Genomic DNA, 144,179 nt, shown 5'->3' with positions numbered 1-144,179 from the left:
GCTGGATTTTAATATAAAATGCTGAGGCTTAGTCCTGCTGGTTGAGCTCTCAATGAATCACCTACAGGGGGCTTGTTGACAAGCTCCATTACTGCAGTAATTCAATAATAAAGTTTACCTGTTTAAAAAATAAATGTAAAAGTCTCTCCTTTTGATTACAATAATTCCATGACAAGGATGACCTGTTTTGAAATAAGGTAAGCCAAACTTATTTGAGGACATTAAAAGAATACAATACTGTATATGTGGGCATAAGCAGTTGGAGGATGCATTTTATGCACACGACTGTCCTACAATGCTATTCAATAGACTACATCTGTCATAGAAACTTTGATTTTGAAATGACGGTGTCATAAAGAAAAAGCCTCCTGCCCTAAAAGATTTGTCCTACACCAGGGTACCCCAACTGGTGGCCCGCGGGCCGAATTTGGCCACGGGTGGTTATATTTGCCCCCCGTCACAAGTTTTCCGAGCAAAAAAATTGTTGTACATTTTCCTTGAAGGGCCATAAAAGACAGTAAAAACACAATTTATTTTAATTTTGGAAATCTGTTCCCATGTATTCCCATGCATAATACAGAGATTGTATACAAATGTAAACAAGGTTTGAAATTACGTTTTTGTCAAATATCTGTTTGTGATTCTTGTGGTGAAATTGCAGTCTACAGATTATGTTCCGGCCCCCCGACCATCCGCTCACGAAAAACATTGGCCTTTGACTGAATCTAGTTGATGATCCCTGCCCTGAACCACTGCCAGGAACCCCCGCCTGGGCAAACCTGTGACACAGGGATCCCCATCATATGTTAGCCGTAAGAAATCAGATTCATGTCTTGTCTTATCATCAAATGAATGGCAAGGAGAAGTAATCAAACATTTTAAAATGAATAGATTTTGTACATTTATTTTTTATTTTTTTGTTTGTTTCCCATCCCTGTTAGTGAGCATTTCTCCTTTGCCAAGATAATCCATCCACCTGGCATGTGTGGCATATCAAGAAGCTGATTAAACAGCATGATTACACAGGTTCACCTTTTGCTGAAGACAATTAAAGGCCACTCTAAAATGTGCAGTTTTGTCACACAACACAATGCGACAGATGTCTCAAGTTTTGAGGGAGTGTGCAATTGGCATGCTGACTGCAGGAATGTTCACCAGAGCTGGACAAGTGTGCTCTTCACGGATTATTCCCGGTTTCAACTGTACCGGGCAGATGGCAGACAGCGTGTATGACTGTGACCAACAGATGCATGTCTGTATTCCCAGTCATGTGAAATCCATAGATTGGTGCCTAATTCATTTATTTCAGTTGCCTGATTTCCTTATATGAACTGTAACTCAGTTAAGTCTTTGAAATTGTTGTATTCATATTTTTGTTTAGTGTGATTGGAAAAGGGAGTGTAAACTGTAACATAGCCTATTAGATAGAAAGGTAACACTAAACACATTTTCACTAATAGCAGCTGTTTAGCTGGTTAAACAAAGGTTAGTCATGTAAAGAAAGCTTACCAGCAAATACAGGTGTGCCAAGCTTTTAGCGCCATACCCAAAAGAGACAAGGCTGTAATCGCTGCCAAAGGTGCATCAACAAAGTACTGAGTAAAGGGTCAGAATACTTACAGTGCCAGTCAAACGTTTGGACACTCCTACATTATTTCCTACATTGTAGAATAATAGTGAAGACATCAAAACTATGAAAAAACACATAGGGAATCATGTTGTAACCAAAAAAGTGTTGAACAAATTAAAATTGATTTTTTATTTCAGATTCTTCAAAGTAGCCACCTTTTGCCTTGATGACAACTTTGCACACTTTTGGCATTCTCTCAACCAGCTTCACCTGGAATGCTTTTCCAACAGTCTTGAAGAAGTTCCCACATATGTTGATCTCAAATATCAAATATATTTTGTTTGTTTAACACGTTTCTGGTTACTACATGATTCCATATGTGTTATTTCATAGTTTTGATGTCTTCGCTATTATTCTACAATGTAGAAAAGTGGGAGTGGAGTTGCTGGGCGGGAGATTGCATGACGGTCAATGATAAAAGTCAAAAATAAAGTCAAAATAAGCATTAAAAAAAGTATGTTTCAATGACAGTGTCGCAATGCTGTTACATTACATCCAATGCCTGTTTTTCCTTAGGCTAATGGGGCTAGGGAATGGAAGGGATACTTTTTTTCCCGGATGGTTGAGGGGCAGCTCTCTATGGGAACTTGGGGGGGGGGGGTGATCTTGGATGTTTAGTGGCCTGGCTGTTGGGAGCTTGGGCCAGCGGTCCCCTTTTTGACATGGTGGGAGATCTGATGACTTGCCCTTGAGCGGGGCGCTTGACCCTGGTTGCTCCTGTGGGTCGCTCTGGATGGGAGTCTGTTAGATGACTGAATGTAAAGTAAATGTTGAGCGGCTTCACTGCAGGCAGATTTCATGTTATAATATTTTTTTTTTATGAAATTAATTAAAAAATAAAGTAAGTTGAGACACCGAAACATACTCACTTTAAATGTTACTACTGTATTAATTAAAAAAAAATCTCTAACAAAGTAGATCATTTATCTTTAGGCTCCTCTGCTGGTATATATAAAACAAATTATAGATTGAAGTTCATTAGATTATGACCATAACTTTTTCTAAATTACAAAATATTATATCAATGTACCTCAATCGTTTTGTTGGAGCGACTTAAAAAGTTGATAAGACAGAGGAATTGTTTTATTGAGCAAGACTAGCGCCATCCAGGGAAAGTGTTAAAAAAAATGTTGGTGACATACAGTGCCTTCGGAAAGTATTCAGATCCCCTACAGCCTTATTCTAAAATGAATTAAAAAAATTATAATTCTCATCTATGTACACACAATACCCCATAATGACAAAGCAAAAACAGTTTTGTGAAATGTTTGCAAATGTATTACTTATATATTTTTTTAAACTGAAATAAGTATTCAGACCCTTTGCTGTGAGACTCGAAATTGAGCTCAAGTGCATCCTGTTACCATTGATCATCCTTGAGATGTTTCTACAACTTGAGTGTGCAAAGCTGTCAAAGGCAAAGGGTGGCTACTTTGAAGAATCTCAAATATAAAATGTATTTTGATTTGTTTAACAGTTTGGTTACTACATGATTCCATGTGTGTTATTTCATAGTTGATGTCTTCACTATCATTCTACAATGTAGAAAATCGTAAAAAATGAAGAAAAACCCTGGAATGAGTGGGTGTGTACAAACGTTTGACTGATACTGTATACTGTAAGTAGCGAGCTTGCTGAAATTATAACAGAGAGAACAAATTATATAGCTATTTGATCATGTCTGTGTGCATGTCCAAATATTACTGAAGTCTGGAATCCAACATGGTATCACTGTAGTTATCAAATAGCAAGAGTCAGACAAGCGTCAACCCTCAACATGTCAACAGCTCGTATAGGCACGGATTAGCTGAGACTCATCTCTTGTCAGGTAGGCTGTTAGTCTTTTTCTGAAATAATTATTTTCACTTGACTTGGTGCTCACATAACTTTCATTAGCTGGCTAAGGTTAGCATGCTTGCTAGTTACACTGCTACATGTGGAAATCACCACAACGTTACCACCCCTAATTCCTGAATATGTATTAGCAACCTTTGTCAGACAAGAATTTCCTCTCTAGACAAGAATTTCCTCTCTAGTACAGAAATGACTCGAAATGGGTGCAGCAAGTTCCTGAGGTGTACCTTTAAATCCAAATTTGGTGATTTTCATTATTATTATTATTTTTTTTACATGAATCTGTGCTATTGGTTTCCCCTTACGTGTGTATAAACGTTTCAATACCCATTGAATAATGAATTGTATTTCAAATAGCTTGTCATCAAAACTTAAATCCATTGGCTCTCAAAGTTGTCCATCAAACCCAGTATCTCCACCACAGCTCTTGAAGTGAAGGACACATCTTCACTCACAAGGATATTTTAGTTTATATGTTCAAAGCCAGACGCGATGAGAGTTAAGTTGCACTTTAATTACCTTCTGCCTTTGTAATATGATATACGTCATTGGCATAAACAGTGAACAGATTCATCAGATGTGGGTAGCAATAGCTAACTAGCTATCACATTAGGTTGCCACTAACAATCTGGCTAAGCGAGCTAGCTAGCTAGCAGGGGTCAACCATGTAGCTAGATCAACCGTCAGTCCAGTGCAGCATCCTCCCACTCCATTGCTCTCTCCCACACTGTGTGTGTGTGTGTGTGTGTGTGTGTGTGTGTGTGTGTGTGTGTGTGTGTGTGTGTGTGTGTGTGTGTGTGTGTGTGTGTGTGTGTGTGTCTAAAAGTCATTCTGTGTTTATGACAAGGCCTATGAGCACATCTGTCATACAGTCAGTGTATCATCGTAATATGAGTTGTGCCATATACTGAGGGTATGTGTCTTTTTATTTACAGCTTGTATCGGAACAACCGAGGGGGAAGGGAATGTGCCAGCCTAGCCCTTGATCATGACTCAGTTCCATTACATTACACATACGAGTCATTGGATGGAGGCTTCTGTATGGGGGAGTTTTGTTAAGAGCCCCGATGCTCAATCTGAACATTAACATGCATTGCTTGGGGTACGGTTTTGGAAGTATAAGGATCTTTTCTTAAACATCAGTGAGAATTATTATTATTATTAATATCTTTTTACAAAATGTTAAATCGACACACCTTGATAGGGTTAGTGTTCCCATACGGCCATACCTACATGTTATAGTGTTTGTTTACAGAAGACAAGAGGCTAATTAGTTATCTACCATGCTCCGAACACCTGTATGTACTGTAAGCCTAACTCGGGACATGTAGCAGAAGGGTAGTTTCATCAGATTGAGGCACCCATTGCTGAATGAATGTGTGCAAAACTGCTACAGTAAGTGTATATTTTTTATTTGAATTCTTCTCGCTGATGAAATATGTTTTTCGAAAGCAGTATTGCAAGTGATGATTATTGACGTTTCTAAATGTTAAAACACAGCGTCGGGATTGTAGTTCACATGGAACGAATTGCAATCATCATTGAAGCTGGAGACTTATATCTCCCTCACTAACTTTAACCATCAGCTGTCAGAGCAGATTACCAATCACTGTACCTGTACACAGCCCATCTGTAAATAGAACACCCAACTACCTCATCCCCATGTTGTTTTTTTACTCTTTTGCACCCCAGAATCTCTACTTGCACATCATCTGCACATCCGTCACTTCAGTGTTAATGGTAAATTTAAATTATTTCACCACTATGGCCTATTACCTTACCACATTTGCACACACTGTACATATATTTTTCTATTGTGTTTTTGACTGTGTGATTGTTTATCCCATGTGTAACTCTGTTGTTGTTTTTGTCGCACTGCTTTGCTTTATCTTGGCCAGGTCACAGTTGTACCAAATTGGATCCTTTGTTCGTACCCCCCAGGGCAATTGTACTCATTCCAGAGGCTGATCCAAAACACTGCCGGCAGAGGAGAGGTATTCGGAGTGGACTAATTGTCTGACTCAGGAGGCACACACACCACCTACCGCTTCCAAGTATATTACTTGGTAATATTACTCTGTAATGTTCAGTCTCTGGATTTCCTTCCTGGATTTCCTTCCAGAGAGGCATCAGGGATTGTAACATACTCTGTTTCACGGAAACATGGGATACGGGATACACTGAGTCCGTACAGCCAGTTGGGTTCTCAGTTCATCGTGCTAACAGGAATGAAGATTTCTCCGGGAAGAAGAAGGGTGGGGGTGTATGTTTCATGATTAACTACTCATGGTGTGATTATGATAACATACAGAAACTAGTATGTTATCAGAAACTAGTCCTTTTGTTCATCCGACCTAGACTACCTCACAATCAAATGCCGTCCGTATTACCTCCCAAGATAATTGTCCCCTCAAGCTGATACCACGACGGCCCTCTAAATACTACACTGGTCTCTATGAAAACTGGAAACCACATATCCTGAGGCCGCATTTATTGACTGTAGCACTCGCTCTGAGAAAACATTGGACCACTGTTACTCAGCTCTTTAAAATGCATCCTGAGGTTGAAGATGCGCTGTTGTGCTTTCTTTACCACACTGTCATTGTGGGTGGATCATTTCAGATTGTCAGTGATGTGTACACAGAGGAACTTGAAGATTTTCACCTTTTCCACTGAGGTCTCGTCGATGTGGATAAGGAGGTGCTCCCTCTGCTGTTTCCTGAAGTCCACGATCAGCTCATTTACATTTACATTTACATTTAAGTCATTTAGCAGACGCTCTTATCCAGAGCGACTTACAAATTGGTGCATTCACCTTATGACATCCAGTGGAACAGTAGTGCATCTAAATCTTTTAAGGGGGGGGGGTGAGAGGGATTACTTTATCCTATCCTAGGTATTCCTTAAAGAGGTGGGGTTTCAGGTGTCTCCGGAAGGTGGTGATTGACTCCGCTGTCCTGGCGTCGTGAGGGAGTTTGTTCCACCATTGGGGGGCCAGAGCAGCGAACAGTTTTGACTGGGCTGAGCGGGAACTGTACTTCCTCAGTGGTAGGGAGGCGAGCAGGCCAGAGGTGGATGAACGCAGTGCCCTTGTTTGGGTGTAGGGCCTGATCAGAGCCTGGAGGTACTGAGGTGCCGTTCCCCTCACAGCTCCGTAGGCAAGCACCATGGTCTTGTAGCGGATGCGAGCTTCAACTGGAAGCCAGTGGAGAGAGCGGAGGAGCGGGGTGACGTGAGAGAACTTGGGAAGGTTGAACACCAGACGGGCTGCGGCGTTCTGGATGAGTTGTAGGGGTTTAATGGCACAGGCAGGGAGCCCAGCCAACAGCGAGTTGCAGTAATCCAGACGGGAGATGACAAGTGCCTGGATTAGGACCTGCGCCACTTCCTGTGTGAGGCAGGGTCGTACTCTGCGGATGTTGTAGAGCATGAACCTACAGGAACGGGCCACCGCCTTGATGTTAGTTGAGAACGACAGGGTGTTGTCCAGGATCACGCCAAGGTTCTTAGCGCTCTGGGAGGAGGACACAATGGAGTTGTCAACCGTGATGGCGAGATCATGGAACGGGCAGTCCTTCCCGGGAGGAAGAGCAGCTCCGTCTTGCCGAGGTTCAGCTTGAGGTGGTGATCCGTCATCCACACTGATATGTCTGCCAGACATGCAGAGATGCGATTCGCCACCTGGTCATCAGAAGGGGGAAAGGTTTTGTTTTGTGGATGTTGGGAGAGAGGTTATTTTCCTGGGACCACTCCACCAGGGCCCTCACCTTCTCCCTGTATGCTGTCTCATCAATCAATCAATCAATCAATCAATCAATTACATTTATTTATAAAGCCCTTCTTACATCAGCTGATGTCACAAAGTGCTGTACAGAAACCCAGCCTAAAACCCCAAACAGCAAGAATGCAGGTGTAGAAGTACAGTGGCTAGGAGAAACACCCTAGAAAGGCCAGAACCTAGGAAGAAACCTAGAGAGGAACCAGGCTATGAAGGGTGGCCAGTACTCTTCTGGCTGTACCGGGTGGAGATTATGACAGAACATGGCCAATATGTTCAAATGTTCATAGATGACCAGCAGGTTCACATAATAATAATCACAGTGGTTGTCGAGGGTGCAACAGGTCAGCACCTCAGGAGTAAATGTCAGTTGGCTTTTCATAGCATCTCTACCACTCCTGCTGTCTCTATTGAGTTGAAAACAGCAGGTCTGGGACAGGTGGCACGTCCGGTGAACAGGTCAGGGTTCCATAGCCGCAGGCAGAACAGTTGAAACTAGAGCAGCAGCATGGCCAGGTGGACTGGGGACAGCAAGGAGTCATCAGGCCAGGTAGTCCTGAGGAATGGTCCTAGGGCTCAGGTCCTCTGAGAGAGAGAAAGAAAGAAAGAGAGAAAGAGAGAAAGAAAGAGAGAGAGAAAGAGAGAGAGAGAGAATTAGAGAGAGCATACTTAAATTCACACCGGACACCGGATAAAACAGGAGAAATACTCCAGATATAGCAGACTGACCCTAGCCCCCCGACACATAAAATACAGCAGCATAAATACTGGAGGCTGAGACAGGAGGTGTCGGGAGATACTGTGGCCCCATCGGCCGATACTCCCGGACAGGGCCAAACAGGCAGGATATAACCCCTCCCACTTTTCCAAAGCACAGCCCACACACCACGAGAGGCATAACTTCATCCACCAACTTACCATCCTGAGACAAGGCCGAGTATAGCCCACAAAGATCTCCGCCACGGCACAAACCGAAGGGGGGCGTCAACTCGGACAGGAAGATCACGTCAGTGACTCAAGCCACTCAAGCGACGCACCCCTCCTAGTGATGGCATGGAAGAGCACCAGTAAGCCAGTGACTCAGCCCCTGTAATAGGGTTAGAGGCAGAGAATCCCAGTGGAGAGAGGGGATGTTGGTCGATGTTGGTAATCAGGCTTACTACTGTTGTGTCATCTGCAAACTTGATTTTTGAAGTAGAGGTGTGCATGGCCACGTAGTCATGTTTGAACAGGGAGTACAGGAGGGGGCTGAGCATGAACCCTTGTGGGGCCCCTGTGTTGAAGATCAGCGTAGTGGAGGTATTGTTTCCAATGTTCACAACCTGGGTGCAGCCCATCAGGAAGTCCAGGCCCCAGTTGCACAGGGCGGGGTTCAGACCCAGGGCCCCGAGCTTAATCATGACATTGGAGGGTACTATGGTGTTGAAGGCTGAGCTATAGTCATTGAACAGCATTCTTACATAGGTATTCCTCTTGTCCAAATGGGATGGGGCAGTGTGCAGTGCGATGACGATTGCATCATTTGTGGATCTATTGGGGCGGTATGTAAATTTAAGTGGGTCTAGGGTGTAAGGTAAGATGGAGGTGATATGATCCTTAACTAGCCTCTCGAAGCACTTCATGATGGAAGAAGTGAGTGCTACGGGGTGATAGTAATTTAATTCCGTTACCTTTGCTTTCTTGGGTATAGGAACAATGATGGACATCTTGAAGCAAGTGGGGACATCAGATAGGGAGAGATTGAATATGTCCGTAAACACTCCACTCGTCTTACCGTATGTAGCTGTTCTGTCCTGCCGATGAACATAAAATCCAGCCAACTGTATATTATCCGTGTCGTTGTTCAGCCACGATTTGGTGAAACATAAGCTATTACAAGTTTTAATGTCCCGTTGGTAGGATAGTCTTGAACAGAGTTCATCCAGTTTATTCTCCATTGGTTGCACGTTGGTCAATAGAACGGATGGTAGAGGCGGGTTACCCACTCTCCGATGAATTCTCACAAAGCATCTGGATCTGTGCCCCCTGTATCTCCGTCTTTTCTTCATGCAAATGATGGGATTTGGGCCTGGTCTGGGAGCAACAGTATATTTCCTTCATGTCAGTGTCACGCCTTGGTCTTAGTATTTTGTGTTTTCTTTAGTTATTTGGTCAGGCCAGGGTGTGACATGGGTTTATTGTGTTGTCGTATTGGGGTTTTAGTAGGCATTGGGATTGTGGCTGAGTAGGGGTGTCTAGCATAGGCTATGGCTGCCTGAGGCGGTTCTCTGATTGGGAACCATATTTAGGTAGCCTGGGTTTCACTGTGTGTTTTGTGGGTGATTGTTCCTGTCTCAGTGTGTTTGTATTTCACCAGATAGGCTGTATAGGTTTTCACGTTCCGTTTCTTGTTTTTGTATTGTTCGTGTTTTTCCTTATTAAAGATGTATCGAACTAACCACGCTGCATTTTGGTCCGACTCTCCTTCGACAGAAGAAAGCCGTTACAGAATCACCCACCACACCCGGACCAAGCAGCGTGGTGACAGGCAGCAACAGCAGCGAAAAGAGGAATGGACATGGGAGGACGTTATGGACAGCAAGAGTATAGAGTATACGACTTGGGAGGAAATAGACAGGTGGGCGGTCGACCCAGAGAGAGTGCCGGAGCCCGCCTGGGATTCACTGGAGCAGTGCGAAGAGGGCTACAGGAGAATGGAGTCGAAGAGAAAAGCACGGCGGCGCAGAAGGAAGCCTGAGAGTCAGCCCCAAAAATGTTTTGGGGGGGGGGGCTCAGGGAGAGTGTGGCAGAGTCAGGTTTCAGACCTGAGCCAACTCCCCCTGTTTATCGTGAGGAGCAGCGATCACAGGACTTCTGGACGTGGGAGGAGATATTGGACGGAAAAGGACCCTGGACACAGCCTGGAGAATATCGCCGCCCCAAAGAAGAACTGGAGGCGGGGAAAGCGGAAAGGCGCTGGTATGAGGAGGCAGCACGGCGACGCGGATGGAAGCCCGAGAGTCCGCCCCAAAAATGTATTGGGGGGATGCTCAGGGAGAGTGTGGCAGAGTCAGGGTTCAGACCTGAGCCAACTCCCCCTGTTTATCGTGAGGAGCCAAGGAGGAGACCAGAACCAGAGCCGGTGTCAGAGGTGAGCGAAGCAGAGACTGTGAAGGAGTTAATGGGGAAAGTGGAGGAGAGAGTAATGAGGGAGTTGCTAGCTTGGTGCTTTAGGTACAATATTCGTCCGACGGAGCGAGTCGGGGATTTGATGGCACCTGGGTCAGCGCTCCATACTCGTCCTGAGGTGCGTGTTAGTCGGCTGGTGAAAATTGTGCCAGCCTCACGCACTAGGCCTCCTGTGTACCTACCTAGCCTTGCACGTCCTGTGCCAGCCCTGCTCTCAAGTTCTTCAGTACACCTTCACGGTCCGGTCCATCCTGTGCCACCTTCATACACCAGTCCTCCGATGGCAGCTCCCCGCACCAGGCTTCCTGTGCATGTTCTCGGTCCAGTACCACCAGTTCCAGCACCACGCACCAGGCCTTCAGTGCGTCCCGCCTGTTTAGCGATGCCAGAGCCTTTCTCCTCTCCTGCGCTGCCGGAGACTCCCGCCTGTTTAGCGCAGCCAGAGCCTTCCTCCTCTACAGCGCTGCCGGAGCCTCCCGCCTGTTCAGCGCAGCCAGAGCCTTCCTCCTCTACAGCGCTGCTGGAGTCTCCCACCTGTTTAGCGCAGCCAGAGCCTTTCTCCTCTCCTGCGCTGCCGGAGTCTCCCGCCTGTTCAGCGCAGCCAGAGCCTTCCTCCTCTACAGCGCTGCCGGAGCCTCCCGCCTGTTCAGCGCAGCCAGAGCCTTTCTCCTCTCCTGCGCTGCCGGAGCCTCCCGCCTGTTCAGCGCAGCCTGAGCTGCCAGCCTGCATGGAGCAGCCTGAGCTGCCAGTCTGCATGAAGCAGCCTGACCTGTCAGACTGCATGGAGCAGCCAGAGCTGTCAGTCTGCATGGAGCAGCCAGAGATGTCAGTCTGCATGGAGCAGCCAGAGCTGCCAGGTTGCATGGAGCAGCCAGAGATGGCAGTCTGCATAGAGCTGCCAGTATGCATAGAGCAGCCAGAGCTGTCAGTCTGCATGGAGCAGCCAGAGCTGTCAGTCTGCATGGTGCAGCCAGAGCTGCCAGGTTGCATGGAGCAGCCAGAGCTGCCAGTCTGCATAGAGCTGCCAGTATGCATAGAGCAGCCAGAGCTGTCAGTCTGCATGGAGCAGCCAGAGCTGCCAGTCTGCATGGAGCAGCCAGAGCAGCCAGATCTGCCAGTCAGCCAGACTCTTCCAGATCTGCCAGTCAACCAGACTCTTCCAGATCAGCCAGTCAACCAGACTCTTCCAGATCTGCCAGTCAACCAGACTCTTCCAGATCTGCCAGTCAACCAGACTCTTCCAGATCCGCCAGCCAGCCAGGATCTGCCGGAGCCAACTACCTGCCTGAGCTTCCTCTCAGTGCTGAGCTTCCTCTCAGTGCTGGGCTTCCCCTTAGTGCTGGGCTTCCCCTTAGTGTTGAGCTTCCCCTCAGTGTTGAGCTTCCCCTCAGTGTTGAGCTTCCCTTCAGTGTTGAGCTTCCCCTCAGTGATGAGCTTCCCCTCAGTCCTGAGCTTCCCCTCAGTCCCGAGCTTCCCCTCAGTCCCGAGCTTCCCCTCAGTCCCGAGCTTCTACCTCAGTCCCGAGCTGCCCCTCAGTCCAGTGGGGTCCTTGGTGAGGGTTATTAGGCCTAGGTCGGGTCCCGAGCTGCCCCTCAGTCCCGAGATGCCCTTCAGTCCAGTGGGGTTCTGGGTGAGGACTACTAGGCCATGGTTGGCGGCGAGAGTGGACTATCCCAGGACGCGAGGGGGAGGAACTAAGACATTAATGGAGTGGGGTCCACGTCCCGAGCCGGAGCCGCCACCATGGACAGACGCCCACCCGGACCCTCCCTATGGTTTTGAAGTGCGTCCGGGAGTCCGCACCTTAGGGGGGTTCTGTCACGCCTTGGTCTTAGTATTTTGTGTTTTCTTTAGTTATTTGGTCAGGCCAGGGTGTGACATGGGTTTATTGTGTTGTCGTATTGGGGTTTTAGTAGGCATTGGGATTGTGGCTGAGTAGGGGTGTCTAGCATAGGCTATGGCTGCCTGAGGCGGTTCTCTGATTGGGAACCATATTTAGGTAGCCTGGTTTTCACTGTGTGTTTTGTGGGTGATTGTTCCTGTCTCAGTGTGTTTGTATTTCACCAGATAGGCTGTATAGGTTTTCACGTTCCGTTTCTTGTTTTTGTATTGTTCGTGTTTTTCCTTATTAAAGATGTATCGAACTAACCACGCTGCATTTTGGTCCGACTCTCCTTCGACGGAAGAAAGCCGTTACAGTCAGTCATTAAAGAAACAAATATTCTTCCAGTCTGAGGTGAATAATCACTATTCTGATATCCAGAAGCTATTTTCGGTCATAAGAGACTGTAGCAGCAACATTACGTACAAAATAAATTACAAACGATGTGAAAAAAACACACAAAATAGCACAATTGGTTAGAAGCCCGTAAAACGGCAGTTTTTTGTTTGGGTAGGTTTTAATAGTCACAGTGGGAACAACATCCCCTATACACTTCCTCATGAACTCAGTCACCGTGTTTGTGTATACATCAATGTTATTCTCAGAGGCAACCCGGAACAAATCCCAGCCCACGTGATCAAAACCATCTTGAAGCATGGATTCCGATTGGTCAGACCAGCGTTGAAGGGAGTAGATCTGATATGATTTGCCGAATGTGGGATGGGGGAGGGCCTTGTAGCCATCCAGGAAGGGGGCTAACAATGGTCGAGAGTTTTTTGATGTGCGAGTACTACAGGCAATGTGTTGAAAGAACTTCGATGGTCTTTTCCTCAAATGTGCTGTTAAAATCACCAGCAAAAATAAATACGACCTCAAGATATATGATTTCCAATTTGCACAAAGTCCAGTGTAGTTCTTTGAGGGCCGTCGTGCTATTGGCTTGAGGGGGAGTATACACGGCTGTGACTAAAACCAAAGATAATTATCTTGGGAGGTAATACAGTCGGCATTTGATTTGTGAGGTATTTTAGGTGGGGTGAACAAAAGGACTTGAGTTCCTGTACGTTATCACAATCACACTATGAGTAGTTAATCATGAAACACACACCACTGCCTTTCTTCCCGGATAGTTCTTTATTCCTTTCTGTATGATGTACTGAGAACCCAACTGGCTGTATGGATGGGGACAGTATATCCAGAGAGAGCCCTGATTCCATGAAACAGAATATGTTACAGTCCCTGTTGTCTCTCTGGAAGGAGACCCTCACCCTGAGCTCGTCTTCTTTATTGTCCAGCTCTAGGAAGAGTCTAGGTCAGGGGTGCCAACCCAGTTCCTGGAGAGCTACCTTCCTGTATGTTTTCGCTCCAACCCCAATTGTAACTAACCTGATACAGTCTATCAACCAGCTAATTGTTAGAATCAGGTGTGCTAGATTAGGGTTGGAGTGAAAACCTACAAGATGGTAGCTCTCCAGGAACAGGGTTGGAGAGCCCTGGTCTAGGTGGTTCCAAACTTCCATTTAAGAATGATGGAAGCCACTGTGTTCTTGGGGACCTTCAATGCTGTAGAAATGTGTTGGTACCCTTCCCCAGATTTGTGCCTCAACGCAATACTGTCTTGGGGCTTTACGGACAATTCCTTTGAGCTCATTCTTTTGCTCTGACATGCACTGTCAACATTGGGACCTTCTATAGACTGGTGTGTGCTTTTCCAAATCATGTCCACTCAATTGAATTTACCACAGGTGGACTCCAATTAAGCTGTAGAAACATCTCAAGGATGATTAATGGAAACAGGATGTACCTGAGCTCAATTTCAAGTCTCATAGCAAAGGGTCTGTAGACTTATGTAAGTTACGGTACCTGTTTTTAGTTTGTAATACATTTACAATTAAAACCTGTTTTCACGGGCCTCCCGGGTGGCACAGTGGTTAAGGGCGCTGTACTGCAGCGCCAGCTGTGCAGTACAGACTCTGGGTTCGCGCCCAGGCTCTGTCATAACCGGCCGCGACCGGGAGGGCCGTGGGGCGACGCACAATTGGCCTAGCGTCGCCCGGGTTAGGGAGGGTTGGCCGGTAGGGATGTCCTTGTCTCATCGTGCACCAGCGACTCCTGTGGCGGGCAGGGCGCAGTGCGCGCTAACCAAGGTTGCCAGGTGCCAGGAGTTTCCTCCGACACATTGGTGCAGCTGGCTTCCGGGTTGGATGCGCGCTGTGTTAAGAAGCAGTGCGGCTTGGATGGGTTGTGTAACGGAGGACAAATGACTTTCAACCTTCGTCTCTCCTGAGTTGTAGCAATGAGACAAGATAGTAGCTACTAAACAATTGGATACCACGAAATTGGGGAGAAAAAAAAAACTGTTTTCGCATTCTCATTATGGGTTATTGTTTGTAGATTGATGATAAATGTTTTTATTTTATCCATTTTAGAATCTTTAAAAAATTCTCCCCTCCAATTTCTCATGCAAACACAGTTTTATATTTTGACCCCCATATAATTAATTACTTTTAGAGAGAGGGAGAGAGAGAAGGTGAGAGGTAGAAGGTGAGAGAAAAAGAGAGAGATGTGTGGACTTTCTGCTATATAATTTGTATTTTGGGGAACATTTTCCCGTAGTTGTTGAGTGCAATGGCTCACATTGCAATGGCTCACAAACGGTCGATTGAAATGTCAGCTAATTCTGAGAATTAAGTGCCATTATACATGACTTGCAAATTGCTGTGTTGCATTCTGTCACATAATGAGATGTGCCTCTAACTACAATGCACAGTCCCTCATCGGAACGCGTTGTATATCAAATAAAGAGAAAACAGATGGGTATTCTTCTTTTTTTTTGAATGAAGGAGACCGGAGTTCCAATCCCCCTTTAATTTTATTTCAATTTTTTACACACACAGCCGTCGAACCCCAATCGCCGAGGGGGCATGTGTGGTCTAGAGTGGGAGTTTAGACCACTACAACAGACTTCAGCACCAGATGGGTTTTCTTAACAAGATTAACAGCAAATATTGGATTAAATTTCTTATTTTAGAAGGAAATATGTTCATGGCAATGTCAACATGTGATTGATATGTCTGAAATAGCGAGAGAGAAAAAAAATGTGCAGTATTGGGCAAACCAAATGAGAAGTGCAAGGCATTCCCAGTGTGAGAAGAAAATGGCATGTGACATAATAATGATGTCATATTCTTCTGTCATGAAGACGGCAGGGAAAGAGGTCACATTTTTGTTGTTAATTGGTCAGATAACTAGATTACAACCAGTTAAAAATGTATAATTTCTGGTTGCAAAAGACTCTAAAAAAACATCCTTTTACAACCAGTATGTGATCATGGCACAATCAAAGACATAATAATGATGTCATTGCAACCAGTTTTTCCCTCTGGGTTTTGATGTTCAAGTGTCATGCTTCTATTTAGATTTCCTTCTATTCCTAATGATTCTATGGGGGTTATGCAAATAGATGTTTCATGAGATGAGCTAATGATCCTCTGCCGATTGGTCGTGTGAGAGCGAATAGGAACAAATCTCGATGTGTGAATAACATGAATAACAGTGTCCTTGAGCACTATGTAAATATGTTGGGGATGTACTGTTTGAAACAGACTGTTTCCTCCTGTTGCGGAAACCTCTCTCTCTCTGTCTCTCTCCATCTCTCTCGCTCTCTCACAGTATGGGAGGAACACCTGGAGCTTCCGTGTTACGTGTACAAACGCTAACATCTGCTTCTCTTTGCCACACAGTTGCCCGGTGGTGAGGAATTCTCTCTCTTGTAGTCTTTGGGTGTTTGTGAGTGACACCGCCCTCTCCACCTAATTTTCCCTTTATACTCTCTCAGGCCAATCTCCTCCAACCTCCTCTCAGCCCCCTGTTTAGCCAGCAGACTGCCGGCTCGCCACCTGCCCCCGACCTATCTTACCTGCCCAGGGTCGCAGACGGCCAGGGCTAATGTGACAGACACATCTGCTAATCAACTGCCGAACCGGGTACTCACCAGCTGTGTTCAGATGTAAGAGGTTGTTCAGGTTGACCTACAAGAGCCACATGATGCGTCTCTGCTGACTGAGACAGACGGGCAGATGCACTCGGCTCCACAGAGGAAGGAGAGAGCATCCTGACACCCTGGTGGAGGAGAAGAGGGAACTTGGACACAATAAACTTGAAGTTTGAAGTTACTTTCAGATGTTTAGGGGTTGAAAACTATTTTCAAGGCCGTCAAATATGAAAAGTTGTTATCATTGCGACTACAAAAATGGCCTAATCAATGACAGTATTTCCATCGAGGCCTTTTGACCAGAAAGAGCTGCAGAGAGTAGATCCCAAACAAAACCAAACATTGGTTACTTTGAAAGTTTGGAATTGATGATAATAATATAGGCTTCCCTATTTCAATGATGACGAGCAATGCTAACACAATGGGAAGACAAACTGCTCCAGAGCTGCAGAGGATGCAACTCTCCAAACAATCTGCACAAACAAAAGCTAACCAAGCCCTCTCCGGCACTAATTGTTAATAAGAGGGTTCAGCGTAATTTATTTCGCCTTTGTTCGTTGCTCCAATTTACCCTCATGATTGTGTGTGTGTGTGTGTGTGTGTGTCCTTGGGGTCCAATCCAATCTAACACTTCTGTTTCCACTGGAAGAGCTTTTCAGCAATCATTCCCAACAGGCATCGAGGCAGGCAAGAGATTGAGAGACTCGAAAACACAGTGTATTTCCATCTCCCACCTATTCCCTTCACTAACAGATGCGTTTCATATGTAAATGGGGGTGCACCTTCGAGACATTGTGATTGAGCTGTCGGCGAGGCAAAGTTCAACTCAGTTGTTGTCGTAGCTCTTGGTGGCTTTTGATGCAGCAGTAAAGAAGTCATGGAGTACCATGGACATGGAACCACATGGAGTCACTTCATTTGCATCTTGAAATAGAAAGCTGCCAAACACAATTTCAGTCTTTATTGGTGTCTCTTTGAGCCTTGAGTGTTACCATTTACCGTGTTTTTTTTTACCAAGTACTACTGACTAACCAAACTACCAGAAATCAGTCATTTTCAATGGAAGGAGGTAGTGTGAGGAGACAATGACATGGCTGTTGACAACACAAGTTGAGCAAGGTATAATTATGAAAATAGTTGGGCACATGACGGCACGATAACCAATCAGGGAAGGGAAGGTTTTACTTGATAGTTTTGACATTGTTCAGGATAGGCTACCACACAAGTTCTGTTATGCATGGAGTATGGTGAAGTTTCCCATAGATGCTGATCTTGGGTCAGTTTAGCATTCTCCCCATTAATGGTTAAGGTTAGATCTTTACACAGGGGAAACTTCACCCAGAGTGTTTTCCATGGTGTTCAGAAGAAACACCCACAAGGTGTGATGCCTTACTACAACGTGGTATGAAAACGCACTGTTATTCTATCAGTATTTATGAAATCGAAACTGTTACCATTAAATATAGGAGAAATACACTGAACATTACGAACACCTGCTTTTTCTATGGCAGACTGACCAAGTGAAAGCTATGATCCCTTATTTATCTCACTTGTTAAATCCACTTTAATCAATGTAGATGAAGGGGTGCAGACAGGTTAAAGTAAGATTTTTAAGCCTTGAGAAAATTGAGACATGGATTGTGTATGTTTCATTCAGAGGGTGAATGTGCAAGACAAAAGATTTAAGTGCCTTTGGATGGGGTATGGTAGTAGGTGCCAGGCTCTCCGGTTTCAGTGTGTCAAGAACTACAATGCTGCTGGGTTTTTTACGCTCAACAGTTTCCTGTGTGTATCAAGAATGGTCCCCCACCCAAAGGATATCCAGCCAACTTGACACAACTGTGGGGAGCATTGGAGTCAACATGGGCCAGCATCCCTGTTGAATGCTTTCGACACCTTGTAGAGTTCCATGCCCCGACTAATTGAGGCTGTTCTGAGGGCAAAAGGGGGTGCAACTCAACATTAGGAAGATGTTCTTAATCTTTATCCACTCAGTATTTATTGTGCTGGACATTTGGTTTATTTAATGCAGAGTTTTCTCACCCAGCACTGAATTGTAGTACAATATGCTATTTACTGCTTTGCTTTCTATTTCACCATTATCTAACTGTTCTCTTGTTTGTTCTTAGTTCTGAAGCTTGATTGACATCCCACTCTAGCGACCCTTTCATTTGATATCGACACAATGAAATGACCACAGTACTTTGAACCTTATCATGTCAGAATCAAATTGGAATTAATCTGATTAGATTAGTAAATTAGCAGCAACTGGATTCATTCAATTAGCTGTCAAATCCTCAAAGCTTTTCTTTCAGGAAATACACAGAATAGCGAAGGTCTGCAAGCTTCTACATTTGATCTCTTCTCTATAAGAAATAAACTGTACTGCTGGGCAGCAAATGCAGGGTTTTACCAATGGACTGACTCTTAACACTGAATGTGGAGAGCAGAACATCTGTTCACTGGAGTCTGTGTAAAATGGTATTTGAACTCTTCGCCGAAGAACCCTTTTGGAATGATTTTCTCTAAGAGTGTTTGATAGCACGGCAAATGATATGGACTCACAACTTATCGCAAAGCTGCCACACACACACTGTACACAAGCACAGCTATACATATGCATTGATAGGCACGCTGCGTCTACCCCATGCCTAGGCTACTGCTGCTTAGGGTTATCTCGACATCACATGAGCGGGTTACTTTGGGAAAAACATTTTCGCAATATTTTTGTTATACTTCTTTACTCGTTTAGCTGAAAGTCTGTCTCTTTTTTACACGCACGCACGCACGCACGCACGCACGCACGCACGCACGCACGCACGCACGCACGCACGCACGCACGCACACACACACACACACACACACACACACACACACACACACACACACTGGGAGATAGTACCATAACAACATTTCTGTTGGCTTCTCTTTAAAGGGGGATAATAGTATCTACCACTTGGCACTGATAGGCCTAAGAGGACATTTTTCACAAGATATCATGAACAGCCTCTCCTTTTGTTTGCCAAAATTGGATCCACGGTGCCTTTCGACTTGTATAACCCTGACATTTCTTTTCTCCTTTTGCAGTTATTAATGATTATTTCCTGTAGGTCCATTTTACCTCTGTCCTATTGTAGTACTTACACCATGAAAATTATTGGCTCTATCGCAAATTGTCTTTCCCCGATTCCTTGCTTCCTGTCTCCTCGCCTCCTTATTGAAGGAGAAGAACCCAGGACCCTCCCCTCAGGCCTTCTTCGCCAATGTGTTTTTTTGTTGTTGCAAAGGAGGCAAGGAGAGAGGATGCAAGGAATCAAGGAAGGATGAATTGAGAAAAAGTCCATGTGTTGTTCCACAGCAGGTCAATCAATTGATTGATGGGGGCATGGTGACTGGCCAGGAATGATGTTAGGAATGATGTTGTAAACTATGTGCACCATTTCATTGTTAATCATGAGGAAGGCAAAACAATGATTCATTTTCCATTGTGATTACTGAAGTGGCATGAATATGGGCAAGTTAACAATCTCCACCACAAGGCACACCATTTCCTGATTGCTGGCCACACCCTGTTTGCTCCTGATTGACTCTTTGGCTTGATCAAACCATATAAGGAAGACTAAGTTGGATATTATATCAGACAATGCTGTGGAAAGAATTTAATTGCGGATGGATGTACAACATTTGACAAATATCTTAAAGTACACACATACTTCAGTTAACTAAAATAAGTTGAACATTGCGACGAAGATGGTTTAATAGTGGCTAAAAGCTATGACGGGCACACACATCTTGGTCTGCATTCCCTCCACCGCAACACACAAGAAGTATCTGCACTTAAGGTCTGTGTGTATGAACGTTCATGAATGTATCTGTATAAGTAAGCCTGCAAAGAATTTCTGAATCTCCCAGGTCAGTGTGGCGCAGAGTTATTTTCTTTACGTTGAGATGCTCGGTAGCAGAATATTATTATGGGTGAGAAAAACCACTTAATTCACGCTGTCTGTTCGGATCAATGTCCTTGGGAGGAGGAACACGGTTTTGTACACAACCCAAAAGGCCAGAGCATTAAGCTGCTCTGTCTTTCCTAGCAACGTATATTTTCTACAAACCAGCCATATTAACGACCCACAATCATTTCTGAGCCATAAGGTCGAGCCCTGCTCTGTCACTATTAGCAACTTGCTAACGTGCTTATTAGTGCCATTACACCCCATTCAATACTGTAATCAGACTCTATCACGTCCTGCCGCATGTTGTCACACTGGGAGTAATGGAATGAGCTTGAGGAGGTGAACACGTTTAAACAACGTCTCAGTAGCGTTCAAAAAAATGTGTCTAAATGTGTCTAAATAGCCAATGGTGATAGGATTAGAGTTGGGATAAGAGTGGGGTCTATCCTCGGGTCAGATATCCCAAGATAATTCAGGTTTATGGTCCATTATGGTCCCTTCCTGGTCTCCCCTGTAATTGGAATAAGGTCCGATTTGCACTGACAAGGAGTGGACATAGTAATCATGAAGTCACAGCGCCGAATCCCAACTTGAGATACTCTCAAGAGTCTGATAGATCTTGCATTTGTGCACAAATGTCCCCTTGATGGCAATGTATGATTTACGCAGATGTTTGAACTATTGACATTCTTCTCAATTTAGAGATCAACCCATAGTTGGGAACGTATTTTTATATTTTTCTAGGAAATGTAACCTATAAAGGACACACTTGTTCCCCTGTTACAAGACATTTAAACAGCATTCTACTCTACAGGACTCATGTTGAATTTCTGCAGCTCTCTATGCTGAACACAGGGGATAGCAATGTTTGGGATAATGAATACGTTTTTGGCAAAGAAAAAAAAATCTCCCAAAGTGCAAAGTTCAAATGTTTCCTCTCGTGGCTAACCCAATTACACATAAACAACGAACAAAAGTGAGGCGCGGGGAATTCCCTTACATGCCGTTAGATGAAACACACACATCAAGTGGAGACGTCTTTTCTTCCGGTGTGCTCCTCTCGGGAGCTTGTTATTCCTCGTGACCCCATAAGGAGGGGTCAACCGATAGTTTAGGGCTGTGGAGCACCCTGGGGTGAGCTCGTCCCACCAAAGTACCTTAACAGATTCTCTCGTCCTACTGTTTTTGTTTATCAGCCATCTTCCCACTCCAGGAAACCAAAAAAAGAAGAATGATAAGCACCATTAACAAACTCCTCATCTGTGACTGAGTCTGAAATGTTTCCCATGCAGAACCAGGTAGGAGGATCATTTCAATCATATTTAATAGTTAGGTCAGAACCATCATTTAATAAAAAAAGTGTTCAGAAACAAACACACAAGCAATTATCTTACCTTCTGACACAGACTTGTTTTAATAACTACAACTAATTATAGATGTGGACTGGAATGAACTTGACACTGTCACGATGAGGTCTACTGTCATTACAGTATATGGTATTAGCTGGGGTTACTTCAGCATAATGTGTTGTGTGTTTTGCATCCGAAAGTGTCACTAGCTTGACACTCAGTTTGTTAAAGCTGCGTTGGTCTCCTGACTGCACAAAGGTCCCCAGGTGACAGTGTCCGATTCCCAAATGGGAACCTATTCCCTATGTAGTGCACTACTTTTGACCAGGGCCATAGGGAAAAAGACTCTGGGTCAAAACTTGTGAACATGAGAACAATTAAAATGGTTGACGCAGTTGCACGTGAATAAAGGCCTATGTGTCACGCCCTGGCCTTAGTATTTTGTGTTTTCTTTATTATTTTGGTCAGGCCAGGGTGTGACATGGGTATTTATGTGGTGTGTTTTGTCTAGGGTTTTTTTGTAGGTTATGGGATTGTGGTTTAGTGAAGTAGTCTAGGTAAGTCTATGGTTGCCTAGAGTGGTTCTCAATCAGAGGCAGGTGTTTATCGTTGTCTCTGATTGGGAACCATATTTAGGCAGCCATATTCTTTGAGTGTTTTGTGGGTGATTGTTCCTGTCTCTGTGTTTGTTGCACCAGATAGGGCTGGTTTGGTTTTTCACGGTTATTGTTTTTTTTTGTATACTGTTTTTATTTTCATCTTTATTAAAGATGTTTATAAATAACCACGCTGCATTTTGGTCCTCCTCTCTTTCGACGGAAGAAAACCGTAACACTATGCTAACTTTACCAAGTGGCCGTGATTATATCCGGTTCAAATCTTGTACCAGCCAATTAAAATCATATATGTAATTGGATGTAATAGAACATTTTTCCATGAGAGCATCCTTAAAAGCAGTCAAACAGCAACATCTGCTTATCAAATGTGCTAAAACACTCACCAACTGAACAATTAGCACACAGTGTTGCGCATCTGGCTCTTGGTGATTTTTGACGGCAAGTTCGTATCCCATTGTTTTTTCTATTTGCCAAGTCCATCAGGCTCCTTCACTTAAAAAAGCACTATGAACTTAAATGCTGTTGAAACCTCCTTTATCTTTTCTCTCTAAAATCAAATGAATGTGTGTGAAACGGATAAGCAGAAACGTGGTAATATGTGAAAACGAGTCTTTTGCATTTTGTTCAACAACATTCGTAAGTAGCCTAGTCAAAGGTGCGATTATCATGCAAAATTGGCATTCAACACTTGAGACATACCAAGTTAAGAGGAGCAAAAGTAAACCTTGATTGTGGATGTTTAAATATATCCCTCTGTTGACCAAGTTTAACTGCGTTCATTTTCAGCAAACTTAAATAATTGTATGAACTTAACAAGATTCAACAACTGAGACATAAACTGAACAAGTTCCACAGACATAACAGAAATGGAATAATGTGTCCCTGAACAAAGGGTGGGTCAAAATCAAAAGTAACAGTAACAGTCAGTGTCTGGTGTGGCCACCAACGGCATTATGTACTGCAGTGCATCTCCTCCTTATGGACTGCACCAGATTTGACAGTTCTAGCTGTGAGATGTTACCCCACTCTTCCATCAAGGCACCTGCAAGTTCACGGATATTTCTGGGGGGAATGTGCTCAATGGGATTGAGATCCGGGCTCTTCGCTGGCCATGGCAGAACACTGACATTCCTGTCTTGCAGGAAATTACGCACAGAACGAGCAGTATGACTGGTGGAATTGTCATGCTGGAGGGTCATGTCAGGATGAGCCTGCAGGAAGGGTACAACATGAGGGAGGAGGATGTCTTCCCTGTAACGCACAGCGTTGAGATTGCCTGCAATGACAACAAGCTCAGTGATTCTGTGACACACCGCCTCCAAATCGATCCCGCTCTAGAGTACAGGCCTCCTAGCGCTCATTCCTTCGACAATAAACATGAATCCGACCATCACCCCTGGTGAGACAAAAACGCGACTTGTCAGTGAAGAGCACTTTTTGCCAGTCCTGTCTGGTCCAGCTACAGTGGGTTTGTGCCCATTGTGCCCATAGGCGACATTGTCTGGTGAGTACCTGCCTTACAACAGGCCTACAAGCCCTCAGTCCAGCCTCTCTCAGCCTATTGCGGACAGTAACTTAGGCAGTTGTTGTTGCCATCCTTTACCTGTCCCGCAGGTGTGATGTTCGGATGTACCGATCCTGTGCAGGTGTTGTTACACGTGGTCTGCCACTGCGAGGACGATCAGTTGTCCATCCTGTCTCCCTGTAGCACTGTCTTAAGCTTCTCACAGTGCAGACATTGCAATTTATTGCCCTGGCCATATCTGCAGTCCTCATGCCTCCTTGCAACAGGCCTAAGTCACGTTCACTCAGATGAGCAGGGACGCTGGGGATCTTTCTTTTGTGGTTTTTCAGTAGAAAGGCCTCAGTAGAAAGTTCTCTTTAATGGGAAACATTGGGAAAGCTTTGGAAACAGTGTTTAAATCCTTAACAATGAATATCTGTGAAGTTATTTGGATTTTTACGAATTATCTTTGACAGGGTCCTCAAATAGGAATGTTTTTGTTGAGTTTATTTTAAGAAATGCCATTGGTTTATGGAGAAAAGGTTTAAGATCTTTGATAGGATGATGCGGAATTTGTTACTGGAAATAATCACTGCCACCTGGTGAGGTGAGGTTAGCATAGGGATAAATGTGGCAGGTTATATAATGGGAGCAGTTAACAAGAAGCCTTTGATCACAAACAACTACGTCAATGTTTTTAATTGGCTAATGCTTAAACTAAAGCAAACTTTTTCTAATATTCGCAAGTTTGGACCCACATTGCCTACTCCACTAGTTAGCCAATTAGCAGATTCCACTGAGATCAAACAAATCTGTGGTGTGTCGATTTTGGCACTACTAAAGCTAGAGACAAAAAATTCATGAACACATGTTATGATTAATGTTTGAGAGATATCCACATACAGGTATGTGTGTGTGATACGATATATGCACACTCAGTTATCGTTTGAAATGAGACTCCAAAATCATTCTGAGAGACTCCCAGAACATTCTCTGTTATTTTGTTTTTGTCTCTTTTAGTTTTTGTTGTCGTTTAGGACAGGCAAGGCGATTTATTGAAGGTGATTAGGACATCGCAGACTTGAGACTGCGAAGGCAATTGTGGGCTTCTTCAAAGGTGCTGTTGGATGTCAAACCGGCGCTGGCACACGCTGTTTACCGCGTAGCATGGAGTTCCTCTCCTCGCCATACGGGGTGCCGTTAATCACTCCTCATCAAAGGTCTCGCCTCACTCGGATAAAAACACGCCAGGGACCCCATCTTCAAAGGCCCCTTCAACGTTTTGAAAAGCCTATATGCCTCGTCAATACTTGGAGTTTGCATGAATTACCTCTTCACCACAGACCCCTGGACTTCCTGCTCCTTTTGGAGTATGGCTTCAAATATTTAGGAGGAATTGTGAGGAATCTGGGCACAATAGCATGAGGATGAGCTCATGCACTCTGTCGCCCAGTATTGATTGCTAACGTGGCACTTTAAAGGGCATTAATGCGGTTCCGCCTTGACTTGGTGCCAAGCACAGCGAGCAACCAAGTCAAACAGGGGGGGTCATCTTGAACCCCTAGCTTGAGCTGTTGACATATCCCGGTTCTTATTTGTGTCTGTTATGCATCTCCCACCCCAGCATTTATCATCCACAAACCTTAGACAGATGACACCCATGTATTCAATTAACCACAGCCTCCACAGCGATAAATCACTATGTTGCCTTACAATTTCCTTTGCCCATATTAGCAGTAACACACAAACGCTTGCAGACTTACAAAAACAAGCAGATGGTTAACCATTCCTCACCTTAGGATATGGGAGAAAAACAATGTTTGGTTTATTATGTAGCATCTTATTTGCAATTGGCTTTAGATATTCAGCATTCTATACTACATTTTAGTTTTTGGGGGAATTTCTGTCACGGTTCATGAATCCACTGCCTCCTTTTCTCTCTCTCTCTCTCTCTCTCTCTCTCGTGTTTGTGTGGGCGTGGTTCCCAATCTCGGCCTGATTGTCTGCGCCAGCTGGAATCACTTATCTTCCCTTTATATGTTCTGTAACCAGTGTTTCTTGTTGTCAGATCGTTGTTACTTCCCTGAGGTTGTGTCGTGTGTCCGTACTCATCTCTCGCCGCCCTTGTGTGGATTATCTGCTGTGCTCCTTCCTACCCATCCGGACACTCTCCCCTGGGTTTCTCAGCACGCTCACATAGGAGGATGCGCCCTAGTCCCTGGGTCGGATTCCGTCTGAGTACAGTCTGTCTGTCCTGTTGCTGCTGTAACCTGTATTCATTAAACCATCGTTGCTTGCATCTTGCATCCGCCTCTGTATTGTTACAGAACGATCTGACCAGACCATGGATGCAGCGAGTTCAACGAGTCTGACCGAATTCATTTCCCGTAGTATCACGAGAATGGATCAACAAGAGGAGAACATCTCCAGCACAGGTCGGGAAGTACAAGCCATTGCGACGCAGGTATCCCAGCTGACCCAACAATTACAACATCTGAGGGGTCTCGCTGCGCCACCTACACCGGCAGTTCAACCCGCCCCGCCAGAGCCGGATTCCCAGCTAGAGCCACGGCTACCGACACCAGAGGGTTATTCAGGTGATCCTGACTATTGCAGAGCTTTTCTTACGAGATGTTCCATGCATTTCTCGTTGCAGCCACAGACCTTCAACCGTGAACAGTCTAAGGTAGCATTCGTACTCACACTGCTATCAGGCAAAGCGGCTCTTTGGGAACGGCGGTGTGGGCGAACCAGGACCCATGCTGCACCTCTTTCCAGACACTCTCCGAGGAGATGAGAAGGGTCTTCGATCGGGCCGTGGCGGGTAGGGAGGCGGCCAGACTACTCGCTGACCTTCGCCAAGGAGACCGTTCAGTATCGGAATACTCCATCCAATTCCGCACTCTGGCCGCAGAGTGTCAGTGGAACGAGGAGGCGCAGTGGGACATGTTCCTGCATGGGCTGGAGGACCGGATCCAGAAGGAGATTTATGTTCTGGACCTTCCCAGGAGTTTAAATGGACTAGTGGAACTAGCCTTGAGGGTCGACGCTCGTCTGAGTCGTGTTGGCCGCCGAGCATGCCCTAACAGACCGTATAACGACACGGAGGGCTGGCATGCCAGCGGCGGGAACACGGCCAGTTCAACCTCCGCTCACGAACCCATGCAACTGGGAGAGCTCGCTCTCCCGGGAAGAGAGGGAGAGGCGGAGATCCCAAGGACTCTGTCTCTACTGTGGTAGAGCGGGCCACTTTATCCACTCCTGCCCGGTAAAAGATTAGGCCCGGTAGTAAGAATGAGGCTACTATCGGGTGGTGTCACCACAGAGAAGACCTCATCATCTACTCTCCTCCCGGTAAGACTAAGATGGGCCAACCACACGCACGACACCCAAGCCTTACTGGACTCAGGAGCAGAGGGTAATTTCATGGACTTCAAGCTCGCTCACAAACTCCAGATTCCTATCACCTCACTCACGCACAAGATATCCGTCAACGCTCTCAATGGTCAAGAACTACCCAACATTTCTCACACCACTGAACCTATCACACTCATCACTTCTGGCAATCACACTGAGACACTATCATTTCTACTCATGGACTCACCCCTTGCACCATTAGTTCTCGGCCACCCTTGGCTCACCCAACACAACCCCAGAGTTGACTGGGGTCATAATTCTATATCCATGTGGAGTAACAAATGTCTTGAGTCCTGTTTAGTGTCTGCTTGTTCATCTGTGTCTGATTCTGTGTTTCTAGAGGAGGCGGTGGATTTGTCTAACGTGCCCGTTGAATACCTCGACCTGAAGGAGGTGTTCACAGTAAGTCCCGTGCTGCTTCTCTTCCTCCGCATCGTCCCTATGACTGTGCAATAGAATTATTGCCAGGTGAGTCTCCGCCTAAAGGCAAGTTATATTCACTCTCTGTTCCTGAGAGGGAGGCTATGGAGAGATACATCTCTGGTTCTCTGGCATCTGGATTCATTCGTCCTTCCTCTTCTCCAGCGGGGGCGGGGTTCTTCTTTGTGGAGAAGAAGGACGGATCTCTGTGTCCTTGCATTGATTACCGTGGGTTGAATAACATCACAGTGAAAAATACCTATCCCTTACCGTTGATGTCCTCAGCCTTTGAAAGGTTACAGGGAGCATCCGTGTTCACTAAGTTGGATTTACGTAATGCATATCATTTGGGTCGCATAAGGGGGGGACGAATGGAAGACCGCGTTTAACACCCCCAGAGGGCACTTCGAATATTTGGTCATGCCTTTTGGGCTATCCAACTCCCCAGCGGTTTCCAGGCACTCGTAAATGACGTGCTGAGAGATATGATTGATCAGTTCATATATGTTTACCTGGATGACATACTGATTTTTTCTTCTTCTCTCCAGGAACACGTTCAGCACGTCAGACGAGTGCTTCAGAGGTTGTTGGAGAATGGACTTTTTGTCAAGGCGGAGAAATGCATTTTTCATGCACAATCCGTTCCATTCCTAGGTTACATCGTCTCGACTGAAGGTATTCGCATGGATCCTGACAAGGTTAAGGCTGTGGTGGATTGGCCAAGCCCAGATTCCCGTAAGGCCCTACAGAGGTTTCTGGGATTCGCCAATTTCTACCGGCGTTTCGTTCGCAACTTTAGCCAGATAGTCGCTCCTCTTACCGCCTTAACCTCCCCAGAGTGACGTTCAGGTGGTCCGATACAGCCGAGGCTGCATTCGTCAAACTCAAGAGCCGCTTTGTTTCGGCTCCCATCCTCATAGCTCCCGATCCCTCACGTCAGTTCGTGGTGGAGGTGGACGCTTCAGAGGTGGGGGTAGGTGCGGTACTTTCCCAACGTTCCTCTTCTGACGACAAGATGCACCCTTGCGCGTTCCTTTCCCATCGGTTATCACCTGCGGAACGCAACTACGACATTGGCAACAGAGAGTTGTTGGCAGTGAAGTTAGCACTGGAGGAGTGGCGCCATTGGTTAGAGGGTTCGGGGTACCTTTTATAGTTTGGACCGATCACAAAAATTTGGAATATATCAGAACCGCCAAGCGACTCAACTCCAGGCAGGCGCGGTGGGCACTCTTTTCGGACGTTTTGACTTCTCTCTCTCGTATCGCCCGGGTTCCAAGAATGTCAAACCCGATTCCCTTTCTCGCATTTTTGACCATTCCGAACGCCCATCCACTCCCGAGTGCATCCTACCCGGGACCCTAGTGGTCTCCACACTCACATGGGAGGTTGAATCGAGGGTCAAAACGGCCTTAGAAGGGGTAACGCCTCCGCCCGGTTGCCCGCCTAATCGGTTGTTTGTGCCGGAGGGGTGTCGGTCCGATGTTATTCGGTGGGGGCATTGCTCCAACGTAGCGTGTCATCCAGGAGTCAGTCGCACTAGCTTTTTGGTTAAGCAACGCTTTTGGTGGCCACTGATGGCTCGTGACATTCACAGTTTTGTCTTGGCTTGCTCGGTTTGTGCCACTGGGAAGACTTCTAATCGACCCCCAGATGGGTTACTCCAACCGCTGTCGGTCCCTTCGAGACCCTGGTCCCACATCGCGCTAGATTTTGTTACCGCCCTCCCGCCCTCCCAGGGCAAGACGGTTGTTCTGACCGTGGTGGACCGGTTCTCGAAGGCGGCTCATTTTATTCCCTTGCCTAAATTACCATCTGCCAAGGAGACAGCGGTAACTGTCGTGGATCACGTCTTTCGCTTACATGGTCTGCCGATGGACGTAGTTTCTGACAGGGGGCCCCAATTTGTGTCCAAGTTTTGGCAAGAGTTTTGTAGCTTACTGGGAGCGAGTGTCAGCCTGTCTTCAGGGTTTCATCCCCAGAGCAACGGTCAAGCGGAGAGGACCAACCAAGATTTGAAGAGAGTGTTGCGATGTTTGGTTTCTAAGAATCCCTCTTCCTGGAGTCAACAACTCTCTATGGTTGAGTACGCTCACAATTCGTTGCCAGTGGCAGCCACGGGTCTCTCTCCGTTTGAGTGTAGTTTAGGTTACCAGCCACCTATCTTTCCCAGTACGGAGTCCGAGGTGTCTGTTCCCTCCGCTCACGCTTTCATCCAGAGGTGCCGTCACGCATGGAGCAGAGCCCGTGAGACTCTTCTCCGGGTGGGGGCGCGCACCAAGACTAAGGCCGATCGCCACCGGTCGAAGCCTCCGGTATACGTCGTTGGCCAAAGAGTGTGGCTTTCTACTAAGAACATTCCACTCCGATCCGTTTCGAACAAGCTTGCCCCCAAATTTATCGGCCCGTTCAAAGTCACCAGGATCATTAGTCCGGTGGCGGTCCGGCTCCAGCTTCCTCCGGCGTATAGGAGAATTCATCCTACCTTTCATGTGTCTAAAATAAAACCTGTGTTTCAGGCACGCATTAACCCACCGGTTCCCCCGCCGCCACGACTTGTTGATGGGGAACCCACCTTTTCTATCAATCGTATTTTGGACTCTAGAAGGAGGGGACGCGGATTCCAGTACCTGGTGGACTGGGAGGGTTACGGCCCGGAGGAGAGAAGTTGGGTACCTGCTAGGGACATTCTGGATCACTCCCTTATCGATGATTTCAATCGACAGGTAAATTCGCCTGGGAACGCCAAGAGGCGTATTGTCACGGTTCATGAATCCACTGCCTCCTTTTCTCTCTCTCTCTCTCTCTCTCTCCCGTGTTTGTGTGGGCGTGGTTCCCAATCTCGGCCTGATTGTCTGCGCCAGCTGGAATCACTTATCTTCCCTTTATATGTTCTGTAACCAGTGTTTCTTGTTGTCAGATCGTTGTTACTTCCCTGAGGTTGTGTCGTGTGTCCGTACTCATCTCTCGCCGCCCTTGTGTGGATTATCTGCTGTGCTCCTTCCTACCCATCCGGACACTCTCCCCTGGGTTTCTCAGCACGCTCACATAGGAGGATGCGCCCTAGTCCCTGGGTCGGATTCCGTCTGAGTACAGTCTGTCTGTCCTGTTGCTGCTGTAACCTGTATTCATTAAACCATCGTTGCTTGCATCTTGCATCCGCCTCTGTATTGTTACAATTTCATGATATTCTGTTTCAGCTTGCCCTCAAGCCCAGGAGCTAAGAGGTTGACGCCCCCCTCAGAACTTGTTAATGGGATGAATACCAGTTACCATGGCAACTCAGCAGGTTGGCTGAAGTCAGTTTAACCTTGAATAGCATACCAGAGAGAGGACAAAAGACGTGCACGACTGAATATAAACTTTTCGTCCTTCTAGTGAGCGATAATTCTCTCACTTTGTGCCTTTTTTTTTTTTACTCAATGTCTCAATCAATAAATATTTTGAAATGGAATTGCTTCTGTGCAATGACTCCCATCCCAAAACAAAACAACTAATATTGACAATGCTAAATTCAATGCTACTGTGGGTTCGGCTTATGATGTTTTTCCTAGCTCTCCGGAGAGTAAATGCAGAAAAACAAAATCTGTGTTTTGTGTTCGTCAAATGGAAATGTTGGGCCACACAAGAACAAATGAATGATATTGTTCTATGACAATTATGACTAAGACCTACGAGGCATTAGCCAAGTAATTTAAAAGTCCATTATGAAATAATGATTGTATATTTTTGTCTTTGTGAAAGTAATGACATATGAGGTCATATTTTAAAACCTGCACTACATTTACAACTGAGAAGCCTGTCAAACAATATCTGGTGATTTTAATATCCACTGATGGTCTCAATGTATAGTAAGCAAGTTAATTGTGCATGGATTCACATTGGAGCAAACTGAAAAACACTTTTTATTTCATAAAAGCACAATGATTTGAACAGCTTTTGAAAAACTATCAACGAGATATTGTTACTCATGTATTACAATGTAACAACTGCAGAGTCTACATCTTCCATCTGCGTTTCTCAATTGAATAATAGGAAACCACTGGAAAATGAGCAACACTGTAAATAAATCCCAGCAAATAAATCCCCCGTTATTGCAATCCAGTCACTTTTCATTACGGCTTAGTTGGGAGGATTTTTCGCCTTGGAAGCCGAGACTCCATTTTGCGGCGGGTATAAGCAACTCTGTGCATCCTCTCACTCATGTCTAAAGGCAACTAATCTCCCCTTCCTGTGAGCAGAGAGACAGGATTACGGCGACGCTTTGTGTGCCTGTGTGGTGATTGCGGGACGAGAGTGAGACCCGAGCTTGGGGCTAAGCCTCTGTGTTCTATTAGAGAAAATGGCAGATCCTATTACAAGGGTTGGTAATCTGGCCGGGGCCAGGGCTGTGTCCCATATGACCCCTATTCCCTCCATAAATCACTACTTTTGACCAGGCCTTATTGGAATCTGGTCAAATCTAGTGCACTATGTAGGGAATAGGGTGCCATTTGTCACGCATCCCTGGGCCATGACAGTGTCCAGTGACCTTGCTGAAACCAACCAACCTCCTCTGGCAGATCAAAGTCAAAAACTGTTTTAGTGTTGGTGTTGTTGTCGCTCAGAGTTGGTGTCTTTATGGCTTGAGATGGTGTCATTGTCGCTTGGAGTCTCTGACTCTTGGAGTCGGTGTTGTTGTCGCTTGAAGTACAGTGCATTCAGAAAGTGTTCATACCCCTTGACTTATTCCACATTTTTGTTGTGTTAGACTGAATTCAAAATAGTTTACATGTATTTTTTTCTCTCACCCATCTACACACAATACCTCATAATGACAGTGATAACATGTTTTTAGAAAATGTTGCAAAATTGATTGAAAATGGAGAACAGAAATATCTCATTTACATAAGTATTCATGTTAGAATGAACTTTGGCAGTGATTATAGCTGTGAGTCTTTCTGGATAAGTATCTAACAGCGTTTCACACCTGGATTCTACAATATTGGACATTATTCTTTAAAAAAAATTAAAGCTTTGTCAAGTTGGTCATTGATCATTGCTAGACAGCCATTTTCAAGACGATATAGTTAAAAACTGTAACTAGGCCACTCCGGAACATTCAGTGTTGTCTTGGTAAGCAAACTCCATTGTATATTTGGCCTTGTGTTTTAGGTTGTTGTCCTGCTGAAAGGTGAATTTGTCTGCCAGTGTCTGTTGGAAAGCAGACAACCAGGTTTTTCATGTAGGATTTTGCCTGTGATTAGATCTATTCCATTTATTTTTAGCCGAAAAAAACTCAGAGGTCCTTCCCAATGACAAGCATACCCATAACATGATGCAGCCAGAACTATGCTTGAAAATATTTAGAATTGTACTCCGTGATGTGTTGTGTTTGCCCAAAACATAACACTTTGTATTCACAACAAAGTTAATTTCATTGCAACATAATTTGCAGTTTTACTTTAGTGCCTTATTGCAAACAGAATGTATGTTTTTAATGTTTTTATTCTGTACAGGTGTCCTTTCCACTCTGTCATTTTGTGACATGGTGAGGTTGGAGCCAGGTGCAGAGAAGAGACCAGACGAGGAATTAGTGGTTTAGTATAAACATAATACTTTACTGAGAAACGGCAGGATCGCAGTGACACTGGGAAAACACTAAGTCTCAAAAACTCACTCAGGCGATTTTTTTATTTCTATTAATATTATTACACTTTGACATGATGGTGTATAGTGTGTAGGCCAGCGACACAACATCTCAATTCAAGCCATTTTAAATTCAGGCTGTAACACAACACAATGTGGAAAAAGTAAATGGGTTTGAATACTTTCTGAATGCACTGTAATCGACTGGAAGAAGTGAATCCTTTCCTCGATGTGTGACTGTCCTAAAATGGACACCGTACTCATAATCAATTATCTTGACAGATGGAACCCAAATGACACATGAAAGAGAAACAGGGAATGTAAATGTAAATGAGATCTGATACGGCTGCCTCGACAGATCAGTCTCATCATCGTCAGATCTGATGTACTGTACAGTGATGAGCAAGACACTTACAGTTGCTTGCGAAAGTATTCACCCCCTAGGCATGTTTCCTATTTTGTTGCCTTACGACCTGGAATTAAAATAGATTTCTGGGGGGGTTAGTATAATTTGATTTATACAACATGCCTACCACTTTGAAGATGCAAAATATATGTTTTGGTGAAACAAAACAGGAAATAAGACAAAAAAAACAGAAACTTGAGCGTGCATAATGTCTCTATAAGCTTGGCATATCTAGCCCCTGGAATTTTTGCCCATTCTTCAAGGCAAAACCGCTCCAGCTCCTTCAAGTTGGATGGGTTCTGCTGGTGTACGGCAATCTTTAAGTCATACCGCAGATTCTCAATTGGATTGAGGTCTGGGCTTTGACTAGGCCATTCCAAGACATTTAAATGTTTCTCTTTAAACCACTCAAGTGTTGATTTAGCAGTATGCTTAGGGTCATTGTCCTGCTGGAAGGTGAACCTCTGTCCCAGTCTCAAATCTCTGGAAGACTGAAACAGGTTTCCCTCAATAATTTCCATGTATTTAGCGGCACCATTCCTTCAATTCTGACCAGTTTCCCAGTCCCTTCCGACGAATAACATCCCCACAGCATGATGCTGCCACCATCATGCTTCACTGTGAGGATGGTGTTCTCAAGGTTATGAGAGGTGTTGTGTTTGCTCCAGACATAGCGTTTTCCTTGATGGCCAAAAAGCTACATTTTAGTCAAATCTGACCAGAGTATCTTCTTCGATATGTTTGGGGAGTCTCCCACATGCCTTTTGGCGAACACCAAACATGTTTGTTTATTTTTTTCTGGACACTCTTCCGTAAAGCCCAGCTCTGTGGAGTGTGTGGCTTAAAGTGTTCCTATGGACAGATACTCCAATCTCCGCTGTGGAGCTTTGCAGCCCCATTCAGGGTTATCTTTGGTCTCTTTGTTACCTCTCTGATTAATTCCCTCCTTGCCTGGTCCGTGAGTTTTGTTCGGTGGCCCTCTCTTGGCAGGTTTGTTGTGGTGCCATATTCTTTACATTTCTTAATAATGGATTTAATGGTGCTCCGTGGGATGTTCAAAGTTTCAGGTATTTTTTTTATAACCCAACCCCAATCTGTACTTCTCCACAGCTTTGTCTCTGACCTGTTTGAAGAGCTCCTTGGTCTTCATAGTGCCGCTTGTGTCATGTTCGTCATAAAAATTATCGTACCAACGTGCATCGTGATCTGGGTTCCACATATTTTTTTATTTAAAGTAAGTGAACCACACAACAAAACAATAAAGAATAAACTAAACGTGACGACAATGGAGTGCTAAACATACAACTACACATAAACAATATCCCACAAACACAGGTGGGAAATATGCTACTTAAATATGATCCCCAATTAGAGACACCGATTACCAGCTGCCTCTAATTGGGAATCATACAAATCACCAACATAGAAATACTAAACTAGAACCCCACATAGAAAATATAAACTAGAATACCCCCCAGTCATGCCCTGACCAACTATACCATAGAGAAACAAAGGCTCTCTATGGTCAGGGCGTGACAGCTTGCTTGGTGGTACCCCTTGCTTAGTGGTGTTGCAGACTCTGGGGCCTTTCAGAACAGGTGTGTATATATACTGAGATCATGTGACAGATCATGTGACACTTAAATAAAGTCCACATGTGTGCAAGCTTACTAATTATGTGGCTTTTGAAGGTAATTGGTTGCACCAAATCGTATTTAGGGGCTTCATAGCAAAGGGGGTGAACACACCCCTTTTCTGTTTCTTTTTTTTTTTTCATTTTTTTTTTTTCATTACACTTCACCAATTTGGACTATTTTGTGTATGTCCATTACATGAAATCCAAATGAAAATGTAATAAAATTATAGCTTGTTATGCAACAAAATAGGAAAAACGCCAAGGGGGGTGAATACTTTTGCAAGGCACTGAACACTGCCGTGCAAAAGTTTGGGGTCACTTAGTAATGTCCTTGTTTTTGAAAGAAAGAATATTTTTTTGTCCATTAAAATAACCTAAAATTGATCAGATATACAGTGTAGACATTGTAATGTTGTAAACGGTTTGTCCACCCGCCTCTTGAGGATTGACCACAAGTTCTCAATGTGATTAAGGTCTGGGGAGTTTCCTGGCCATGGACCCAGAATATCGATGTTTTGTTCCCCGAGCCACTTAGTTATCACTTTTTCCTTATGGCAAGGTGCTCCATCATACTGGAAAAGGCATCGTTTGTCACCAAACTGTTCCTGGATGGTTGGAAGAAGTTGCTCTCGGAGGACTGATGCCAGGAATCTCCCCACGTGTAATAGTCACTGTGGTGACTTCCTTTTCCTGGGGGGAGTAATAGGTGTGATAGTCTATAATGTAGACTTAGGGATTTAGGAATTATTTGAAACTTTGTGTTGGCTTTTTTTTGGTGAGTAAGTGGAAACAATGGTGCATAAGACACGATCGTAGTTATTCTAATGTAAATACTGCCTTCATTGAAAAAAGTAGCATATTGACCACATACACTAAACCACCATAGTGCTTGTATCAAAGCCGGGGTGAGAAATCTGGATAGTCATTTGATGGGGGCATGCGAAGGCTAATCCTTTGCAGTACGGTGGTCTTATTGTGGGTTGCAATATGATCAGAGACAGCGTTGGGGTCACCAACCCACTCTAAGCCGTCACCTATTCAGGGACCCTTGTCATAGAAAGTAATGCACTGGAATGCTTTTGTCACAGCAACATTATGTTTCGTGAAATTAGCCAACGAGTCAATTTATCCAGGATTACAGTTTTTTCCCAACTGCTTACACACGTTTTCAAAACTGTCTCCTTTTTTCAAAACTCTACATACAATTCCCACAACTCCACACACAAAATGCTAAATCTCTCACATCTCCTTCAAAATGTAACACTGCATTCAAAATGCCATAAACACATGTCAGATGAAGCATTTGCATCAAATGGCAAACACTGCTTTCATAATAGTACATTTTTGGATATACCATGTAAACACTGTTGTTCTAAATCTAAAGCTCTTTGGTCTTTCATAGGCTTTAATTTACATTTCAATACAATGTTCTACAGTGAAAGTAATCTGCTGAGCGGGGTAACAAGTACACTGTAAACACCAATGCAATGTAGAAACAGAAAATATTTATTAGGCCAAACATTACTGTTGTATACAGTAGCACATAACAAAACCATAAACAAAAGTATATTCTTTAGAATACAGTAAAGAACACAATTGTGTGTGTGGGGTCCCGGGCGGGCAGTCCAGGAATTGGTGGGGGGGGGGGGGGGGGGGGGCAGTCACCAGTGCTAAGCTACGCTTCATCTCTTCTCCGGCCTGGGTCTGGCCACAATACTTCGTCCACATCACAAGATACGTTTTCTCTTGCCAAACATCGAGTGAAGTATCTCCTAGCATGGCATATCCAACCTTGGACAGAGGCAACCTCTATGTCCCACAATTATTTTTTTTTACCTTTATTTAACCAGGCAAGTCAGTTAAGAACAAATTCTTATTTTCAATGACGGCCTAGGAACAGTGGGTTAACTGCCTGTTCAGGGGCAGAACGACAGATTGGTACCTTGTCAGCTCGGGGTTTTGAACTTGCAACCTTCCGGTTACTAGTCCAACGCTCTAACCACTAGGCTGACCTTTGACCTATTTATAGGCCTATAATTACAGCTATTAGTGTTTGCACAAGTGAGGAGTGTGTGTGTGTGACCTGGTGAATAAGTGTAGCATTTTGATTGGTTGTGTTTGGAAAAGGAAAGCAAGTCACTTCCTTTTTTTGTGTTTTAGGTAGAGAATTGTGTGTAGTGTTTTGAAAAAAGTGTTTTATGCAATTGACAACTGAGTCAAAGGCTGAGAAATAGCTTATGGTTTTGGATATTTGGTGTGTGGTTTTGCACTTTGAGTAAGAGGTTTCAAAAATCGTGTGACATGAAAAGATTTTGTGTATAAGCAGTAGGAAAAAACTGTAATGCTACTCACAAATACAAAAAGACTCCATTAACTCCCTTTCTCCCTTCCTCATTCCCACTGCCATGGATGTGTCCCAAATGGTACCCTTTTTCCAATATAGTTCATTACTTTTGACTGGGGCTCATATGTCTCTGTAAAGGGAATAAGGTGCCATTTGGGACGCAGATCTTGTTTTATTTTGGATACACTGCTGTACTGTATACAGTGTGTGTTTGAAATAGTACTCCAAGCACATATACCATGTATCTACTGTACAGTGTATGTAGTTGCTGTTATTGGGGTTTAGAGGGAATTTAATTACGGTTTGGCCTGACAGCCGCCTTTCGAGCAGCACTCTCCTACAGCTATTCCACACAATGTAAAATTAAGATAATTTCTAAGCCCATTTGACTCACACATGGGTCAGAATGACTGAACGTCGAAGGGGAGAGAGAGCAAATGGAAACAGATAGTAATCTTTCTTTTTTTCTCCGACCTATCACACAACAGGACTATCTCAGCGAGATATGAGTATCACGCACCGACAGGCATCTGGGTCGTTTGGGTGAGAGATGGGCCGGGAAACAACAGGAGCACCCTGTGTGTGTACATCTTAGAAGCTCCGTGTGTGTGTGTGTATTTTGCGTGTGTGTTTTGGTGAGAGGCATGAAACAGCAGGAGCTCCCTGTGTAAACTCATACCGCCCCGCTGAAAGATGTGTTGTACACCACAGAAGTCCTTAGGTATGCCCCGATTCCTGAAAGATGGCCGACACACAACGGGACCCTTTGAAGCTCGTTGTGTAGTGAGAAATGGGGGTATAAATGGGGGAGTTTCCAGGGGCTATGACTTTACATTTGATGTAGTGAGGTGTGTGTGTGTGTGTGTGTGTGTGTGTGTGTGTGTGTGTGTGTGTGTGTGTGTGTGTGTGCATGATCACAGTAACACTAGGGAACCTAGCTGACTCACTAGTTATTGTATTTTTTACAATGATTCATGATTGTCCGTAATGGACGGTTAGCAATAACTTGTGTATGCTACGGTGCAACATACAACAGGGTGGTATTCATTAGTTTACACTGTCACCAAACTCTTTGCAATAGAAAACAAAAACAAGCATTAATCATTGAACAAGTTTAGGTAGTGCCTCCCTGTTTGTCAGTTTCCATCCCGTTTGGTGCCAAATGGAGAAAAAACTAACAGATTTACAGTATATTCTACCTCCCTGAATTGTAGTTTCGTTTGATGATTTTCCTGGCACAATTGAGTTGCAGGCTAAGACTAGCTTAACTGGTCATCTATACTTCCCTCCCACGCCAAACACTGGTCAGCATAACTCATAAAACTAATTTAAAATAACTCAAACCACATAGTGTTGTATACATACATTTGAAGTCGGAAGTTTAAATACAGTTAGGTTGGAGTCATTAAACCACGTTTTTCAACCACTCCACAAATTTCTTGTTAACCAACTATAGTTCTGGCAAGTCAGTTAGGACATCTACTTTGTGCATAACACAAGTCATTATTCCAACAATTGTTTACAGACAGATTATTTCACTGTATCACAATTCCAGTGTGTCAGAAGTTGACATAAACTAAGCTGACTGTGCCTTTAAACAGCTTGGAAAATTCCAGTAAATTATGTCATTGCTTTAGAAGCTTCTGATAGGCTAATTGACATAATTTGAGTCAATTGGAGGTGTACCTGTGGATGTATTTCAAGGCCTACCTTCAAACTCAGTGCCTCTTTACTTGACATCATGGGAAAATCAAAATAAATCAGCCAAGACCTTTTTTTTTTACCTCCACAAGTCTGGTTCATCCTTGGGAGCAATTTCCAAACACCTGAAGTTACCACATTAATTTGTACAAACAATAGTACGCAAGTCTAAACACCATGGGACCACAAATCTGTCATACCGCTCAGGAAGGAGACTCTTTCTGTCTCCTAGAGATGAACGTACTTTGGTGCGAAAAGTGCAAATCAATCCCAGAACAACAGCAAAGGACCTTGTGAAGATGCTGGAGGAAACAGGTACAAAGTATCTATATCCACAGTAAAACGAGTCCTATATCGACATAACCTGAAAGGCCGCTCAGCAAGGAAGAAGGCACTGCTCCAAAACCACCATAAAAAAGCCAGAATATGGTTTGCAGCTGCGCACAGGGACAAAGATTGGACTTTTTGGAGAATTGTCCTCTAGTCTAATGAAACAAAAATCCAACTGTTTGGTCATAATGACCATCCTTATGTTTGGAGGAAAAAGGGGATGCTTGCAAGCCGAAGAACACCATCCCAACCGTGAAGCACAGGGGGTGGCAGCATCATGTTGTGGCGGTGCTTTGCTGCAGGGGGGACTGGTGCACTTCACAAAGTAGATGGCTTCATGAGGAAGGGAAATTATGTGGATATATTGAAGCAACATCTCAAGACATCAGTTAAAGCTCGGTCGCAAATGGGTCTTCCAAATGAACAATGACCCCAAGCATACTTCCAAAGTTGTGCCAAAATCGCTTAAGGACAACAAAGTCAAGGTGTTGGAGGGGCCATCACAAAGCCCTGACCTCAATCCCATAGAACATTTTTGGGCAGAACTGAAAAAGCATGTGCAAGGAGGCCTACAAACCTGACTCAGTTACACCAGCTCTGTCAAGAGGAATGGGACAAAATTCTTATTGTGGGAAGCCTGTGGAAGGCTACCCGAAATGTTTGACCCATTTTCAATAATTTAAGGCAATGCTACCAAATACAAATTGAGTGTATGTAAACTTCTGAACCACTGGGAATGTGATGAAAGAAATAAAAGCTTAAATAAATCATTATTTTCTTTTATTCTGACTTTAAATAAAGTGGTGATCCTAACTGACCAGGAATGTTTACTAGGATTAAATGTCATGAATTGTTTAAATGTGTTTAAAGGTGTATGTAAACGTTCAACTGTACATTTTTTTAAAAGTCTTTCAGGGTTTGTCGGCTGCCTAACTGACCGGGAATGTTGGATAATTCCAGTAAATGATGTCATGGCTTTTGAAGCTTCTGATATTTGAGTCAATTGGAGGTGTACCTGTGGATGTATTTCAAGGCCTACCTTCAAACTCAGTGCCTCTTTACTTGACATCATGGCCAAATCAAAAGAAATCAGCCAAGACCTCCCAGTGGGCTGGGAACATTCTATTGTGGATTAATGAATCATTTTTTATTTTATTTTATTTTAAATTTTACCCCCTTTTCGTGGTATCCAATTGTTAGTAGCTACTATCTTGTCTCATCGCTACAACTCCCGTACGGGCTCAGGAGAGACGAAGGTCGAAAGCCATGTGTCCTCCGAAACACAACCCAACCAAGCCGCACTGCTTCTTAACACAGCGCGCATCCAACCCGGAAGCCAGTCGCACCAATGTGTCGGAGGAAACACTGTGCACCTGGCGACCTGGTTAGCACGCAAATATTTTTTCACCCACCTTTTAACCTAAATTCAATGTCATGGTGAAATGTTTTGTTGATTTCCTGTTGTCTTCATGTTAGTTGACAACTCAACCAAATATAAATCAGAAATAGATGTTGAAATAGATGTCTGTTCACAATGGGAAGTGTTGACACACACACACACACACAAAAGGCATAACTAATCCACCACTCCCATAAAGCATGTGTTGGTTCTCAGCGATGCATCTGTCACCCTGACGTCCACTAGCGTGGCCTGGACACAACAGGCCTAATCCTTCTGTGGTCTTCGGGGACGCTCTCCCTGCCAACTGGATCCATCCCTAAACCACAGCAGGAGCCTTTGGATCAAATCCGAAGCTTCCACAAGCATGCTTTAATAAATGTTTATTTATGCTTTTGACGAATGTGTTCTCTGATGAATCAGAAGCCTGGACGGCTGGTTCTTTGATGTTGTTGGTTGAGCTCGATGTTCCAGCGAGAGAGAGAACTTTAATCTCAGACACCAAAGGCAGAATAGGAGGCCCTCCACTTTGATTTCGCTCATGAGAATTCCAGAATTTCCCACTGCTTCGCCACCGTCGTAGTCATATTGGAGTGGAAATATATGATCTTCCTTAATCCATCCTGTCCGCTCTTGTATGGCCCGTCAACGCGCACGGCTCGTTGGAGTAACCTCATCCCGGTACTGACTATAACGAGAGGGAGAGAGAGAGAGAGAGAGAGAATCTGTTTTTGCTGTAACATGGACTCTAAACCGTGACGAAACTTTGTTGCTCCTTTCTGACACAAGCAAGGTGTTGTAACAAACAAGTCTTTGGTTGCCTAGGCAACTCCCCCCTCTGCAGCAGCAGCACATGCAGTCAGGAGCGGAGGAGAGGATAAAATGTTTTTGTTTTTTAAAAAATATATATATATAAAATGCTATTCGAACAGTTATAACGGTGACTGTGGTCATTTGGCTGACCAATAACCATCATCTAAAATTCCATGACTGTCATAGCCATAGTCATGGTACCGATACAGTATATCATCATGAATAAACTGGTACCATAGTCATTTCAAAAGCCCTGTGACAGATTCATCTCTGGTCTGTTCTGGCTCGGACAAGTTTAGCTCTTGAAGCCATTCTTGTGGATAGTGTGTGTGAGACTGGCGTCCACACACACACACACACACACACTATCCAGGTCTGTAACTTGCTACGGTAATGTACAGAATGATCAAACATCATGGAATACATTGTGTAATATATTTGTGTTTACATATAAGGATAAGGGGTATTCAAGTTAGTTGGAAAAAAGCCGGTGACTTCAATGTCAAATGCTGTATAGTGGATAGTGTTACTGCTGTTATGCCCAGTCCCATAGTGATGACACGTGTGTGCAGCCAATGTGAAGGTTACAAGATCCTCTGTATCCCCCATCTTGTCAGGGTTCAAGTCTTTATTGCTCTGTCTCCTTCAAAGACACACACATATACGCACACACACATCCAGTTTCCCTCACGCACACACACACAAGAATACACTCTCTCTCCCCGACACACACACTTTCAGGAGAGCTCCCTTGGAGACACTCACTCCTGGTGTCTGGGCTATTAAAATGGCCTGTCTGTCAAGGGTATTTGTGTCTGATCCCCGCACATCTCTACTAGAGCAGACACCTCTGCCCAGAAACCACAGGGACCAGAAACCATAGCAACACTTTAAGGGGGTTGAAAATAAAATACAACAATGTGACTACATTGAACTCACTCGATTGGCTACTGTGCAGTAAAGTTAAGTATAGAACACTGCCAAGATTTTAATCTGGCATAGCATATAATAATAATTGACCCTAGCACACCCACACCGCCCCAATGCTTTGCATTGCGTGACATGTTGATTACACGGTATATTATGCGGGTCTAGTATATTAATGTTTCTCTGCCCACGAGAATATGTCTGCGTGCAAAAGTAGTGCACTACCCAGCAAACAGGGGACGTCCTGAGGACATTCGGTGATGTTCCCATTAGGTCCCTTAAGGGTTTCGGCAAGACGTTATACCACTGACGTTTTGAGAACGTTCTAAGAATGTTGTGTGATGGTCCCAAGGGAATGTTGAAGACAGCTTGCCTGTCGAAACGTTTGTTAATAGGTTATTCAATTATTGCACCTGAGCTCCTAAAGGGTGCGGCTCTCCTTTTCTTTTTCAAGTGTTCTACTCCGCTAGCCAGCACCTCGCCTGAACAGGGTTGCGTTTCTTTCGCCTTCAGATTAATGTTGTCTGTGGGACCTTTGTTTAGTTCCCTGTACATTCCCATGTCGGGAACTTTTTAGGATGTTCTCAGGACTGATGGTCCTAGGGGGATGTTCTCTAGGGGACTGTTTTATAGTTCCTGGTTTGTCCTGGGTACATTTTTAGGAAATTCTTGGGACGCTGTGTCATGGTCCCCTGGAGGTTTTTGTGATATGATGGTCCCAGGTGTCCCAAACCATTATAAGTAAAGTAATGAAATGGTATTGGGGATTTAAGGTAGGTGGTACGCTGCTCAGCTAAAATAGTGTACAAATCTTTAATCAATGACATTGATTATATTTGACATGAACACTTAGTACTGGCTTTTCAATATGACCTGGGATTTTAATTCACAATCTCTGGTTTTGTGGTACGCTTATCTTTCTGCTGTGCCACAAAGTCTGCAGAATTTCCTGAAGTCCCCTACACTTTCATTACATATAATGCATAACTGCACTTAGCAAAATAATGCCATCTGCACTGCTATTTTAAGTTATCAGTTGATCTGACTATTCTCTCATTGATTTCAATGACTTATTTTGGCGATTTGAGTTGGGGTTTTCAGTATAGTTGTATGTTGGTGGGGCATATTATTCTATTTTAATGTTACTCCTGAATCACTACGCTAAATATAATCGTTTTTCCTTCTTTGAAGTGTAAGGTGTTGGAATAGGCCTAAAGGTGAAATCCGTAATTGATACAGACATTGTGGCGTAGCAGGAAGAACAGAATGCCGTGAACCACGAGATTGTGATTGCAAATCCCAGGTAAGGACAAGTTAAATAAGAATCACTATATGATTAAACATACACAATGCAATCATGTCAAATGATGTTAAAAGTACTGTTTGTGTGTGGGTGTCCCTAGCATTGCCAAAAGACAAGGAGCTGTGACTGGATCAGTGGTTCACCAATCAGGCCCTTGATGGGCTTGGCAACAGTAACAAGGGGTGATGCCTAATGACACTAGGGTGCACGTGCCCTGCGTAAAACACATTCTTTGCGACCATCAGGTGACGTCCCTGGGTCAAAACGAGAACTAGAAAATAAACTCCAGGAAAACATTACACAACATCCCAAGAACATTCAGGGGACTATGACACAACAATCCCAAAAAAGTTTTAAAAACATCACCGGGACAAACCAGGAACTACACAAAACCTCCAGGGGACCATGACACAATGTTCCGATGACTTTAGAATATTTTGTGACGTCCTAATGACTCATTATTGCTTGCTGGGTACATCGAGAATAGGGTGCCATTTGGGATGCATACATACACAAGCACACACAGCTGCCTGTCATGAGTTAAATAAGCTCTGTGACAAACTAACTGTGAGTAAAGGAAAAGGTCAGTGTTGTGGATAAGAGTGGGATGTGTGTGTGTGCGAGCGTGTGGGACACCTGAATGCCGTAGCTGCGTGCGGTGCGACATCACAAGGTTCCAGCGTAAACAGACTTTCATCCCTGAGGTTCTACTCATGGTCAGCCTCTTATTTGTTATGTTCCCCAGCAAGATACACCAAAAACGTCACTCAAACAGCAGGAGGAACTAACAAAGAGTCACTGACCAACAACCAAAACGAAACAGGTGCGGTTCTGAAAGACAATCATGGGGGTGTCCACTGAAAGTTGACTAGCAACAACAATTGGAACCTAAAAGACACCCACTATAAACACCCACTAAATTTGCCCAAGAAGAGGCAAAGAAAAGAAAAACCCACATCAAAATTAAAGACAGAAAGCAAAACAAAATCAGACAAAGGAATGCTTTTTTTATCTTCCAGAAATCAAATAGGGAGAGCCAGCTAAAGTTGTTGACCCTCCACATCTTTCAAGACAACTGGTGCACTGGGCCAGCCACTCTTAAATAGCACCCAGGCCAGCACAGGTGAATCACCTTCCCACTAACAAGATGGCAACCAGCACAGGTGTAACACATACTGACTAATGAGGTGACACCAATCGGCACGCCCTACGTGCTAACCAGCTATACGTGCAAAAGTCCAACCTCAAAACACAAATGGAAAAACAAAACAGGTAACAGATTGAGTACATCTCATCACAGAGTTGTCCTTGAGTAAGGAGCTGTCCATGTTTCTGGACTGTCTCAGTCACTGCCACCGTGCAGCTCTTATAGCTCTTTTAGCTCTTAGCTTAGTAGCCTACTAGCTGGTGCAGGTAAATACATGCTCCAGAGGAAAAACTAATGAGCTGCATGGCTTTCGGACTGTGTTATGAAATGGCAATAATACACATATTTAGTCAATACTACTTTCAATATCATTTGTTATACGGTTGCTAAGGAACAAAAAAGAAACTGTGTTGGTCTTGTAATTTCCCACAATTTCCACAAATGTGCTTCAGTTTCATTTAATATACAGCTCAGCTTGATCATGCTGCATAATCAACGAAAGGAGACTCACATTCAGACGGGGAGTCGTAGCTGAGTGAAGTCTGAAAATATGTCGTGTTTGCTTTCAAAGAAAAAGCAATGCAAAAAGTGTATGCAATTGTATTATTTTAAAGTGGCCCTATTTATTTTTTTAAACAAACACAACATATTTTAAGACTACACTCGTCTACGACTCCCTGTCTGAATGTGACTCTCCTGTTACTGATTATGCAGCATGATCAAGCTGTCCTTTTTGTTGTTGTTGTTGATTGAACAACATTTTCCCATAGGGTTCTAGTAGTCTTGTGGTGCAGGTTGGGTGTTGGCATCCGTCACTCTCCCTCTATGGGGTTGGGAGAGAGAAAGAGAAGATGAAAGGGGAAGACAACATGGGGAGAGAAAGACAGAACGAGAGTGAGATTGGAAGGAAGAGGCAGAAAGAGAGAAAGTGAAATATAAAGAGAGGGAGGGGTGGGAAAAAAGAAATGGGGCCAGGTCATTTTTCAGCAGCAGCAGCGGAAGGTTGTTGGTGCAGAGATGAGGATTGAGGATCTCCTCAGCTTTACTCCAGGCTGTCTACATGTTTGCTTGGAGGTCATAAAGCTGTGTTGATCTGTGATCTGTGTAGGCTACTTGCAAGATTTTTGGCCAGGGCCTGTCAAACAAACAAATTCATCTCTTCTCTCCTGTCAAGATGAGACCCACTAATGCTGAAGGAGAATCCACCAGTACATATCATAAATCGTGTAGAAGTATATCTCTGTGTGTGTGTTTAGGTGTGCGTGCGTGCGTGTGTGTGTGTGGGTTGATTGTGTGTGTGTGTGTCTGTTTTTGTGTGCATGCGTGTGTGCATGCTTTTGCATGTGTATGAACACTGAGTGTATAAAATATTAGCAACACCTGCTCTTTCTATGACATAGACTGACCGGGTGAATCTAGGTGAAAGCTATGATCCCTTATTGATGTCACAGGTTAAATCCGCTTCAATCAGTGTAGATGAAGGCGAGGTGACAGGTTATAGAACCAAATGTAAGCCTTGAGACAATTGAGACATGGATTGTGTATATGTGCCATTCAGAGGGTGAACGGGCAAGACAAAATATTTAAGCGCCTTTGAACGCCTTTGAGCGCACCGGTTTGAGTGTGTCAAGAACTGTAAAGCTGCTGGGTTTTTCACGCACAACGGGTGTATCAACAATGGTCCACCACCCAAAGAACATCCAGCCAACTTGTTTTGTATGCTCTGTGTATGTTTGGAGTTTGCATGTGTGTGTTTGTGCATTTGTCTCTGTGTGGTGTATGTTCACATGTTGTCAACGTTCAAATAAATTGTACATGACTACTAAGGGAATTCTCTAGTCTCCAATTCTTTGAAGACTTATACTGATGTAGGATTTTTGTTTTGTTTTTTGGAGGATGATCAGCTTTAAACAGACATAGGACCTTAATTTGAGCCACTTAGCTACAGCAGGAAAATAATCCTGCAGCAACAGGAAATATTAATTATTATGTGAATTATAATGAATTCCTTTTTTTGTAGGGATTGATTAAAAAGTCTGTTGCAAATCTTCTTGACATTTTTAAAGTGGAAATTACAAACTTTAGAATCCTTTTTAAAACTTGAATACACTACAAGTTTCACTTTCCTGCTGTGCAGGAACATTCTCAGCAACAAAAGTGAACGAATTAAGATCCTACATCTGTAATTATCATATCGGTCACCCTCAAAAAAATAAGAAAATAACGAATTAAAACACACATCACCGTTTCTACCATTCTCCAAGTTATTTCCTAACTTAACATTTGTTAACTTCCCTTAGGGGAGCACCTGACTGTGTTAATGGGGACTGCAGACCAACAAAAAGTCGCTAAAAGTCTCTAAAATATTTGCTTGAGCATACAGAAGCTAAGAAATGTACCTGTCAAATTTCCCCATGATGACTGGTAATCTTGAGAGGTAGAAAGTGCCTGTTAAAACTACTTAACTGGCCTGTGTGGCTCAAAATGGACACAAAAATAGACGCCCTCAAGGGTGTTAAAATGCCTTTAAGAGCTGCCATTTGCAAACCGTACAATAATGGCGCTGAGAAATACTCTCTGTAGAAAATGTTCATGAGTGGTTTCGAAGTTTACGGACCAAGCTCTCACAAATGAGGTTTTCCGGCTAGCATCTCAAACAACTTGGCTGCTCCTGACCAATAAACATTCACCTGGGCATGGTCTGGCACATACATACATATAAATCAGACATGGCTAATCGTATTGAAACAAATCTTGATACACATGTTCCAAACACTGTCAAGACTTAGCATCTGCAAGAACAATCAGATCCACAAAACGGTGGCGCTATAACAGGTACACATCGCTCAGATCTGTAGAGTCCAGTTCTGTTGGTGGCCTCATGGTGGCACTGTTGGACAGGAAAAACCATTCAAGCAAGCTCATTGGCTTATAACTGCCATGTTATTTGGTAAATACGGTAAGAAGTACAGATGTAGCTCATCCAAGGGTGATTTGTCCAATTTGTCCTGAAAGTGGTGCTGTGGGGCCAAACGCTTGAACACCAACGTTGTTGCTTGCAGCTATATTTTAATTTGTGGCTGTATGTGCAAGGGATTGGGTGTTTCTCTATGGATGTTACAGTATAGTTACAGTATAATGGAACATTGTGGAACAATTAACTTTTTAATGGTACAACAGGGTGATAATGGACTTACACTCTTGTAATTATAACACATAGTAGTCTGTGGAACTGCTCTGGCCAACAATTTTTTTCTCTCACTTTGATCCTCATAGCAGCGTAGTTTCTCTCATCCATCAATGTGCTCTCTTTGATCCAGGTCCTGGTCACAAAGATGGATGAGTCCACAGAGTAGAGAGCATGGAACAGTCCAGGCCAACTGTAATCTCTCGATGGATGAGGCACACATGAGCAAGCATGGACACACACACCCATAAACACATACACACCCACCCACACACATATATACACACACACACACACACACACACACACACACACACACACACACACACACACACACACACAAAGGCACACACAAAGACACACAGACATTTTTGCACACATGCAAACACACACACACCTCCAAACCTTCACTCATTAGCCTCACAACCCTTTGAATTGAGAGTATACACCATACCAGATATAGATTCCCACTCATTCAATCAAATTGCCAAATAGAGAATACTTGTGTCCTATAATCACACGCTTTTACCCCTTCAATTTCAACTATAATGTAGTCAGCATGTACCAACAAGCCTGTCTCCTATGGACTAGATTGACATTCCGCGTGGCTGTGTTGACAAGGGTAGCAGTCAATTAGCCGGTGTGCATGCAGCAGGTGGTTGAGTTAATTGGCAGGAGGGATGGATTGAGAAGAGAACGGAAAAGAGAAGTCCCGCAGAGTGAGGAGTATTGACTCTGCTGCCGGCTATGGCTCAGCACATTATGGAAGAGGCAGAAAGCATATTGTCACCCCCCACGCTCTGCCATACTAATCATTCTTGCAATACACTCCCTTTGTTACGACTGTATAAACTGGTCCACTTCCCAAAGGATCGCTCTCTCTCTATTTTTCCCCCCTCTCTCTTTATTTCTCTCTCCTCCCACTACCTCCCTCTCAAAAGTTTCATTTATTTTAATCTCACATTTTCCACTCCCTCTCTCTTTCTCTCCTCTTCACCCTCTGTTTATCGCAGACTCCCCATGTCCTCCCCCTCTTTATCAAATCTCCGCCCTGTCTTTCTTCGTCTCTCCCACATATTCTCTCTTTCTCTATTTCTCCTCCTCCTCCCTTCCATTGTGGAGGTGGATATTGATGTAAACACATTCAGGAGGCTGAGTGCTTCTTTATTAGATCTCCCCTCGGGGGTCTCTCTCTCTCTCTCTCTCCCCCTCTGACGCCCAGTGGCTATGGGAATTGACTTCACTTCCAATAGGCTTCTCCCTAGCCCACCAGTCCACCCACTGCCATGTCAATGAGATGCTGGGCTGCTTGATGAGATGCTCAGTGAGGGTGGCCTGGTAATGTCGTTTCCCACTGCAATGAAGATGAGGGGGATGGTTCTTTCCAGTTTGCTGTAAAATCAGGGAACAAATAGAATGGGCGATGTGAGAGGGAATTTGATGGAGCTTGTTTGTGTAAAGAGGGGAGTTAAGTGATGTGGAACGTGATTGGAGGATCTCATTTCCACCTAGCTTTCTCTGGTGGGACATCGTCCAATCATAGCTGGAATAACAACTTAAGTGTGACTTTGCATATACTCCCTGAGGTGACATCACCGAGACAGCCATAGTCATAATTTTCATGGCACCTGTAACGTTTTAACCGTGTTTTAACCCATCATAACGGTAATAATACTCTGTCGTCCATGCTTCTCTCAACTGTTGCTGTCGCTGTTCTATCTCTCAGTTGATGCTTTTTACTGGAAGTTGATTTCAAACTATTTCTGAGCAGTGACATTTACTTTCATGGCTGAAGGTCTATGGGTGCATCCCAAATGGCACGTTACTCCCTATGTAGTGCATTACTTTTGACCAGGGCCCATAGTGCACCACACAGGGAATAGGGTGCCATAGCAAATATTGGTGGTGCTGTTGTGGATGTGTTTGCAGTGTGGCCCTTATCTCTCTGTCTTTTTTTCTCCTGACCTTCTCTTCAAAGTGAATGAAAGGCCTCTGTCTCACGCATAGATCAAAGTAGTGCAAACCGGGTACGGGTTCCATTTTGCACTCGTGTCACTTCCTCGACTTTAGACAAACAATAACCTTCACAACTCCAGTGTCCTCGTGATCTGTGATCAATATAATTAGGGAAATAGTCATCAGCCACAGCACAACTGACTACTCATTTTAATAAACAATACTAATATTGGATTATTGTTCATTCATTTACAACATATTGACCCTAAATTGATGCCACGCATCCATGCTTAGTAGGCTGCCTCATTCTTGTTGTGTGAGTTGTGTAGAATATAATAGGAGTCTAGAACACATAATTGAATACGTCAAAGTGGATGCTCTTAACTGACGTCTCATTTGGTCTTCCTCTTTGAAAATGCTTGGACATGGCCCAGTGTCCCCACGTCCCAGTGTAGTAGTAGTACAGTAGCTGAGCATCGCTGTCCATGGTGCTGAAATCTAAGCCTGGGGTAATATTCATTAGTGCACATTGTAGCAAAATGTTTTACAAAGGAAAACTTGTCCAATAAGAAATGCTTGTTTAAGTTCATGTAGTCTCTCCCTGTTTCAGTCTGTTTTCACTGTTGGTGCCTCCTTGTCCTTTAAAGTATAAATATCATATCAAGGCTTCTGTCTGATTCAAATATAGCCTACCCATGGGAGGTTATTGACACTAAAGTCAAACATATCATTCCTGTTAGGTTGCCTGAGTTTCATTTGAGCATTTTGGGCTTGATAACATTCCCCCATTCTGCTTTCAATTAATGAATGCGTCATTTCACAGTAGAGCAAAGTAGATACCATAAGATGATTGAAGTTGTCGGTGGTCAATGTCAGTGGAGTTTATAGGTTTTTGTTGGCAGCAGGTGTAATGGTCACATCAATGGCCAAGTGACTTGCTCGGCGGAGCTGTGTTAGAGAGGTATTGTGTAGCCCTGAAGGGAGACACGGGGATAGAGAAAGACGTCGGGAAAGGTTGTGCTATTGAATTTATTTGCTGACAGCTGACTGACCTTTCAGACGAGACGTAGAGGAAGAGACAGAGATGGATGCCTGCATGAGCCCTGGAAACCCAAATGCACGCTCGCATGCACGGATGCGCGTGCACACACACAAACACATTTGCAAATGGATGCACACACACGCGCCCCTATACACATGAACAGGCCCATTGGAACATTCGTCTTGTGTTGATTGCGGTCTTCTTTAAGAATGTTAATGGAGGTGCTATTTACGTTACTTGTCGGACCCTTAGTTAGCATGACCAATTACAAGTCATTTGCATTTGTACTGAAGTGTACAGAAGGCTGCTTTAGCTAGCATAGATTAAATGAGGCAGCGCTGATTTCCGCTGTTGCCTTATGTTGCCTTCATATAGTATGGAGCAAGCTCATTAATTTAGGGCTTCTCCCCAAGGCAGCGGGTCTGCAGGAGAGAAAGACAGGTGGGCTCGTCCACACGGCAAATTGTTCCCTGTTCTAATCAATTACCTGTTTCCCTGACCACACCGTGAAACTGCCATTCATAACGATATGTACTATTTTTTTTAAACATAATATCACACAGCTAGGGAACCGATGCTGGTGTCTCAGCTAATGGCGTATGAATGTCAATGAGAATGCTCTCACGTCCTCAACTCACGTCCCTCGGGGTCAAATGTAATCTCTCTCTCTCTCTCTACATCCCGAGGTGAGACACACAAATCACTAGTTCTTCTATCGGTTTCTCCACAGGAGTGAAGAGAGCTCCCGGAGACAAGATAGGAAGAACACGGGAATGTTGTAGTGGGGTGTTTGTGTATATATATATATATATATATGTGCATCACGTTGTCTATTCATCTTCTGGATGGGCTTGGAATTATTTTCCTGGTCTTCTACCCACTTGGCCTTTAGTTTTTCCTGGCATTCCTTCCATTAGAATTCCAGGACAAAAAGGCTTTGGTTATAAGATTACTAAGAGGGATAGGTACATTCTACTAGTGTTCCTCCCAGGGTGCTAGAGTGCAGAGTATCATGAAGATAAAAGGACATGAGAAATTAAACGTGACTTACTCTGTGTTTCATTCGTCATCCTGCGAATTGATGGAAACACACCGAGAACTGTTCTGTATCTATGCTCCATTACTCTACATGAGCAATTACCCTTAGATACCGAACCTTATCGATTCCCTATAACTCATGCTTTGTGCTGATCCAAAGAGCAAAAAAGGAGGGTGAAGTTGTTCCTAGATGCTGATCTCGGGTCAGTTTTGCATTTTAAACACATAGTTAAGATTGGGATTAAGATGTCAAAGATGCTAATTTGTAGACTAACGGTACACACATCCCCTTGTGGCTATCTATTGAACTGATGTGTCAAAACTGTCTTCTCGTGTCCCGAATAGAACCCCCCCTTGAACTCTCAGTGACCCGTGTCTCTCTCCTTCCACCCTCTCAGACAAATTGTCTTGTAGAAAGAGGAGGTGAGGGCAGGCAGAGAGGAGAAGAGAAAAGGGCAAAAAGGAAGGTAAAGAGATGGGTGAGGGATAAAATGCTCTTGTCTTCTTCATCCCTGACTCGTCCCTTCAGTTTAGCACACCGTGACTTTGTCCCAAACTACACCCTATTCCCTATATAGTGCACTACTTTTGACCAGGGCCTATTGGGCTCTGGTCAAAAGTAGTGCACTATGTAAGAAACATATTGCCATTTGGGAAGCACCTCGCGACTGTGATCTGGAATGAACCCACCTTCCCATGATCCTGTTAGGCCTCAGGGCCACTGCTCCCTCCATCTCTCCCTCCCTCCTCTGTCCATCTCTGGCTCACAGCCCAGATCTCCCATCTCCTATAACCCTCCTGTCTTGCTGCCATAAGCCAGCTTAGAGGATACTCAAAGCATCACAGTCAAACTTTGGAGGCAGTTTCCAATATCCCTATTTCAACCTTAAAGCTTGATTACATTATCATACATTATCTCCCTATGAGGTGAACAAATGTGGGATTAAACTTATTACCAAGTGAAAGGTTTTCATTTAAATTAACAAGTAGAGCAGTTACATTTATATAGCCTAAGTCTACCTCAACACAATACATATCACAGTATGGTATGAGAGAGTTGTTGAAATTAATTAACGAAACCCATTGTTGTACAAAGATATCAAATAAATAAATAAATGTTGTATAAGTCTACTTCAACACAATACATATCACAGTATGGTATGAGACAGTTGTTGAAATAAATAGTTTTGTATGGTGTTTATTCTATACAAGCAAGGGAATGTTGATTAGAATGCATGTACATCAGCATCACTCTGTAGCATGCATACAGCTCCATTCAATGCATAGTAAGTAATGCCTAACTTGTCTCACTAGAACTATATAGTATCACACAGATATACACAACAGCAGCGCCATCTAATGGCTTGGTGGCATCTCGTAACAGACAGAACGCATTGTTTGCACAAAGGTATCAAAGAAAAATATATATATATATTGTTCAAGTGTAGAAACTGTGACGTCAAAAGCCAACCCCAAAATAATTTCAAGTTAATTAACATGTAGCGAAGAATACACATTCCCTTGATTCCATTTTTACTGACTGTTGTCTGGCATGATGGATGGTGTTGTCGTGCTTTCTTGAACCCTTTTTATGGCGAGTATTTCCAGTGCCCCTGTAACATCCGTAATTACATTCCCATCTGTCCTATCCCAGAATCCTCCATACATCATCATCACAACAATTCCATTAATTCCCACAGCGTTCCAAAAAAAAGAACGAGGGAGATAATGGCATTCAAAAGGCATTGGACGAAACGTTGGACAATGTTAATCACTCAACCCCATTTGTTTTGAAAGCGTTGGTGCTATAAAATAGTATGAACAGGTGATAGGGATCTGTGTGTGTTGGATTTGAACCTCTACGAAGTGCCGCGCAGATCTGTGTGCCTCTCTTTCTCTCTTTCTGTGTTTTTATTCCCTTTGTATTTGGAAGGCGCTTTGTCACATGGGGGTGAACTTTAAACAGCGCGATCACAAGGGAAGTAATTATTGAAAGCTTTGAGGAAAAGAGTGAGGGGGAAAAAACATGATTAAAAGTGTTACGGACATCGTCGGTCATCCTTGAAAGACTAATATTACTGCTGCGTGTTATGTTATTAGGCTAGTTTGACAAGCTGGGAACACATAAATGTACACACATGCACAAACGTCTACACACACGAGCATACAAAACACACACTTCCTATTATACGCAACTAACAGTAACACAGCAAAGCTGTTCTAGCCAGGGAGGGGGAACGATAGCTCCATGGAGAAATATAGATGGATGGCTTATGAGATGTAAGAAAAAAAATGGAATTGGAGATTGATCAGTCTGTACCAAAATCAATAATATACCGTTTCATTTCCAAACAAGATGGGCTGTCTGCAATGATAGATGGATCTACCTCCGTCACGTCCATCAGCGACACAGCAAACGTGATCTACCCACTGAAAGATTAACAAATAGTTTTGTAAAGAAAGATCACACTGATAATCATATCACGAGAGCGGTAAACACAATATTTTCATCTTCTCTTCTCCGGGAGACTTGTTTGTTGTCTTTTCCCTCGCCTGCCATTCACGTAAGGGCCATCAAAAAGACAGACGTGGCTAGAAGAATACTTTTTCTTTGTCAAACTATATCCGCTCACCGCCTGTTACCTTTGGGATGTTACATGCATGCAGGAATGTACGCGCGCACTCACCCTCACACACAAACAGCAGGTGTGGGTTCAATTCGAATTGAAGGCAGTCAATTCAGGAAGTGATTTACTTAAATTTTTGAAAATAAATTAAATGTTTTCAATTATTAAATTATATTTTTATTTTACTTCCTGAAATCACTGCCTTCAATTCGAATTGAACCCAACCCTGCTGTTTGTGTGTGCCAAATCAAATTGTATTTGTCACATGCGCGAGTACAACAGCTGAAGACCTTACAGTAAAATGCTTACTTACAAGCCAACAATTCATTTTTAAGAAAAATAAGTGTTAGAAAGTATTTACTAAAATGAACTGAAGTAAAAAAAATGTACAAATAAAGAAATAAAAAAGAAAATAGAAAATTAACAAATAATTAAAGAGCATCAACACATCTTTTACTGGGAGCAATCTCGGTCCTCTGTCTTGCAAACACAAGTGACAACCCCTCTTAATAACATTTTAGCCAGCTGCTGCCCCGAAAAGCTACCAGTTCAATAGTGGGGGGTGAAAATACTTCAAGTTGAGGAATGAGATTAGCAATCCAACTCTGTTACATACAGCAAATAATTAATTATGTGGTAGAGCAGCACTACCATTCACCTGCGTAGCATTGCTCTTCTGACATTCAGATAAATGTTAATGTACAGTACTCTCCAATAGTTAAAGTACAGCACATAGAGATTCATAATGTTATGTTTAATTAGTTGGTACAGCAGTGCTACCATTCACCTGCACAGCGTCACCATTGGTCTTCTTACTTTCAGACAAATAACAATGTACATTACTCTCCAATATTTTAAGTACAGCTCATATAGACACAATGTCTGTGTCCCAATCCCAAAGTACATTCAAATGCTGAAAGCAGCATCCCATGTAATCCTTCTCCGGGGAGGCTATCACATAACACCTTGTGGCGCACGGAAAATTCTGGAAAAAGTCTGAATTAATGGCAGACACAAGTCCCCGCTTGAGAGAACATTTTCCAGAAGAATAATGAATAACTTCAAAATGTAAGTATAATGTTATGTATTCACCAAATGACGTTAAAAATTTTCAACAAATTACTTTCTTATGAATTTTCAATTCAAACGTTGAGTAACCGTTGTTTACCAAGCCCGTTGCCAAGCTTGCTAGCACATGGGTCGCAATAGCTAGCTAACGTTAGTAGGCAATCTCGTCATGCTTATCGGCTGTTTAGAGATGAACAACTAAACTAACTAGGCCCAGTCGTAGATTCGGCAATGTGTGAATCATTGCTAGCCAGTAAGGACATGGAGCAAATATTTTTTTACACATTTGTTTTCAGGGACAGAAGAAAACAGTCCTGCCAGACTTGTTTGGAGGTAAGAAATATATATATATATTTTACAACATCTGATGAAAAATGTAGGACATGCAACCAGCTGTGTTCTGTTCATTCTAGGCATGCTAGCCAGCCAAGTTATTTGTACATTCTGTAGATGACTCTGTTTCAGCAAGCTTGCTTGCTAGCTAGCATTGTCTGTTTACCTAACGTTAACATTAGCCAACTTTCTGTTGGGTTTGGTGTTACTAGTTGAAATTAGAGACTCAGTTATTCTACTCTTACTGTAAACAACTGAACAAGCCTAAAATATGCAAAATTGTTAACAAAACGATTGCACATTAATAAAGGTAGTTGTGGCTTCAACAACTTTAACCAGGACTAAGGTTAATTTCTCCCCCCTTGTCTCTGCTTGTTCAAAGTTGAAGGACATATCACTCTGACAGCCTGCAGATAGATGTAAAGAACGATAATATTAGATTCACCCATGTAGTTGTTAATCATGCAGATTTGTCAGGACATTGTAATTTATGGAGCTCATTCTAAAATACAGAACTGATTTTCTGTCCCAGGGCATTGCACTGTGGACAAGTCTTCAATTTAGACCACAATTAGTTGAAATTAGATGTTGAAAAGGGCTGGAACAAAAACATGTAAACTCCTGTCCTGTGTATAAGAGAAACTGTGGCGGTCATGACAAAATTTGCCCTCATGTGCCTCTCAGGTTTATGAATGTTGGAGGTTAATCTCCTGGAGATGTCCCTCGTTTACTTATTTTGTACAATGGACTGTGTTTTAAGGATTCATGCACAGATACAGGAAAACCAACACAAATGTTAATATTTATTCAAAATGACAAGTGTTGGTGTCCACATGTTTTTGGTTTTGAGGCTTGGGCATCTGGTGCCTGTTGTTCATCTGTCTAAAAACCCTGCAAGGAGAGAGAAAGTCATCAATATTACAATGCTCTATTCATTTAATTGAAAATGAATTCCTGTTTGATATGCATTTATATAATTATATTGGACATGTTATCCTTTATCACATGCCAGTATTTGTTACCAATGCATTTAGCTTAAAATGAGAGTTTATTGGCTCCTAACCAATTGTGCTATTTTGTGTGTCTTTTCGCATTGTTTGTAACTTATTTTGTACATAATGTTTCTGCCACCGTCACTTGTGACCGAAAATAGCTTCTGGATATCAGAACAACAATTACTCACCTGGAACTGGACGTACCTGTTTTCTTTAACGGTCAGAAGCAAAGGATTAAATGCTGCTCCCGGACCAAGCCCAAATCCCCGTCATTCGCATGAAGTGGAGACGCCGATACAGGGAACGCAGATCCGGGTGCCGTGTGAGAATTAGTCGGCGAGTGGGTAACCCACCTCTACCATCCGTCCTATTGGCCAACGTTCAATCATTGGAGAATAAACTGGATGATCTCCGTTCGAGACTTATGTTTCACAGAGTAAGGCTGAACGACGATATGGAAAATATATAATTGGCTGGGTTTTCCATGCATCGGCAAGACAGAACAGCTACCTCCGGTAAGACGAGAGCTGATGGTCTGTGTCTATTTGTCAATAACAGCTGGTACGCAAAATTTAATATTAAAGAAGTCTCAAGGTTTTGCTTGCCTGAGGTAGAGTACCTCATGATAAGCTGTAGACCACACTCCTTACCGAGAGAGTTTATCTATATTTTTCTTAGCTGCCTATTTACCACCACAAATCTATGCTGGCACTAAGACCGCACTCAACGAGCTGTATAAGGCCATAAGCAAACATGAAAATGCTCATCCAGAGGCGGTGCTCCTAGTGGCCGGGGACTCTAATGCAGGAAAACTTAAATCTGTTTTACCTCATTACTACCAGCAAGTCTCATGTTCAAACAGAGAACAAAACTCTAGACCACCTTTACTCAACACAAAGAGATGCATACAAAGCTATCCTCGCCCTTCATTTGAAAGATCAGACCATAATTCTATCCTGCTGATTCCTTCATACAAGCAAAAACCAAAGCAGGAAGTACCAGTGACTCGCTCACTACGGAAGTGGACAGGTGACGCAGATACTAAGGTAAAGGACTGTTTTGCTAGCACAGACTGGAATATGTTCCGGGATTCATTTGATGGCATTGAGTATACCACATCAGTCACCGGCTTCATACATAAGTGCATCAATGACGTCATCCCCACAGTGACCTACGTACGTATCCCAACCAGAAGCCATGGATTACAGGCAACATATGCACTGAGCTAAAGAGTAGAGCTGCCGCTTTCAAGGCTTTGACTAACCCGAACGCTTACAAGAAATCCCTCTATGCCCTCAGACAAACCATCAAACAGGCAAAGCATCAATACAGGACTAAGATTGAATCCTACTTCACCGGCTCTGACGCTCGTTGGATGTGGTAGGGCTTGCAAAATATTACGGACTACAAAGGGAAGCCCAATCGCGAGCTGCCTAGTGACACGAGCCTACCAGACCAGGCAAGAAACATTGAAGCATGCATTAGAGCACCAGCTGTTCCGGACGACTGTTGATCACACTCTCCATAGCCATTGTGAGTAAGACCTTTAAACGGGTCAAAATTCACAAAGCCGCACGGACAGACAGATTACCAGAATGTGTACTCAGAGTATGCGTTGACCAACTGGCAAGTGTCCCTGACTGAGTCTGGAATACCTACATGTTTCAAGCAGACCACCATAGTCCATGTGCCCAACAACCTGCCTAACTGACTACCGACCTGTAGCACTCACGTCTGTAGCCATGAAGTGCTTTGAAAGGCTGGTCATGGCTCACCTCAACACCATCATCCCAGAAACCCTAGACTAGCTCCGATTCGCATTCCGCCTCAACAGATGCACAGATGACGCAATCTCTATTGCACTCCATACTGCCCTTTCCCACCTGGACAAAATGAAAACCTACGTGAGAATGCTGTTCATTGACTACAGCTCAGCATTCAAATGGACAATGACCCCAAGCATACTTCCAAAGTTGTGGCAAAATGGCTTAAGGACAACAAAATAAAAGTATTGGATTGGCCATCACAAAGCCCTGACCTCAATCCTATAGAAAAATTGTGGGCAGAACTGAAAAAGCGTGTGCGAGCAAGGAGGCTGACAAACCTGACTCAGTTACACCAGCTCTGTCAGGAGGAATGGGCCAAAATTCACCCAACTTATTGTGGGAAGCTTGTGGAAGGCTCAAGACCCAAGTTAAACAATTTAAGGCAATGCTACCAAATACTAATTGAGTGTACGTAAACTTCTGATCCACTGGTAATGTGACGAAAGTAATAAAAGCTGAAATAAATCATTCTACTATTATTCTGACATTTCACATTCTTAAAATAAAGTGGTGATCCTAACTGACCTAAGACAGGGAATTTTTACTAGGATTAAATATCAGGAATTGTGAAAAACTGAGTTTAAATGTATTTGGCTAAGGTGTATGTAAACTACCAACTTCAACTGTACATATTACCTCAATTACCTTGACTAACCTGTACCCCTGCATATTGACTCGGTACTAGTACCCCCTATATATGGACTTTTTTATTGTTATTTTATTGTTGCTTTTTTAAAACTTTCAAATATATTTTCTAAATGAACTAAACTCTTATTTTTTCTTAACTGCATTGTTGGTTAAGATCTTGTAAGTTAGCATTTCACGGTTAGGTCTACATACCTGTTGTATTCGGTGCATGTGACAAATAACATTTGATTTGAATTAGCCTGGGCCTTCTTATGTTGTTAGTTTGCGTCATATCACCTTTCAGTATTCGTTATCAACGAATGTAAAACCTTGTTACCCTGAACATCATTGTCATTTAATATTATGCACATGTGTGGTAGTTGTATAAATTAATCACAATCTAAGCCTACTCATACAAACATTAGCATTTCTAATGCAATATTAGCTTCCCAGTGAAACACCACTATTCTGGCTATTAATCATTCTTAAACAGTCAGTAAAATAGCTAAATAAGCTGTCTCAAAGAGATGCATGCAAGCTTACCTGTCATATCCACAAAGATGGCGCTGCAGACCAAGCATTATGAGAGAGGAGGACCCTATACTGTAGGATAATAATTCTGGTCGGTGCCGACTTAATTCATGAGCAGGTACTGAGGAGATCGATTCTGTTACTTTTTATTTGTGTCAGATATTTCCATTTTGTGGTAGTTGTAAACGGAATTGCTAGCACTAGTTGTTCACGTTCGGTGGAATGCGAACATGTTGTCACGTGAAACTACCTTCGAATCCCGTCTTAAATGGCAGTTACCTACTGGAAAGTGCTACCTACTAATGTAGGTGTCTTTCGAGGCTGGTGGGCAGCAGGCAATTGCCTTTGGATTGGGACACTGCCAATATGTCATCTTTACACCTGTGCTACAGCAGCACTGGGATACCATTCACCTGCTCAGTATCCTCACCAGTCTTCTAATTTTCAGATAAATAATAACCTTCAAAGGAAGTGTTACCCAACATTACTCTCCAATATATTCAAAGTGCAGCACATAGAGAGAGAATATGTTCTCTTTAAGTCTGTGCTACAGCTTCACTATTCCATTCACCTGCTCGTCATCACCAATGGTCTTCATCTGCCTAACCCAGACCGTCAGATTATTCATTATTCCCTGCAATCTTTATCAGATGAGTGTATGATTAAAGACTAAATGCATTTCCCGTCGAGACGGCCCAGGTTTTATTTCAATTTCAAACTTCTGCCCCAAAAAACTTTTCTGAAAGGTAATTTACTCTGCATGTGTAATGTGTTAAAAATCCACACGGTAAAAGAGAAGGAAATGAAAAGGACAAGGGGGGAAAAGCTACTGCAAAGTGATTATGCCGACACTATTAAACACGATTTCTTTTACAATGTCTCATTTATGGAATATTGGGAGTGAAATGGGAGCTCTCCCCACCCATTCAGGGTTGGTTAGTTTCTAAATGTAATCCATTACAGTTACTAGTTAACGGTCTAAAATTGTAATCAGTAACGTAATTTTGGTATTACCAAAAACTCAGTAACGTAATCTGATTTACGTTAGAGAAAGACTAAATGGATTGTTACCAATTTAATGACATCTATTGCAGGATAAATCAATATTAGAGTTTACATAGCTGGATCTTGCATTTGACATTTACGCCATTTAGCAGATGCTCATATCCTGAGCAATTTACAGGCTCAATTAGGGTTAAGTGCCTCGCTCAATGGAATATTGACAGATGTTTTACCTAGTTAGCTCGGGATTCAAACCAGTGAGCTTTTGTTTATTGGCCCAATGCTCTTAACTGCTAGGCTGCCTGCCGCCATTTTACTTTATAGGTTGGTTATGTAGGCTTCTTCTATCCCGTTGCTTTCTACTTTAATACAGCTAATAATACGATTAGGCTATATCTTTACATTATAAACCAAACTCTGTCACATTTCCAGTCATTCCAATTAATGTAATACCCCTTGATCTTCAAGAATAGGACATGGAAATCTGGAAATATAGATTAGGGACAAATTGTTTAACCTGAGCATAACCCAAAAACGAAGGATTAATTAGCCTACTCTGTTTATAATTTTGGGCTCATTGCTTCGAGTTGAAAAAGGAGGTACTGCTCTCATGGAATGACATGCTTTGAGCACTACCAAAAAGTGAAATTTGAATGTGAAAAAAATATATGCTGGATTTGCTATAGGCCTATTATTTACATTTTTGTTGGTGACACTTTGATATCACAATAATTTGCATCTGTTTTAAATCTATCAAAAGTGTGAGTTTGAGTGTTGGTCCATTAGTTCATTAGGCCAATTATTATTATTATTATTATTATTATTTTAAATCAGCATGAATTCAATTGAGCAATAAAAGCTCCACTCGTGTCTTAAATTAATCAAGTTTTTGACAGTATGGAGCACAATACTATGGAGGAACTCCCTCAAACTTTCACTCCTTGGGCTGGGATCCACATTAGGCAGCTGTTGCAAGAGCTCATTTTTCACTGGCTGTCCACTGGTCACAAAAACAATGATTGATAAGTAGCAAAGATCGGACACTTTTTTTCTTCAATTTTCGCCTAATATGACATCTATCTGCCTGTAGCTACGGACCTGAAGCAAGTATATGCATTATATTGATACCAATTGAAAGGAAACACTTTTGAAGTTTGTGGAAATGTGAAATTAATGTAGGAGAATAAAATACATTCCATCTGATTACAAGATAACACAAAGAATGTTCTTGTTACTTACAACCTCATGCTAATCACATTAGCGCACGTTAGCTCAACCGTCCTGGGGGGGCACAGATCTTGTAGAGGTTCAACTATTTCAATTCAACAATTTTTGGATTAAAGTACATATACATTTGTGAACAGCCATCCACAACAACCACAATCTGTGAGGCGCAAATATCTAAATAGTAGCAGTGTGATTCACATCATTGCGCTATGTAGCATTTATTCGCTGGAAAATCTTTGGATTCCGTCAGCAGTAGCACCATTGGAAGACATAGCTTGGACTGTAGCCTAAAAGCCTATTCCTGCTCTTTTCCCGCGATCCATTAAACACATTTGTGTGTCCTCATAGTGATCTCTGAATTGTGGTCAGGCTCGCTCAGGCGGAACAAATGGTACACTTGAGCCTTTTTCAATGTCCCGACCTTTGCAGAGAATAGGCTAACTAGGAGGAATTAGGAGACAGGAGAGCATTAGGCATAAAGTTAAGTTAAATTGTACTCACAATGTAAAAAAATATTTAACAACCAACTCTGTAATTACAATGTACTTACCCATGAGCAGGAAACTTATTGTAACGTGAAGTGACATTTGAATTACTTTGTAGTTACAATGTAACCTTTACAGTACATTGTCTAACCAGGAGAAATAAAGAGACCGGAGAAACATTTTCAGTTTGACTTTTCTGTAATGGATTTGACAAATATTCATACTCAAACCATTCAAATTCAATTGCTCATTTCAGACTCCAAGCAATAACTATGTTATTTAGTTAAACGTACTAGCACAGGCGGGTGGTAAAGCTAGCAAGGGAACTAGCATCTCCCTCTCATTCAGTAATGTAGCTAGCTAGCTAAGCACTGGCACAATGTCAACACGTTTTTCAACGTTTTCCAACAATAAACGTCACAAAATCATCATAAAATGCAGAAGGGTTGTATGCATTTTATGCAGAGACCAGTCAGAGGCCTCAAGCCATCTCTACAGACAAGTACACATGTACAAGTGAAGTGGGGGTGAGAATGGGTCATGCTCCTCCCGTCACCTAACTTATCTTCTCCTGTGTCCGTGGAGAGTATCTCTATCATGAGGAGTTGCATCACATAAGCCCCTTATCCCTCATTCAGAAGCACCACCTCTGTGCTCTGCTTTCCATTTCAATCTGTTCTCAGTGTAATATAGTTTGCTTTACCTCCCTTCACCTCTCTCTCTCCCAATGGGCAGATTCAGTCTCTCTCTCTCCAATCTCTTTAGGCGCATGTTTTTCATGCCGTCCCCAATGGTTGAAGAAGCTGGTGTCATGGGTCACCGGATCTGCTGAGAGCTCCTCTTTCCTCTCTTTAATTTTCTCTCTCCCCCTATTGCCGGCACTCCCGAGACCCCAGCTGCTTTCGTCTCTTGTTGGAGATCCGCGGTGTCGACAACCTCTCCATGCACGGGGCGAGGGCGAATGACTAGCGCTCTCCAGCTGCGCCTTCAATTACCTGCTGTGCACCGAGCTCATACAGGCCCCAGCGAACCATAGGAGATCTGCTGGGTTTCCTGGCACGCTGTATGCCAAGTAGCTGCCAGTCGAGGAGGCACAGCATCTGTTAAGACCTCAGTTTTTAAGGCAAACAGTTCGGTTGGAAAGAAAAGTGAGCTTTGCAGTGGGTAGTAAAGAAAGTGAGCTTTGCATTAGGTAGTAAGCATCCATAGTGATACAGTTTGACCTCTCTTGACATCTCACCCCAAAGAGTTTGGTTTGGAATACAGCCTTCAATTTTAATTGGTAGATTGTTACATTTATTATTCATGATTACTTCTGCTTTTAACTTGTCTAAAGGAGAAATCCAGGTTTCTATCAATTGAAAAGGCTAATGTTGGTTTTGAGCATATCATTGTTTGCCCAGTGTGTTTAACTGTGGCTGTAAATGTATGTTGGTTTGTTGCTGTAAACAGGTTGTTTACTGTCCTCTATGAGCTGTGCAAATACAGAGTATTACAGTATGTTGTATTTATAATACCTTAGTCTCAGTGAGCTGCGCGCATATAATGGTTCTGCTATACCCTTATTAGCATTTTCAAAGACGTACTGTCTGAAAGCTCTTTCAAATAAAGTATCTAAAACTAACCCCAGCCTCATCCCTACTCAGAGTCCACAATGTTACCCAATCTCAATCCACCGTGTTCTTGTGACCTTGAGAAACAAAACAAAAAATACAATTGCTTGTACAAATGCAATACATGGGAAAAGTTAGAGTAGAAAAAGATCCAATTCCGAATCTGTCTTTATTACAGTATTCTCACAAATTCAATAGCCTCTTGTTCCGCAGAGAATATAGAGAACAGAGCTAGTTGTACTATTTAAGTTCTCATTCACTGAGCGGATGTGAGAAAGACAAATGTCAATAATTCAAAGTCCTTCTCAGCTAGCTCTCCATCCAGACAGTGTTGAGGCCTGAGGCATCGCATTCACCATCTTGGAGCGAGTCTACCTAATTTGTACGTTTGTATGGTGTCCATATTAGGACAGCCTCAGTCTCAGCAGTACCTGTGTTTTAGTAGTGCTTCGACATGGTTATTCATGGTGTGTCTCTGTCGGCAAGAGCCAAGATGGATGACTTCTAGGTGAAGTAGCATAATTAGCTGCTTAGCCATGCCAGGTCCAGGACATGAACTTTCATTATTATTCATGTCCACATTTCTCCCTCCCACCCCTCACCCAAATCTCTATTATTAATTAGTCTCCCGTCTTTTCCAAATGTAAATGTCTTAAAACTCAGACTTGTAAGAAGATAAGGGAAAACCCAGGTAGATGAACACTTAATATGCCACTCAGTATCTTCAGTGGGACCTTACATAGACAGGTGTGTGCCTTTCCAAATCATGTCCAATCAATTGAATTTACTACAGGTGGACTCAAGTTGTAGAAACATCTCAAGGACGATCGACGAAAACTGGTTGCAGCTGAGCTCAATTTCGAGTCTCATACCAAAGGGTCTGAATACTTATGTAAATAAGTTATTTGTTTTTTTATTTTTAATACGTTAGCAAAAATGTCTAAACTGTTTTTTCTTTGTCATTATGGGATATTGTGTGTAGATTGAGGGGGAAAAAAACATTTTAATTGATTTTAGACTAAGGCTGTAATGTAGCAAAATGTGGAAAGAGTCAAGGGTTCTGAATACTTTCCAAATGCACTGTATATACTGTAAATATTCATGTCATAGTTACCAGACCACTCCATTACAACCAGAAGCTACTTCAACCAGTGAATGCTAGCGATGGCTAGCTATTCTTGCTATTCTACCCATCTGTCTTAATGAGTGTTAGCATGCTAATAGCACACCATGCACATAAGAAATATATATATACATTTTTTAAGGGGTATGTAGTAAGTTGATAAAGATATAACCAAAGTATGTTGTATCAGAAATGTTAAACAAGATTCCCAGCAAATGAGAAAACCGTCATGGTATTTCATTTAAGAGAATGAACAGGGTTTAACAAGGCAACCTAAGTGGGTGGGGTATTTTGTTTTAAGCTGTATTAAGATGGTCATACTATGGCTCATTTAGCTATTAGATTTAGAATTTTAGGACCACTTTAGGTATCAAAAATATATAAAACAAATAATTAAACCAAATATTATCTACTATAGCCCAGAGAAACACATTGAATAACACATAAGAAACAAGCTTTTGAAGTGTGTTCTATGTCTAGGAGATATAAGAAAGCTCAGGAAATATATAATTTTTTTTTACACATATTTAACCACTTTTTTGGGTAGGCACAAAACTACCTTCATACTTCCATAAAATGTTTTACCGGTTATCCTCAGACCAGTCCCGTGACACTTGTGGGAGTCGTAGAGCAAAATGGAGAACATCACCATGCTCGTGAGAGTCTCCTCTTTCCATAGTTTTTAGAACGCTACAGAAGTTTTAGTGAGAAGACTGATTTTTGGGGATGTCTCATGGTCTGACAAACACCGCTCTAGCTATGCCACCTTTCACCGCAGATGCGGAAGCGCAACGTAGGCGGATGCGATGTCTCTACCTTAATTAATGAGGCACATTGAACTTCTTCGGGATCGGTGTCCCTTCCACGGGACGGTTGAGCTAACGTAGGCTAATGCGATTAGCATGAGGTTGTAAGTAACAAGAACATTTCCCAGGATATAGACATCTGATATTGGCAGAAAGCTTAAATTCTTGTTAATCTTAACTGCACTGTCCAATGTACAGTAGCTATTACAGTGAAAGAATACCATGCTATTGTTTGAGGGTGCACAATTTTGAAAATGAAACGTTATTAATAAACAAATTAGGCACATTGGGGCAGTCTTGATAAAACATTTTTGACAGAAATGCAATGGTTCATTGGGTCAATCTAAAACTTTGCACATACACTGCTACCATCTAGTGGCCTTTCTCTTCCATTTCAAAGATGATGGTACAAAAAAAAAAAAAAAAAACGTTTTTTTTCTTTCCTTGTATTATCTTTTACCAGATCTATTGTGTTAGCCTAAATTCCTTTCACATTTCCACAAACTTCAAAGTGATTCCTTTCAAACTTTTTTTTCAAATTGGGGTGGCAGGGTAGCCTAGTGGTTAGAGCGTTGGACTAGTAACCGGAAGGTTGCAAGTTCAAACCTCCAAGCTGACAAGGTACAAATCTGTCATTCTGCCCCTGAACAGGCAGTTCCTAGGCTGTCATAGAAAATACGAATTTGAACTTGCCTGGTACCAAGAATATGCCTATTCTTGCTTCGGGTATGTCATTTCAGGCCAAAATTGCAAGAAAGGGTCTATTCCTTTAGAGGTTTTAAGAACCATTACGTACAACTGCCACACTGGTATGTAGTATCATAATTTCTTTATTTTATTTATCCGTTATTTTACCAGGTAAATTGACTGAGAAAACATTCTCATTTGCAGCAACGACCTGGGGAATAGTTACAGGGGAGAGGAGGGGGATGAATGAGCCAATTGTAAACTGGGGATTATTAGGTGACTGATGGTTTGAGGGCCAGATTGGGAATTTTAGCCAGGACACTGGGGTTAACACCCCTACTCTCGTGATAAGTGCCATGGGCTCTTTAATGACCTCAGAGTCAGGACACATGTTTATCATCCCATCTGAAAGACAGCACCCTACACAGGGCAGTGTCCCCAATCACTGCCATGGGGCATTTTCTTTAAACCAGAGGAAAGAGTGCCTCCTACTGGCCCTCCAACACCACTTCCAGCAGCATCTGGTCTCCCATCCAGGAACTGACCAGGACCAAGCCTGCTTAGCTTCAGAAGCAAGCCAGCAGTGGTATGCAGTGTGGTATGTTGCTGGCAATGATGCAAGAATTAATGACATTTTAGTCAATTGTGTATAAATGTATTGTCATTTGAGTATTGAAAATAACAATCTAAATATCTGTCAATCTTTGCATGCATAGCTCTGTCTTGAATATCATCACAACATCACCTACTGCTTCACAGAGGTGTGACAGAATGGGCGATGTGGAGAGGCTGAATTCTAGGTCAAAGAAGGCTCCTTAACAGCTTCTACCCCCTAAGCCATAAGAAGACTGCTGAACAGTTAATCAAATGGCTACCCGGACTATTTGCATTGACCCCCTTTTTTTACCCTGCTGCTACTCACTGTTTATTGTCAATGCATAGTCACTTTACCCCTACCTACATGTACGTATGACCTCCACTGGCGCATACCCCCGCACATTGACGGTACCGGTACCCCCTGTACACAGCCTCGTTATGGTTATTTTATTCTTACTTTCTTTCTTTTTTACTTTAGTTTATTTCGAAAATATTTTCTCACTCTGCACTGTTCGTAAGCATTTAATTTTCTCACTCTGCTTGTGAAGTAAGCATTTCACGTTAAGGTCTACACCTGTTGTATTCGGTGCATGTGACAAATAACATTGTAATTAACAGTAAGACCTTTTGCATAGTGTTTAAAAGTGATGTCGGGGGTTGGGCCGGCACACAAGGGACAATGGAGTTGTCTTGGATTGTAATATCAGATGACTGATAAGGAGTATTTCATATTGAATGTGTGAGGTTTGACTTCAGTGGTTGTCGGGTCGTTTATTCCGCTTAAATCTGAAGATCAAAAGGCCTGAATGCAGGAGTGTGTATGAATGCCACTGCAGTCGAGATTGCACTTTCCCCTGTTTGTGTGAAGTCAGTCACAGACGATGTGAAATGAGGGTCGCACTCACAAAGACAACCGTTCTTTTGTGCGCGCGTGTGCGTTTTGTATGTTCATGTTGAATGCAAGTAAGTGCTAAAGAGGAAAGCAAATATCAGATGTATAAGAAGCCTACGCTTCTTAAGAAACTGAAGTTATACTACAGCTTTACTTTACATCTGATTTCTGTAAATATTTGGATGCATTTCTTCTCTGAAAAGGGGAAGTTGATTTTGTTTGTTTACACCAGCCTCCCCACAGGCTACAACGGAGAATTTAGAGTTTCTATTTTGTTTTTTTCCAATGACAAATTAGCACAGAGGAACACTGCAAATTGCTAGGCTTCATTGCCAAGTCATCAACACAAATAGTACACATGAGTCTTTTCTGAAATGGCTCTAGTAGTGGGGTTGGGGAAAGATGTTGCACTAGAGTCGCGGCTGGTTTGAATCATTGCTAGGAACAGACACCATAGTATTTGGTTTCAATATATGGCCGAGAAAAATGGACGAGGGGCTTTTCGCCCCATTAGCCAAGAGGAAAATGTCTTTCAGTCCCCTCAATTACTTTGGCACCTAATTCCCCCGTGAGCGGCACCTCTTCCCCAAAGCCGTTTGTCATACCTGGGTCATCGAGAAGCATCGCCCTTCACTCTGGTCTTGTGTTTCCCCCACTGTCCTATGGCCAAATGCATCATGGCAAAAAATGTAACCGTACACATGGGTCTCAGATGGGAGCACACTGCATGCATGTGGTAAGCTCTTGAAATCTTCCTGAGAGGGTGTGTGTGTGTGTGTGTGTGTGTGTGTGTACGTGTACGTATGCTCAACACAGGGACTGACTGATGCTGAACACTACACCGACTTAAGCTACCATCCCTGCCTAATGGCAGACAATTCCGACTTTTTGTCTCTCTTAAGCAGTTTGAATCATTTCCATAGAAATGAGTTTTAGATCTAGAGACGGACGCACAAATACGCACGCACGCACACACAGCAAACTCATCCACCCCCACTCGTCCAGGCAGAATCACTCAGAAACAATAAACACTCAACAAGGAAGTCAGAGGGAAGACGTGATGAGGAATGGATCTGAGGCTTCACTTCATGTTTACCAAAGAGCACAAACCAGAGCGAGAGAGAAGAGAGAGAAAATGAGAGCGAGGGAATGAGAGAGGAAGTCGAACACAGCAAGAGGTCTCTCTGAATCTCTTTCAAAGTCCCTACTGTATATATCAAGGAGGCATATACGGACATAACAGGCATGTTGTGATTTTGGAGAATAGTATATGTTTGTAACTGGTAAGTGTGTTTACAGATTGTGCTTTAGGAGTCTTTGGTGCAGACCCTTTCAGGGCTGTAACTACATTTAGACGGCAAGTAGCATAGCGTTTAAAGTGTTAGGCCAGTAACTGAAAGGTTGCTGGTTCAAATTCCCAAGGTGGACAAATCTGTCGATGTGCCCTTGAGCTAGGCCCTTAACTCTAATTTGCTCTAGGGGTGCCATACTACTATTGTTAAACAACATACTGCATTTCACTATACCTATCTGGTGTAAGTGACAATCATATTATTATTATTTTTTACATATGAGGACACAAAGGTCCGGACCTCCTGTAATTTGCTCTAATTTAAATAATAATAATAACTTTGCTTTACAGCGAGTGGGCTACTGTGACAGACTGTGATGTAGCACTCATTGGTGAGGCTGAGGCAGTCTTCAATTCATGCAGGAGGAAGAGGAGCAGAAAGAGAGTTTAGTACAGTGGTTCCCAAACCTGAGGTCGGGGTCCCCTGAGAAAATCTGTACTAATCTTCTCAAACAAGTTAGGAACTTATAAAGAAGACGTGTTTCAATATCAACATCTCCCCATCGCCCAGGTGGGTGATTCCCCTCTAATCAGGGCCTGGTATAGACCTGGGACACCAGGTGGATGATTCCCCTCTAATCAGGGACTGATTTAGACCTGGGACATCAGGTGGGTGATTCCCCTCTAATCAGGGACTGATTTAGACCTGGGACACCAGGTATGTGATTCCCCCTCTAATCAGGGACTGATTTAGACCTGGGACACCAGGTGGGTAATTCCCCTCTAATCAGGGACTGATTTAGACATGGGACACCAGGTGGATGATTCCCCTCTAATCAGGGACTGATTTAGACCTGGGACATCAGGTGGGTGATTCCCCTCTAATCAGGGACTGATTTAGACCTGGGACACCAGGTATGTGATTCCCCCTCTAATCAGGGACTGATTTAGACCTGGGACACCAGGTGGGTAATTCCCCTCTAATCAGGGACTGATTTAGACATGGGACACCAGGTGGGTGATTCCCCTCTAATCAGGGACTGATTTAGACCTGGGACACCAGGTGCGCGATTCCCCTCTAATCAGTTAAAATGCTATCAAAATGCCAACAAAACAGTTCTACGTAATACGTTTTCATTTATCGGCGGTTGTTCATCTTATTCCGATCGACCACTGAAGTTTGAGGTTGACCCATTACCCACATTTTTTTTTACCACTACATCACTGATATTAATACAGTATCGTAAATAATATTCTAATACTTCATGTGAATGTGATAATATGATCATCTGTGTGCTACATTGATGTTTGTACGGAGCTTGATTAGTAATGCGTAGGAATACACATGTGAATGAGGCTTTTATGCAATTCTTAATGACAACTGACTGAAGAGCCACTGATGCTACGTGTCAGTGTGAATCGTTTCTCATATACCCCCCCCCCCCCCTTTCAGGGGTATAACAGCAATCAAACACGCTGCTCATTGGGGCCATGACCCAACCTTTCCCCATCCCGGTCTCCGGGATGCCCTAATCTTCTCCCTGGCGGCCTGGCTCACACTAACAATCCACAGCGGCCATTAGGAACAAATAGGAGCCTCTTCTGTGTCACTATTCACTTCCAGGGAGTATTTTTTTTTTTATAAGACCAGGATCGATCCCCGCCTCCCTCCCGTCCCTTTCGCCCGTGTGGTTAAAGGTGGGCGGGCAAGCCAGGTTGCTGGAAAATCTTCTAAATGTCACAGGTTGACGACTTAATTGGCATGCCGGCATGCAGGAACGGCAGGGGCTCTGGAAATGTAGCGAAGAAAATGGCATTTGGTGTCAGAACCATGAGGTACTCATCTGTGCGGACAGGCAGCGCAGCGGGCATTGTGAGCTAATGCCCGCCTGTCTGATGCAGGTGTTGGAGACGGACGCGGTCTAACCCAATATCCACAGTGCACCTCTTACCCACAGCGGCGGAGAACCTACTTAGCTCACGTTTGAGTGGGAGACTAATGTATTGTCAGGTGGGATTTAATAAAGTGAGGTGCGATACACACATACAGTACATAGAAAGAAATGTTAAGAAAAGAAAAAGAAAAGCACGATAAAGATAACTTTAAACATTTTGGAGTGTTTAACCTCGGCTTGAGCACTGTGGGATTTATGACTAACTTTACGAAGAACGTATTCGTTCAACATTGGATGGAGTAAATGAATCAGAAACAGACCTGGGTTTGAATACTTACAAATATTACAAACATTTTCAAATACTTTCAGCGTTTGCTTGAGTTAGCCTGTAGGGCCGGTTGGGCTGGATTGCAATTGTGGGACTTTTCTATTTTTGGATTGAACCATGCAAGCTCAAACAGGCAATCGATCTTTGAAGTAGTTGAAGCCCAGGTCTGCTCAGAAAAAAATATATGCAACAGTAAAATCATATCACCTCTTTGAGGTTATCATAACCTCATTGGAATTCATTCAATATACATTTTAATTGTTCTTTTAGTGGGGGATTTACCCTTTGGTGCCCTTCTTGTTAATCTCCTATAGTTTATAATGATCTAGTGAATTTCTCTACTTGATCTTTGACCTGGAATGCATCCCAAATGGCACTCTACTCCTTATGGGCCCTGGTCAAAAGTAGTGCACTAAATAGGGAATAGGGTTCCATTTGGGACGCAAAAACTGACCTCAATGGTTATTCTGTAGCTTTACCAAAAAGATTTCTTCTAATCAGTGTTCTACTGCTCTTTTCCGTACACAGGAGGGGAATGGGAACACAACAGACATTTTAAAGATGCAAAGCAGCCAACATCTTTTGTTACACCAGCGATAAACTGAATTAGCATTTGTGCCACTAAAATACATGCTGTTGTGTAATTTGCTTCTCTTCCCAAATTGAATCCATTCAATGCCTGGTGGAGCAAACAAGTCAATTCTATAGAACTTTCTCTATCTATTTCACTTATCTATTCAGGTTTGAATGGGTTGCAGAACTACCAAGGGCTGGATTCAATTCGAGGTGCCATAGATCAGCGTTATAGCCAGATTTAAATTTAAAGACAATGTTTCCACGTTAGCGGAGACTGCATTCGCAGTAGATGCTGCATATGTCGGCTCAATTGGAAATTACTTTTACATTTCAACGCTGATCTTTGGCGCTACGGATTGAATCCAGCCCTAAGTGCAATAATGACTAAACAGGAACTAGGGCTGTGATAGGCCTTGATCGGCTTGTCACATGAGTGCTGTTCATGCACATTTCATCTACTTAAACAGTTGATGTCGGACGTTTACATACACCTTAGCCAAATACATTTAAACTCAGTTTTTCACAATTCCTGACAGTTAATCCTAGTAAAAATTCTCTGTCTTAGGTTGGTTAGGGTCACCACTTAATTTTAAGAATGTGAAATGTCAGAATAATAGTAGAGTGATTTATTTCAGCTTTATTACTTTCATCACATTCCCAGTGGGTCAGAAGTTTACATACACTCAATTAGTATTTGGTAGCATTGCCTTTAAATTGTTTAACTCAGGCCAAATGTTTGGGTAGCCTTCCACAAGCTTCCCACAATAAATTGGGTGAATTTTGGCCCATTCCTCCTGACAGAGCTGGTGTAACTGAGTCAGGTTTGTAGGCCTCCATGCTCACACACACATTCCACATAATTTTCCATCTTCATGATGCCATCTATTTTGTAAAGTGCACCAGTCCCTATTGCAGCAAAGCACGGTTGGGATGGTGTTCTTCGACTTGCAAGCATCCCCCTTTTTCCTCCAAACGTAACGATGGTCATTATGGCCAAACAGTTCTATTTTTGTTTCATCAGACCAGAGGACATTTCTCCAAAAAGTACCATCTTTGTCCCCATGTGCAGTTGCAAACCGTAGTCTGGCTTTTTTTTATGGCAGTTTTGGAGCAGTGTCTTCTTCCTTGCTGAGCGGCCTTTCAGGTTATGTCGATTATAGGACTCGTTTTACTGTGGATATAGATACTTTTGTACCAGTTTCCTTCAGCATCTTCACAAGGTCCTTTGCTGTTGTTCTGGGATTGATTTGCACTATTCGCACCAAAGTACGTTCATCTCTAGGAGACAGAACGCGTCTCCTTCCTGAGCGGTATGACGGCTGCGTGGTCCCATAGTGTTTATACTTGCGTACTATTGTTTGTACAGGTGAACATGGTACCTTCAGGTGTTTGGAAATTGCTCCCAAGGATGAACCAGACTTGTGGAGGTCTACAATTGTTTTTCTTAGGTCTTGGCTGATTTCTGAGGTCTAGGCCTTGAAATACATCCACAGGTAAACCTCCAATTGATTCAAATTATGTCAATTAGCCTATCAGAATGTTCTAAAGCCATGACATCATTATCTGGAATTTTCCAGGCTGTTTAAATGCACAGTCAACTTACTGTATGTAAACCTGTAGTTGATGGAAATTCTAGAATTGTGCCACTCATTGTAAACGAGTGATTTGTGATAATGTATTTCTATTCATAGCTTACCGATTTGGCATGGTGGATGAACAGTTCTGAAGTTATTCAATTGATTTGATAACATTCAAAGTCAACAACTCAATTTTCTCATCGCTCGTAAATACATGATAATTAATCTGTTATTTTCATATTACCATGGTGATGTATTACTTTGTGTGGGGGGAGGGGGGTTGACTAATTGTACTGTTTCATAGTTTATTTAATCTCTTCCCTCTCATCCCTGCGTCATCAATCGCAGTCTTTGTTTGTAATACTTTCAATATCGACTTGATCTGAAAGTAGGCCCTATAATCCCAATTTTAAAGCGTATGCTTACATACATATACTGTAACAACTAGGAAGAAAGCAAATCCACCTATGCTATTCCTCATTCTTCCTATCCTATTTCACACCATCAGATATGTGCTTCAAGGTCCTAAGAACTTGAGGGCACACTTGTGGTATTCACGATGCTGTAAACTCACCTGAAATCTCTGCAATGGTTGTATAGGAACTTAACAACAGACTTAGAGCACTTCATGATCCTGTAAACTTTGGGTATTTATCTGAAACATAAAAAGGCATCAGATTAAATGTGTTTGAGCTAATAAAACTGTCTGATATCACAGACTCATTATAAGGGGTGGATATAGGGTTTGAACGTGTGAAGTGAACATGGAGATGGATAGCGGCACACTTAGGAGGCACTCTCTCTCTCTCTCTCTCTTCCATCTCTATGGAAGTGAATCACTTGAAGATTGACCTTTTTTTTAATGCAAATGCAGATTTTTTTAAATGAGCCATTGCATGATTTAGCCATGGCTTTGACCAGTAGCATGTCAGAATCTCAAAGATATCTAACTTTGTGAGTCTAGGTATGTGCTACACGAGACGAGTACCCACCAGTGAAATGATTGTTAATGAATTGCAGAGGGTGACGATCACAGAGATCCTGTAATTCATAAAAATGTCATCTCTATGGTGAAGATATTCTCCAAACATGGACTAGTAAGGTAAACTGGATCACATTGTGTTTGTCTTGTTTTCAAGAGGAGCTGTGGTTATGCAGAATTGCATTTGCTACCCCATTACTGTCATAAGGTCATTTTAAAATGTGCGCCACCTGTGATTGGTATGTTTTTCTATCTGAGAGGAGAGGTCGCTGGGCAGATTATGCTACAGGCATCAGAGAGAGAGTGTATGGAGGAGGAAAATATATATATTTTTTGTCTTGTATGAACTGGGGGGGGGGGGGGGGTGCGGGTCATCCCGTTCCTCGTCTTGTCTGTGGGGTTGCTCTTTTCCTTGATGTGTGGTGTGACCAGTTTGTTTTGTAGCTGTTTCTGAGCTGACCTGTTCTTGCTTTCTGTGTGGCAATCTTTCATTGTCCCTCTTATCCCAGGATGTGTGGGGGAGTGGACATGTCCTTGGTATGATTAGTCTTTCTCTAGGCCTACTATCTGTGGTGATGGGCATAAATACCGGACTCATTCGAAGGGCATGTGAAACACCCCACCCATTCCCGGTCTGTATAACAATAACAAAGAGCGAGACAAATTGGTTTTCCCTTGAATGCATGCTCGTAATGAAGCTTTTGTATATTGAGATTGGACTGCCTTCTGAGTGTTTTTTTTCCCACAACAATTTCTTGGTGCCGTGACCAGGATCGCTAAAGCAGGACCCGAACCTATATCGCCGGCTGGGAACCAGACAAGGTCTCCTGGTCAAAACTAAGAGGTAAGGGACCTTTTTTTCTAAATCCTTATATGACACAACAACCATAGATGATCCCATTCACTGTGAGTCTACATGTAATCAAATATATGTTGACAACCAGGCACAGTACAGAATGTTCAGGTGTTGAGTCAAAGATGGTTGCTTTCTGTGACTGTTTCCTTAGATATCATAGCATCACCTTGCTTTGGTATTTAGCTTCCCATGCGCTACTTACTTGATGACTAATCTGGATAAATAAAGGTTGAATATATTGAATAAATAAATTGCTCTCTTCAGAAATGTGAATGGATGGGAGAATAAGGCAACGACATTTGAAAGAGCCATGCATATGCTTTAGGGTTGATAGACATTTGAACAGAATACATGCTAGCCTAAACCGTTAGTTCAGTCTACCGCTTTTCTCGTTGATCTGGAACATAATCATGCACATTTGTATGTTTTTAGCAAGTATGTGACTAGTGTGTGGCTAGCGGAGACATGAGCATTCAACCAATTGCCTCCTCGTCTCACCCCTCTCTCTCTACATGTAAGTGATGTTAACCATATTGACTTTGTAGATACAGTAGACAAGCTATTGGAGCCTCTGTGCGTTCCACCTCCCTCAGGCACGATTCCATGTGTGTCTACCTAGACCCGGAACCACCCTCGCACACAAAGGTGTAGCTCATTTCAATACTAATGCCACATTATGGGCATTTGAAAGCGTGAGCTACATTTATTATGAGTCAGCTTACCTCAGAAGCAAGTGGTTAATCCGTTGGGTCCCCCATAGAGTCGAGGCACAGAGAGATCACAGAGATAGTGTTTAAATAGACTCTCCTTCGCACCATTATTAAAAATAATATCCACAGGGGCTGTAGGATTGTACGGGTCTCTGTTTTATTATTTTTTTATTCCTTTTTAGCAGCATGTGTAGCAAGGGAGACTGACAAGAATAATGTGGCCTTTTATGGTAGAACTATGCTACCTTTTCAGATGAGGCAAGGTCTTCTAATGAATTGAAATGTGTTATTTTCAGCAGGAGATTCTCTTTTGCATACAAGTTAAATGGCTTGGCCTTAAAAAGCCCAGTTGGTAGTTCACTTTACCATTTGGCTGTGCAATGAATATAGAATGAATGCAGCATAAAGACACACGTGCGCACACACGCGCGCGTGCACACACACATAGTTTATTACAAGCTAGATAACACACCATGTTGTCACCAATCTACCAACTATGACAATTGGTCCCCGAATGTCTCCGTGAAATAAGACAATGAGCCCCAGCTAGATACTGACGACATGGCTTAGACTGAATCAAAACAATTATAAGGCGTCTCATGTGATTTCCGCTGGTTGACGTTATTGTTTTGAAATGCCATGTAGTCTAGTCTACACCATCTTGACACCGCAGCTAAAGTAAGGCTGCGGTGCAGAGATGTCATATAGCTGAACGACTGTAGTTGATAGAAAGCTTGGGACAACTAGTTAAAGTTGTCAAAAAACACAATGACAATAACCACATACGACACGAACATATCCACTGTCATTACATGCCTATGGTGTCATATCAGTTCAGTCACAACCCAAGATACCCGTCAATAGATAAAATTATTAGAAAACTAGGGACAACTAGTTAAAGTTCATCTTAAATATGTCAGTGTCAAAAAACACAATGACACCATATAAGACATAACCACTATCATTCTCTCTCTATTTGGTGTCAGTTGAGTAATAATGCAAGACGCTACCTTTCATAGTATGTTTATGTCATTTCTACATTGCCAGAAGTCTGAGACATCACTCCAGAGAACTCATTTCCACTGCTCCAGAGTCCAATGGCGTCGAGCTTTACACCACTCCAGCCAATGGTTGGCATTGTACATGGTGATCTTAGGCTTGTGTGCGGCTGCTCGGCCATGGAAACCCATTTCATGAAGCTCCCCACGAACAGTTCTTGTGCAGATGTTGCTTCCCGGGGCAGTTTGGAACTCGGTAGTGAGTGTTGCAACCGTGCTGAAGCTACACGCTTCAGCATTCGGCGGTCCCGTTTTTGTGAGCTTTCGTGGCCTACCACTTTGCGGCTGAGCCACCGTTGCTCCTTGACGTTTCCACTTCACAATAACAGCACTTACAGTTGACCCGGGGCAGCTCTCGCAGGGCAGAAACTTGTTGGAAAGGTAGCATCCTATGACAGTGCCACGTTGAAAGTCACTGAGCTCTACAGTGCGGGCCATTCTACTGCCAATGTTTGTCTATGGAGATTGCATTGCTGTGCATTCGATTTTATATGCCTATCAGCAACGGGTGTGGCTGAAATAGCCGAATCCACTATTTTGAAGGTGTGTCTACATACTTTTGGCCATGTAATGTATAATCCATCCATGAGTCATATGTTTCAAAATGATGGGGTATATAATTGAAATGACGGCAAAACATCACATGACTGTGGCTTTAAATCTAAATCTGTTTCAACTCACGAGCTATAGACCCTGGCAGATAAACACCCCCTTATACCCTTTAGAGAGGATAGGGATATAACCAGATAAATGTGATGAGGACACAGCACACACAGGGTGATACTGCATACAAAGCAGGCATGGCACTCAAGGAGGACATACATTCTCTATGACGCTATGATCTAGGTAAGCATGGGTCATGACAGCTTCCCCATGCATCAAAGGGATTTGTGGAAACCAGAACATAGAAAAGGAGTTAACATAGACTGTATGGCAATTCCACTAAGCATCAACATCAACAATGCAGCTACTGTAGTATGCCTATTGATGGTACCTTAATGATACTCATAGTGTGCAGTAAGAGAGTGTGTGAAGCAAGACTGACACCTAGAGGCGTTGGGGGATATTTATCATAAAGAACAACAATCTCTATTCCTGTGTAGAAGATGGACAGATATGTAAAAATACCATTGCACAAAGCATCTCAGAGTAGGAGTGCTGATCTCGGATCAGGTCTTCCCTCTTATTCATTATGATTTAAAAGGAAAAACGTATCCGAGATCAGCACTCGTACTCTGAGAGGCTTTATGAAATTGGCATAATCTACGATATTACCCATTGCCCAGGCATGTTCTGTTCTGTTGATCGCACATGGATGCATCCCAATACGTAGTTTGTTGTCATGGGCTGTTTGTCACAAGTCATGGTCATCATGTTATGGTTAGAGTATCTGCGTAGGGGTCAGCTATTGTGAGCAAATGCTTTGACAGAGCTTGAGTCATCTTGATCCAGTATCACTTAAACCATCAGACACCGTGGAGCCCAGATGCCAAGTCAGGCATCGATCAAAGGGGTTGCCAAGACAAACAAACACATCAACAGAGAAAAGTGCATACTGTGACTGCTTATCTATCAATTGAAACTTGTGCATACACCTGCTCGTCGAACATTTAATTCCAAAATTGTGGGCATTAATATGGAGTTGGTCCCCCCTGCGAAAACAACCTCCACTCTTTTGGTAAAAGGGGTTCCACTAGATTTTGAAACATTGCTTTAGGGACTTGCTTTCATTCAGCCACAAGAGCATTAGTGAGGTAAGGCACTGATGTTGGGCAATTAGGCCTGGCTCACAGTCAACGTTCCAATTCATCCAAAAGGTGTTCGATGGGGTTGAGGTCAGGGCTCTGTGCAGGCCAATCAAGTTCTTCCACACTGATCTCGACAAACCATTTCTGTATGGACCTCACTTTGTGCACGAGGGCATTGTCATGCTGAAACAGGAAAGGGCCTTCCCCAAACTTGTTGGAAGCACAGAATCGTCTAGAATGTCATTGTATGCTGTAACGTTAAGGTTTCCCTTCACTGGAACTAAGGGGCCTAGCCCGAACCATGGAAAACAGCCCCAGACCATTGTTCCTCCTCCACCAAACTTTAAAGTTGTCTCTATGCATTTGGGGAGGTAGTTATCCTGGCATCTGCCAAACCCATATTCGTCTGTTGGACTGTCATATGGTGACGTGTGATTTGTCACTCCATTTGAGTCCAATGGTGGCGAGCTTTACACCACTTCAGCCGACGCTTGGCATTGCGCATAGTAATCTTTGGCTTGTGTGCGGCTGCTCAGCCATGGAAACCCATTTAATGAATCTCCTGATGAACAGTTCTTGTGCTGACATTGCTTCCAAAGGCAGTTCGGAACTCAGCCGTGTTGCAACCTGAGGACAGACGATTTTTACGCGCATCGCGCTTCAGCACTCGGCGGTCCCGTTCTGTGAACTTGTGTGGCCTACCACTTGACGGCTGAGCCGTTGTTCCTCCTAGATGTTTCCACTTCACAATAACAGCACTTACAGTTGCCCGGGGCAGGTCTAGCAGGGCAGAAATTTGACAAACTGACTTGTTGGAGAGGTGGCATCTTGAAAGTCACTGAGATCTTCAGTAAGGCCACTCTATTGCTAATTTTTGTCTATGGAGATTGCATGGCTATATGCTCGAAATAGCCGAGTCCACTCATTTGAAGGGGTGTGCACATACACTATATACAGTGGGGCAAAAAAGTATTTAGTCAGCCACCAATTGTGCATGTTCTCCCACTTAAAAGGTGAGGCCTGTAATTTTCATCATAGGTACACTTCAACTATGAGAGACAAAATGAGATTTTAATTTTTTTTTAATGAATTTATTTGCAAATTATGGTGGAAAATAAGTATTTGGTCAATAACAAAAGTTTATCTCAATACTTTGTTATATACCCTTTGATGGCAATGACAGAGGTCATATGTTTTCTGTAAGTCTTCACAAGGTTTTCACACACTGTTGCTGGTATTTTGGCCCATTCCTCTATGCAGATCTCCTCTAGAGCAGTGATGTTTTGGGGCTGTTGCTGGGCAACACGGACTTTCAACTCCCTCCAAAGATTTTCTATGGGGTTGAGATCTGGAGACTGGCCAGGCCACTCCAGGACCTTGAAATGCTTCTTACGAAGCCACTCCTTCGTTGCCCGGGCGGTGTGTTTGGGATCATTGTCATGCTGAAAGACCCAGCCAGGTTTCATCTTCAATGCCCTTGCTGATGGAAGGAGGTTTTCACTCAAAATCTCACGATACATGGCCCCATTCATTCTTTCCTTTACACGGATCAGTCGTCCTGGTCCCTTTGCAGAAAAACAGCCCCAAAGCATGATGTTTCCACCCCCATGCTTCACAGTAGGTATGGTGTTCTTTGGATGCAACTCAGCATTCTTTGTCCTCCAAACACGACGAGTTGAGTTTTTACCAAAAAGTTATATTTTGGTTTCATCTGACCATATGACATTCTCCCAATCTTCTTCTGGATCATCCAAATGCTCTCTAGCAAACTTCAGACGGGCCTGGACATGTACTGGCTTAAGCAGGGGGACACGTCTGGCACTGCAGGATTTGAGTCCCTGGCGGAGTAGTGTGTTACTGATGGTAGGCTTTGTTACTTTGGTCCCAGCTCTCTGCAGGTCATTCACTAGGTCCCCCCGTGTGGTTCTGAGATTTTTGCTCACCGTTCTTGTGATCATTTTGACCCCACGGGGTGAGATCTTGCGTGGAGCCCCAGATCGAGGGAGATTATCAGTGGTCTTGTATGTCTTCCATTTCCTAATAATTGCTCCCACAGTTGATTTCTTCAAACCAAGCTGCTTACCTATTGCAGATTCAGTCTTCCCAGCCTGGTGCAGGTCTACAATTTTGTTTCTGGTGTCCTTTGACAGCTCTTTGGTCTTGGCCATAGTGGAGTTTGGAGTGTGACTGTTTGAGGTTGTGGACAGGTGTCTTTTATACTGATAACAAGTTCAAACAGGTGCCATTAATACAGGTAAAGAGTGGAGGACAGAGGAGCCTCTTAAAGAAGGTCTGTGAGAGCCAGAAATCTTTCTTGTTTGTAGATGACCAAATACTTATTTTCCACCATAATTTGCAAATAAATTTAATGAAAAATCCTACAATGTGATTTTCTGGATTTATTTTCAAATTTTGTCTGTCATAGTTGAAGTGTACCTATGATGACAGTTACAGGCCTCTCTCATCTTTTTAAGTGGGAGAACTTTCACAATTTGGTGGCTGACTAAATACTTTTTTGCCCCACTGTATACAAAAGTACGTTGCTTTTCCCAAATAATAGTCATCAATCATCACTATGTAAGGCATTAGAGTATTGCTATGAACTATTGAGCAATCAGTTGTGATGGGTGGGACATTTTTGTTGGAACAAGAACCATCATCGAACTCGTACATAAAATACGATTGGCACATGTGGCATACCAACCAATTCAGTGGCCTTGTGGTTAGTGTCTGCCCTAAGATTGGAAGATTAGGGTTTTGATCCCCAGTCAAGTTATGAAATGCCTCTCTGCTTGGCACTCAGCACTGTGTCCTGTCCATAGGCAGGTTGGCATTTATTGGTCACTAGCTGGCACAGCCACAGTCATAAAATCAGATTTTAAACCCAACCTCACCCACACTGCTAACCCTAATGCTTAACCTTAAATTAAGATCAAAAAAGCCTAATTTTTGTTTTTATAGATTTTTATGAGATAGCCAATTTTTACTTGGCAGCTGGCCCATCTAGTAGAAACTGCTCAGTTCTGCCTCCAGGGCAAGATTCATAACAAATGTCAACCTGCGTCCATAGGGTGTATATGTACTTGTAGACCAAGATGCCTCCCACTATAGAAACAGGCTCCGACAAGGCTTACTTTACTTACATGTGGCATAAGACCTAGATGCACTATTGTAAAGTGGCTGTTCCACTGGATGTCATAAGGTGAAAGCACCAATTTGTAAGTCGCTCTGGATAAGAGCGTCTGCTAAATGACTTAAATGTAAATGTAAATGTAATAAGGATCAAAGAGGCAGACAAGAGCCAGCTGGGCTTTAAATTGTCATTTATTGTCTCATCTTCTTTACAATCATGATTGTTCTGGACAATATGCAATGAAACTACTGAGATAGATGTGGAATTAGATGCATCATCCAAATGTTTCTCATATTTGTATTTGGCTGGACAAAAACACACTTTTTATGATATGACCTAATCTCAGTTACATATACCCGGTCTTATCAGATTGGCCACACATTAGGATTTATGCACATACTCCAAAAGTTTGCATACAATAAGCACTAACTAACAACTCAAGTAGGACTTTGAAATCCTCGCAAAGTAGACATTTCCTGCCCTATTGGTACAGAGAAAAATAGAGAGCCGTCCCAAACACAACCTATAGTACCTGTTTTGAATACTGAGCGAGTTGAATCCCAGCCAAAACAATATAACTTCATACTAATGACAGTTTACCCAAATACTGTAGTACCACAAAAGTAATTTTTATCACTAAACTTAACTTGAATGACAAAGCTTGAGTGATTTTTCTGTAGTCAGATGAGGTTGCAACGACACTCCTATGCACCTCCCAGACACTCCTATGCACCTCCCAGACACTCCTATGCACCTCCCAGACACTCCGATGCACCTCCCAGACACTCCTATGCACCTCCCAGACACTCCTATGCACCTCCCAGACACACTATCCAAAATGGATGAGGACAGAAGGGTCTGTGTGCGTGCATCCTCGTGAGAGGATAGGTGAATCGAGCATGTTCCTAGAGGGGCTTGTGTATTCCTCTGTGGATCAGCAGCCGCCGGTCCCTGCATAAAGACAACAAAGAAAAACACAGTTGGTCAGGACAGAGGAGCAACTCTGAAAATGTCATGTGGAGACCTGCACCACCTATTGAAATGTACCTTTTGGTAGGTGAATCATGTGACAAATGAGGTTCTAAGGTGGTTAGTTAAAAAAACAAACATGTCTTCGTATTAATAAAACACAACAATAACTGCACCATTTCATTTTAGTAGGAGAGAATGGAGAATTGTTGTATTTACACTTGAGCTGTGATATTGCTGTCACCTTTTGACCATCAGTAGTAATGTTGTCAGTCCTATTAACACCGTCATTGTTCCAACCACAGCCAAGAATGGGGAAGATGGTGGCCACTCATCTGGATGGATAATCTGCATTTTCTCTTCTGAGCAGAAGGGATATACAGTGCAGTTGGGAAGTATTCAGACTCCTTGATTTTTTTTCCTGACAGCCTTATTCTAAAATGGATTAAACTGTTGTTTTTCCTCATCAATCTACACACAATACCCCATAATGACAGAGCAAACAGTTAAAAAAAAATGTTTTGCTAATTTATTTAAAAAACAAAACAGATACCTTATGTAAATAAGTATTCAGACCCTTTACTCAGTACTTTGGCAGCGATAACAGCCTTGAGTCTTCTTGGGTATGACGCTACAAGCTTAGCACACCTGTATTTGAAGAGTTTCTCCCATTCTTCTCTGCAGATCCTCTCAAGCTCGGTCAGCTTGGATGGGGAGTGTCACTGCATAGCTATTTTCAGGCCTCTCCAGAGATGTTCTGGATGGGCCACTCAAGGACATTCAGAGACTTGTCTCGAAGCCACTCCTGCACTGTCTTGGCTGTGTGCTTAGGGTCTTTGTCCTGTTGGAAGGTGAACCTTTGACCCAGTCTGAGGTCCTGAGAGGTCTGGAGCAGGTTTTCATCAAGAAGCTCTCTGTACTTTGCTATGTTCATCTTTCCCTCGATCCTGACGAGTCTCCCAGTCCCTGCCGCTGAAAAACATCCCCACAGCAAACTGCTGCCACCACAATGCTTCACGTAGAGATGGTGCCAGGTTTCCCCCAGACGTGACACTTGGCATTCAATCTTGGTTTCATCAGACCAGAGAATCTTGTTTCTCATGGTCTGAGTCCTTTAGGTGCCTTTTGGCAAACTGCAAGCAGTCTGTCATGTGCCTTTTACTGAGGAGTGGCTTCCGTTTGGCCACTCTACCATAAAGGTCTGATTGGTGGAGTGCTGCAGAGATGGTTGTCCTTCTGGAACGTTCTCCCTTCTTCACAGAGGAACTCTGGAGCTCATTCAGAGTGACCATTAGGTTCTTGGTCACCTCCCTAACAAAGGCCCTTCTCCCCCTTACGCTAAACACTGCTCCATATGTAGTAATTTGTGCAGCGCAAGTGCAATAAAGACAACCTAGAAGGTGACCACAGTCATGCAACGTGTTTGAGGTGATCAATTTGAGCAAGGCAAGGTGTATAATTGCTTATCTTAAATCACGTAATGAGTAGTTATTTGTAGATTACTTATTCTACTCAGTCCGACTGTAACAAAGACAACCTGGAACATGTCCACAGCCTTATATCCACTGGCAAGTAACAGTAATGTTGAGAAGCAGGGGTTCTTTACCTCACCCTAATCTGTGCAGTGCGGCTGCAATAAAGACGACCTGGAACGTGACCAGTCATGTTTACACTGGGCTTCCCTGTCAGGCAGGTAACAGATGTTTAGTAGTCGCGGGTACTCTCCCACACACTTCACCACTGTGCTCTCGGGTGCGAGTGCTGCTCAGAGACCCCTTTGGTTGTCCTGGTGACTCGGGTGTCCCTTCAGGATACCCCTCACTGGCCTCACAGTGGTATGTTCCATGAGCAGAGCTTCCTTCACTGATGGGACACTGTAGACGTGTGCTGTAGTTTGCTGGTGTGGACACTGGGGGGGGGAGAAATGTTTCCAGGTCATTTACCACTTGTGTTTTGAGTTGTAGATTGGTGGACACAAGTAAAATCTCTGCACATATGGTACATTTCCCCAAATTTCATAATCATACTGTAGATCCCTCTTTTCATGCAGTGATGAGATGAGGGAATGATTGAACATTCAAATGAACAACGACAAATGAAACGAAGCAGAATCTAATTTTAACTAGAGATATTACTCATTATTATTCAGCCAAAATCTCTCATGTATGACATTAAAGAAGCAATTGAAAACTACTCAGACAGAAGGGAACGGCACCGGCATCACTCACCAGCGATGGTAAGAATAACATTAGCGTATATGAGTGGAGTGGTGGAAGTCTTGTAGTAATGTGTGTAAGTTCCTTCGTCTGTGACAGAGGCGATGAGCAGGGAGCAGTTCCAAACCTCTATGTTTGGAAAATAAGGAAAATAAGAACAATCCTAAATGTATTTTTGATACTGTCGCAAAGCTAACGAAAAAGCAGCATTCCCCAAGAGAGGATGGCTTTCACTTCAGCAGTAATAAATTCATGAACTTCTTTGAGGAAAAGATCAAGATCGTTGGAAAGCAAATAACGGACTCCTCTTTAAATCTGCGTATTCCTCCAAAGCTCAGTTGAGTCTGCACAACTCTGCCAGGACCTAGGATCAAGGGAGACACTCAAGTGTTTTAGTACTATATCGCTTGACACAATGATGAAAATAATCATGGCCTCTAAACCTTCAAGCTGCATACTGGACCCTATTCCAACTAAACTACAGAAAGAGCTGCTTCCTGTGCTTGGCCCTCCTATGTTGAACATAATAAATGTCTCTCTATCCACCGGATGTGTACCAAACTCACTAAAAGTGGCAGTAATAAAGCCTCTCTTGAAAAAGCCAAACCTTGACCCAGAAAATGGGGCGGCAGGGTAGCCTAGTGGTTAGAGCGTTGGACTAGTAACTGAAAGGTTGCAAGTTTGAATCCCAGAGCTGACAAGGTACAAATCTGTCATTCTGCCCCTGAACAGGCACTGTTCCTAGGCCGTCATTGAAAATAAGAATTTGTTCTTAACTGACTTGCCTAGTAAAATAAATGTTAAAAAAAAAAAAAAAAATGAACTATCGGCCTATATTGAATCTTCCATTCCTCTCTAAAATGTTTGAAAAATCTGTTGCACAGCAACTCACTGCCTTCCTGAAGACAAACAATGTATACGAAATGCTTTAGTCTGGTTTTAGGCCCCATTTTAGCACTGAGACTGCACTTGTGAAGGTGGTAAATGACCTTTTAATGGTGTCAGACCGAGGCTCTGCATCTGTCCTCGTGCTCCTAGACCTTAGTGCTGCTTTTGATACCATCGCTCACCACATTCTTTTGGTGAGATTGGAAACCCAAATTGGTCTACACGGACAAGTTCTGGCCTGGTTTAGATCTTATCTGTCGGAAAGATATAAATTTGTCTCTGTGAATGGTTTGTCCTCTGACAAATCAACTGTAAATTTCGGTGTTCCTCAAGGTTCCGTTTTAGGACCACTATTGTTTTCACTATTTTACCTCTTGGGGATGTAATTCGAAAACATAATGTTAGCTTTCACTGCTATGCGAATGACACACAGCTGTACATTTCAATGAAACATGGTGAAGCCCCAAAATTGCCCTCCCTAGAAGCCTGTGTTTCAAACATAAGGAGGTGGATGTGGAAGTGGGTGCAAACTTTCTACTTTTAAACTTTTAGACAAAACAGAGATGCTTGTTCTAGGTCCCAAGAAACAAACAGATCTTCTGTTGAATCTGACAATTAATCTTGATGGTTGTACAGTCGTCTCAAATAAAACTGTGAAGGACCTCGGCGTTACTCTGGACCCTGATCTCTCTTTTGACAAACATATCAAGACCGTTTCAAGGACAGCTTTTTTCCGTCTACGTAACATTGCAAAAATCAGAAACTTTCTGCCCAAAAATGATGCAGAAAATTCATCCATGCTTTTGTTCTGGCCTTCTAGGTTACACTACTGCAATGCTCTACTTTCCCAGCTACCCGGATAAAGCACTAAATAAACTTCAGTTAGTGCTAAATACGGCTGCTAGAATCCTGACTAGAACCAAAGAAATGTATCATATAACTCCAGTGCTAGCCTCCCTACACTGACTTCCTGTTAAGGCAAGAGCTAATTTCAAGGTTTTTACTGCTAACCAACAAAGCATTTCATGGGCTTGCTCCTACCTATCTTTCCGATTTGGTCCTGCCGTACATACCTACACGTACGCTACGGTCACAAGACGCAGGCCTCCTAATTGTCCCTAGAATTTCTAAGCAAACAGCTGGAGGCAGGGCTTTCTCCTATAGAGCTCCATTTTTATGGAATGGTCTGCCTACCCATGTCAACCTTTTTACGTCTTTATTGAAGACTCATATCTTCAGTAGGTCATATGATTGAGTGTAGTCTGGCCCAGGAGTGTGAAGGTGAACGGAAAGGCTCTGGAGCAACGAACTGCCCTTGCTGTCTCTGCCTGGCCGTTCCCCTCTCTCCACTGGGATTCTCTGCCTCTAACCCTATTACAGGGGCTGAGTCACTGGCTTACTGGTAATCTGCCATGCCATCCCTAGGAGGGGTGCGTCACTTGAGTGGGTTGAGTCGCTGACGTGGTCTTCCTGTCTGGGGTTGGCTCCCCCCCTTGGGTTGTAGGCTATACTCGACCTTGTCTCAGGGTAGTAAGTTGGTGGTTGACGATATCCCTCTAGTGGTGTGGGGGCTGTGCTTTGGCAAAGTGGGTGGGGTTATATCCTGCCTGTTTGGCCCTGTATCATCGGATGGGGCCACAGTGTCTCCTGACCCTCCTGTCTCAGCCTCCAGTATTTATGCTGCAGTAGTTTATGTGTGGGGGGCTAATGTCAGTCTGTTATATCTGGAGTATTTCTCCTGTCTTATCCAGTGTCCTGTGTGAATTTAAGTATGCTCTCTCTAATTCTCTCTTTCTTTTTTTTCTCTCTCTCGGAGGACCTGAGCCCTAGGACCATGCCTCAGAACTACCTGGCATGATGACTCCTTGCTGTCTCCAGTCCACCTGGCCGTGCTGCTGCTTCAGTTTCAACCTTTCTGCCTGCGGTTATGGAACCCTGACCTGTTCACCGGACATGCTACCTGTCCCAGGCCTGCTGTTTTCAACTCTCTAGAGACAGCAGGAGCGGTAGAGATATGAAAAGCGAACTGACATTTACTCCTGAGGTGCTGACTTGTTGCAGCCTCGACAACTACTTGTCATTATTATTATTTGACCATGCTGGACATTTATGAACATTTGAACATCTTGGCCATGTTCTGTTGTAATCTCCACCCGGCACAGCCAGAAGAGGACTGGCCACCCCTCATAGCCTGGTTCCTCTCTAGGTTTCTTCCTCGGTTTTGGCCTTTCTAGGGAGTTTTTCCTAGCCACCGTGCTTCTACACCTGCATTGCTTGCTGTTTGGGGTTTTAGGCTGGGTTTCTGTACAGCACTTTGATATATCAGCTATATATAAATAAATAAATTGGAAAAAAACATCTGTCTCATATCCTTGACAGTTTTAGACAGAAGAGAAATGCTACGTCACAAGCTCCTCAGATTGGGGCTGGCAATTGCCGGGAACCTCATGATACAATATTATCACAATATAGTGTCAATACCATATGTATTAAGATTCTATATGTATACTACATGACCAAAAGTATGTGGACACCTGCTTGTCGAACATCTCATTCCAAAATAATGGGCATTAAAATGGATTTGGTCCCCCATGCGATAACAGCCTCCACTCTTCTGGCAAAAGGGCTATATAAGATTTGGGAACATTGCTTTAGGGATTTACTTCCATTCAGCCACAAGCATTTGTGAGGTCGGGCACTGATGTTGGATGATTAGGCGTGGCTCACTGTTGGCATTCTAATTCATCCCAAAGGTGTTCGATGGTGTTGAGGTCAGGGCTCTGTGCAGGCCAGTCAAGTTCTTCCACACCGATCTCGACAAACCATTTCTGTATGGACCTCGCTTTGTGCACGGGGGCATTGTCATACTGAAACAGGAAAGGGCCTTCTCCAAACTGTAAGCACAGAATTGTCTAAAATGTCATTGTATGCTCTAGCGTTAAGATTTCCTTTCAGTAAAACTAAGGGGCCTAGCCCGAACCATGAAGCACAGCCCCAGACTATTATTCCTCCTCCACTAAACTTTACAGTTGTTACTATGCATTCAGGCAGGTAGCGTTTTCCTGGCATCCGCCAAACCCAGATTTGTCCTGCCATATGGTGAAGCGTGATTCACCACTCCAGAGAACGTGTTTCCACTGTTCCAGAGTCCAATGGCGTCATGAAGCTACCTGTGGTGAAGTTGCTTCCAGAGGCAGTTTGTAACTCGGTAATGAGTGTTGCAACTGAGAACAGAAGATTTTTACACGCTTCAGCACTTGGCGGTCCCGTTCTGTGAGCTAGTGTCACCTACCACTTCACGGCTGAGCTGTTGTTGCTCCTAGACATTTTCACTTTACAATAACAGCACTTACAGTTGACCGGGGTAGCTCTAGCAGGGCAGAAATTTGACAAACTGACTTGTTGGAAAGGTGGCATCCTATGACTGTGCCACATTGAATGTCACCGAGTTCTTCAGTAAGACAACTCTACTGCCAATGTTTGTCTATGGAGATTGCATTTTATACATCTGTCAGCAACGGGTTTGGCTGAAATAGCTGAATCCACTATTTTGAAGGTGTGTCCACATACTTTTGTATACATAGTGTATCACAATTCTATATGTATTAGGATTCGATACTGTGATTTTATTGCGATTTGATGTTCCAAACATATTGTGATTCGATGTTCCAAACATATTGATCACTATTTCTGCTGCAAATGGACAAGAGATCCTTTTGAAAATTAGTTTTGGAGATAAAAGTGCTGAAAACACATTCGCTCACCATTTTAAGAATACGTTTTAGTTCAGGTACAATCGGCAACAATAGTATCGCAATTTCCCCCTACCCTTCCTCAGATAAGGCTTTTTTGCCCGTCTGTAGGGGTACACTATAGCTTTTTAAGTGCCGCCTCGAAACCTCATTGGGAGATGGTGGCTAGTGTCTGTGTTTACATAACATTTCAAGGAGACATCTTCATATCTTGGCACCACATATAATGTGCTTTCTGCAACCACATGTTTACTAGGTACATATGTGGTTTAACTACTGGCACGTATTTGGGATTGAATTTGTGGTCTTGTGGCTGTGTCAGGTGTCCCTTCTTCTTTTCCAGAGTCTATTTGTGTCTATTTTAATTCAATTCTACCTAGGCCAAACCTTCAACGTTTGATAGACTGTATGCCTACTTTGTATTACCAATGGTATTGTAGGGTATGGTGGGACAGGGAAACGAACCTGAGTCACTGGCATGAAAGGCAAACACCCAACTCATCTTTCCAATAGGGTTAACTCACTTTGTGGGGATTGCAACTTGGCTCGTTACACTGCCCCTCCGAATGGGATGGCACGTACCCATGATTCGACTACTCAGCCCCCTCACACGTCCGGGCCTTGCGTTCTGATGGCCTCACAACCGCCATCCTACTTCTGACACCAATGTAGTGAGCACGGGGAAGGGAAGCAAACCCGGGTCGCGAACACTTGGTGGGAATTATAATGTGGCCCATGTAGCAAAGATCGCAACAGTATGATTCATTGTATTATGATATTCTGAATTTGAGACCACATCTAGGAAGGCTTCTGGGGTTTATTGAAAAAAAGATAGAAAACCAAGGAGCAACCTGTTCTGTTTTGGTGCTTAGCCTGCAATTGTACTGGTGCTATGTTGAAAAATACATATCTGGAATTCTCACAATATGATCCATTTCAATCCCTATTTTCTGAATTATTTACATGTCTGTATGGCAGAATATAACAGACTTACCAGTGGGGCACACAGAGGCCAACTACTGTCCACATGCTTTTGTTAAACCTACAGCAAAATAATGGAGATAATGAAGACAATAATTCAAACAAACAAACATAATACATACAAGTGTTTGTATAATGACATTGTTAATGTACTTTTAGCCTGGAATCTGCCCGTATAATTTAACTGGCTATATTGAACCTGGTTTACAACACTATGTCATACATAAACAACTTTCAAATGAAACACAAACATTTGCGAATGTAGAGGTGCAACTTTCTATGACAACATTAATTGAATCAAGAAATTGTTAAAGATGGACTTCATAAATGCTGTTATTCTTGATTTAATCATTCATAAATAATTTACCTCCACATGACATTGAACAGAAGTAAATGCAGAAACATACCTGTTAACGTGTTTTGCCCGCGAACAAAATGCAGTTCTTGTAACGGTCAGTCTGAGGATGAAAGTGAAGGTATTAAAAGTATCCCTCAACTTTTATGTTGACAGTCATTTGTGATTTGAAATGTCTTACCTGGAAAATAATGGACATCACTGCCCTCGTGTGGTCATGGTGTTCACCCCTCTCATTCGCTGCCGTAGATACAGACAACTACTCTCCAATATGTATTCATTGCGTGCCATGAGTGATTGACATGTTTGTCTACCAATAGTAATACATCATGGAAATGTTCTCGTCCAATCCAGGCAGAGGATATACCGAACCAACCGGAAACAACGTTAAATATAGCATGTAGAACAGTTGCTTTTTCTTGTCATTGCATACTCTGCAATTATAGTAAAAGTGCAGACATCAGGAAGCAGAGCAAATCTAGTTTCGTGTTAAGGTTAGTGTCCTTTAAAAAAAAATTACGTTACATTCGGTTTTGTGAAGACTTCTCTTTGGGACTTCTTGATGATAAGATTAGCTTGCTATACAGTAGCTAGCTACCACGGTCACGTGTCAGTTAACCCATTCATAGACTCAAACTAGCTTTAGCGCCTATTTTACGGTATAGTCCAGGGATAGGTGACATAATTGTTCCATTTTATGATACAAGTTTCACACTTGGTACACTAACACTAGATAGCCTAATGGACATTAGCTAAAGATTGGAGCCAGTCTGGGAAGCCGGTCAGTCAACCAGCCATCCAGATTTCCTGTTAGAAAATAGGTTAAAATAAATTCAAACAAAATGAAAATTACTTTGTAATGTTATTTACTCATTAAAGAAACCCTCACAGGTAGACAACGATTCTGATCATAAGATACTCGTAAGACCATAATATGTGCCATATTGAGGCCATTTTGACCATATTCCAGCAGTAAATTTCCCACACAACTTGGACATATTGAAATACGTATATTTTTGGCTATAAGTGCCATCGCAGATTTAGTCCATTACCCCCTGGCGGTCATTTCCAACATGGCTGCTGAAAAATAGTCTAATTAACCCAAGATGGGTAACCTGCTTGGATAGATGTCACCAGGGGTTCTCTGCACCGGTCAGAGAGCAAGCTGACGGCAGAGACAGTGCCAAAGTTCACATATTTATTGAGGACTTGTGGTTGGACATGGTAAAGTTGGATTTGTGTGTGGTTCTGCAACAGAGAAGATGCATTCCAAGCAGGTTGCATAACATAAAAGGTAAAGGTGATAAGGATTACTATTAAACCAATATATATCAAATAACAAAAATAAGGAAATACACATGGATAATAGGAAATAAACTTTCTCTTAACTTGGACACACACAACTGAAAAAAAAAAACTGGACAGGATTTAAGTACAAAAAAAGGTGTGAATGAGCCTGTCAGGGAAGTCCTGATAATTAGTGACAAGTGTGTGGCATTGAGAGAAAGGTGAAATCAACTTGGTTGATCAAGTTCATCTCAGTAGATTCCTCCTTTTGATGATCAGCGTGGCAGATGTGTTGCTACCTACCCTCACCACTTGGGGGCGTCCTGTCAGGAAGTCCAGGATCCAGTTGCAGAGGGAGGTGTTTAGTCCCAGGGTCCTTATGAGCTTTGTTGTACGCTGAGCTGTAGTCAATGAATAACATTCTCACATAGGTGTTAATTTTGTCCAGGTGGGAATGGGCAGTGTGGAGTGCAATAGAGATTGCATCATCTGTGGATCTGTTTGGGTGGTATGCAAATTGGAGTGGGTCTAGGGTTTCTGGGATAATAGTGTTGATGTGAGCCATTACCAGGCTTTCAAAGCACTTCATGGCTACAGACGTGAGTGCTACGGGTCTGTAGTCATTTAGGCAGGTTGCCTTTGTGTGCTTGGGCACAAGGACTGTGGTGGTCTGCTTGAAACATGTTGGTATTACAGACTCAATCAGGAACATGTTGAAAATGTCAGTGAAGACACCTGCCAGTTGGTCAGCACATGCCCGGAGCACACGTCCTGGTAATCCGTCTGGCCCCGCAGCCTTGTGTATGTTGACCTGTTTAAAGGTCTTACTCACGTCGGCTACGGAGAGCGTGATCACACAGTCGTCCTGAACAGCTGATGCTCTCATGTATGCCTCAGTGTTGCTTGCCTCAAAGCGAGCATAGAAGTGATTTAGCTCGTCTGATAGGCTCGTGTCACTGGGCAGCTCGCGGCTGTGTTTCCCTTTGTAGTCTGTAATAGTTTGCGAGCCCTGCCACATCCGACGAGCGTCGGAGCCGGTGTGGTATGAATCATTCTTAGCCCTGTATTGACGCTTTGCCTGTTTGATGGTTCGTCGCAGGGCATAGCGGGATTTCTTGTAAGCTTCTGGGTTAGAGTCCTGCACCTTGAAAGAGGCAGCTCTACCCTTTAGCTCAGTGCAAATGTTGCCTGTAATCCATGGCTTCTGGTTGGGGTATGTACGTACAGTCACTGTGGGGACGACGTCCTCAATGCACTTATTGATAAAGCCAGTGACTGATGTGGTGTGTTCCTCAATGTCATCGGAAGAATCCCGGAACATGTTCCAGTCTGTGATAGCAAAGCAGTCCTGTAGTTTAGCATCTGCTTCATCTGACCATTTTTTTTATAGACCGAGTCACTGGTGCTTCCTGCTTTAATTTTTGCTTGTAAGCAGGAGTCAGGAGGATAGAGTTGTGGTCGGATTTACCAAATGGAGGGCGAGGGAGAGCTATGTACGCATCTCTGTGTGGAGTACAGGTGATCTAGAATTTTTTTCCCTCTGGTTGCACATTTAACATGTTGATAGAGATTTGGTAGAACTGATTTAAGTTTCCCTGCATTAAAGTCTCCGGCCACTAGGAGCGCCACCTCTGGGTGAGTGGTTTCCTGTTTGCTTATTTCCTTATACAGCTGACTGAGTGCGGTCTTAGTGCCAGCATCTGTCTGTGGTGGTAAATAAACAGCCACGAAGAGTATAGCTGAGAACTCTCTAGGCATGTAGTGTGGCCTGCAGTTTATCACAATATACTCTACTTCAGGCGAGCAAAATCTAGAGACTTCCTTAGATTTCGTGCACCAGCTGTTGTTTACAAATATGCACAGACCCCCCCCCCCCCCCCTCGTCTTACCGGAGTGTGCTGTTCTATCCTGCCGGTGCAGCGTGTTTCCCGCTAGCTGAATATCCATGTTGTCATTCAGCCACGATTCCGTGAAGCATAGGATATTACAATTTTTGATGTCCCGTTGGTAGGATATCAGTTTATTGTCCAATGATTGCACGTTGGCGAGTAATATTGACGGTAACGGCAGCTTTCCTAGTTCTGCCTTCTGCGGGTCCGGACGAGGCATCCGGCTCTTCGTCCTCTGCCTCACTTCCTTTTGCGAAAAATTGGGATGTCTGCCCTGTGGGGTGTTTGGAGAATATCGTGTGAGTCCTGCTTGTTGTTGTTGAAGAAATCTTTGTCTAATCCGAGGTGAGTGATCGCTGTGCTGATATCCAGAAGCTCTTTTCTTCCGTAAGATACGGTTGCAGAAACATTATGTACAAAATAATTTACAAATATCGCTGGGGAAAAACACATAATTGCACAATTGGTTAGGAGATCGTAAAACGGCGGCCATCTCCTCCGGCACCGTGGTTCACTACATTCTTAAAGAAAATGATGTACTTTTTATTCCATACATTTTCCCTGGCTCACAAAAGTACTCTTTACATTTTGACTGCTTAGCAGGACAGGAAAATGGTCTAATTCACAACCTTATCAAGAGAACATCTCTGGTCATCCCTACTGCCTTTGATCTGGCAGACTCACTAAACACATGCGTAATTTGTAAATTATGTCTGTGTTGGAGTGTGCCCCTGGCTATCCGTAAATAAAATGATGCTGTCTGGTTTGCTTAATATAAGGAATTTGAAATAATTTATACTTTTGATTCTTAAGGATATTTTAGCAATGACATTTACTTTTGATACTTAAGTATATTTAAAGTACATTTACTATTAAAGTTCTCCCCAATTTCGTGGTATCCAATTGTTAGTAGTTACTATCTTGTCTCATCTCTACAACTCCCGTACAGGCTCGGGAGAGACGAAGGTCGAAAGCCATGCGTCCTCCGAAACACAACCCAACCAAGCCGCACTGCTTCTTAACACAGTGCGCATCCAACCCGGAAGCCAGCCGTGTCAGAGGAAACACCATGCACCTGGCAACCCGGTTGGCGTGCACTGCGCCCGGCCCGCCACAGGAGTCGCTAGTGCGTGATGAGACAAGGATATCCCTACCGGCCAAGCCCTCCCTAACCGGGACAACGCTAGGCCAATTGTGCGTCGCCCCATGGACCTCCCGGTCGCGGCCGGCTGCGACAGAGCCTGGGCTCGCACAGCTAGCAATGCGATGCAGTGCCCTAGACCACTGCGCCACCCGAGAGGCCCCACATAGTTCTACTTTTACTCAAGTATGACAATTGGGTACTTTTTTCACCACTGATCATGAGGTACTGTACCTCAGGGGAGAAATATCTCGAGACTTCCTTAATATTAGACATTGCACACCAGCTGTTATTGACAAATAGACACACACCACCACCCCTCGTCTTACCAGAGGTAGCTGTTCTGTCTTGCCGATGCACGGAAAACCCAGTGTCGTCGTTCATCCACGACTTGGTGAAACATAATATATTACAGTTTATAAGATGTTCTGTTGGTAAGATCGTCTCGAACGGAGCTCATCCAGTTTATTCTCCAGTGATTGCACGTTGATCAATAGAATGAATGGCAGGTTACCTACTGGCAGACAAATTCTCACAAGGGACTAGAATCTGTGCTGATTTTTTAATTAGAGAATAATAATTCACTTTTTCAATGCTAGTTAAGGATACTATAGTTATCACATTTTACGTTGGATTCATTAACTACAAAAAGATAAGAAGTGTTTTCATTTAAATTTTGGTGGTACCAGTGGCGTGTATTCATGGATGCCAAGGGAAGCCAGAATTCCCCAAAGAATTTACAACAAAAAATAATTTGTAAAAAATGTAATAATCATTTATCTTTCGTCTCTCTGTGTTTCATAAGTGTTATTCAACAAGTTGAATGTATCTCACTGGAGAAAGCATCCGAGCGAACAAAACAGTTATCTATTTGATGCTGTCTGGTCAAAATAGAGTATTACATTGTTGCAAGCATTTGGCCTCCCTTTATTAAATAATAGCCAACCAGCATTGAGCTAAAGTCAGTGATCTCAGCTGTGAATGGTCATAGTGTGCCAAAAAAAGTGTCAAAGGAAGCCAGTTTGGATTTGGCTTCAGAGCAATCACATCAGAAACCAAACATCATGGAGATAGGAATTTTGACTTTTTTTTTTTGCGATTCTGATCCAACCATACATTCATACATTGTGCGTTTAGTTGTCACTGTATTAGACTAAGCATAAGTGATTAGATGATGTTGAAGTTGAAATGGTGCTGGAAGAGTGGCGGCAACTCCTGTTTTCTTTACGACTTGCGGTAACTCTCTGTGGTTCTAAATGTATAGTTGTTTCATAGTCCGAAAATGTCAAACATTACCTTGCTTGACCTTGCTGTAGGTCATGTAACTGCTTGTTACATGCAATATGTTTTGTGGACTTCACCGGACAGATGTTGCTCTCTGGTTTTGTAATGAAACCATTGTGTGGTTGAATTTATTTTGCCACTGTGTCATCTTATTGTCTTGGCCTTAGGCCTATATATCACAGTGTCAATGCATGTATGAACTAACAGGTTATAGTGGGCTTGGCTTTTGGGGGGGGCTTGGCTTCCCCAGTGATGTTACTCACGCATCACTACTTGGGTGGAATCATTTAAAAGACCCAAATGCAGGACAACCGGATGATTTTGCTGGACATTCCCTGAACATTTTAGCCTACATTAATAAAAACATTTGGCAGTTAGGCCTACTGTCCTCTTCAAGTTTAGCTGGAATTTAAGCTGAAAGGATTTAAGAAATATGATTGGTTGACAATAGGCCTATCTGTGGCATTGGCCTACTTCTCGTCTTGCGCAGAATATCAAATCTCAACAACGATTGGAGAAGTGTTTAACATTACCAGTAGGCTCAGGCTACCACATCCTTATGATATATATATATATATGTTTTGTGACTGCAAGAGACAAGTTGTAATGTGTGACTAAAATAAGAGACAAATTAACCTTTTTTCTAAATTAATGTTGTTTGAATTTGTTGATAAAATGTTGGACATTATTGTTTTGTTGCGAAGTTCAGACATTGAACGTTCCTTCCACACCATTGTATTTTCGGGAAGAAAAAATATAAATATATGTAACGATTTTGGAGGTTTAAAAAGTAACAGTAAGGAACGATATAAGCCGTTACTTGTTTTGGTTCAAACTGGTTCAGAACTTTATTTTGCTGGTTGGAACAGTACTGGAACGGAACCCAAAAAATTGTTCTGTTAAAAAATGAAACGATTGGGAAATGATTTGGAATCCAACCCTTGGTGTAAACGGAAGAAGGACGCAAAACATTTCTTAAGCGGAAGCAAACGGAACGAATTGGGGAGGGATCTACCTGAATTTGTCCAATACAAACTCTAGTTTTAGTTGCAACTAATGATTACACCTTTGTTGTCACTGAAAAATACTGTCTTCTGCAACTGTAAAACAGTGGACAGTAAAGTGCATATTTTGCATTTGTGAAATAATTATTTTGATGTGATATGTTTTCTAAAACCGTAGTCCATTTGAGAATCTATTTAAGTTTAGATGGTATATTTGGCTGTTTTGGCTGCCAGAGACAATTTGCCTTTTAAATAGAACATGTACTGTAAGGTAGTCTATTATTGGGCTACTTGTCAGTATTCCCCAAATGTAGATTCAGATCAAAAGGCTCCGTGTGCGATTCTCACCGACCTAGCATAACGATACAACTCATAACAGTGATTCTGATAAGAGTCTGTATCGGTCAAGCATATCAATATGCAATGCAGTCTAAAAAATAAATATGATCATCATATAAGTCATTTTTCAGCAGGTGTGGATTGTGAAGATGGAGGGAGAGCATCCTCATGAGGAGAAGCAGACTGAAACTGCTTGCTGTGCATCCCAATGTCCCAAAGATGGAGAGGAAAGGCAGGGACAAGGGGCTATGTTATGGTCCATCCAGGAGGCAGTGGAGAGGCAGACCATGCAGATAGGAGCGTCCGCCTGTGGGGCAACGGCCGTAGTGGATGTCCTACAGGCCCTCGGCATCATTGTGGCACCCGAGACGGCTGACCGGTGTGTGCGGACGTGCCTGAGGAGGAACGAGGCGCCGCTTCCCGATTACCTGTTCTCCCGGAGCGAGGCTGGTATTGACCGCTTACTCTCCTTGTTCTTTTTAGCTAACAACTGTGCACTGTTTTCACAATAATCACCTGACAGCAATCTAACCTAATTACCACAATTTATGACAAGAATCTTTGGCTCCAACCCTGATTTGACTTAACACAACAGCCAAACACAACACTCATCCAGCAGTCTACTCTGACCACAACCCTTAGAACTTCCTCATTATACCATCATTTCTCTAACTGGACCACAGGCCCTCAACCATGACCACCAAATGCTCTGTTAACTGTGTTAACAACTGTGTGTGTGCGTGCTTGCGTGTTTGTGTGTTTCTGTATTTATTTTCCACTGTTGTATATCTGTGATACACCCTCCTCTCTGTCTCTTCCCCTCTCACAGGTGCCACACACGCACAGCTGATAGCTGGGGCGGAGCAGGCCAGTGGTGGGCGCGTGCTGGGACGCCACTTCCCCCTCCACCCTCGCCGGCGGGTGAGGCTGGTACCCTGGCTGGCACAGTGGATCCAGAAAGGGGCAGTGCCCGTGGCCACCATGAACATGCAGCTGGCAGTGCCAGAGGGAGAGGAGGTTCCCGACGCATGGCACCACCAACTCATCTTTGGGGTCGGACCCGACACTGTCTATATGACTAACCCCCTGGATGTGGGTAAGTCGTGTGTGTGTGTGTGTGTGTGTGTGTGTGTGTGTGTGTGTGTGTGTGTGTGTGTGTGTGTGTGTGTGAGAGAGAGTATAGCCTGTGTGACTTCATGCATTCTATGTCCCAGTGAGTGAGCGGGAGGTGCATCAGCGACTCTGCAGTGAATCTGTGTTGCTGATACGTCGAGAGGATGTGCTGCTGAGATTGACAGCTGACGCCCCTCTGTCTAGCCTATCAGACGACCAGTCTGACCCACGCTGGAAAGCCCTGGATGTGGAGGGTGAGAGAGAGATTACACTGATCTCTGTTACTCTGGTCATGTTCCCCTGCTCAGATATTGCATGCATCAACCAATGGTTGTGTGCCACGTCATCGACTGTTATGTAAAATACCTATCCAGCCACTTTAAGATCTGGCATGCGTCAGTAACGCCTGGGCACAGGAAGGCGCCCTATGTCTCTCTCTCTCTCTCTCTCTCTCTCTCTCTCTCTCACTCTTTGTCTCAGAATAACACACAATTTAGTTCTGCCAAAGCAGGATGTCAATTTTTTAAAAATATTTTTTATTTTACCTTTATTTTACTAGGCAAGTCAGTTAAGAACAAATTCTTATTTTCAATGACGGCCAATGACGCGTGTGTGTGTGCACACCTGTGCGTTTGTGTGCGTGTGGTCCTTTACTCCCTTAGGTCAATTGAGGCAGATGATTCGTGAGGAAGACCATGATGATGAAGATCAGTTTAGGATGAGCCATGTCGTGATCCCCGCAGCATACAGTTCAGGTGTGACGGTCTTCGCCCTCAGAGACTCAGACCAAGGACAGGAGCTTCTCCACACCCCTGAACTCCCTTTGCTTTGATATGGCTGGACAGTGGACACATCATTACCAAAAATCTTGCTCTGATTGGACAATGCATCTTTGACCTTCCCACTATTGTTACATGTATTCGGTGAGGGGAAATGTTCAGAAACTGGTGATATAAATGTCATTAATAGAGCTAACATGGTTCCTTATTCTACAGGTAAGAGAGGCTTGTCTGTTCTACATATTATATTTCTATCTGAACATCCAACAACGTTGCACCCTGCTGAATGTGCCCCAGGTGTATTCAGTGAGGTGAAGCACTCAAAAACAAAAAAGAAGCACTCAAAAACTATAGAATTGATAGAGCTGACTCAATTTCCTATTCAGACACAACTCATAATTCTGATATGTCTATCTACAGTGGGGCAAAAAAGTATTTAGTCAGCCACCAATTGTGCAAGTTCTCCCACTTAAGAGAGGCCTGTAAGAGAGAGAGGCACTTGAGAGAGGCCTGTAATTTTCATCATAGGTACACTTCAACTATGACAGACAAAATTAGAAAGAAAAATACAGAAAATCACATTGTAGGATTTGTAATGAATTTATTTGCAAATTATGGTGGAAAATAAGTATTTGGTCACCTACAAACAAGCCAGATTTCTGGCTCTCAGACCTGTAACTTCTTATTTAAGAGGCTCCTCTGTCCTCCACTCGTTACCTGTATTAATGGCACCTGTTTGAACTTGTTATCAGTATAAAAGACACCTGTCCACAACCTCAAACAGTCACACTCCAAGCTCCACTATGGCCAGGACCAAAGAACTGTCAAAGGACACCAGAAACAAAATTGTAGACCTGCACCAGGCTGGAAAGACTGAATCTGCAATAGGTAAGCAGCTTGGTTTGAAGAAATCAACTGTGGGCGCAATTATTAGGAAATGGAAGACATACAAGACCACTGATCATCTCCCTCGATCTGGGGCTCCACGCAAGATCTCACCCCGTGGGGTCAAAATGATCACAAGAACGGTGAGCAAAAATCCCAGAAACACACGGGGGGACCTAGTGAATGACCTGCAGAGAGCTGGGACCAAAGTAACAAAGCCTACCATCAGTAACACACTACGCCGCCAGGGACTCAAATCCTGCAGTGCCAGACGTGTCCCAATACTTAAGCCAGTACATGTCCAGGCCCGTCTGAAGTTTGCTAGAGAGCATTTGGATGATCCAGAAGAAAATTGGGAGAATGTCATATGGTCAGAGGAAACCAAAATAGAACTTTTTGGTAAAAACTCAACTCGTCGTGTTTGGAGGACAAAGAATGAGTTGCATCCAAAGAACACCATACCTACTGTGAAGCATGGGGGTGGAAACATCATGCTTTGGGGCTGTTTTTCTGCTAAGGGACCAGGACAACTGATCCGTGTAAAGCAAAGAATGAATGGGGCCATGTATCGTGTGAGATTTTGAGTGAAAACCTCCTTCCATCAGCAATGGCATTGAAACGTGGCTGGGTCTTTCAGCATGACAATGATCCCAAACACCGCCTGGGCAACAAAGGAGTGGCTTCGTAAGAAGCATTTCAAGGTCCTGGAGTGGCCTAGCCAGTCTCCAGATCTCAACCCCATAGAAAAACTTTGGAGGGAGTTGAAGCCAGCAACAGCCCCAAAACATCACTGCTCTAGAGGAGATCTGCATGGAGGAATGGGCCAAAATACCAGCAACAGTGTGTGAAAACCTTGTGAAGACTTACAGAAAACGTTTGACCTCTGTCATTGCCAACAAAGGGTATATAACAAAGTATTGAGATGAACTTTTGTTATTGACCAAATACTTATTTTCCACCATAATTTGCAAATAAATTCATTAAAAATCCTACAATGTGATTTTCTGGATTTTTTTTGTCTGTCATAGTTGAAGTGTACCTATGATGAAAATGACAGGCCTCTCTCATCTTTTTAAGTGGGAGAACTTGCACAATTGGTGGCTGACTAAATACTTTTTTGCCCCACTGTATAATATTGGCCAGTCGTGTTGTACACAATACATTTTTTATCTGAACATTCAGTAACGTTACTCCGACCTGAACGAGGCCCTGCTGCTGTACAGTAGGATATCCGTCCCTGACAGTAATACTTTGTTTGAACACTTTTCTGGGTCGTATTCACTGACATCAAGCAGAAGAAAATGAACCGAAACAGGGAGTGACTCCCTGAACTTACCCAATAACAAACATTCATTTTCCTATTCCATTGCATAACGTTTTGCTATAGTATGCACTAATGAATATGACCCTGATCTTATGTGTGTGTGATGTTAAGAGTAGCCTACTTGATGTATGCCCCTGCACCAGTGGAGGCTGCTGAGTGGAGAATGGCCCGTAATAAAGGCTAGAACTGCGCAAATAGAATGGCACCAAACACATAGAAACCATGTGTTGGGAGGACTTGATACCATTCCACTAATTCCGCTCCAGCCATTACCAAGAGCCCGTCCTCCCTAATTAAGGTGCCACCAACCTCCTGTGCCCTGCACATTGAAATCGTGCACGGTTTGAAACCATGTCTTCTGCAGCAGGACAATCAACCCTAATGCGCCACTCTGCAATACCAGATAAGCTAAATCTGTGGCACTGGGATGTAAATGTGATGCTGTGCTCATCTACACAGATACAGATTAGGTGTATATCGTGAGTGTGCTCATGATTTGCAGTTTTCTGTACTCAAGATTTTTGGCTACCACTTATTTGGCCAGTTTCCCAGACACAGATTAAGCCTGGTCCTTGACTAAGAATGATGTTCAATGGAGATTCTCCATTAACAGTAGCAGTTGAGTCCAGGACTAGGCTTGATCTGTGTCCAGGAAACCAACCAAATATGAAACCATGTTTAAATCAATCAACATGTATCTGTTGTGATGTTTGTCATTGTTAACTCCCTTTTATTTGTAAGCTATCAAAATACATAAAGAGTCGCAAGACCTATATATAACAACTCCCAGTCATTTATTGGGTAAAACACCAAAGTTTCGGCATCACTGTGCCTTCTTCGGGGTAATGTCATGAATGCTTGAACCAGGTTATGAAGACAAACGGTGCAATTAGTGTAACCAATAACAATAGTAAATGAATTGAGTGAAACTTAAATACAGTGCATTCGAAAAGTATTCAGATCCCTTTTTCCACATTTTGTTACATTACAGCCTTATTATAAATTGGATTAAATAAAAAAAATCCTCTTCAATCTACACTAAATACCCCATAATGACAAAGTGATAAAGGTTTTTAGAAATGTTTGCAAATTTATTCAAAACTAAAAACATTACTTATTTACATAAGTATTCAGACCCTTTGCTATGAGACTCGAAATTGAGCTCAGTTGCATCCTGTTTCCATTGATCATCCTGGAGCTGTTTCTACAACTTGATTGGGGTCCACCTGTGGTTAATTCAATTGATTGGACATGATTTGGAAAGGCACACACCTGTCTATATAAGGTCAAAGGGGGTCAAAGGAATTGTCCGTAAAGCACCAAGACAGGATTGTGTCGTGGCACAGATCTGGGGAAAGGTGCCAACATAATTCTGCAGCATTGATAGTCCCAAGAAGAGGTTTGGAACCAGCAAGACTTCCTAGAGCTGGCCGCCCGGCCAAACTGAGCAATTGTGGAAAAGGGCCTTGGTCAGGGAGGTGACCAAGAACCCAATGGTCACTGAGTTCCTCTGTGGAGATGGGAGAACCATCTCTGCAGCACTCCACCAATCAGGCCTTTATGGTAGAGTGGCCAGACGGAAGACACTCCTCAGTAAAAGACACATGACAGCCTGCTTGGAGTTTGCCAAAAGGCACCTAAAGGACTCAGAACATGAGAAACAAGATTCTCTTGTCTGATGAATGCAAAGCGTCACATCTGGAGGAAACCTGGCACCATCCCTACAGTGAAGCATGGTGATGGCAGTATGATGCTGTGAGGATGTTTTTCAGTGACGGGAACTGGCTGACTCGTCGGATCGAGGGAATGATGAACGGCGCAAAGTACAAAGAGATCCTTGATGAAAATCTGCTCCAGAGCCCTCAGGACCTCAGACTGGGGCGAAGGTTCACCTTCCAACAGGACAACGACCCTAAGCACACAGCCAAGACAATGCAGGAGTGGCTTCGGAACAAGTCTCTGAATGTCATTGAGTGGCCCAGCCAGAGGCCGGACTTGAACCCAATCAATCATCTCTGGAGAGACCGTTATTTATCTTTAACACATTTGCAAACATTTCTAAACTTTTTTTTTGCTTTGTCATTGTGGGGTATTGTGTGTAGATTGATGAGGGGAAAAAACTATTTAATACATTTTAGAATAAGGCTGTAATGTAACAAAATGTGGAAAAAGTCAAGCGGGCTGAATACTTTCCGAATGCACTGTATAATATTGAATTGTTTCCAAATTCATAAAATTTTTGTTACATCTAATATGTTGGTTCAACCATAATGCATAATAAGCATCAAAAGGGGGAACATATTGGGTGTACGCTAATAAGCCGTAGAAATAATATATTAATTTATAAGACTTATTGTTCTTAAGAAGGGCCTGAGATCCAAGTCAATTTTCAGACCACTAGGGGTCAATGTTTTTAGACAGGATATCCGGTAGGCCTCCCTCTGTTGTAGTAGGATCTCGAGTTTTACCTCCTTTCCTAGGTAGATGAACATGCTCAATGCCTGTGTATTTGATGGGAGAGGATGGTTAGCTTCAAAGTGAGCTGCTACTTGATAGTCAGTAGTCTTACACCTAATTGAGCTGCGGTGTTCAGCAATGCGTTATTTTACTTGTCTTTTCGTTTGTCCTATGTAGGCTTTCTCACATGTGATGAGAGATTACTCGCTTTCATTTTCTCTGAACACACAGACTGTTGAATTGTTTTTCTTCTTCGGTTTAGTTTTTTTTAGCAAACTGAGAGATTGAGATGTTCATTATTGCAGCATCAAGGGTTTTGTCCTTGTAGCCTCTCATTTTGAATTTATCTGTCATTTTCTTAGCATTGTCAAAATCTGACTGGTGGCCACAGATTCATTTAACCCTGCGTAGCTAGCTGTATGGTAGACCATTCTTGAGGGGAAGGGTATTCATACTATCCGCACGCAGCAGGGTATTGCGGTCTGTGGCCTTTGTGTATAACTCTGTGTGTAATGCATCACTCTCTTTGATCCATAAATCCAGGTAGTTTTATTTTTCTCTCATCAGTCTGCATGGGGATTTTGAGGAATTCAGAGCTCTTGTTTAGCAGAGTTTGGAATTAATTTAGTTCCTGCTGACTTCCTTCCCAGAGCGCAAAGACATCTTTGTATCTCTTCCATAGGAGTGTTTTACAAAGTAGGGTGTGTGTCTCTGTTTTGTAAATGAGTGCTTCCTCAATTTGTCCCACATACAGGTTTGCATAGTTGGGGGCAAAGTGGAAGCCCATGGCTACAACCAGGATTTGAAGGACAAATTCTGACACCAAGACAGTCATTATTGGATAATACCAATTCAGTGAGTTGCAAGGCAATCATTGGATGAAGCAAGTGAAGGGTCTCTCTGCTGAAGGAAGTGTTGCAGCGCCTGCAAGCCTCCAGTGTCTGGAATATTAGTGTACAAGCTCCACATCAAAAGTGGCCAGCAAGGTGCCCTCTGGTATCTTTAAGCCAATCAATGAGATCATGTGACTAGTCTCTTGTATTTGATGTAAGATGGTAGATTCTCAACCATCGGTTTAATGTGGTGTTCCAGACTTAGAAATATTGGACGTCACAGCGTTAAATGAAGCTACAATGGGTCTACCTGGGGGAGGAGATCATTTTTTGAGTAATTTAGCGACTATATAAAAGTTTATCTTAGGAAATTTCACACAAATTCACATAATTTTTTTGTGATTTGTCCTGATTCCAAACCGCTTTCCACTGTGGATGTGATATTATGCTGGAATTCTAGGGTAGGGACATAATTCAGTTTATGATAGAAGTCACATATAGATTGTTGTTGGTGACATTCATTCACATGGTCACATTTGTTTTGTATACAAATTCCTCCGGTCTAATTTTTTTAATGATAATCGAAGGATCTGATTGTAAAGTCCTTAAGAGCCATTCTCTCGTCTCTACTCAGGTTATCATAGGATTTGTGTTTCTGTTTGTCTTTCAGTAGGTCACTTACATCATCTTCAACAATCCTGCAGGTTTCCATGGATGCACATGCCTGTGGGGGGAGGTATGAATTAACTTTCTGCTCTAAATGTGGTTCTCTCAGAGCTTACAGTTTATTTGCCATTAGTCAGCACCTCTACACAAAATAATTGTCTCGAGGTGTGCGCCTAGGGACATTCATACTTCTTGCTTTGCGGCACAGCTCAGAGCTGTTGAAAAGGAAGTGAGTGTGTTTATACAGGACCTACTGTCAATCAATCATGTCAATGCAGAGCTATATGGAGTCATCTGCATTATTAACACATTTGAGAGAAACACTGCCATGAGGTAATTAGCTCAATGTGGCCTCTGCATTCCCCCAGAGGTTCGCCAATTGCATCGTACCATCCATATGGCGCCTCTGACCACATTTGTTTGATCAAGCATAAATTGGATTTGAACATGCTGAGGGGTCCAAAAAGCTCTGCATTGGCATGATTGGCTGGCAGTAGGTGAGGGTGGGCGGTCCTAAATAAACAAAAATGTACTTCCTTGACAACTTCCTTCACAACAGCTCTGTGCTGCTCCACAAAGATGTATGAATGCCCTGACTTCTGCAAAGGCCATATCGTCAAAAATGCCGCACGGCCAATGCAGGATTCAGATTGACCATGCAGCGCCTTTAAGAGTTGAATATCCCTGCTCGACATGCTTAAAATATAGATTTGACCCAAAAACTACAACTCCCATGATTCTTTGAATGAAAAAACGACTAGAGGCTAAGGAAGTTAACACATGTTTTACAGAAACAAAACTTGATATGCACATTATACACTATCTTAAGACATTTTACTAGACACTGCCTACATAAATGCCTATAGAAGTCACATCTATATATTATTTGACCCGCGTTTAAAAGCTAAACAAACACAGTTGCGTATCATATTGGGTCCACGTGATTTGAGAGTTGATATGCTGCGTTCAAGTACTAGTTGCAACTAGGAAAAGTCCGTCTTGTTAACTGGTTGAATGCGGCGCCTGTATAGCCAGACCAGTTTAAAGTCGAAATTGTACGAGTTTGCTAGTTTCGACTAGTAATTTAACGCTGCAATACCCCGCGTGCTTACTTCCCGCGTGCACACAGGGTAGTCTCCCCTAGCTGTGGGCAAGGAAAGTACATCTGGACGTGGGCTCTGTCATCAAAAAATACTAACTCGCCACTACACAAGATACATGTGAGTTTGGCTTTAATAGACTTCATCTAAGTTGTTTTATGAGAACTTGCAGTGTTGCGCGTGTGGTCACCGAGTCGAAGTTTTACCATCGTGATGCTAATTACAATTTGGAATCAACTGGGGATGTTGGCTACAGTACCTAGTTAAAACTACAAGAACACGGCTCATTGCGAAAGAGGGTGATGTTTCGTATTTTTGCATGTGGCTACAAATATTTCACTACGTCAATGAAATTAGCAATCGATAGTGTGGCGAAACTCAAAAGCTGTAGTTAGCTACAACTGTAGCCAGTTATCTGACTACGTAGTTTAACTTAGCTTGTGGAGCCATTCCACCCACATGTTAAATTGTCAGTGGGCTCATTCTGCCATCACTGATCAGCAAACTTTGTAACAAAAAGTTCCTTGTCCACCCTGTGTTTTTAGTACTGATTGCATCAATTGTGCTGATTTTTATTTTGAAGCGCTGCGCTGCGGGCAATTTACTAAAATGTATAAAATGATCTCTTCAAAAGTTCTCAAACCTCTGTAAATGCATAGCCCCATTGCCTCGTGAGTCACATGAGTGAGTGTTTCCAATCAAAGGGAGCTCGTCGACTAATTGGGAACCACGCGCGTCATGCTACACACATTATCTCTGTAAAAGCTCATATTTGATAGTTTGCTGATGTACATACTCCTCGGGAATTGTATCAGTAGGCGTATAGGCCATTCCAGGGGGTCATGGCTAGAAGGGATCCAGCTTTTTGTGAAATTTAACGTAAAAAATGTGTTATTTATTTCATTTAAGCTAACCCTAAACCCTCTTCCTAACCTTAACACCTATTTATCATAACCTGCTAAGTTAATTATCCAAGCCTGCTGCTTAAGTTCTCCTAACCTGCCATGAAAAGTAAATTCTGACGTTAATTTGGCAACTGATCCCTAATTGAACGTTAAGATAGAAATAGGCAATGTAGATCAAACAGCCTCTCTGATATGTAGAATAAGAAAGCACCTTTGCTCTATTCACACATTTCTATCTGCAACGTTCATAACGTTTGGCAGCTGAACATTGCCCGGTAAGATGGGAGATAGGACTGGTTTAAACTCTGAGCCCCTGGTTTGTTTGTTTGTGGGGAGTATTGATTGGGGCAAAGGCATGCCCATCACTTCTTCATCCCAAATACTGGCCATCTACAACAGTGATAGCAAACTTAGATGCGGGTGGGGGGCCACCAAAAACTCAATGATGGGCACAGTTGCTCGACGGTCTGCATACCCGTACCCACCCCACCCGAGTGGCTCCCCTGTTGACGGCGGAGAGAAATGGTTGCAGATTTGTTTTTATATGAAATCTGAGTGAGACTGACCAACAAAATCAATGGGGGCCCACTGGCCTTTAATTCAACAGTTTTTAGCGGCCTTCTAATTCAGCAATCCCCCCAAAAATGTTGCTGACGTGGTCTAATTGACTATCAGTGACTGATGTAAGAAGAAAAAGCTGCTGATCCATAACCAAATGTGGGTATTGCACCTTGTCTATTCTAACTCGCAACAGTAAGTTGAGACCCCGACATAGTTCCCTATTTTGGAAATTGATCCGAGGCTCTTGAGCTGCCCATTGCCCATCCCTGATCTACGTCTTTCTGTTCTGAGGCATATTAAACACAAAACAGTATTCACAGGGTTGTACACGTTAGTCGTCGCCCCCCCCCCAACCTGTTTCTACTGTCATTAACACACTGATACATATGTTGCTTAAAATGTTGTTTTTTTAATGCAAATTACACCGTTTTTAATGGGTCCCTACACAGAATGGGCTCTTGGACAATGACAACTAATTGGAGACAGATTTTTATGGGTGGCAGTGTCCCAACAAATGTGATGTATGAATCAGAGATTTAAATGCTAGGCCCCAGCAAAAGGTCACCAATCCTTCACAGCAGCCTGGTGATGAGGCCTTGGGTAAGGTCCTCATTTGCAGTTTCCCTGCACCATAGGTCAATTTTCACATGCAATTAAATAGCTTCCTTTATGGATGATAAATTAGTCATTTGAGAAGCTGTTTTATTTACTGTCGCTGTTAGTGCCCAGTGACTAACCTGGGTTGAAATCAGAAGGGTGCAATGTTCTGAAGGTTGCAGATAGAAATATGTTGTATGGAGCTGATAAGTTTCTTTATTCTACATGTTAGAGAAGCATGTCTGTTCATCAGAATATATTTATGTCTGAAAGTTCCCCAATGTTGTCTTACTGAGCACCATCCTGGTTCGGTGATGTGATTTGATCACGTGTGTATGTTGTGTGATTGCTTTTCCATCTACCTGTCATTCAGTTGCCATGGCAGTGCGGTTGCTGGTGATTGGCAGTGGTGGGCGGGAACACACCTTGGCATGGAAGCTGGCACAGTCACCACACATCCAGCAGGTCCTGGTGGCACCAGGGAACGCTGGCACCGCCAACTGTGGAAAGATCTCCAACTCTGGTGAGAAGGACACGCATAACTGTTGTTTCATATCATGATCTGTCTGAGGTCTTTTATGGTCATCTGACATTACCAGGAATCGTATGATCTAGAAAAGCTCTTAGCCACTCCGTTCCATCTGAAATTTGTGTGTGCGTCTCTTCTCCCCCCTCTGCACAGAGGTGTCTGTGAGTAATCACTCCATCCTGGCTCAGTTCTGTAAGGAGCATAGCGTGGGGCTGGTGGTGGTAGGGCCCGAGGTGCCTCTCGCAGCAGGTGAGTGGCACACATCCTTATCTTCCCCATTTCATATTCAACCTTCTGAAACAGTACAGGTACAAAGGAAATGCCATGTTGACCGTCATCAAATCAAATGTATTTATATAGCCCTTCGTACATCAGCTGATATCTCAAAGTGCTGTACAGAAACCCAGCCTAAAACCCTGAACAGCAAGCAATGCAGGTGTAGAAGCACGGTGGCTAGGAAAAACTCCCTAGAAAGGCCCAAACCTAGGAAGAAACCTAGAGAGGAACCAGGCTATGTGGGGTGGCCAGTCCTCTTCTGGCTGTGCCGATTGGAGATTATAACAGAACATGGCCAAGATGTTCAAATGTTCATAAATGACCAGCATGGTCAAATAATAATAAGGCAGAACAGTTGAAACTGGAGCAGCAGCACGGTCAGGTGGACTGGGGACAGCAAGGAGTCATCATGTCAGGTAGTCCTGGGGCATGGTCCTAGGGCTCAGGTCCTCCGAGAGAGAGAAAGAAGGAGAGAATTAGAGAACGCACACTTATATTCACACAGGACACCGAATAGGACAGGAGAAGTACTCCAGGTATAACAAACTGACCCTAGCCCCCGACACATAAACTACTGCAGCATAAATACTGGAGGCTGAGACAGGAGGGGTCAGGAGACACAGGAGACATCATTCTTCTCTGCCCCCCCCAGGCATGGTAGATGACTTGCAAGCGGCAGGGGTCCCGTGTTTCGGCCCCTCGGCAAAGGCTGCCCAGCTGGAGGCCAGTAAGAGTTTCTCCAAGGCCTTTATGGACCGTCACAGCATCCCCACAGCCAACTGGTGCTCCTTCACCGACCCCCAGGAGGCCTGCAGCTACATCCGCACGTCAGTACTGGGGTGGGGGGGTGAAGTTGTTGGAGAGATGGGGTCATGTTCATGGAAAACAGTGTTTCTAATTGGACAAGTCCAGGTAGTCTGTCATCTCATCAATGTGTTATATGTGAGATGAATTTCTACCCATCTCCTGAACTGAAATATAATTGACCCTGCCTCTGTGGCTCTCTAACCCCTAACCCCAGTGCCAGTTTTCCTGCTCTGGTGGTGAAGGCCAGCGGCCTGGCTGCAGGGAAGGGTGTCATTGTGGCCAAGGACCAGGAGGAGGCCTGCCAGGCTGTGCTGGACATAATGAAGGTATAGTTTCAAAGTGACCCAAAGTTAGTTTTGCATTTCCCACCCTAATAGTTAGAATACCAGTCTATCCTCTCTTGATTGTCACAAATGGTATGTGTGTGTGCCTCAGTACAGCAGTTTTCATAAGAATGTCGCTCTGCCTTGAATGTTGTTCTTTTGGGGGAGATGTGTCACTTATGCACACTCACTAGACTATATATACACACTCAATCTCACACACTACATACGCGCACACGCATACCGACAACACAAACTTTTACACTCATAATTTGCTGCTGATACTCTGTTCTGTATTTTACTCTTACCTATCCTGATGCCTAGTCACTTTAACCTGCCTTCATGTACATATCTACCTGGAATACCTCGTACCTCTGCACATTGATCTGGTACTCCCTTTTTATATAGCTCTGTTCTTGTGTACTTTATTTTATTCCTCTTGTGTTACTATTTTATATTTTTAAACTCTGCATCGTTGGGAAGGTCTGGTAAGCAGGCAGTTGTACACCAGTTGTATTCGGCACGACTTGACAAATCCAGCTCCCATTTTAAAGGTTTGTGTGTGTGTTGCAGGACAAAACGTTCGGCTCTGCCGGGGAGACTGTGGTGGTGGAGGAACTACTGGAGGGAGAAGAAGTGTCTGTGAGTGTCCTGTCCTCTTTCTTTTTCTTGTGAAATACCCACGTTTACATGCACAGTGGGCAACATTTCGTCATGCAAAATAGCACAGATCCATGCAAAGAATACATTGGATTATGTGCTTTCCATGTCTATTTAAAATGTTATGGTTATTTTTGCTCACTGCCATTTGGTTGTGTAAAATGTCGGCCTGTATGTACCCTGACGACAATTCAATATGCAGTTCGATTATTGGCATTTACTAACTACTTGCTCTTTCTGTCTCCTTCCCTGTGTAGTGTCTGTGTTTCAGTGATGGCTGCAGTGTGTCCCCCATGCCCCCGGCCCAGGACCACAAACGCCTGCAGGACGGGGACCTGGGCCCCAACACGGGCGGCATGGGGGCCTACTGCCCCACCCCCCAGGTACAACCGCCGACCATTGTCTCACATTGCTCTGAATGTGTACGACTCTCTCTCTCCCTGTGCACGACATGCTATTGTCTGTCCATCTGTTTGTCTTCTGTCTGTCAATCAAACATCCATTTGTGTCCAGGTGTCTCAGGAGCTTTTGCAGCAGATCAGAGAGACTGTCCTCCAGAAGACTGTGGATGGCATGAAGGAGGAGGGAACCCCCTATGTGGGTGAGTAATGAACTGCAGGCAGCACACTGGTTATTGAGTGGAAATGAAAGGGGTGCAAAATAGTGCCCCTCTCTTTTATTTGTCTCACTCGTTTACATGTTGTCATCCTCTATCAGGTGTGCTGTATGCTGGGCTGATGTTGACCAAGCAGGGGCTGAAGGTCCTGGAGTTTAACTGTCGCTTCGGCGACCCAGAGTGTCAGGTTGGTAAACTGTGTGTGTGAGCATGTGTTATTGGTATATGTCACTGCTCTATGTTATCATCATGGAGCTGATAAGTCAAGTTTTGCACTTTTACTGCACTAATGGGTAAGGTTAAGAAAAATGCAGTATGAATTGGTCCTTAATCTGTGCCTATTAGGACAATTTCGATCTAGCCTGAATCATGTTCAGTTGGGCAAATCGTACCTAACCATTTTGTAGTGGGAAAATGGAAATTCCAGTATTACCTCCCGTTTCACTCTGAATTAAAATATTTTCTTCCTATTAAATGTGACCTTGTTCCAGGTGCTGATGCCCTTGCTGAAGAGTGACCTGTATGAGGTTCTCCAGAGCACCCTGGAGGGGAAGTTGGCATCCAGTCCACCTGAGTGGCACCAGGACAGGTCTGCAGTTACTGTGGTCATGGCCAGCCCTGGCTATCCCGGCTCCTATAAGAAAGGTGTCGCAATCACTGGTAGGTACGCTTCTGTCGATTGCTACTTGACTGGGGTGTATTCATTAATCCCACTGTTGCAAAGATGTTTTGCGCCAGAAATACGTTTCCATTGGACAAATTCCTCCACGCTTCATTCCGTTTACCTCTTCTTTCGAATGGTTCCCGTTTGGAACAGATTTGCTGTCCGGTCGGTCGTTCAGCATCGGTTTCGACTATCAACTAATTACATAACATTAACCAGGTTTCCTTCCAACCCTTTAATGTGAGTGAAGTACATGTAGGATGAAAAAATGTTACAGCAGGCCTGATGGAAACGGCACATTTGTCAGTGAACTTTCCAAATGTTGGCAAAACTAAATGCGCTACACAAGTTGGGATATTTTTCAACAGTGAAGAGGCGACTCCGGGATGCTGGCCTTCTAGGCAGTTGCAACGAAAAAGCCATATCTCAGACTGGCCAATAAGAAGAAAGAAAAAGAACAGACACTGGACAGAGGAATTCTGCCTAGAAGGCCAGCATCCCGGAGTCACCTCTTCACTGTTGATTTTGAGACTGGTGTTTTGCGGGTACTATTTAATGAAGGTGCCAGTTGAGGACTTGTGAGGCATCGTTTCTCAAACGGTACACTGTAATGTAATTGTCCTCTTGCTCAGTTGTGCACTGGGGCCTCCCACTCCTCTTTCTATTCTGGTTAGAGACCGTTTGCGCTGTTCTGTGAAGGGAGTAGTACACAGCGTTGTACGAGATCTTCAGTTTCTTGGCAATTTCTCGCATGGAATAGCCTTAATTTCTCAGAACCAGAATAGACTGACGAGTTTCAGAAGAAAGTTCTTTGTTTCTGGCCATTTTGAGCCGGTAATCGAACCCACAAATGCAGATGCTCCAGATAATAAAACTGTCCTCCTTTAGACTAGTTGAGTGTTTCTTTAATTAGTACAACTGTTTTCAGCTGTGCTAACATAATTCCAAAAGGTTTTCTAATTATCAATTAGCCTTTTAAAATGATAAACTTGGATTAGCTAACACAACGTGACATTGGAAAACAGGATCGATGGTTGCTGATAATGGGGCCTATGTAGATATTTTACATTTACATCATCAACAATGTCTACACTGTATTTCTGATCAATTTCATGTTATTTTAATGGACAGTAAAGTGACTAGTGTTCCATTCCTTAAAGTGGACAGAGATTTCTAGTCTATTCCTATAGGCAGCAGCCTCTAATGTGCTAGTGCTGGCTAACAGTCTGATGGCCTTGAGATAGAAGCTGTTTTTCAGTCTCTCGGTCCCAGCTTTGATGCACCTGTACTGACCTTGCCTTCTGGATGATAGAGGGGTGAACAGGCAGTGGCTCGGGTGGTTTATGTCCTTGCTGATCTTTTTGGCCTTCCTGTGACATCGGGTGCTGTTCTTCAAGATATAACACGTTAGTTGCTTACTGGACCCGGGCAATCTGTGTGAAATGTTAACTAGCTAACAAACTACTATCTGTGAACTAATGTTTTCCTTTTACAGTATGTTGTTAATGAGAGAATTACCGTAGGTGGAAATGAGGCGTTGCTTGTTAAACAAGTATAGCTGGAGCCGAGCCTGTCTTACACCTGTTACTGCTAGACGTTACCTTTGAAGATCTTCTTCTGTTGGCACTCCAATATGTCCCAGAAACATCACAAATTGTCATTTTGTTCGATAAATTTCATCTTTATATCCCCAAAATGTCAATTTTTTTTGGCGCGTTTGATTCAGAAATAGACCGGTTCCAACTCGCCCAACATGACTACAAATGATCTAATAAGTTACCTGTAAACTTGGTCCAAACATTTCAAACAACTTTCCTAATCCAACTTTAGGTTTCCTAAAACGTAAATAATCGATACAATTTAAGACTGAATATACTGTGTTCAATAGCGGATAAAATCAAAGTGGAGCGAGCTCCAGGTCGCGCGCACCAAACAAGAGTCCACTTGGCTTGACACTTAAAGTACAGCCATACTTCATTTCTCAAAGGAAAAACATCAACCAATTTCTAAAGACTGTTGACATCTAGTGGAAGCCATAGGAACTGCAACAAGTTGCCTCATAAATCTCGTTTCCCATAGAAATAGTTTCCCCTCAAATTATTTTCTTCCTGGATGGTTGGTCCTTTGGGATTCTCCTGCCAAATAAGTTCTGTTATACTCAGACATTATTTTAACAGTTTTAGAAACTTTAGTGTTTTCTATCCAAATCTACCATATATGGTATGTGCATATCCTAGCTTCTGGCCCTGAGTAGCAGGCAGTTTACTTTGGGCACGCTTTTCATCCAGACGTGAAAATACTGCAGACGTGAAAATACTGCCCCCTATCCCAAAGAGGTTAAGCTGGATGCCACTATAGAGTTGAGAGGAACGCCACACTTTCCCTCTTTCTCACTTTTTCAATACAGTGGTATAAAGGGTATGCCAGGTGTACTTTCTGCCTGAAAGAGATCAATTATGCCAACAAAGTGTATCATACTCTGCTGGCACATTGTAGAGCAGATGTCCACAGTCAGAAAGTGTACAATGTGCAGTGTAGCCCAAAGATATTTTGTGTTGAACTTGACAGTAACACGTGTGTGTGTGTGTGTGGGGGGTTATTTAATTCTTCACTCGGTGGGCAAAAACAACGTTCACCATGTAGCCTTGTGCACTTGATCGATGTCTACTATACTGGGCACTATAATAGAGATAAAACAGAATGCCTGTTTGTTTCATTCAATTTAGTATGTATTGTTCCCAAGTGCAATATTTAGGTGTGTGTGTAGTCACAAGTGTTCTATTATAAATGCTGTCATGGCTAACTTCAATATTAGTGTGTTTTACTCTCGAGACTTGAGTGTCATTGGCAGTGAAGTCGAGGGAACAAATAACATTGGATTGCTTTCTTTACAATTTTTAGCAGTGAGTTAGGTTCACATTAACCACTTTTTATTTTACACACAGACTGATCAGGCAGATCATATTCTTTGTTGTTTGATTAGTTAAACTGCATTTCCCCCTAGAAGGGATTTGTTTTGTATTTTTCAATGCAAAAAAACAGTCACCTTTTTGGGCCCTCACCAGTTTGCATCCCTGATCATAGAGCTTGATTGTTTTTTCGACTGCACTTGAAGAAACTATTCTATTTGGTACTTGGGAATTTGACCGCAGAAGTTACTTTTACGTGCACTGTCATTATGCACAGCTTTTTATGGTAATGTAACTCTGGTGGAAAAATGCATGGTTTTATTTATGCAGATTTTAGAATATTTGCATAAAACTGATTTTAAAGTAGGGGGAGATTAGGGACTCTTATCTCCTGTGTTCTCTCCCCCCCCCCCCCCCCCCCCTCTCTACCTCTCATCCACACTCCCTCTGTCTTCCTCCATATCTTTCTCATTCTCTCCATCACTCTACTCTCTCTCAGGTCTGTCTCAGGTGGAGGAGACAGGGGTGCAGGTGTTCCACGCCGGCACGTCGCTGAAGGAAGGGGGTGTTGTCTCCAGCGGGGGGCGTGTCCTCACTGTCACAGCTGTTAGGCCGTCTCTGGAGATGGCCCTGCACGCAGCCAATCGGGGTGTGGCCGCCGTGGGGTTCCCGGGAGCCGTGTACCGACGTGACATCGGTCACCGAGGCATCGCCCACCTCACCCAGCACAGGTGTGTGTGGGTGGACATGCACTGAACACACAAACACTCCTCATTAATTCCACTGTAATAGTTTGACCATCTTAATGTTAGAACCCAACATTTTGTTTGAGTACATATTGACAGGAGGGAGTATTGGCTAACCCTAGACGAAGTCTACCTCTGTCTGTCTGATGTTTACAGTTGAAGTCGGAAGTTTACATACACACTTAAGTTGGTCATTAAAACTCATTTTTCAACCACTCCACAAATTTCTTGTTAACCTCTTAAGTCGACCCTCTACTTTTTTGAACATTCTGTTAAAAATCGCGCAACATTTCAGTGCCCTGCTACTCATGCCAGGAATATAGTATATGCATTTGCTTAGTCTGTGTGGATAGAAAACACTCAGACGTTTATAAAACTGGTTAAATCACTGCTGTGGCTTTACCAGAACGGCATTTACATCGAAAAGCACAGGAAAAACTGATCACTGAAAATGGGAAAATATATCCATGCGCTACTTGAACCCATTGATAAAGGTGAACCACAATTAATTGACTGAGGTTGCAGTACCTACAGCTTCCACACGGTGTCTAGAGTCTTGTCATTTCCCTTCGAGTTTTTTCTTGGTCAAACACATGCAGGGCACCGTATCTCCTTAGGTCTAGGACCGGATATTTTCGTTGAGTTTCTAGCCGGACATTTTTCCAGACGGACAGCTAATGATCTTTACATCGCCTCCTGATGAATTTTATCGCTTATTAACGTTTACTAATACCTAAAGTTGCATTACAAACGTATTTCGAAGTGTTTTGTGAAAGTTTATCGTGGACTTTTTGAATTTAAAAAAATGACGTTACGTTTTGAAACAATGTTTTTTTGTTTATCACACAGTCTACATATAACGATATCTAGGCTTTATATGGACCGATTTAATCGAAATAAAGACCCAAATAGTGTTTATGGGACATCTAGGAGTGCCAACAAAGAAGATGGTGAAAGGTAATGAATGTTTTCTATTTTATTGTGCGGTTTGTGTAACGCCGAAATGCTAATTATTTTGTTTACGTCCCCTGCGGGTCTTTTGGGGTGTTACATGCTATCAGATAATAGCTTCTCATGCTTTCGCCGAAAAGCATTTTAAAATTCTGACTTGTTGCCTGGATTCACAACGAGTGTAGCTTTAATTCAATACCCTGCATGTGTATTTTAATGAACGTTTGAGTTTTAACTAATACTATTAGCATTTAGCGTAGCGCATTTGCATTTCCAGAGCTCTAGTTGGGACGCAAGCGTCCCGAGTAGAAGCAAGAGGTTAACAAACTGTAGTTTTGGCTAGTCGGTTAGGACATCTACTTCGTGCATGACACAAGTCATTTTTCCAACAATTGTTTACAAACAGATTATTTTACTTTTAATTCATTATCACAATTCTAGTGGGTCCGAAGTTTACATACACTAAGTTGACTTTGCCTTTAAAAAGCTTGGAAAAATCCAGAATAATGTCATGACTAGAAGCTTCTGATAGGCTAATTGACATTATTTGAGTCAATTGAGGTGTACCTGTGGATGTATTTCAAGACCTACATTCAAACTCCGTGCCTCTTTGCTTGACATCATGGGAAAATCAAAAGAAATCAGCCAAGACCTCAGGAAAAAAATTGTCGATCCTCCAAGTCTGGTTCATCCTTGGGAGCAATTTCTAAACGCCTGAAGATACCACGTTCCTCTGTACAAACAATAGTACGCAAGTATAAACACCATGGGACCACGCAGCCGTCATACCGCTCAGGAAGGAGACGCATTCTGTCTCCTAGAGATTAATGTACTTTGGAGTGAAAACAACAACAGCAAAGGACCGTGTGAAAATGCTGGAGGAAATAGGTACAAACGTATCAATATCCACAGTTAAACGAGTCCTATATTGACAACCTGAAAGGCCGTTCAGAAAGGAAGAAGCCACTGCTCAAAAACCGCAATAAAAAAGTCAGACTGCGGTTTGTAGCTGCACATGGGGACAAAGATCGTACCTTTTGGAGTATGTCCACTGGTCTGATTAAACAAAACTGTTTGGCCAAAATGACCATCGTTATGTTTGGAGGAAAAAGGGGGAGACTTGCAAACCGAAGAACATCATCTCAACCGTGAAGCACGGAGGTAGCAGCATCATGTTGTGGTGGTGCTTTTCTGCAAGAGGGACTGGTGCACTTAACAAAATAGATGGTATCATGAGGATGGAAAATTGTGGATATATTGAAACAACATCTCAAGTCATCAGTCAGGAATTTAAAGCTTGTTCGCAAATGCGTCTTCCAAATGGACAATGACACCAAGCATACTTCCAAAGGTGTGTCAAAATGGCTTATGGACAACAAAGTCAAGGTATTGGAGTGGCCATCACAAAGCCCTGACCTCAATCCTATAGAAAATTGTGGGCAGAACTGAAAAAGCGTATGCGAGCAAGGAGGCCTACAAACCTGACTCGGTTACACCAGCTTTGTCAGGAGTAATGGGCCAGAATTCACCCAACTTATTGTGGGAAGCTTGTGGAAGGCTACCCGACACAATTGACCCAAGTTAAACGGACCTAAGACGGGATTAAATGTCAGGAATTGTGAAACTGCGTTTAAATGTATTTGACTAAGGTGTATGTGAACTTCCGAATTCAACTGTACATGTAGATTTGGCCTAAACTCTCACATTCCAATAGATAGTTGAGTCTCATTTCATTCTGTTATCGTGTAGAATTCCAGTCGGACTTTTTGTTTTCGTATTTGAAGAACGTTCCTAGATATTTATGTTGGATTGGTGTACGCCTTGGCTGACGTTATCCTTGTAACCTGCATCAAATTGTAGGTTGGCCTAGCTAGCACATGACTTTTGTACCCCTTGTTAAGAATGGGTCGATGGACTTCGGAAAGAGAAACATTTGTAGGTAGTCAACCCAAAGTCATTCTTATACATGACAGTATTTTTTTTTTTTTTACATTCGTATGAGTTAACTCTATCTGGTAATGTGAGGTAGAAGCTGAATTGAGGGACCACCTGATTTGACATAGACCGACAATAGCTTGTTGCGTCACTCTGCCATTGGTAGAGGGCAAATAGCTCTAGCCTGATAGGGTAGGGTGAGACGACCTCCCAATGACCCTTGCTGTGTGTCGCTCCCCCAGCAGAGGCCTAACTTATAAGGACAGCGGAGTGGACATCGCCGCGGGAAATCGACTGGTAGACATGATCAAGCCATTTGCCAAGGCCACCTCTCGCTCAGGTAATGACGTCAACCCCATCTCATTGCTGTTAATCAGAACAGCTACAGCTGAGCCACTAGCTAGACAGCCTGGAGAGCTGCAGTGCTTTCCCAAACTCATACCTATCTACTTGTAATGATCGGTGTAAGATTGGATATATGATTCGTTTCCCAAATCTCGCTGAGTACACTGCCTGTTCCAATTCCACCTTTTGAACTATTCAGGTCAACTAATCATCAAGCCTCTGATTAGTTAAATCAGGTGTGCTGGTACTGGAATTGAACAAATAAGTAGAATGGCTGGGCAACACTGGTAAAAGCATTATGACAAAAACCTCTACCTAGCCTCTTTTTAGAGGGACAAGATGCTTGGGGTCAGTTTGGGATTGGGCATTTCATTACATGCTCTGCACGAAAGCAGTCTCTCAGTCAACCTATCATGGTTTCACCTCATCCAACTAATTACAAAGCTTCAGGAAGGTAAATGATTTTCCTTCCCTTGTGAAATGAACCTGAGGAAAGAAATTAGGTTATTTGTCTTGTCTACTTTATCTGGGTGTTCGATAATTAAAGTGATTTATTGTAGTGCCCAGGGCTTTAACAAATACTGTACCTGTAGACAGTGTGCCATCGCTACAGTTTTACTAAAACAGAATTTGGAACAGTTTTCTCGATTTGAGCTACAAACACATTGCTACAGGAAGCTTTAATTAGTTTTCTACAATTTAAACGTAGCAAAAAAAGATCAGTTTTTCAGGACCCTGTTTTTCAAAGACAATTCGTAAAATACATAACTTCACAGAGCTTCATTGTAAAGTGTTTAAACCCTGTTTCCCATGCTTGTTCAATGAACCATAAACAATTAATGAACATGCACCTGTGGAACAGTCGTTAAGACACTAACAGCTTACAGACGGTAGGCAATTAAGGTCACCAAGGATTAAGGAAGACATCCTCCTCCCTCATGTTGTACCCTTCCTGCAGGCTCATCCTGACATGACCCTCCAGCATGACAATGCCACCACGCACAGAATGAGCAGTATGGCTGATTTCCTACAAGACATGAATGTCAGTGTTCTGCCATGGCCAGCGAAGAGCCTGTATCTCAATCCCATTGAGCACGTCTAGGACCTGTTGGATCGGAGGGTGGGGTTATGCCCCACCCCCCCCCACAGAAATGTCCAGGAACGTGCAGGTGCCTTGGTGAAAGAGTTGGGTAACATCTCACAGCAAGAACTAGCAAATCCGGTGCTGTCCATGAGATGCACTGCAGTACTTAATGCAGCTGGTGGCCACACCAGATACTGTTACTTCTGATTTTGTAAATCTATGCAGTTGACAGAGGACATTTCTTTCTCTTTTTGTTCCCTCCTGAGTTTACCTATGGGTGGACGGATTGATGGATTGATTATTTTAGTTAATTATTTAAGACATACAGGTAGCTGCCAAAATAAAGGAAACACAGTAAATGATGGATACAAAGTATATTGAAAGCAGGTGCTTCCATACAGATGTTGTTCCTGAGTTAATCAACAACCCATCATGCTTATAGTCATGTATAAAAATGCCTGGTTGCCCATTTAAATTTTCCTACCATGGGATCTGTGACTTTGATAGAGGGGTCTCAAAGGAACATAGGGGGTTTAAAGTGTGCGTGTCAGTCACCAGATCTCAACCCAATTGAACACCCACAAACACCGATGATGGAATTTATTGCGGAAGAATGGTGTTGAATCCCTCAGAGTTTCAGACACTTGTAGAATCTATGCCAAGGCGCAATGAAGCTGTTCTGGCGTCTCGTGGTGGCCCAGCACCCTATTAAGACAATTTATGTTGGTGTTTCCTTTATTTTGCCAGTTACCTTTATATCAACCAGATGTTTCTTTTTTTTTTTTTTTTTACATGTTTTTAATTGGTGTATTAATTTTTTTCCCCCGATGTGTTCTTCAGTTGTAAAAGACCAGGGAGTGTGTAATAAACAGTTGCTTTTATTCCCCTCCTGTCCACCAGGGTGTAACGCTGAGCTGGGGGGCTTCGCCGGGCTCTTTGATCTCAAAGCTGCAGGCTTCATCGACCCCATCCTGGTGTCTGGGACAGACGGAGTAGGGACCAAGCTCACGGTATGCATAACTTCTCAAAACAGGAACTGTATATGAAACATTGCAGCCAGCCACACTGCATGTTTTGGTGCTGGAATAAAGCTAGGGAGCATCATATTCCAGGTACAGGCTTTTTGTTCTTTTTTTTTTATCTGTCTTTTTGGCCTTGCAAAGTTAGATGTAGGATCGTGTGCATATGTTTTAGCTGTTTCTCAATTACACTGTGATTCCTCACATCCCATCTTCTTGCCGCCGCCTCTGCTGTGTTGGCGGAGAAGGTCCAAGGTCCCTACCCTTAGACCTCCTTCGCTAATGTGTTTTAAGCAGGCGAGGAGAGTTTATGCCAGGAATCACAAAGACATTAAGATCCTACAACCTCTTCATGACTTCACCTCTGCCTTCTCTAGATTGCTCAGGCATGCCAGCAGCACAGCACCCTGGGACAGGACCTGGTGGCCATGTGTGTCAACGACGTGCTGGCCCAGGGGGCGGAGCCTCTCTTCTTCCTGGACTACTTCTCCTGTGGCCGTCTGGATGTGGGCGTGGCCTCCGCTGTGATCAGGGGCGTGGCTGAGGCCTGCGGGTTGGCGGGCTGTGCTCTGCTGGGTGAGGGGGGGGGGGGGAGCAGTCTGACGTCATCGTTAAGATGCAAGGATGGGGGTGTGTGTGTCCGCGCGCACTATTTTGTGTGTTCAGGCGGTAAGAAAGTGGAGATGCTGGCTGTATACTGGGGGTGTAGTGAAAATAACAAAGTAGGATTTTAGTTGCTACACTGGAAACCATCTGTATTTTGGGCGTGAGCCAGCCATCAATTTCTGGGTTCTACATTGTGTGTGCGTGCACATTTGCAACTGCATGTATGTGTGTTTGATCAACTGTGCGTTTTTCCATTCGTTCATCTAGGCGGGGAGACTGCGGAGATGCCTGGCGTGTACGGCCCTGGCGAGTACGACCTGGCAGGGTTCTGTGTTGGGGCGGTGGAGAGGGGCGCCCTGCTACCCAGGCTGGGGGACATCTGCGAGGGGGACCTACTCATTGGGGTGGCCTCCTCGGGGGTGCACAGCAATGGATTCAGCCTGGTTCGGAAGGTCCTGGAGAGGGCAGGAGTCACCTACAGCTCCCCTGCACCTTTCGGGAAACCTGGACAAACCGTGGGTAGGTTAATGACATCATACAAGCTCTTACACATGTTTCTTTGAGGGAGAATTTCTCTGGGTGTGTCTGCCCAATCTTTCTTCTCTCATACTTTCTCTTGAAAGGAGGTAAATGGACAGTTTTATGGTCATTTATATTTTCCGCTAAATAGGGTTCTTCTGCGTAAGATGTCTTACCTTGTACTATCTTCCTGCCTGTTAGTGGTCTTATCCCAGCCTCTATTGGTCTTCTTTTGTACTGTACTGTTCAATTGTATTATTGTAGAGTTTATCTGGGTCCTAGAAAAGTGCTCTATGAATCCAATGTATCATAATTAAAGTAATTCCCCGTAGAGGTCCCCTTTCCCCGTCTAAAGTCTTCCCCCATGTTTAATTGACAGGCGAGGTTCTCCTGACGCCTACTAAGATCTACAGCCGCCTGCTCCTGCCGATCTTGCGCAGCGGCGCCATCAAGGCCTATGCCCACATCACTGGGGGCGGCCTATTGGAGAACATCCCCCGAGTGCTGCCTCAGGAACTGTCTGTTGACCTGGGTGAGAGAGAAACACACTTCTTATTGCCCATGTTTGGTTTTTAAAGTGTAGTGGTAAACAATGTATATGAGGATGAAACAGTTGTCCATATCGGATACCTGCTGCTGTTTTGAATTGTACTAACTGTGGTAGGGCTGTCTCCGACAAAAAACAATCTTAGTTGACTGAAAATCGTCTGTTCTTTCGACCAATCGATTGGTTAAAATGTTTTAACATGTATTTTTCCGTATATAGACACACCATATTTGTTTTAATTAAATCAACTATATGCATTGAGATTGTCTGATGCTTACCGTTTGATGAAATAAGACAAATGCCTCGAGTGCCAGAGATCTAGATAACCAGAAGGCAAAAAAACAACCTGAACCAACTATTCCCCTCCTGCTGACTTTTGCAGATTCTGCCATTACTCTCATGAAGTGCCAGTAATAGGCTACAAGAGAAGTCGGCAACCTTTCTCATGTGGAATGCCAATTTATCTTACCATTTTTACCTCTGTGCCCCAGTTATGGTTTTCATATGCACATTTTTGCGAAAGTTTAATTTATATCATCGTCTTATCTCAGTCATTGTCATGTGGTTAATCAAAATTCTATGTAAATGATACAAAACTAAAAATGTATATCTATTGCCAACTATGTACAAATATGTAACCATGTATGTATAAAGCCAACAAATAAACATTGCAGCCTGCAGGTAGAAAATATCAGGGTTAAAAAAAAAAAATCCTATAAATCACATTGGTTACACCTGACTGCAACAAACTTGAAACATTGTATCATCTATTAACTTGGGCCTGGCCTGAAACTTGCTCTCGCAAACTTAAAACGCTGTATAAAATATTCTGGGGCCTCAGTTTCCAGCACCAGTGAGCTCGGGACAGACACAGCTGCAGGCTATTTGCGCAAAGGATAAGAAGCAGCGCTTGACTTGGACAGGAGCTCACTGGAGCGGAGTACCGACACCTCAAATATGGTCTGGCCACACTTTCAGCTCAAGCATAAATGGGCTTTTAGTCTAGTCTAGGCCCCCGCAATCGATTAGTTCACTGAGATGGTTGTAAATATGTTTGTTTGTGTTACTGCTCGACTTAAATAATCTTGGTCGACCAACAGCCTAACGACCAAACAATCAACCAGTCGACTAATTGGGGGCAGCCCTAAACTGCGGTTGGTATTTACTTCATATTGAATGCGTGTGTGAGCTGCTCTGTGTGCTTTGTCCCACCCAGACGCCTCCCGTTGGATCATCCCTCCTGTGTTCTCATGGCTCCAGGAGGAGGGGGGCTTGTGCGAGGAGGAGATGGGGCGCACCTTCAACTGTGGCCTTGGGGCCGTGCTGGTGGTGGCCTTTCCGGATGCCCAGAGTGTTCTGAGGAAGCTCCAAGCCCACGAGGATGCGTGGATCGTGGGCTCGCTGGCCCACAAGCAGCCTGGTGAGAGACGAGAGCTAAAGTATGCGTAGTAAAACTCATAACGATGCTACAGGAATGATGGGTTCTGTACACTCCCAGGCCGATAAGGAAACAAACTGTATGTTGTATAGAATCAATCTTGTTAATGAGGAAATGCTCTTCAGATGTTCACATTAAATTTAATTTTTGTGTTGATGGGTTCAAACGCACGCGTGCACACAGTTAACTCACACAGCGCTTGGTGGTATTCATCTTTGTAATTTTACTGAGTTTTGTTTGTGTGAAGGGGCCGAGCCAGTGGTGATCAGGAACCTGAAGCACAGCCTGCGTTTAGGCCCCTCTCCCTGTGTAGTAGACCTGGGGCCCATGCAGAACGGAGCATCTCAAGGGGACAGCAGTAGCACCGTCCCCCGCAAGAGGACCAGGGTGGGCGTCCTCATCTCAGGCACAGGTTAGTGTTGTGTATGGTGTGTGTCACTTTCTGAAATTGAAAACACTGCCATGTGTCAACAGATAGATGTGTATAACATTTGTTTTTTTTATTACAAGCAAACATGTTCAAGTGATGCGCGTGCATGCTCTCATCAGATCTCAGTAGCAGAATTAGCTATATACTGATGGGTTGCTAGGTCAAGCAAACATTTCTAGCCCCAATGACCCCTCAACCCACCCACAAGGCCTGAAAACTAGCCCCGCCCAATAGTTTATCGCAGCAAGAGAAGTTGCCACATTTATCCAATGAACCCTTTTTCCATAACGTTATCGAGCAAATTATGAAGGAATATCGGCTTAATTTGTAACAACATAGGCTAAGAAACAAAATGTGTTTTTCCAAGGCTAAGAAACAAAATGTTTTTCCAGCAAAATAATAATTGTGAGCTTAAGAATGTCACAATAGACAAGATAATTCACCCTTGTTAAACTCGCCAGATCATTTTCCATCAATGGATGTCGAGTTAACTTGTTTTGACTGCTATGATTAAGCAATAAGGAGGAAGGAAGTGTGGTATATGGTCAATATATTACAACTAAGGGCAATTTTTTTGTCATACCTGTTGTACACAGCCCTGAATGCTGATTGGCTGACAGCCATCGTATATCAGACCGTATACCACGGGTATGACACAACATGTATTTTAACTGCTCTGATTACGTTGGTAACCAGTATACAATAGCAATAAGGCACCTCGGGGGTTTTTGATATATGGCCAATATACCCTTGACTCAGGCACGCCGCGTGTAAGAACAGCTCTTAGCCGTGCTATATTGGCCATATACCACATCCCCATTTGCGCATGTGCATAACTAGAGAGAAATCCAACATGAGAGTTTGAGTGATAAAGTTGGCCAGAGGATCTCTGTGCAAGAAACACTTTGAAAAACATTTTGAAATTTTAAGTAATGTTAGGCTATTTTCTGTCAATTGTGCCATTTATTATACCGAACAAAAATATAAACGGAACATGTCTGGTGAGTATACAGGCCATGGAAAAACCTGGGACATTTTCTGCTTCCAGGAATTATGTACAGATCCTTGTGACATGGGGCTGTGTATTATCATGCTGAAACATGCGGTGGTGGGGGAATGGCACGACAATGGGCCTCAGGACTTTGTCACTGTATCTCTGCCTTCAAATTGCTATCAATAAAATGCAATTGTATTCGTTGTCCATAGCTTATACCTGCCCATACCATAACCTCACCACCACCACGGGGTATTCTGTTCACAATGTTGACATTGGAAAACCGCTTGCCCACACAACGCCATACATGTGGTCTGCAGTTGTGAGGCTGATTAGATATATTGACAAATTCTCTAAAACGACGGACGTGGCTTATGGTAGAAAATAGAACATTAAATTGTCTGGCAAAATATCTGTTGGACATTCCTTCAGTCAGCATGCTAACTGCATGCTCCCACAACTTGAGACATCTGTGGCATTGTGTGACACAACTGCACATTTTATAGTAGTGGACTTTCGTCCCTAGCACAAGGTGCACCTGTGTAATGATCGTGCTGTTTAATCATCATCAGGTGGATGGATTATCTTGGCAGAAGAGAAATGCACACTAACTGGGATGTAAACACATTTGTGCACAACATTTGAGAGAAATACGCTCTTTGTGCGTATGAAATATTTCTAGGATCTTTTTATTTCAGCTCATGAAAAATGAGACCAACACTTTACATATTGCGTTTTAATATTTTTGTTCAGTATGAATAACCTACCTACAACTGGTAAAAAGTTATCATGACATGCGCTGCTCTACACACACGCACCACCGGCCCTCCCCACCACTCAGGAATAGCCTGCTCACTGCCTGATAACAGCAGTGAAATAGACACAGTACCAGTCAAAAGTTTGGACACACCTACTCATTCAAGGTTTTGTCTTTATTTTTACTATTTTCTACATTGTAGGATAATAGTGAAGACATCAAAACTATGAAATAACATATATGGAATGATGTAGTAACCAAGAAACTAAGCGCAAACCAGATGGTGATGACGTATTGCTGCAGAATGCTGTGGTAGCCATGCTGGTTAAGTGTGCCTTGAATTCTAAACAAATCACTGACAGTGTCACCAGCCAAGCACCCCCACCACCGCCATGCTTCACGATGGGAACCACACGTGCAGAGATCATCCGTTCACCTGCTCTGCATATCACAAAGACAGATTTGGGCCTCGGGATCTTGTAAAATAATGTTTAATAAACAACTCTAAAGGGGCCCTATAAAATCTGAGATTCCCCCCCAAATTTGACTATTTTCCCAAATTATGTTCTCACTTTTTATTTTTATTAGTCACTCTTAAAATGACAATTGTTCATGGAGAAACAACTCAATTCGATGTTTTGAGTCCATGTCGATGCTTTAAAAAAAAAAAGTTTTTAATTGCTCTGGTTTTTTTCTATTGTGCATCTAGCAAGTGAGGAATGTGCCAGTTTAGCGACAGTTCTGTACTGCTGCTGCTCATCTCATGCCAGTTTTCAAATAATAGATACAAATGATATACTTACTCAAAATATACATCTGTCAGGTAAGTCTACTTTGCAGATAACATTTTAAATAAGGAAAGTATTTCTGTCAACCCACAAGACTGTGATCAGGCTACACATGGAGCGATAAACAAGCGTGTGCACCACACAGACCGATGAGCAATGTTGCTGGTAAATAATTTGGAGATGCTGTGTTAGGTTTGGCTTTTTCTAAGCCAATAGTGGCTAACCAGGGGTGGGATAATGTCAGTGTTGTGTTCATTAGATAGTAGCTGTGGGCTTGTGATGTCTGATACTTGTTTATGACCGTTTGCAGTGGAACACATGAAAATTGCATCTGTTTTAAGAATCGTTTGGCGAGCTACTCATAGGTGGGCAGCGAGCTACTGGTAGCTTGCGATCAACCTGTTGGAGACCCCTGCTGTTTTCCATTGTAAAAAGGGATAGTTCACCCAAATTCGATGGTTCGTTAGTGTGAAAGTTGTCTAAGTAGAGCCAACATATGTGTAGAATTGCAGTTAAGTGGATACTAGTGGCCCATAGCTAATTGCAGTTATACGTTTAATCTTTTATAGCAGTGTGCACTGCCTTAAGTGTATGTGTGTGTGTGTGTGTCAGGCACCAACCTGCAGGCGCTGATGGAGCAGACCAAGAGAACATCCAGCTCAGCAGAGATCGTGGTGGTGATCTCTAACCAGCCGGGTGTCTTGGGCCTCAAAAGGGCCTCTCTGGCTGGCATTCAGACACGGGTGGTTGACCATAAGCTGTACGGTAGCCGGGCAGAGTTTGACGGCACCATTGACCACGTGCTGGAGGAATTTGATGTGGAGGTGGTGTGTCTCGCCGGCTTCATGAGGATCCTCACAGGGTCCTTCGTCAGGAAGTGGAACGGTAGGACCACCCAGCTTTGTGTGTATCAATAGTAGGTTTGTGTGCATTTTCTGTGATGACAATGTATCGCACAGAAAAAGTCCATTAACTTCACTTGCTCTCCCTTGAAGTTACATGGGGAAAGGAATGCTTTTTGAAATGTTCATCCCAGTCGAGCACCCGAATTTGATTAAACATTTTTTTTTTTAAGTATTTACTTTTTTGATGAAGCTGGTCTGGAGTGTATTTGGGTACGCTTTCATTCTATTAATAATGCTTTGAAATGTTTGCACATGTGATAATAATATATTTTGTGTGTTGTAGGAAAACTGCTGAACATCCATCCATCCCTGCTGCCCTCATTCAAGGGGGTGAATGCCCAGAAGCAGGCTCTGCAGGCGGGGGCACGGGTCTCTGGCTGCACCGTCCACTTTGTGGCTGTAAGTACTCTACTCAGAACAGATCCCGCCTCAGCTCACCAATACTAACCATAACCAGATGTTGGTATAAAATCAGCTCGGATCTGATCTTAAAGCCAAACTTATCCTGTGTTTCCTGGTCTACTGCAGAACATTTGAAAAATGGATGCACATTTAGTTTTGTTATCCATATCTTGATATCGAAAAGGCTTCCAGAAACCCCTAGGGCTAAGCACAAGCTCCAAACAGATTTCTCTGATACATTAGGTCGAATTATAGCCATATTGCCTACACCTATCTAGGGGTTGTTCCGGGACAGGACCCTAGACTTAGACGACTTATCTTTTTGTATCTTTCCCATTATGGTGTTTGAGGTCATCTACTACTGAAAGGGTGCATACCTGGGTATAAAGCCAATGTTAGCGATTTACTGCCACGTTTTATCATAAGTATAATTCATTGGCTGATCCCTCATGATGGATGGAATTATGTGTTCCTTCCTTCCTTAACCCATAGGAAATCCCACCCAGTTAACTACTTCAAAATCATCGTCACCCCGCTCCTCCGCTCTCTCCACTGGCTTCCAGTTGAAGCTCGCATCCGCTACAAGACCATGGTGCTTGCCTACGGAGCTGTGAGGGGAACGGCACCTCAGTACCTCCAGGCTCTGATCAGGCCCTACACCCAAACAAGGGCACTGCGTTCATCCACCTCTGGCATGCTCGCCTCCCTACCACTGAGGAAGTACAGTTCCCGCGCAGCCCAGTCAAAACTGTTCGCTGCTCTGGCCCCCCAATGGTGGAACAAACTCCCTCACGACGCCAGGACAGCGGAGTCAATCACCACCTTCCGGAGACACCTGAAACCCCACCTCTTTCAGGAATACCTAGGATAGGATAAAGTAATCCTTCTCACCCCCCCTTAAAAGATTTAGATGCACTATTGTAAAGTGGCTGTTCCACTGGATGTCTTAAGGTGAACGCACCAATTTGTAAGTCGCTCTGGATAAGAGCGTCTGCTAAATGACTTAAATGTAAATGTAAAATGGTGATTCCCTGCTAAAACAGGCTTTTGGGCACAGAGTTGTCTATGGAGAGGACCTAAATATTTCCCTGCTTTCTCAACTTCCTTTTGTCCACAGGAAGAGGTTGATGCTGGGGCCATCATTGCTCAGGAAGCAGTGCCGGTGTTGATGAATGATACTGAGGAGAGTCTATCAGATCGCATCCGAGAGGCAGAGCACCGGGCCTTCCCTGCCGCCCTGGAGCTGGTGGCCGGGGGCGGCGTGAGGCTGGGGGATGACGGACGCATCATCTGGAACCCCAACGCACAGGGCTAAACCTCGACACAATACCACCACACCTGCCCCAACACACCCTGGCCCCCATCCCCAAAATACCTTAACCCCCTACCTCAGAATACATTGGGGCCCCACCTAAAAGCAGTGGCTCTACTGACCTGCATAGTAAATGGATTGCCTTAGTGTAAGCGATGTCTCCCATGACCATACCTCCCTCATCTCGGGTAGCTACAAACTGGTTTCTTCCAGATACATTCCTTGTGCCATTGCTACAATGTCAAAATAACTAAGTAATTCCCCTTGTGCACATTCCATGGGTACTATTATGTAAGAATATTACAGTAGTACTTGCCCTATAATTTTAGGTATATCCTCAACATTGCATGACCAGTCATAGCAAGTCGTAGTATGATTATCACGAAGTGGGTCACGGTTGTTCTCTGCATATACTTTAACACTTAGCGACAATGCCAAAACTGTTATTTCTGCCTGTCCTTACATTAAACTTGTGCTGTTGAACAACTGTTTATTTTGTTGTTTATCGGCAAACCAGAAAGACATGTAATGAAAGGCTTTTGACAGTCTTCCCTGCAAATCAAAATCGGTTATGTGACAGGTGTACCAAGCGTTCCAACATAAATGATTCAGTAAATTTGAAATATTTTAATGTTCGTATTTAGGTTGCACACAACATTCCCTTGTTACAACTGAAAACAACAAATGACCTTTCTCTAGCTCTGTTGTACTTTACCTGCACTCCTCCTTGGTGTAGGCATTGGTTAGAAGGATTTTCCACCCACTTATACTGGTCATTTACTTTCAAATTTATGAAGGAGATAAGTGTACACTTCAGGAGAAAGGATGCAGACCTGGGCCACATTCAGCTAGTGCATCCCTTGACGTAATCACCGATTAAAAATGACTGGAAAGATGAAAGCTGGTGAAACACTTACGTTAAGGCATGCCCTTGATTCCTCTCTCATCTCCTCCAAGCACAATGGATCCAAGCTCCGTCCAATGCGTTTTTAGGAGGCGAGGGCTGATGACAAACCGGGATAATTGAGAATGAACCCTGGAAATGTTGCTCAGTTGAGGTTTCATTATTCTTTTGAGGGGATTCAATTAATGCCCCGGGTGAACCTGGTTAGCGTTGATTGCCTCCCGGGTAAGGTCTGCTCAAAACAAAAGTGATGTACACACCCCTTCAAATAAGGTGATTCTGCTATTTCAGCCACACCCGTTGCTGAAGGCTGTATAAAATCAAGTATACAGCCATGCAATCTCAACTAGACAAACATTGGCCTTAATGATAAGCTCTGTGACTTTCAACACGGCACTGTCTTAGGATGCCATCTTTCCAACGAGTCAGTTTGTAGAGAGTTCCGGAGTTCCAAATTGAGCAGTTGCTGAAAAATGAGCTCCTGTATATATTGATTTAAATGGTTTTTTAGAGTGAAGTACATCGAAAAAATTGAGAGAACTGCAAGACTCAATAGAAGACAAAACAAGGAACAAACCAAAAAGACAGGCTTTTGAAAAAGTAACTATTTTTCATAAAATTTTAGTTATCTTAGCTAGCTGAATTGTTTACTTGTTGCTAAGCAGTTGCTAGGGACTCTCCTGGAAGAAGCTAGCTAGCTTACAAAGAATAACAAAATATCTAGTTAACAGAAGAAAGGAAGACAAAATAAGGACAACAAAGTGAAACCTCTAAAGAAACAAGAGACCATAATACAAGAAACAGCACTATAGAGAGAGACAGAGCGCAGAGGTCAGGATCAGATCAGCTCCTGCATTTTCTTTAAAAAAAGATAGATAAACTTGGATTTTTTGTCTGGAACACATACTGGATTCTACCCTCTACAACATAACCCCTACTTCAAATCAAAACTTAAAACATACAACCTGATTTTGGATGGAATTACCAAGGATTTTTACTCTATACAGCAAATTCTCTGGAAAACAACAGAAACCTGAAACTATATCTTATTTCCAAAAGCCAAGAAGAAAAATACACATTACTTTATAAGGACTGAATTCTAACATAATTCTGCCAAGCTTGATACAGCTTCAACTAGCACTAACGTGTCAAGTGAGAGGTGTCAAAGCCCATTAGCCCAACAATGGCAGGAGAGTCACACAGTCTACCCCAACCAAATGGAGAGGCCTTAGACGCTCCCTCCCGCTGTTCAGAGGCAATTAAAATACTGTACCCTTTGCATGTAAAGAATGAGAAGTCAAGAAAAGATTACAAAATTAAGCTCCTTATGGAAAATCAAGAGACACTTTTTGCTGACTATTACAAAAATGGGAACATCAGCAACCTTATCTTCCACACAAACCATCCCCTGGCATGGCACAGTGCTATATTAGCACACTGCCCCTCTGTTAAGAGAACCGGGGTTAACGAGGGGTGGAAACTCAGAATACTTGATAACGAGGACTCTGAGTCAAGTAATATAAATATCTATAAGTCCGGAACAGTGATGGTACAGAGTAACCCCAAACAGTTTCAGCTGGACTTTCACCTAATCAAAGAATTAGCCCAACAGGAGAAGCTCTCCCTTGATAAAGATACCACCACCCCGAGCGGGTCAAACCAGACCTCTTCATTATGTAACACCACAGACGAGCAACCCCCAGCGGAGAGTCAACCTCCCAGCACAGACTACCACTCCCTCATTGAAATGAAGGACAAATTCACCCAGCTGGAGGTAAGACAGGTGGAGCTGGAACAGCAGGTGATTACACTTCAGTCAGCACAGACCCAGACAACAGTCCAGCACAACAACACCCCCTTAACCAGACCCGGAGAGCTGGAGGTGGACAGAGACATATCTGCACTCTGGACTGTGGTGAGACAACTTCAACAGGAGAAAGAGCAGAATCGGGAGAAGAACAGAGCATTAGAGGAGAGGATCAGACTGCTGGTGGAGGAGAGGTTGAGGGGGATGGAGGAGAGGGTGAGGGGGACGGAGGAGAGGTTGAGGGGGACGGCGTGTGACAGAGAACAACCCACTAGAGAGGTGGCCACCCCCACAGAGAAGCCAGCAGAACAGCCCACCCCAGCACCTGACAAAAGTTTCGACACCACAGCAGAACAGTCCACACCAGACCCTGACCATAGAGTCGACACCACAGCAGAACAGACAAATGAAGAACCACAAGCCCAGCGGCTCTCACCCCCTCTGAGCACCCCCCCTGTCAGCCACCCTGATAGCCCTTCTGACAACCCCCTCACACCCACTGAGGACAAACACAAGACACAGATTGTACTACTTATGGACTCAAATGGGAAATATATAGAAGAAAAAAAAACTTTTTCCCAAACATAGTGTGTCTAAACTCTGGTGTCCAAACACCCAGCGTGCCCTCGACCTTCTGTCTGAGGACCAACTAGGTTCACCCAGCCACATAATAATACACACAGGCACAAACGACCTGAGAGCACAGCAGGAAAGGGTGGCCACAGCACTGAAGGGAGTGATTGAAAAGGCTTCTTCTACTTTCCCCAACGCACAAGTGGTTATCTCCACCCTGCTACCACGAAAAGACTTCCACCCTGCCACAATACTGCGGGTAAACGCAAGTATTTCCCGTGACTGTGCCTCAAAACCAAATGTTTTCCTGGCCCACCACTCCACCCTGGACTTGAACAGCCTCTATGACCAGGTCCACCTCTACAAGGCAGCAGTGCCCACCTTTGCCAGGACTCTAAAGGACATCGCTCTCAAACGTATCCCCAACACTTCACACAGGAGCAACATATCAATAGACTCCCCACCCAGACCAGCGAGACACCCTCCCAGATCTGCAGGACCCCCCTGGACCTACACATAAAGGACCCACGCCAAGAGGAATTACATCCAGACCACAGTACACCCAGACACATCCACACCCCCACCCCAACCAATCAACACCCCCCCACGTCAACCATGCCCACACCCCATTTAGGCCCCCTCAGATCAGACCTATGCCACTCCTGCCCACCCCATGCACCCCACCCCCGCAAAGAGGGCCTCAACATGGAAGCCACACATAGGCCCAGGTAGTGAGCGGGCAAACAGTCCCAACCCCCACTCTCACACTCGCCCAAGCCAATGGCATGTACCAGATGCTCAGCAGGCTCTGCTCACACTTACTGGCCTGAGGCCAAACCACGACCAACAACATTGGACACTATGGAACAAAAAGCCTTCACTATATTATCCTGGAATATCCAAGGCCTGAGGTCATCTGCCTTTGGCCTAAAGAGCAGAAACCCGGACTTCACCAAAGAAATCAGTAATACAGACATTGTCATCCTGCAAGAAACCTGGTATAGAGGAGATGGACCCACTGGTTGCCCTCTAGGTTACAGAGAGCTGGTAGTCCCATCCACCAAACTACCAGGTGTGAAACAGGGAAGGGACTCAGGGGGTATGCTAATTTGGTATAGAGCAGACCTAACTCACTCCATTAAATTAATCAAAACAGGAACATTCTACATTTGGCTAGAAATTCAAAAGGAAATTATCCTAACAGAGAAAAATGTCCTCCTGTGTGCTACCTATATCCCCCCACTAGAATCCCCATATTTTAATGAAGACAGCTTCTCCATCCTGGAGGGCGAAATCAATCATTTCCAGGCCCAGGGACATGTACTAGTCTGTGGCGACCTAAATGCCAGAACCGGACAAGAACCTGACACCCTCAGCACACAGAGGGACAAACATCTGCCTGGAGGTGACAGCATCCCCTCCCACATATGCCCCCCTAGGCACAACTATGACAACATAACCAACAAAAACAGGTCACAACTCCTGCAGCTTTGTCGCACGCTGGGTATGTACATAGTCAACGGTAGGCTTCGAGGGGACTCCTATGGTAGGTACACCTATAGCTCATCTCTTGGCAGTAGTACTGTAGACTACTTTATCACTGACCTCAACCCAGAATCTCTCAGAGCGTTCACAGTCAGTCCACTAACACCCCTATCAGACCACAGCAAAATCACAGTCTACTTAAACAGAGCAATACTCAATCATGAGGCATCAAAGCCAAAGGAACTGAGTAACATTAAGAAATGCTATAGATGGAAGGAATGCAGTTTGGAAACCTACCAAAAAACAATTAGGCAACAACAAATTCAATCCCTTTTAGACAATTTCCTGGGTAAAACGTTCCACTGTAATAGTGAAGGTGTAAACCTGGCAGTAGAAAATCTTAACAGTATATTTGACCTCTCAGCTTCCCTATCAAATCTAAAAATCTCAAATAGAAAACCGAAGAAAATTAACAATAATGACAAATGGTTTGATGAAGAATGCAAAAATCTAAGAAAGAAATTGAGAAACCTGTCCAACCAAAAACATAGAGACCCGGAAAACCTGAGTCTACGCCTTCACTATGGTGAATCACTAAAACAATACAGAAATACACTACGGAAAAAGAAGGAACAGCATGTCAGAAATCAGCTCAATGTAATTGAAGAATCCATAGACTCTAACCACTTCTGGGAAAATTGGAAAACACTAAACAAACAACAACACGAAGAATTATCTATCCAAAATGGAGATGTATGGGTAAACCACTTCTCCAATCTTTTTGGTTCTATAAGAAAGAATAAAGAGCAAAAACATATACATGATCAAATACAGATCTTAGAATCAACTATTAAAGACTACCAGAACCCACTGGATTCTCCAATTACATTGAATGAGTTACAGGACAAAATAAAAACCCTCCAACCCAAAAAGGCCTGTGGTATCGATGGTATCCTCAATGAAATGATCAAATATACAGACAACAAATTCCAATTGGCTATACTAAAACTCTTTAACATCATACTTAGCTCTGGCATCTTCCCCAATATTTGGAACCAAGGACTGATCACCCCAATCCACAAAAGTGGAGACAAATTTGACCCCAATAACTACCGTGGAATATGTGTCAACAGTAACCTTGGGAAAATCCTCTGCATTATTATTAACAGCAGACTCGTACATTTCCTCAATGAAAACAATGTACTGAGCAAATGTCAAATTGGCTTTTTACCAAATTACCGTACAACAGACCATGTATTCACCCTGCACACCTAATTGACAACCAAACAAACCAAAACAAAGGCAAAGTCTTCTCATGCTTTGTTGATTTCAAAAAAGCCTTCGACTCAATCTGGCATGAGGGTCTGCTATACAAACTGATGGAAAGTGGTGTTGGGGTAAAACATATGACATTATAAAATCCATGTACACAAACAACAAGTGTGCGGTTAAAATTGGCAAAAACACACACATTTCTTCACACAGGGTCGTGGGGTTAGACAGGGATGCAGCTTAAGCCCCACCCTCTTCAAAATATATATCAACGAATTGGCACGGGCACTAGAAAAATCTGCAGCACCCGGCCTCCCCTGCTAGAATCCGAAGTCAAATGTCTGCTGTTTGCTGATGATCTGGTGCTTCTGTCACCAACCAAGGAGGGCCTACAGCAGCACCTAGATCTTATGCACAGATTCTGTCAGACCTGGGCCCTGACAGTAAATCTCAGTAAGACCAAAATAATGGTGTTCCAAAAAGGTCCAGTCACCAGGACCACAAATTCAAATTCCATCTAGACACTGTTGCCCTAGAGCACACAAAAACTATACATACCTTGGCCTAAACATCAGTGCCACAGGTAACTTCCACAAAGCTGTGAACGATCTGAGAGACAAGGCAAGAAGGGCATTCTATGCCATCAAAAGAAACATAAATTTCAACATACCAATTAGGATTTGGCTAAAAATACTTGAATCAGTCATAGAGCCCATTGCCCTTTATGGTTGTGAGGTCTGGGGTCCGCTCACCAACCAAGACTTCACAAAATGGGACAAACACCAAATTGAGACTCTGCACGCAGAATTCTGCAAAAATATCCTCCGTGTACAACGTAAAACACCAAATAATGCATGCAGAGCAGAATTAGGCCGATACCCACTAATTATCAAAATCCAGAAAAGAGCCATTAAATTCTACAACCACCTAAAAGGAAGCGATTCACAAACCTTCCATAACAAAGCCATCACCTACAGAGAGATGAACCTGGAGAAGAGTCCCTAAGCAAGCTGGTCCTGGGGCTCTGTTCAAACACAAACACACCCTACAGAGCCCCAGGACAACAGCACAATTAGACCCAACCAAATCATGAGAAAACAAAAAGATAATTACTTAACACATTGGAAAGAATTAACAAAAAAACAGAGCAAACTAGAATGCTATTTGGCCCTACACAGAGAGTACACAGCGGCAGAATACCTGACCACTGTGACTGACCCAAAATTAAGGAAAGCTTTGACTATGTACAGACTTAGTGAGCATAGCCTTGCTATTGAGAAAGGCCGCCGTAGGCAGACATGGCTCTCAAGAGAAGACAGGCTATGTGCTCACGGCCCACAAAATGAGGTGGAAACTGAGCTGCACTTCCTAACCTCCTGCCCAATGTATGACCATATTAGAGATACATATTTCCCCCAGATCCACAAAGAATTCGAAAACAAATCCAATTTTGAAAAACTCCCATATCTACTGGGTGAAATTCCACAGTGTGCCATCACAGCAGCAAGATGTGTGACCTGTTGCCACGAGACAAGGGCAACCAGTGAAGAACAAACACCATTGTAAATACAACCCATATTTATGCTTATTTATTTTATCTTGTGTCCTTTAACTATTTGTACATTGTATATATATATATATATATAATATGACATTTGTAATGTCTTTACTGTTTTGAAACTTACATTTACATTTGTGTACATTTATGTTTACTCTTTCACTTTTTGTTGACATTTTTGCATCTAAATCTTTTATGAGAAGGATTACTTTTCACTAGGTATTCCTTGGGGTTTCATCCGGAAGGTGGTGATTGACTACTGTCCTCACTTGCTTTGTTTACTGTTCATTTTTGTTGTTTTTCACCTTATATATTCACTTTGTATGTTGTCTACCTCACTTGCTTTGACAATGTTAACACATGTTTCCCATGCCAATAAAGCCCTTGAATTGAATTGAATTGTAACATTTCTGCCCGGCTAGAGTCAAATCAAATGTATTTATATAGCCCTTCGTACATCAGCTGATATCTCAAAGTGCTGTACAGAAACCCAGCCTAAAACCCCAAACAGCAAGCAATGCAGGTGTAGAAGCACGGTGGCTAGGAAAAACTCCCTAGAAAGGCCAAAACCTAGAGGAACCAGGCTATGTGGGGTGGCCAGTCCTCTTCTGGCTGTGCCGGGTGGAGATTAACAGAACATGGCCAAGATGTTCAAATGTTCATAAATGACCAGCATGGTCCAATAATATTAAGGCAGAACAGTTGAAACTGGAGCAGCAGCACGGCCAGGTGGACTGGGAACAGCAAGGAGTCATGTCAGGTAGTCCTGAGGCATGGTCCTAGGGCTCAGGTTCTCCGAAAGAGAGAATTAGAGAGAGCACACTTAAATTCACACAGGACACCGAATAGAACAGGAGAAGTACTCCAGATATAACAAACTGACTCTAGCCCCCCAACACATAAACTACTGCAGCATAAATACTGGAGGCTGAGACAGGAGGGGTCAGGAGACACTGTGGCCCCACCCGAGGACACCCCCCGGACAGGGCCAAACAGGAAGGATATAACCCCACCCACTTTGCCAAAGCACAGCCCCCACACCACTAGAGGGATATCTTCAACCACCAACTTATCATCCTGAGACAAGGCCGAGTATAGCCCACAAAGATCTCCGCCACGGCACAACCCGGGGGGGGGAGATCACATCGGTGACTCAACCCACTCATGTGACGCACCCCTCCCAGGGACTGTATGAAAGAGCCCCAGTAAGCCAGTGACTCAGCCCCTGTAATAGGGTTAGAGGCAGAGAATCCCAGTGGAAAAAGGGGAACCGGCCAGGCAGAGACAGCAAGGGCGGTTCATTGCTCCAGAGCCTTTCCGTTCACCTTCCCACTCCTGGGCCAGACTACACTCAATCATATGACCCACTGAAGAGATGAGTCTTCAGTAAAGACTTAAAGGTTGAGACCGAGTTTGCGTCTCTTAATTGGGTAGGCAGACCATTCCATACAAATTGAGCTCTATAGGAGAAAGCCCTGCCTCCAGCTGTTTGCTTAGAAATTCTAGGGACAATTAGGAGGCCTGCGTCTTGTGACCGTAGTGTACGTGTAGGTATGTACGGCAGGACCAAATCAGAGAGATAGGTAGGAGCAAGCCCATGTAATGCTTTGTAGGTTAGCAGTAAAACCTTAATCAGCCCTTGCCTTGACAGGAAGCCAGTGTAGGGAGGCTAGCACTGGAGTAATATGATCAATTTTTTGGGTTCTAGTCAGGATTCTAGCAGCCGTATTTAGCACTAATTGAAGTTTATTTAGTGCTTTATCCGGGTAGAGCTGCCCCGTTCCACTGTACATGCTGTTGTGAAGTGGAAACATCAAGGAGCAACAATGGCTCAGCTGCGATGTGGTAGGCCACACAAGCTCACCGAACGGGACCGCTGTAGTGCATAATCGTCTGCTCTGTCGCAGCACCCACTACCGAGTTCCAAACTGCCTTGAAGCAGTGTTAGCACAAGAACTGTTCATTCAAATGCTAGCTATTAAAATCCGACTCAATAACAACATTAGAGGATTAGAAATCCAAGGCTTAAAAACAACGATGTCCATGTCCTGATGACTCAAGTTTTATATCAAGTACACAAGCTAGATCCTTGCAAATGTCTCATTGAAGATCTAGATAACATTTCTGTACTCTCTGGACTAAAACCTAATTATGATGGGTACAATATTACGTATTGGATCTTTAAAAAATACAACTTTTACATTACCCTGCAGTTTAAATATAAAATGGGCTGATGGTGAAGTAAACATACCCAGTATTCATATCACAAAAAATATAAATAAGTTCTCCGCAATGAATTTCAATAGAAAACTTGTAAAAATAGATGACATCCTACAACCATGAAGAGGTAAATACCTGTCTATTTATGGAAAAATTGCCCAGATTAACATCCTTAGTCATATCCCAGTTTACTCACTTATGGCACTGCCTACTCCTGATGGTTCGTTTTTCAAATCACATGCGGTAAAAATGTCGCTTTATCTGGGATGCTAAACCAGAATCCATATAATGAATATGAATTGGGTGGGTTGAGAATATTTAAACATAAAAGCACTAAACCTCTAAAAGCTTCACTCATTCAAGGTTTTATTTGTACCCTAAATGGTTCAAGTAGATTACTAAGAAAAGCTCATCCATTGTTTAAAAATGGCCTTATTGCCATGTCTCATTTTCAATTAATTGAAAATTATACTTTTTTTTCAAACAAGCATTGCAGAGCTGACTTCAATTTCATCCCACTTAAAAGATGGAACAAATATTATGGCTGAACTCAAATGTGCTGGTTGATAAAATACCTGTATTTATGGGAAAGATGTTTGAAAGGGGTATTTTGTTCTTGAATGATAATGTAAATTGGAATGGTGGAGTTATCAGAATTGTATGGGAAGGTCTGCTCAATCCAAGAGTACAACCAATTGATTACAGCATTACCCCAAAAATGGAGGCAGGTGGCAGCGGGAGGTAGGGAACTGGTCTGTCTGCCCTATATAAAGGCTCAAAACTGGCAGAGGAATAAAAATAGCATAAATAGGAAAGTATATGTTTCATTTGAGGACCAGGATGCTGACAACTGCCAAATAGTTGGAAAGAGATTTGTGATGTACTGATTCCATGGTGCAGGTCATATGAGTTGATATCTAAAACAACGCAAGATTCAAGACTTCGTGCTTTTCAGCAAAAATTATTATATAGAATTCTTGTGGCATAAAATCATCGACACTCTGCAGATTTTGTTTTGAGGATACAGAATCAATAGACTATTTTGGTATTGCCCTCAGGTAGCCTGTTTCTGTTCTCCGGTCCAGGAATGGCTGAAAATGCATAGCATTGATCTAAAATTGACCCTAGAAATAGTACTGTTAGATCTGGAGAGACAGGGTCAGTCAATTACTAATACTCTTAGTAACAATATTTATCTTCAACTCGCAATCTGTGGATTCTATTCAATTAGATAGATTGAAATTGTACATTAAACATCACAGAATAGTTGAAAGATGTGGGTGGCCAGCAGAGATCAATGGGATAGGTTGGAATGTGGAATTGGAGGCAAGTGGGAGTGGAGTTGCTGTATGGGAGATAATGTTTTTTTTTTAAAGTCTAAACATAAAAAGTACATTTTACTGACACTGAGGGGCAGTGTTTTTACAGCTAATGCCGGTTTGCCTGAGGCTGAGCACTCATTCAAATAAACACACACATGTAATAGTGCCAGACATGCACACAAACATTAGCATTGCTGTTATGATTTTAGTTGTCCTTGATGTCCTTTGTTTATAATGTATATGTTTGTTTTGCTGTTTTCTCCTGTCTTTTCCTTTTTTCTCTAGTTCATGATGGTTGATGCATTGGGGGATTCTTGGGGAATGGAATTCATTTTATTTTTCTTCTTGGGGGGTCTTGAATGGTTGAGGGACAGCTATTGGGGAACTGTGGAGGGATCTTGGAGGGTTCGGGTTCAAGTTTTTTGGCCTGGTGGTAGATCTGTCAATGTGCCCTTGAGCAGGGCATTGACCCTGGATGCTTCTGTGTGTCGCTCTGAATGGGAATCTGTTGGATGACTGGTATGAAATGATTTGTCAAGATCGGTGTGGAAGAACTTGACTGGCTTGCACAGAGCCCTGACCTCAATGCCATCGAACACCTTATAGGGATGAATTGGAACACCGACTGCGGTTCAGGCCTAATTGCCCAACATCAGTGCCCGACCTCACTAATGCTCGTGGCTAAATGAGACTGCAGCAATGTTCCAACATCTAGTGGAAATCCTTCCCAGAAGAGTGGAGGCTGTTATAGCAGCAAAGGGGGGGGGACCATCTCCATATTAATGCCTATGATTTTGGAATGAGATGTTCAACGAGCACGTGGAGTAGGATTCTGCGTTTTGCTTTGTACACCTTCCCAATGAAAACTAGTTTGAAAAATCATTACACGCAACCCGCAAGGTCCCCAGTTCAACTCCTGGTTGCAACCTTTTTGTTTTCCAACCTTCCAAACGAATTACATCTAATCACGTTCTAATTGACCCAAGCAGCTTTAATAATGTGCAGCATTGACATTGGTGCCCTCCCCCCCTGTTGGCACTGTGGACTATTCCCTATCCCAGTGCCTAGTCCATGTTTGAATGTTGTTGGTGCCCTTTATCAAAATAAAGGTAACCTTCAATGTTACTGTCGACTA

General features: G+C 43.2%; 2 protein-coding genes and 1 long non-coding RNA gene across 5 annotated transcripts; all 3 read left to right on the top strand.

Annotated features, from left to right (window-relative positions):
- Nucleotides 1-56,311: 56,311 nt before the first annotated feature.
- LOC115134549 (uncharacterized) lies at nucleotides 56,312-89,411 on the top strand. Its single transcript, XR_003864336.2, has 3 exons — nucleotides 56,312-56,451; nucleotides 76,283-76,355; nucleotides 88,906-89,411. It is a non-coding gene; the product is annotated as an uncharacterized LOC115134549 (long non-coding RNA).
- Nucleotides 89,412-92,534: 3,123 nt separating this feature from the next.
- Nucleotides 92,535-104,005, top strand: LOC115145199 (uncharacterized). 2 transcript variants are annotated; one of them, XM_029686565.2, is made up of 5 exons: nucleotides 92,535-92,671; nucleotides 99,256-99,571; nucleotides 99,951-100,217; nucleotides 100,336-100,488; nucleotides 100,897-104,005. In XM_029686565.2, exons 2-5 carry the CDS (start codon nucleotides 99,271-99,273, stop codon nucleotides 101,064-101,066), a joined length of 891 nt encoding a protein of 296 aa, XP_029542425.1. In that variant the 5' UTR covers nucleotides 92,535-92,671; nucleotides 99,256-99,270; the 3' UTR covers nucleotides 101,067-104,005. The 2 variants fall into 2 exon arrangements, with proteins under 2 accessions (XP_029542425.1, XP_029542433.1); XM_029686573.2 differs by having other exon boundaries at nucleotides 99,253-99,571.
- A 4,266-nt stretch (nucleotides 104,006-108,271) lies between these two features.
- Nucleotides 108,272-132,389, top strand: gart (phosphoribosylglycinamide formyltransferase). 2 transcript variants are annotated; one of them, XM_029668632.2, is made up of 21 exons: nucleotides 108,272-108,398; nucleotides 110,715-110,864; nucleotides 111,024-111,119; nucleotides 111,799-111,973; nucleotides 112,168-112,279; nucleotides 112,850-112,918; nucleotides 113,194-113,319; nucleotides 113,450-113,537; nucleotides 113,654-113,739; nucleotides 114,044-114,212; nucleotides 117,625-117,856; nucleotides 121,000-121,097; nucleotides 123,087-123,196; nucleotides 123,583-123,781; nucleotides 124,079-124,330; nucleotides 124,710-124,862; nucleotides 126,094-126,297; nucleotides 126,563-126,727; nucleotides 129,897-130,169; nucleotides 130,473-130,588; nucleotides 131,709-132,389. In XM_029668632.2, the coding sequence occupies exons 2-21, from the start codon at nucleotides 110,720-110,722 to the stop codon at nucleotides 131,904-131,906; spliced, it is 3,066 nt and encodes a 1,021-aa protein (XP_029524492.1). In that variant the 5' UTR covers nucleotides 108,272-108,398; nucleotides 110,715-110,719; the 3' UTR covers nucleotides 131,907-132,389. The 2 variants fall into 2 exon arrangements, with proteins under 2 accessions (XP_029524492.1, XP_029524499.1); XM_029668639.2 differs by having other exon boundaries at nucleotides 108,273-108,398; nucleotides 121,003-121,097.
- Nucleotides 132,390-144,179: the final 11,790 nt, after the last annotated feature.

The sequence above is a fragment of the Oncorhynchus nerka genome, linkage group LG2 (assembly GCF_034236695.1).
Source record: "Oncorhynchus nerka isolate Pitt River linkage group LG2, Oner_Uvic_2.0, whole genome shotgun sequence".
Taxonomy (NCBI): domain Eukaryota; kingdom Metazoa; phylum Chordata; class Actinopteri; order Salmoniformes; family Salmonidae; genus Oncorhynchus; species Oncorhynchus nerka.
The sequence above is the reverse complement of the archived record's forward strand: the minus strand, read 5'-3'. Positions and strand labels throughout refer to the sequence as shown.

What these genes read in the sequence shown, in the direction of transcription:
- gart (XM_029668632.2), top strand. Translation starts at nt 110,720, where the DNA reads ATGGCAGTGCGGTTGCTGGTGATTGGCAGTGGTGGGCGGGAACACACC. An exon ending in CCTACTGCCCCACCCCCCAG is followed by an intron (nt 113,320 to 113,449) that starts GTACAACCGCCG and finishes ATTTGTGTCCAG; the next exon opens with GTGTCTCAGGAGCTTTTGCA. An exon ending in GAGTAGGGACCAAGCTCACG is followed by an intron (nt 123,197 to 123,582) that starts GTATGCATAACT and finishes TGCCTTCTCTAG; the next exon opens with ATTGCTCAGGCATGCCAGCA.
- LOC115145199 (XM_029686565.2), top strand. Translation starts at nt 99,271, where the DNA reads ATGGAGGGAGAGCATCCTCATGAGGAGAAGCAGACTGAAACTGCTTGC. An exon ending in GACTAACCCCCTGGATGTGG is followed by an intron (nt 100,218 to 100,335) that starts GTAAGTCGTGTG and finishes TCTATGTCCCAG; the next exon opens with TGAGTGAGCGGGAGGTGCAT. An exon ending in GAAAGCCCTGGATGTGGAGG is followed by an intron (nt 100,489 to 100,896) that starts GTGAGAGAGAGA and finishes TTACTCCCTTAG; the next exon opens with GTCAATTGAGGCAGATGATT.